The sequence below is a fragment of the Xyrauchen texanus genome, chromosome 29 (genome assembly GCF_025860055.1).
Source record: "Xyrauchen texanus isolate HMW12.3.18 chromosome 29, RBS_HiC_50CHRs, whole genome shotgun sequence".
Taxonomy (NCBI): domain Eukaryota; kingdom Metazoa; phylum Chordata; class Actinopteri; order Cypriniformes; family Catostomidae; genus Xyrauchen; species Xyrauchen texanus.
Window position 1 is genome coordinate 24,356,882 of NC_068304.1, and position 121,896 is coordinate 24,478,777.

At 38.4% G+C, this 121,896-nt stretch overlaps 1 protein-coding gene across 3 annotated transcripts; it reads left to right on the forward strand.

Annotated features, from left to right (window-relative positions):
• The first annotated feature begins 51,260 nt into the window (after positions 1-51,260).
• LOC127623272 (repulsive guidance molecule A-like) lies at positions 51,261-119,215 on the forward strand. 3 transcript variants are annotated; one of them, XM_052097656.1, is made up of 4 exons: positions 51,261-51,324; positions 109,244-109,356; positions 112,160-112,677; positions 116,156-119,215. In XM_052097656.1, exons 2-4 carry the CDS (start codon positions 109,275-109,277, stop codon positions 116,855-116,857), a joined length of 1,302 nt encoding a protein of 433 aa, XP_051953616.1. In that variant the 5' UTR covers positions 51,261-51,324; positions 109,244-109,274; the 3' UTR covers positions 116,858-119,215. The 3 variants fall into 3 exon arrangements, with proteins under 3 accessions (XP_051953616.1, XP_051953618.1, XP_051953615.1); XM_052097658.1 differs by lacking the exon at positions 51,261-51,324 and adding an exon at positions 76,968-77,018; XM_052097655.1 differs by lacking the exon at positions 51,261-51,324 and adding an exon at positions 106,389-106,939.
• The last annotated feature ends 2,681 nt before the right edge of the window (positions 119,216-121,896 follow it).

Below are 121,896 nucleotides of genomic sequence, written 5' to 3' on the forward strand. Positions count from 1 at the left end.
CTTTGCACTTCTGGGCTAGTTTGCACTAAAATGGTGTTGTGCACTAGACTGTTGTAAATTCCTTAACCAAACACAGAGGCCTCTCGTCTCTTTTTATTGTAGCTTTTTAATTGTCGTTTCTACTTTTAACTTCAGCTGAGCTAGATGGTTGACCACATCATAGGATGGAATGGATGGTGAAAGGTTTTTCCCATGTAGTAATTTGTCCATTGGGCTTTGCAGCTTCCTTCCCAGTTGGAGCTCTGCAGGGGACATTCCAATGAGTTAGTTGCAAAACGGAGTTCAGGTAAATACTGATCAATATAGACGAAGCAAATACTTCCTCGTAACTCTCCCAGTGCTGTCTCCATCAGCCTTTGGGATGTTACAGGTGCATTCTTTAACCCAAAGGGTGTGACATTAAAGTGGTAGAGCCTTGGAGGAGTGATGAATGTGGTTTTTGGTTTGCTTTGAGGGTCCACAACCACCTTTCAATAGCCACTGTTGAGGTCAATGGTAGAAAAAAGTGTTACCCAAGAGAGGTAAGCGTTATTCTCTGTGATTAACTTTATGATAGCCAACACAAAATCTAAGGCTGCAATCTTTCTTTGGGACCAGGATGACATGGGAGGCCCAGCCAGAGTATGATGGTTCCACAATTCCTGCAGTCAACATCTCCTCAATTTACTCCTTTACAGCAGCTTGTTTGGCAGGGGACATGTGATGAGGACACTGCTTGATGGGGACTTGATTGTGTGTGTAAATGCAGTGTTGCAGGACATCGGTGCGCTCCGGTTGAAGGGAACACATCTTATTGTTAGTCTTTACGATTTTCATCAGTCTGTGTTTGTCATCAGGAGGTAAGTGTGGTTCACTCACTGCATTGACAATTAAAGTTTTTTCATCTGTACTTACAGAAGATGATGTGAGTGTAGGTTGGGGGAATAGAACTTAATAGTTAAAGACTTCTGGTGAGAATCTTTGCACGTTGTCCTATTTTCTGGTCTTGAGGGCTGATGTCAGGTACATTTGCATTGCCGGGTTGAAATGGATGATCCTCCTGTGGGTTGGACTTGAATGAATATTTTTTGTCAATTACGTTGATTTGTAGGCCACTGAAGAAGATGAAATCCAATCCCAAATCTACAGCATAGGCGAGTGCTTGGGGGGAGAGAACAGCAACCGGTAAGGTAAAGGTTTTGTTGTGGATATGAATTTGTATCAGTAGCCATCCTAAAGGCACTTCCGTTTCGCCATTAGCCAGATATAGTGGACCAAGAGACCAAAGGGTGAAGTTTCTCTGGAGGGGAGAGCCTTTCCCACAAACTCTCATGGATCATGGTACATGACTTACAAAACAATTCTAACTTATTTTTATAGCCCTCTAATCTCACAAAATTTTAAGTTCAAACAAAACACAAGAAAGAAAATAAAACAGGTCTTCAGCGTTGGAAACGCCAATGTCTAAACTATTCTGCCTGCTCTCAAAAACACCAAAAGCACAGGGGTTGGCACTCACTCCTAACCTAAGGTGTCTAATACAAATAACAGTCTACATGGTGCAAGGTGTATGTCACGTGACGTCTTACCTGTCCACATTTCCACTCTGGTTAGATGAGCAGCGAGTTTTATAAATAACACTGATGAAAAGTCAAATAAACAACGAATGGGTAACGTGTGACTTTGTCGGTATACAAAATGAATGTACAGGATCACAAAGAACCAGAGACAATACACAAAACCAGAAGTTAACAAGCAAAGCTGTCATCAAATGAAAAAAGCTCCAAACACATGGATTCAAACAGCTTTTAAAGGGTAGGAAGGACCATCCATTGGTGGAGAGTGGAGATGATGTCATCAGGGTAATTAAGATTGGCAGCCCAGATAACCAATAACAGCAACGTAATCAGAGTGTGTAAAAGAGAGGGAAACAGAGAAGAGAACACAAAACAAGCATGCATACATATACATGCATAGGGATGTAACATAGGGGCTGTTATGAGAGGTGGTTTCTTGGAGGTTGAAAAAATTTAGTTTGTTGTTGTAGCAGTGACAGAATTGTTAGTTGCTTGACTTCCTGGCTTACGAGAATGAAATGTTCGTTGACTGTGCTGTATCACAGTTTGCTTGGTGATGAATTGGCATAATGTGTACAGAAGACTGGTGAATGGGGTCCCTTACATCTACAACAATGAACTTGAGGCTTATAAATGGGTTTGTTTGTAATGGGTTTTTGAGGCACTTCTGGTGAAGATTTTCGGCCCATACATCTTTCATATTGAATTTCCTGCTCATGGTCTCGCTCCAATTGATGCCCCAATTTTACAAGTTCCCCATCTGTGTTCACATGACTGCATTGCTGGCTGGCCAGGTATGGTTTTATATTGTTAAGAATCATTTTGACCATGTCACTTTTTGTTAAAGAGGGCTTCCATTTGCAGAGAGTTCTATACGTAAATGTGAAATCTCTGATGGTTTCCCTCTCTCCCTGGGATCTTGTACAGGCTCTCTCAGCCAGCTCATCTTCGTTGTCTTTGGAGAGAAAGGCTGAAAGAAAAGCAGTCTCGAACTCATTCCATGTCATTATCGAGGCTCTGGCGACTTCCCACCAGTTCTGTGCAGTGCCATGCAGTATGCTGCGGAGAGTTGTCAGGAGGTCAACCTCTCCAAGGGGGTGCAATTCTAATTAGTCCTGACATCGATTTAGGAACAGGAGAGGATCAGTGTCATTGGATGGACTTTCAAATATGGGAAAGTTTAACTTGAAATTGTCATTTTTACCAGCAGGAAAGCATGGGAACATTTTTGGTGGTGAAGGGTGTGTGGTGATGGGTAGTGATTGTACATCTTTCTTTGGTGATCAGCCATTTTATTTTCTTGACCTTTCACTTTTTCATTTCAGTTTGAAGTTCCTTGACATGTGCAATTAGCTTGTCAATTTGGGTAATGCACTGATTACACTCAGTAGATAGTTGCTCATGATCTTTTTGAAGGTTCTTTTGTATAGCTTTTATGTCCACCTGAAGTTCTACCTGGAGCAGTTCCACCATGAAGTGGACTTCAGAAAGCAAGGTAGACTCAACTTTTTGTAGTTCCTCTGTTATCATCACTTTCATGGCCTTAAGTAATTGATCTTAATCTGCCTCTCCCTGGTGTTTAGTTGTAGTTAACATGGTGAGAATTTGATGTTGGTTGTCTTCTATTTTGGCAGTCAAGTCTGAGAGTTGCCTTTCATTGTGGGAAGTTGCAGTTTTTTGCCGCTGGGTAAGTTCACTCACAGCTCTGTCTTGATGTTTCATGAAGTCAAACAGGTTGTCCCAATTACTTTGTATTTGAGCAGTAAAATGGTGAATTTCCTTTCCAGGAGTTGGGAGAATACCAGACAGATAATGCTGTGCAGCTGAAGATGGTGAAGTTTGATGAGAGGTGCATAGTTGCATTGGATCTGCTTCCTGTTTGCAGGTGGGGGCTTGGACAAGAGGGCTGCCATCTGGTGTCAGAGAGGCAAAACACACATGGGTTCCAGGCATGATACTGCTGAACTGACTGGGTGTGGAATGAAAGGTGGGAGCATGTGGTGGAGGTAAAAATCCTGGTTGCTGCTGTAGTCGTTACAGAGATGGCCAGACTGGGGTTGATATGTCTAGAGGTGGATCAATTTCCACACAAGTGGATTTGGTGGGGTGTAGAAGCGGCCATCATTGTAGTGTTTGTATGTCAATGAAGCATGGAAAATGTTGTGCAAATAATCAGTAAATGAAATGAGTGAATTAAAATGTGTCAGTATCTTGAGGACACAATGGTAGAAACAAAACAAAATAATAAAACAGTAAAAATGTAACCTTTCACAATTGAGCAACCAGTGTACCTTTTACTCACACAACAGATACAAAACACAACACCAAATATTAAGCGAACATATCACACCTCAATTATCTATTAACTTCCAATTATCCAATCAAACTTCACACAACAATTTGTAAAAGGTTCACACACAAAAAGTTTCAAACTCTTTTTTACCCTCAAATACAGACAAATTACAAGGATTTTTCCACTTAAATGGTAAGAAGGACAATGAGTTTTCAAGGCTCAACAATTTTCAACACCTAGTCTTAATCATCAATAAATGATAACCACATGGTTTCAATGTTTCAGTTCACAGAATTTCAGGCTTCAGTTATTCAGTTATTCACAAACATATTAGATTTACCAATTCACAAATTTAAATGTTCATGTCCCTGTCCAAGCACCACTTCTGTAATGGTGGCGGCCCAAAAACCAGAATATACTTTGAAATTTAAATCATTACTAAATAATTTGGGTGCCTATTTGGGAACTATTCCAGTGGAGCTTGAGGTTCAAGAGAAGCAGACACAAGTCAAATACCTGAACTGGTTACTTGTCAACGCTCTTCAGAATTAGAAGATGACAGCAATCTGCAGCAGGCATCAGGAAGTGCGGCGCATAACCCCTTCACTTCTGTGTTAACACCGGTCAAACACAGCGTGCGTCGCGCTCTAGCTCAGGAACTGATCTCATACACCCTCAGGTAATCCGTGCACCTCTCTTTTTCGTAGATCCTCTTCACTCTCCCTTTTCTCCATATTTGCCTTCCATTTACCATTTGTGCCTAATTATTTCTATTCCATATATGGGCATGGAAGTGGCGGATTGTTTCCTGCACCGCCAAAAGTATTTGGATGCTTAAGCTGAACTTAAAAATTCATGAATTATTGTGTATTTGAGAACAAAACATACATTTATTGTAAAGAAAGATGACATTTTGACAACACTTTTCAGGCAGAATATTTTTCAAAAAAGAAGCTTGTTACATATTTAATTATAAAACAACAAATATATGGTTTAAAATTGAGACACATAATTATTTGGGCACATGATAATGGCTTCATTAAAGATTACAAGTTAATGTATTTCCGTTTTTAGTTTGCCATCCAATGTCTGGGCCAGACTGATCTCATAGTGAGATTGGAAAGAGTAAGTTGACTTTTCTTTAGCTGAAATCGGTGTATACTTACCGAAGTTTTAAACACTGTTGGGCATATGGGTACATGTGAGCTCCATTTTACAGGTGTAATGTCAGCATAGGGGCACCAAAAGCAAGATCTGAAGCGAGTTGTTTTCAGTTAAGTCTACCACCTAACCCCAGCCTATGCCAAACCCTAACAATGAGTGGAATTAAAATTTAAAGTTAGAGGTGAAAATACAACATCTGAATCACGCTCGTCACTGATTATGAAATTGTGATTACTCCCTGGTCTCGACGCAAAATCTGAAGTCTGGTCTGCACCCTTGCTGATGTAACGTGCTTCTGGATGCGATGCACTTCCAGAAGTGCCACAGGTATAAGCAATCAAACTTGAGCCAATGCAAATATGTCTGATAGGAGATGACAGTGGTCCGTGAGTCAACAAAATGTCACCGATCCTAGTGCACTGAAACCAATTGGAAACAACATGCCAATCTCCCACTTGATCATGTTATCTGGGCATAAAATCAACACGTTTCGATAAAAGCTGTCGTGAAAGTTTCCTTCTGATTTCAGCCACCAAAGTTTTCAGTTCAGAATCTGACATTTTCTTCTCAATTGCATCCCATAGGTTCTCTATACGGTTTAGATCAGGGCTCTGATAGGGCCATACTAGGACCTAGTATTCTTTCAATAAACGGCTAGTAAGATTTAGATTGTTATACTGTTGAAAGAGCCACTTCTGTGTCTTAAATAATTTCTTCATTGATTTCTGCAAGTATCTAGAATTTTTCTGTACACTTCAAAGATCATGATTCCATCAATGAAGACAAGCTCACTGGCACCACTGTAAGAGAAACAGCCCTAGACTCTGAAGTTTCAAGCTCTGTGCTTTACCCTACCCTTAGTGCAGTGTGACTTGAATTCTTTCCCTCAAATATTCTGCACACAAATATTCTGCCATCAGATCCATGCAGGTTCAATTTGGACTGATAATAAGACAGCTCTCCTAAAGCTCCTGTCTTTCTGTGCAGGTTATTTTACCAATTTTATCCTGGCTTTCTTATTCTTTAAGCTAATTAATGGTTTTCACCACATTACTCTTCCTATGTACCCATACTCACTGATCCTGTATTGAATGGTCTGCGAACTAAGTATTATTAGGTAATTCTCATTGATATGTGAGGCATTCCTTTCAGCTGTTTCTTGCCTATTTCTCTTGATATTACTCACAATTATCCTGTCCAATCTGCTGGTTGTCCTTCATCTTTGAAGGTTTTTGCAGTATTCCCAATTGTGGAGGATGGAAGATTTCGTTTTTGGTTATCTTGCAAGAGCACCTACTAAGAAAATGTCTGATCGTCAATGTTCTAGTGTGGATGAACTGAAAGTCTTGGTGGCTGACACCTGGAGGAAACTTTCACCACAGCTTTTACAGAAACTTGTTAATTCTATGTCCAGAATTTGTCAAGAAGTTCTGCGATCGAAAGGATTTCAGACTAAAAACTAAAACACTTGAACTTGCAATCTTTATTGAAGTCATTATCAAGTGTCCAAATTATTATTTGTCTTAATTTTAAACCATATATCTTTTGTTTTATCATTTAAAACATAACAAGCTTCTTTTTGTTAAATGTTCTGCTTGAAAAGTGTGCTTACACGACCTTTCTTCACCATAAATGCAAATTGGTTTGAAGTTTTGTTCTCAAATGCAAAGGAATACATGCATTTTTATGTTCAGCCTAACTCTACGAAAGTTTTTGGGGCCACTGTATATTGTGGAAGAACGATCCCCCCTCTCTCTCATCAGCCTTCAGCCAGGCTCACAACAGGAGTGGGCTGGGGAGAAGTGAAGTGCAACTAAATGAGGCACACCTAATGTGAGTGGAGCCTCATCAAATTCAGAGTGCTTGTATCTTCTCGTGTGCACACATTGTCATCCTCACAGGTCCAGGAGCAGAGCGGTGAAGGTACAAGCCAAATTAGATGTGCGCCAGAACCCGCTCCCTTCAGAACTCTGGTGCAAGTTAGATGTGTCAACGGGTGTGACAGCATGCATTGCAGCCGACGGGCATGGATGCCAGGCTGCCCTTCCCCTCACACACCATGTCCCCTGGGAAGACTTACAAGTGGGCGGCATGGTGGCTCAGTGGGTAGAACTGTCGCCTCACAGCAAGAAGGTCCCAGGATCAAGTCCTGGCTCAACTGGGCCTTTCTGTGTGGAGTTTTCATGTTTCCTGGGTGCTCCAAATGTGTGTGTGTGTGAGAGAGAGAGAGATGGAGCATGTGCAATCACCTGTTGATGATGCTGTAGTCTGTTAGTCAGCTTTCTGGAGATAATGTCATTTTGGTGAAATTCATCCTATTTTCCCAGTGGAAAAAACTGCCATCCAAGCAGGGATATTCCTCCAATATTTCACGGTAGCTGGTGTGCAAGAGTCTTTCACTATACAAAGCACAATCTCTGCCATTTTGTTCTCTCCAATGTGGAAAGTCCGGTAAGAGGTAAGCGCCTTGAGTTTGTGTAATTAATCAGTCTGTTGTTTCTCTCAGCTGTGGTGAGCCTTAATGCTGAAGTTGTTAGTTTCAAGCTGTTTAAAGCTATTTGCTAGCTTTAGTAGTGTAGTATTAACACGAGCGATCATGGAGTGTTGTTGAATATAAACAGTGAGTGATGCTGACTCACTTCACGTCACCAACTGGCTCATATTACACACAAAAATTGTCTTTTACCTCCACCTGCTGGCTAAAATATGTAATGTCAAAATTAAATGTTAAGAGACAAATGGCTCTTAACACATCTGCATTGCTCTTACATTTTTGTTTAGAACGCACAAACACACGCGGAATGATACACAGTGAAGCGTCCGAGTGCTGATCATTGGTACTCATGGAACATCTCTCGTCCAATCAGATTGGAGGACTGCAACCTAACTGTTGTTTATAAGTATATATTCTGACTTGCCTCTATATATTTAGGATTTACATTTATATATTCAGATTTTATATAATTATTACCTGTTTGGACCCCTATAATACAGTATGCATATTTATACATATCAAACAATGTGGTAATGCTTACCAAAATGTAGGGTAAGCAGCTAGTGGCCACAGTAACTACTGGGGTCTTGAATGATTGATTTGGCTTTATTATATATTTCTGTAAAAACATATTGTAAGGTATCCTGTCAAGTTTTTAACATTGGATATTCTTTATTTTTTAATGGACTGATTTTTACATTCAAAGGTTGAAGGAAAACAGTCCCATTCTTATAATAATGTAGTGAAATATTACTTTGTATGTTTCTATCAGTGAAACTTGCTGGTCCTATGGGATTGTGCACGTTATTGTACCTCATTAATATTCTACTCATAGCATGGGTTGTGTTATTGTCTGTGTATAAATTCTACAACCCACATAATGATGCCTCCTGGAATTGTATCTATATGCTGCAGAAATCCCAAATAATGCATTTTCCACCTGCTGCAAAGCTCATTAACTCAAATAAACATCAACATTTTAAATTAAAAGAATGCATCAAACTGGTATAGGTATTGGTGTCAACGTATATGATGTGTAAAAAGGCCAATGTAAGCACACCACTCTTCATCTGCAGGAAATTCACATTTTAGCTTGTTTTCAGCCTCAAGTCTTGCCATGGACCTATGACGAAGTTAAATATTTGACACCTTTACCTTTTAAGTTTTTCTGTACAGCATGAGCTTCAGTTAAAATGTTGAAGAACTGTCTTTAAGCAGGGTATTTTGGATTGTTTTTGCACAGGAACAATTGTGGATGTAGCAGGGATCTCAGATAAGGAGAGTGCGAGTTTGAAACTGAGTCACTTTTAAAATGTTAAAGGCCAGTGAACTAATCTGTTGGGGGGCAATCACAAAGCTACAATTCAGTGCAGCTTTGTGATTGCTTACAGCGGTAGTAGTACACGGACAGAGGTCATGACAAGGAGATGGCTTTTTTTTTCTTTTTCTTTTTTATACAGTATACCCTCTTCTCTCATTTTCCACCACTGTTATTTGCCTTCAAAAAGGCCAATGTGAAATTCATCCAAGACACTCTCATTGGAAAGAGAACCCTATGAAAGGGGTGTGAATTGAGGTGTATAACCCCAACAGAGTCAGGTCAGACTGCAAAACTGCATTTCTGGAAATGTCAAATGTCCAGCATGCCTGACTGGGTGGAAAATATCATAGAATCTGTGAACTACAGGAACACAATCACTTGTCAAACTCTCTCTGAAAATATTAAATAACTCAATTAGTGTTGCAGTGTATTACAATTTTAATAAGTAATGTTATCAGGCATTTGGAAAATTGTTCATCTGACTTTTGATGCTCAGTCATGCTCTTTAGGCAACATTGACCCATTCAAGATAAAAGACAAATTCAAAGCAAAGGAGTGTCAAAGAATTTATCCATACAACTGCAAAACACAATTCTTTTAGTCTCTGTTAAAGCCAGCACAGCTGATATTCTTAGTATTTCGCTAATGTTGTGTTTCGATTTGGTAATGAATAGAGGAACAAGCACATCAGCACATGCATTACAACAATGCTATGAGATTGGTCTACATTTTATAAATATATATTTGTTTATATTCAAACACTCCTATTTAGTTCAGTAACATTGCTGTTAATTAACATACAAGAAATACTTTGTTGAACAGAAAAACTAAAGTTCTGTACACATAATAATTTCTAGAAAGCAAGCCATTTGAGGAGTTATTACATCTGCAGAACTATATTAACCGCATATAATGATACAGTCTATTTCAGATAAACATCATAAGAGATTCACAATTTACAATGAGGAATTGTCATGATAGACAATTTCTTGGCACCAGTGTGGTTATTTTTATTTTAACTTGCCTATGCAAATATGTTTACAAGGCACCAGATGCTGACTCAATGCAAAACAAGGTTACATTTATATGAAGATAGGGACGACTGGTTTCATTTGAAAATAATCAGATAAGAGAGCAACTCAGGGACATTATTCTGTTTGTTGTATAAAATTCAGGGTAAATCTGAATTTGAATGAATAGCTCCAGACTATTATTTTGTGAAAATGTGTCCGTTGAAATATAATGACCTAATATTTCAAACCTGCAGGGACAAGACCATTCTCCACAACTACTTGTAGATTAATTAGGTGTTGGATTATATATGCAGAACAATTGAAACTACATGATTTGAATCTAGGATTTACCCAATCTTATTCCTGGAATTCAATAAATCTCACATCTGGCCAATAAAACTAACAAAGAGACTTGTATAAATTCCATATGACTTCTTTGAAACTTCTCTGCAAAGAGGCCCTAAGTTCAAAGGTCAAAGCAATAAAAGACAGAACACACACTCTTGGAGTTCCCGAGAGACTCGGGACATACAAGACTCTGTCCTCTGATATAAACCAGTTTGCTACACTTCTCATCAGATCGCATGACATCGTGATCATTGTTCAGCAAACAGCATCTTAAAAAGGATATTCCTTAATCCAGAAACATCTCACATGAAGTCACAGTACTTTGCTGAATAAATCCTATAAAATATACAAGACCGCATGGACCTACCCACAATGCCTAGTCTTGCTAGGCATTCTGACAATTGCTTTAAACTGTGGTAACTTGTATAACTGAAAAATTAAGGATTATAGCCTGATGTACCTAGTTACAATGTGTGTAAAGTTTTATCCATGTTGTATAAACAAGAAATTAACCAGTATGATTTGTAACCAGGGATTTTCATGTTTTGTTACCTACACATACAAATATTAATGAAAAAATGTCAAATTTGATATGCAAATGCTTGCTTTGTTACATGGAGGAAGCTGATGATAACGAATATCATGTCTCTTGTACCATTCTCAAGATATAAAATTTCATGTTTAAATATGCACTATTTTTGAGTGGGAGATTTGTAAGAATCTAAAACAAAGGACCATAAATCAACTGTTGGAAAAGACAGCCCAGTTGACCATGTGACATTATTATTAAACTTTTTTCGATGTAATTTCACATCATCGTCTTCAGCGGATATTTGACTCCACTGAAAGACTTTCTTGTGACACTCCACACTCCAGCTCAGTATCGGTAATGCACCCATGAGCTGGATTGCCAACCACCAATAAACATCACAAGAAGAAGAAATACTTTCTTGTCAGTGTCAACAAGTTAGTGGACAACTAAATAGAGCATATATAAAAAGCAATGGTGTTGATGTCAGAGTTGTTGTTGTATTCATTTAATAGGTGTATTGCATTATCAGTGCTCTGTTGTTTGTTTCACAATAATATAATTTTAGATGGATAGCTAGCTAGCAACTATTAAGCCTCATTTCTGGTTTTCATGACAACAGGGTGAAGTAGCTAACCAACCCACTGATATCATGACTGAGATTTGGTTGGCTGGTTGTAACTTTGCCAAACTGCTCGCATTGATAGTGACACACACCTGATCCGATTGTCTAGATGTAGAACATAAGCTAAATATCGAAAATTACTCTAAAATGTATCAATATCAATAAAATGTTATTGCCCAACCGTCTGTCAACATAAATTACACCTAAACATCCTTGATATTTAACAGTTTTTTATCAATACTTTTCAGTATTGAATGAATGATAAATTATAAGTATATTTATAATCAGAATTTCGCTCACTTGATACGCCATGATTTATTTTCCTTTATTGCATTCTGGGATCGCCTACCCAGGGAAGGATACATACGATGCTACTTTAGAATTTGGTCAAAACAAGACATTTTAGCATAATTAAGATACCTACCTTTTGGAACAGCATTTGCATGATGCCTTAAAATGCTTCCCCATCTGTCGTTCACTTCGACGTTGTGTCGAAGAAGCAACACTAGGGGTCTCTCTTGAGAGCCTCGTGCATCTCTGAACTTGAGAAAAGGCCAATGAGGAATTGGCAGACAGAATTTGCATGTCCCGCCCCTGGACATACGGGTATAAAGGCGTCAGAATTTTTCTTCGGAGCCGAACGGTTGTGTGATCAGCGAGCTGCATTCGCGAGACTGTTCACTTCATATCTATCAAGAGCGTATGCTGTTGGATCTATGGAGCATATCAGCGGCTTTCTCCTTCTCTGCACAGCAGTGCAGCTTTGCCACTGGGCACTTCGACAGCACTTTTAAAAGAGAATATTTTCCTAAAAGAGATTATTCCTCTAAAAGAGCAATACACAGTGGCATTGAACATCCTTTTCAGGACACGTCTTTATAAAGATCCCTTCCGCCACTGTGTAGTTCCTGGATGTGGTCAAGTTCTTTCCACTCCTGACGGTCACAGGCGCTGCCTCATATGTATGATCACACCGAGGAAGCATTTGTGGATGGTTCGTGTTCTCACTGCGAGAACCTTACCATGGCAACGTTGTGGTCGTGGCTTTCCTTTCTAAAAAGGAACCACTCCAGCCACACCCCGCGTCACTCCTTTTTCCCACGGGACTGAGGACGACCCGGCTGGCGATGGAGGCGATTTGGGGATGGCAGCAGGCTCGGTTTTGCCAGGTACATCCCCACGAACCACCCACCCCGACACGCTTTTTGACTTCCACCCGGGCTCGGGGGTGACAGTGGCTCACCAGTGCGTGCCCTGCATACTTATGTGGACTGCACGCAGAGCTTTAGACGTTCTGAGCAGCTCTTTGTCTACTTTGTTGGACAGCAGAAAAGGAACGCTGTCTCCAAACAGAGACTTTCCCACTGGGTGGTTGACGCCATAGCATTAGCTTATCACACGCATGCCGTGCCTGCCCCCTTGTGGGTTCGAGCACACTCGACGAGAAGTGTGGCATCCTCGTGGGTACTGGCCAATGGCACCTCCCTAGCAGACATATGCAGAGCAGCGGGTTGGGCAACACCCAATACCTTTACGAGATTTTACAATCTCAGGTTTGAGTCGGTTTCGGTGTTCTCTTAGATCTGAGCCAGTAGAACTCGGTAATGCGGAAACAACTGACCGGGTGTACCGCTTGCATCTAGTGATTTCCCCTCCACTGAGGCGATCATGTTCGCTATCCCAGGAGATCCCCCTAACTCGGCTCCCTGGATGACTCCTCCCTAGCCCTCTGGTCCGCGACTTCAGTGAAGGAATTCCCCGACCAGACCCACTATGAGTACTGAAACTACTCTGTACTGGAACAGACCCTCTAGTCACATACAACAGCACGACAGACAGATAAATTTAGACAAACTCTCTTTCTCCTTTTCTTATAAACAACAGGCACAGCTGCAGTCTTTGTCTCGTACCAGTTTCCTGACTGTTCCACAGGTTTGCTGTACATTACTCTCAGGTGTTCTTTCATTAAGCAGCAAAAGCAAGCCAAGACGCTTTGCTTTGACAGTTATTTGGAGCCTTCATTCTCTGTACTTTTTGCGATTTGCTAATCTACTAGCTGTGGTGGAAATTTGGTGGTACATTGTGGTACACAATAATTCTCTTCAAAAGCATCGGGTAATCCGAAAATTAGTCTCATAATATGTATTTTAAATTGGGCTTAACAATAATTAAAAAAAATAGAGATGCAGCTAATACCTCCCAGGAATATTGCTGAAGTTATTATTGCTCCTAGTATGGAGGAATTGTGCAAAATATCTCCTGACTGCTATGCAAGACTGATCCTGAGTCAACCAGTTATTAAAGGGATAGTTCAGCCTAACATGAAAATATTAACATCATTTACTCACCTAAATGTTATTCCAAACCATATCACTTTCTTCTGTGGAACAGTTTATATTAGGCAGAATTTTAGTCTCTGTCACCATTCACTTTTATTGTATGGCAAAATGATGCAATAAAAGTGAATGTTGATTGATTATATCACTCATAATAACACTCCTTAACATCTCCTTTTGTGTCAAATCAACATGAGTTCTAGTAAATTATGCGTGAAATTGGATATTTAATTGAAATTGGAAATTTAATTAATGGGATAAATGACTCATTTATTCAGAAATCCAAAGGGTTTGCATACTTTTTCCTGCAACTCTATTATGGCTTTATTGTGGGATGATGAATATTATCAATATTATCAAGGATTCAGTCATTTAAAATTTTAGCTGTTTAGCAATGTGTGCAGAGTTACAGCCTTGAGTGACAAATAATGGTGTAGGTGAATAGTAATTATAGTGTTAGTTTGTGAAGTACAATATGACACGTTGACAAAGTCTGATTCTGATTCTAATTACTGTAAATTGCTGTGAAGTAGATGGGATTAAATGTAGCAGCCATATGGCTCCCTGACACCACCATATGTGTGTGTCAAAAGCCTCCATCCATAGCATCAATAGGATGAAATAAACACTAATATAAGTATCTTAGGGGCAGTCTCACTTTTTCTCAAGCATCATGACCCATCATGGCCCTTGTTCTCGATGACACGCTGTTTAACAATGTGTAAGCTATCTATGTTAATAGGATTACAGTGTGTGCAAAAAACCTGCTGTTTTTCACCCCTACAGCCATTCACTCTCCAGATCAAAAGAAATTTAATGGAGAAAGGTGTTTCTCATGAATGCCAAACCTATATGGCATGGGCGTATTAAATTGTGTTAAAATACAATATTATGGTAATATGAAAAAATATATGTTTTTACATAATTGAGTTATGTTTGAAATTACATTGGCAAATTTAACTATGCCTGCTGCTATCTCTGCTAAAAGTGTCTATGTACTTTGTTGTTTGTTTATTAGTAATGCTTGCTCAATATTTCAGTCAAGCCTCAATATTAATATTGATCATATTTATGATTAGAGATTTGAACAACCCCCTTATCTTAAGTATTAAACTTCAACGTGTAAATCACCCCATTTGTACTACGGACTTGAATGATACATCAGATTGTGCAGCTGTATGAAGAGGTGTGATATTCCTTTTCTAAACATATAGACTTATGACTTTCACCTGGCAGATAATTAAATGTGTGAAAAATCTCATAGACAATCATTGAAGGAGGGATCCGGGCCATATCTAGAGGCCAAAATATCATACATGACATGGGGTGGGCTTTTAACTTGGTACGGTTAGCAACTACCAAGAAAACCCTTCCAACTGCCTAACATAGCCCTAGAAACCACTCAGAACCCCCTACCAACTGCATAGCAATGCCCTGGCAACCACCCAGAACACACTTGCATTGTGGCAGAAACTTTTGCAAAGACTAGCACCATTTTCTTCAGAAACTGCAAAAATATAGTTTGTCTTAGTAATGTCCCTCAATGAACTACTTATTCACAACATATTTTAAAAAAAATGTAATGAAGAGGTTATGTAAACAATCTGTAGCCATGTAGAGAAGTTTCATGCAATTGAACTCTAGTCATAAATTGGACGTGGCCCCTTTAAGGACACCTGCTTTCCGGAACTCTCTCGTGTTACACACATGTGTGCTGGTTAGAACGTGAGAACATGTATTGCACAAGAGAGCTCCCGGTTTTGTTCAATGTTTGATAATCATTTGGGTAAATATAAAACTACACAAAAAGCATATAAATTGCATTAAATTTGTGTTCAGAAGAGTCGTATGTTAAAATGGAGTATTTGTTATGGGTTACAGTACTTTTTTAAGGATGCATATTAATGTGCATTTGTGTAGTTTTTGCATACATGTGAGGACTGGGTATGTACATTTAGTATTAATCATATCTTATTTCACGATGTATAGCCCAGTGTGTTTTCCAGTTTAGTGAATAATTGTAAAATGTGTTATATGTGAAAACATGTGTAATGAGAATTCTAGTGATTTAAATGGTTATACATGTCCTTAAAGTCTGATTAAAAATTCATAAAATGCTTTGAGTGATTTAAGCATATGTAGGCTAATGCCCTGTTATTCCTTTGATTTGAAAATTAGCCTCTACCATATTTCATTGTACATATTTCATTTTTGTATTTCATTTCTGTTTTTTTTTTTTTATTCTGTTTTTATATATATATATTGAAAAGAGAAAAAAACAGTGTCGATATATAGAAGGTTCAAATATGATATATATATATATATATATATATATATATATATATATATATATATATATATATATATATATATCATATTTGAACCTTCTATATACATCGACCACTGTTTTTTTTTTCTTCTCTTTTTTCAACAGCCACCAGAATAAAATCCCCAAAGGATATTTTTTTTTATTCTGTGTTGTTACTTTACAACCCATCGGCTACATTTTTGGTACCAGGAGTAGGGTATTTGACTGTTGGGAGTCTATAGGTCTATATGTGTTCATCATGAAATATGGTAGAGCTGAAGATAGGAACCTGTGGGACACAGAGTGGAGGCTGTCTTCCTAGGTGCAGTTGTCCAGTGAACAGACGTTGGCCAGAGGTGACATGGCAAGGTGATTAGACTGCTGAACGAGAGCGAGAGAGAGAGAGAGAGAGAGAGAGAGAGAGAGAGAGAGAGAGAGAACCTGAATTCTGCTGATTCCATGGGGGTACTGTTTGATGAGACACCTATTCAGTGACTTACAAGCAAAAAAATAAGTATATTATACAGACATTCTGCAGCATATCCTTTGGTTTCAACATTATGGACTGATTAAAATACTTTTTGCCCACAAGTGAACTTTCACTGGTTTTTACTGAGTTAAACTGAGATAATTTGAACATTTCAAAATGTCACAATCTGATGATAATAGGCCAGTTTTACAAAACACTGATGATGAACATGGTGCAGGTGGTAGTATGCATGATGTTCAGAGACAAATTCAAGAACTCAACAGAAAGCATGATGAGACCATGGCAGCAATCACCAATTTCAGTAGAGAGCCAACCAGGTTTTATGTTTATGTGCCAAGAGATTGTCACATTCAACTATTTAGTGGTGATTTCAGAAATGATGGGAGACATGTTGATGAGTTAATTGACGAAGTAGACAGGGTACTACATGATAGAAATCAGACCACAGAGGACCAGTTAGACATCATACTCTCCCTCTTAAGGGGAGCATCCTTAGAAAAGGTCAGATTATGGAAGGGGGAATGAACCAATATGACCATGTGAACTCTTTGTGTACCTGAGAGAAGCTTTTAAAAAAATGCAGTGTGTCTCAGTTATTGCAAACATTCTACAGGTGCTGGTCATATAATTAGAATATCATCAAAAAGTTGATTTATTTCAGTAATTCCATTCAAAAAGTGAAACTTGGATAATGCATACATTCATTCCACACAGACAGATATATTTCAAGTGTACACTCCTTTTAATTGATGATTATAACTGACAACTAATGAAAAACCCCAAAATCAGTATCTCAGAAAATTAGAATATTGTGAAAAGGTTCAATATTGAAGACAACGGGTGCCACACTCTAATCAGCTAATTAACTCAAAACACCTTCAAAGGCCTTTAAATGGTCTCTCAGTCTAGTTCTGTAGGCTACACAATCATGGGGAAGACTGCTGACTTGACAGCTGTCCAAAAGACGACCATTGACACCTTGCACAAGGAGGGCTAGACACAAAAAGTCATTGCTAAAGAGGCTGGCTGTTCACAGAGCTCTGTGTCCAAGCACATTAATAGAAAGGCGAAGGGAAGGAAAATATGTGGTAGAAAAAAGTGTACAAGCAATAGGGATAACCGCACCGTGGAGAGGATTGTGAAACAAAACCCATTCAAAAATGTGGGGGAGATTCAAAAAGAGTGGACTGCAGCTGGAGTCAGTGCTTCAAGAACCACCACGCACAGACGTATGCGAGACATGGGTTTCAGCTGTCGCATTCCTTGTCTCAAGCCACTCTTGAACAAGACACAGCATCGGAACACAAAAAGGACAGGACTGCTGCTGAGTGGTCCAAAGTTATGTTCTCTGATGAAAGTAAATTTTGCATTTCCTTTGGAAATCAAGGTCCCAGAGTCTGGAGGAAGAGAGGAGAGGCACAGGATCCACGTTGCTTGAAGTTCAGTGTAACCTGCACACAGTGCCAAAGCTACCAGTACCTGGTTTAAGGACCATGGTATCCCTGTTTTTAATTGGCCAGCAAACTCGCCTGACCTTAACCCTATAGAAAATCTATGGGGTATTGTGAAGAGGAAGATGCGATACGCCAGAAGAGCTGAAGGCCACTGTCAGAGCAACCTGGGCTCTCATAACACCCGAGCAGTGCCACAGACTGATCGACTCCATACCACGCCGCATTGCTGCAGTAATTCAATCAAAAGGAGCCCCAACTAAGTATTGAGAGCTGTACATGCTCATACTTTTCATGTTCATACTTTTCAGTTGGCCAACATTTCTAAAAATCCTTTTTTTGTATTGGTCTTAAGTACTATATACTGAATTTGGGATTTTCATTAGTTGTCAGTTTTAATCATCACAATTAAATGAAATAAACATTTGAAATATATCAGTCTGTGTGTAATGAATTAATATAATATCCAAGTTTCACTTTTTGAATGGAATTACTGAAATCAACTTTTTGATGATATTCTAATTATATGACCAGCACCTGTATAGCCGTAAACAAATGAAGGGCAAACGAGGTTGTATGTACTTACTCTCATGCTTTGTCCCAAATTCTGTGTTCTTTTCCAGAGCAGTCATCAAATGCAATATCAAGTGTGAATTTGGCAATCTGAGATCAATCTATTGAGAGCAATAGGGACATAGGACTTAGAAAGGAGCTTTGTAAGCTTGTGAGAGACAAGCCACAGTCAACACTAATTGAAGTTCGAGATAAAGCCCTCATGTGGTCTCTAGAATATCCTAAATCTTGTGTTACCAAAATACTAAAATGCTATTTCTAGCCATTTTACATGCAAACATTTTTTATCAAGAAAATTCACGTTGTGGGCCTGGGTAGCTCAGCAAGTATTGACGCTGACTACCACCCCTGGAGTTGCGAGCTTGAATCCAGGGTGTGCTGAGTGACTCCAAACAGGTCAATTAAGCAACTAAATTGGTTGCTAGGGAGGGTAGAGTCACATGGTGTAACCTCCTTGTGGTCGCGGTTAGTGGTTCTGGCTCTCAATGGGGCGCGTGGTAAGTTGCAAGTGGATCGCGGAGAGTAGCATGAGCCTCCACATGCGGAGTCTCCATGGTGTCATACACAACGAGCCAGATGATAAGATGCACATATTGACTGTCTCAGAAGCGGAGGCAACAGAAACTTGTCCTCCGCCACTCTGAGTAACCGCGCAACCATGAGGACCTACTAAGTAGTGGGAATTGTGCATCACAAATTGGGAGAAAAGGGGATAAAAAAATTGCTTTTTAGAAAGATTGCTAATAAAAGCTATTTTTTTATTCACAGTGTGTAAATATATTTCATTAAAACTCAAAGCATAAGTAATACAGTCAGCCAACCCAAAGATTAACATAATTGAGAATTTCCAAATTCGGTGATGAGAGGAGCAGGTTATCAGAGCTGATTTCTGATGTTTTTAGCATTCAAGCTGAACTGCATGGATCCAGATTGCAGTGGAGAGGGCGACCCCTGGTCAAGTGACTGTGTCTGATGAATTAATTAGGGTCAGAGTCTGGGACACTGGCAGTTAGACAATAGAAGTCTAGGATGGGTGATATCACCATTTCATCCTCAGTCTTTGTTCATGTGACAATGCCAGATAAAGTATGCTTTTGTCCAGATAACCAAAATAAAGATTTTTCCATTTTCACGCAGTGAAAATTAAGTTTGAGTCTAATTCTTGTTGTTTAATTTGTTTTAGTAAGTCTCTCACTATATCTCTTTTTTTTCTTCTTTTAATTCTGCTACATGAGCATTGCAATTAACTTGAAACAACAAGTGAAAGCAGCAATGTTGACATCCAAAAGCAACCTAGTCTCATAGAATGAACGTTGCAATAACCTTTTCAAATTGACTTTTATGTGCCGAATTCTATGTTTTGTTGCAGTTTCCTGGTGAATTTAACACCAAAGGCACCAAAGGTGTTTTATTCACTTTCACACAAATCATGAGTAAAAAGCCTTGACTTTATAAACACAATTGTTTTGAACTGTTACTCACACTGCTATGTTATGATATTGAAACACTTTTATAACACATAATTTGAAGAACGATAAGTACATTTTTTATGAATTGCTGTGGCAGGGCCGGGTCGTGATTCCGCATACCCTAATCAGGTTAAGACTCAGAGAGGTATAAAGGCCGACTGGAAGCTGCAGTGCGACAGAGAGTGAGATTTACAGACAGCTGTCCGACACCTTTTTTGTGTTTTGCTTTTTTGTTTTGTTCTTCATTAAACTATTATTTTTATCGTCTAGCCGGTTCTCGCCTCCTCCTTTGCATTAATCCCTTTACACTGGTACCAGGTGAAGGGGCTCCTGGCCAACCGCCTGGAGTGGGAGAACTGCTGCCAGGGGTGGGGGAGACCCCTTCTGTTTCCCGAGAATGCGGCGGGGCGTTCCGTCTGCCAGGGGCCAGAAGACTTCCTCCGATCCGTCCAGGGAGGCGCTGATGTCGTCCGTTGGAGGAGTGGGCAAAGACCATATCGGAGAACCGGCAAGTAGGTGTTTTTTTTCTCTCTCTCTCTCTCTCGTTCTCTCTCTCTCTCTCTCTCTCTCTCTCTCTCTTTGTGTGTGCGCATGCGTTGAGCGAGTGTGGAGCGTGGATGCGGAGTGTTTGGTTGCTGAGTAAGGTACGAGTGTTTGGTATCTTTCTTTCTTTCTCTTTTCTATCTGTTTATTGTGGTTAGTAGACGTTGTGTTTTCTTTTCTTTTTGTTGTTGTTTTTTGGTAGTTTCGGTTAGTGTAGAGCGTTTGTTTTAGGGAGGGCTGTTGTTAACTCCCAGTCTGTGTACTGGGAGTATGGCCGCTCCAGGTGTGGAAAGTTTGGAGTTTCTGACAAGACGTCACGGGGTAAAAATCGATACTACCGCAAGTGTTGAGGATTGTGTCTTAACGGTTAGTACAGTTGTCGGGCATGATAATGTTCTGTCAGCATCGCGTATGAACAGCGCTAATGTTCTGTTCGTCAAGACCATTGATTTAGCGAATTTGTTGGTTGAGAGTGGAGTTGAGATAGGTGGTATTTTTACACCTGTACTCCCTCTTTCTACTCCCTCCAAAAGAGTAACTCTGTCTAATGTGCCGCCGTTTATAAAGAATGATGTTCTTGTTGGAATGCTAGCTAGATACGGGAAAATGGTCTCTCCAATAAAGATGATCCCAATTGGAAGCAAGTCACCTTTATTGAAGCATGTGATGTCTTTCAGACGTTTTGTATATATGGTCTTGAAAGAAAATGTTAATGAACTTGATCTGACCCTTAATTTCAGTCATGAGGGATTTAATTATGTGATCTACGCTACAACAAACACAATGAAATGTTTTGGTTGTGGCGAAAATGGACATCTTGTTCGTGCTTGTCCAAGAAGTGCAAATATTCAAAATGAAACTGTTTTAAATGTAACTCCTGAGAATGTAGCTGAAGTGAGGAATGACACTGTTGCAAATGATGATGAGATGCCAGGCCCAAGCAGGGCACCGGTTGGTTTAAATAAATCGAAAGATAGTTCTGAGATTCCAGGAAAAACGGTTGAAATAGAAGGAAAAGTTGCAGCTGAGAAGGAAGAAGTCAGAAGTGTTTTGAGAACTGAAAAAGAGGTGTGTGACTCAGATGAGTCGGAGAACAGCGACAGTGAAGATGAGGCTACGAAAAATGTGATGGTGATACAAGAAATGGAGAGTTCTGAGTTAGAGGACAAGGAATGTTTTCTTAAGACTCCCCAAAAAAGGAAATTGTTGGGTTGTCATGCTGACAAACAAGCTAAAAGATTAGATGGTAATTGTGATAACCAGACTGACAATGAGAGTGAAAATGATATGTCAGAATGTAGTTTTAATGCCAGTTTACCCCAAAGCGGTTTCTCTAGCAGAGAGTACACTGTTGAGGAAATACAATCCTTCTTAAAAGTGACGAAAAATATGAGGAATGTGAAAGTAGATGAATATTTCCCTGACATTATGCAGTTCATTGAAAAAGTAAAGCTTTTCAGAAGTGAAAACCGTTTCGCTGATCAGGAGGTTTACCGTCTAAAGAAAATTGTTACAAAGTTAAATAACTAGTCAAGAGTTTTATTGCAAAATTTTAATAATGGATAACATAGTATATCCTTTTTGGCTTTTTTGCCTCTGTTGCTCTTTTCTTTTCTTTTTAATGGAGGAAATAAACCTTGCTTCTTTAAATGTTAATGGGGCAAGAGATTATAAGAAGAGAGCACAGGTATATGAAACAATGAAGTGTAAGAAATTTGATGTGTTGTTTGTGCAAGAGACCCACAGTGATACATCAAATACTACAGATTGGGCTAGAGAATTTGATGGTTTAGTCATTTTAAGTCATCATACTTCTTTAAGTGGTGGAGTTGGAGTTTTATTTTCTAAGAATTTTATTCCACATTCCTATAATATAGAAGAAGTAATTAAAGGAAGGCTCTTGAAGATAAAAGCTTCATTTGAAAATAGCACTTTTATATTTGTCTGTGTATATGCTCCAACTGTGGCATTAGAGAGAATGATCTTTTTAAATACTTTGGGAAATGTTTTAAATGATTGTAATGCTGATGAGCTTTTATTTGTGGGAGGGGATTTTAATTGTACTGAAAATAGCTTAGACAGGAATCATGTCAAACCACACATGCAATCAAGAAAGAGTTTAATTCAATTGATGAAGTCTCACAGTATTATCGATATATGGAGGAATTTCCATGACACGCAGAGACAATATACTTGGGCTCATGCTTATGATAATCAGTTATCAATGGCAAGGCTTGACAGATTTTATGGGTTTAAGCACCAGCTAAGTATGTTCAGGGAATGCTCAATAATCCCAGTAAGTTTCTCTGACCATAGTATGGTAAAATGTATTGTGGCAAAAAATCATGTTAAATCAAAAAGTGCGTATTGGCATTTTAATAATAATTTATTGAGTGATTTTTTTTTTAGAGATGTTTTTAAAGAATTCTGGAAAAATGCCAAAGCTATGAAATCTTCTTTCTTGACATTGCAGCAGTGGTGGGATTTTACAAAAGTTCAAATCAAACAGTTGTGTCAGCAATACACTCACAATGCTACACGTGACATAAATAAGTCTATGAGGGTCTTGGAAGATGATTTAATGAGAATACAAGGGCTTGCAGACTCCATAAAAGGTGTCAATTTTTCAGAAAGCATTAAAAAGAAAAAGAATCTATTGGCCGATATATTGGGTTTGACGACACAAGGGGCAATAATTAGATCCCGTTTTCAGAGTGCTGATTTAATGGATGCTCCCTCAAAATTCTTTTTTAACCTGGAAAAGAAAAATGGACAGAAAAAGTTTATTCATGGTTTGAAGTCTGAAACTGGAGTCTTATTGTCAAATCCCCTAGACATCAGAAAAAGAGCTGTACAATTTTACAAAGAACTGTATGAAAATGAGATTTTAGAGGCTAAAGATGAAAGGTTTGGTTTTTTTGAAAATTTACCACAAGTAACTAGAGGTGCTAACAGAGAAATCGGTAAAGCCCTGAGTTTAGGAGAACTAGAGGATGCTCTTAAAAGAATGGAGAGTGGAAAAGCACCGGGCATAGATGGAATAACAATAGATTTCTATAAATCTTTTTGGTTAGAGGTGGGTCCAGATTTAGTAGCTGTTTTTAATGAAAGCTTGGTTAATGGACAACTGCCACAGAGCTGCCGTAGAGCAATTATTACTCTTTTGCCTAAAAAAGGAGATTTAAATGATATAAAAAATTGGAGGCCAGTTAGCTTGTTATGTAACGATTATAAAGTTCTCTCTAAAGCCTTAGCAATTAGATTAGGTGAAGTTCTTGCATCTATAGTTCATCCTGATCAGTCATATTGTGTGCCAGGGAGAAGAATTTTTGATAATGTCTCTTTTATTAGGGACATTTTAGACTGTGGTAAACTCTTTGATCTGGATTTTGGATTGATTTCAATTGATCAGGAGAAAGCTTTCGACAGAGTCGAACATATTTATTTATGGAATGTTTTAAAAGCTTTTGGTTTTAATTCTGATTTTATTTCCATGGTTAAAGTTATGTATTGTGGCGTTGAGAGTATTTTAAAGATTAATGGTGATTTATGCTCTCCGTTTAGGGTAAATAGGGGTGTAAGACAAGGCTGTGCACTGTCAGGCATGTTGTACACTTTAGCCATAGAACCCTTATTAAACAAGCTAAGAACTAATGTGCATGGACTGTGTATACCAAACTGCAATAACACTTTTAAAATATCAGCGTATGCTGATGATGTTATTGTTTTAATCAGTGATTCTAATGATGTCAATGTTATGTTAAAGATTTTAGATGATTTTAAAACTCTGTCCTCAGCAAAGGTAAATGGGGAAAAAAGTGAAGCAATATTAGTTGGGAAATGGTTAAAGGTTGAACCAAGCCTTCCTGACGGGTTAAAATGGACCAGAGATGGCTTCAAATACTTGGGTGTTTTTTTAGGTGATGAACATTTTGTGAAAAAGAATTTTGAAGGTACTATTGAGAAAGTAAAAGGGCGACTGGATAAGTGGAGGTTTCTGCTCCCTAAAATGTCTTACAAAGGACGCATTCTGATCATCAACAATCTGGTAGCCTCTGCACTTTGGCACCGTTTGGCCTGCATAGACCCCCCAGCTGAAGTTTTAATGAAAATTCAGTCCATTTTAATTGACTTTTTCTGGGACAGACTGCATTGGGTACCAAAAAGTGTTTTGTACCTGTCTAAAGATGAAGGGGGACTTGGCTTAATACACCTGCAGAGCAGAACGGCTACATTTCGCCTGCAATACATACAAAGACTTTTAAGGTGCTCTGATGAGTCGAGTTGGATGGGTGCTGCCTGTGCAATTCTCCGGAGTATTGAAGGTTTAAGACTGGACAAAGCTTTATTCTGGCTGGATCCTCAAAGACTAAAACTGCATGATTCTCCAGTCTACTATCACAATTTGTTCAAAGTCTGGTCCTTATTTAGAACAAGCAGGGAAAACGATGTGTCTTCCTTGTTTTGGTTACTACAAGAACCATTGGTCCTTGGCTCACGTTTGGACTTATCTCGCGAGATGTCATTTGCCATACCTGAACGGACTTTGCGTGATGCCGAGGTATTATCAATCGGACACTTACATAAAGTAGCAGGGTCTGCGTTTAAAGATGTGAATGCCATTGCTGAGCGTCTCAGTATCAAATCACACCGAATTGTGACTATAGCAATAGAAAAATGGAGGTCAGCCCTCACTGAAGATGAAACAGAACTGTTGGATCGATACTCAAAGGGATCTATTTATCCTGATTACAAAGACCCTTTTCCGTATTTGAGTCTATCTCCCGTTTTAGGTGAGTGCAGTAGCATGTTGTTAGATTGTGAAGATTTAATAATTGTGGGTCCAAACTTTGCACTTGGCAAAGATATGTACAAGAGTTGTGTAAAAGCATTTAACAAAAAATCTTTAAATAACAAGTGTGACACACCATGGCGAAATGTACTTAACCTGAATGTAAATGAAAAGCCTGAATGGAGAGCACTATATAAATCACCATTAGTCAAAAGAACTGGAGATCTACAGTGGAGATTGTTGCATGGTGCCATTGCTGTCAATGCTTTTGTTTCTTTGATAAATGCTGACGTTACTGAAGGTTGTCCTTTCTGTTCACAAAAAGAGACTATTTTCCATGCGTTTATGCATTGCGACAGGTTACAACCTTTATTTGATATCCTGAATATGTTTTTCATTTCTTTTGATGAAATTTTTTCAATGAAAGTATTTATTTGTGGTTTTAAATATGTTAAGAAACATCGTCAGAAGTGTCAATTGTTGAACTTCTTAATAGGTCAAGCAAAAATGGCAATATACACCACAAGGAAAGAGAAAATGGAACAAAATGTTTTTAGTAGTATAGAAGCTGTCTTTGTAAAATTAGTCAAATCCAGAGTTCTGATTGATTATCATTATTACAGATTAATGCACAATCTTTTATCTTTTGAAGCAATTTGGTGCTTAAACGGAATCATTTGTGAAATTGTTGAAGAGGAGTTATTTTTCCCCTTTTAATTAGGATGTTTTTATTGTTTGTTTTTATGGGTTTTGTTTGTTATTTATATTGGTTTGTGACATGTAAATATTTGTAATAAAAAGGGTTTTTGAAAATCAAAAAAAAAAATCAAAATCTCTCTCTCTCTCTCTCTCTCTCTCTCTCTTCCACTGCCACTCTGTGTTGGCCTTTCCCTCTCTTTTTTAAATATTTTGTTAATTTGGCACGATCATTATGGTGTGTTGTTGCCACACATTTTTTTTGTTTCCCTCCACTTATCCCTTCCCTCATCCAGGTAGATGGGGATGACCTGCTGGCAGATGGTGAAGAGGACATGCCCCTCCCCAGGGAAAGAGTGAGGGATGCCTTTTGTTTCAGTTTTATATGAAAATATTATTTATATTATCAAGCCGGTTCTCGCCTCCTCGTTTCCATTAATCCCTTTACAACTGCGTAATGCACACATATAATGACTGTTGTAAAAACATTTGTCAGTTTGAACTACTGTTTGTATCTTATTGTATGTGTATATAGATTTTCTCCAAACATGATACTAATTATCATATACATATAATATAATATATACAATGCAAGAAATACAACACCTCACCCAAAGAACCATCTTCAGTCTGACCCATTATTAGATACTAATACTTGCCAATGACAGCTTTTAACGACGATTAACAATGGCACATAAATAACTATTTTGAGGAAACATTACCATGTTTTTTTTATACAAAAACATTTTGATACAACAACATACAGTGCGCTTCAAGTCGCAGCATTCATTTGACTAATATTTGCAGAATAAAAATGCTTAAGATCCGTACAGTTGTTTATTAAAAAAGGTGATACAAAGGCAAATATTCTGCGATATATGTTATATTAGAGATATAAGATAACTCAAAAAAAAATGCAGCAATATATGAAAACAATCCATGTAAGATCAGAGAGCTTTTTGAAGGGGATGCAAGGCAGTGATGCAGCAATATCATTTACATGTTAAGAGAACCCATAGGAGAAAAACTGTTTCTGATTTTAAGGCATCTGATGCAAATGAAACATGTCCTTACTGCTTCAGAGTTTAATGTTGTGGTCAAAACAGCTCAAAGCAGTAGCTCCTGATACATTATTCACAGCTCAAATTTTATTGGTCAGGCGGCGAAGGAAAAAAATCTACACACTTACTGTAAAACAAAAAAGCTTTGCTTTGTCTGTAAAAAAAAAAAACATTTAATCGCAGCAAGAAATTGCATCGAAGGTTCGCGTTTGGTGTAAAAAGTACTTAAGGATGTCTATTTTGTGTCTGCCTTTCATTTGATTTTAGATCACTATTGGTTAAGATTACGTTGAAGTCTTAGGTAAAGGAGGTACATTTTACTTATTAAAACCATCTAAATTTCAAAAAGTCTGTTGGACATGTCTCTCTATTCATTACCTGATTCCAGACTCCCAGAGGTCTTCCTCCTCTGCATCCATTTGTCTTTTTACAGGCTGCCACTGTCCCCTTTGCACTTATTTAAAGGGAAAATTCAAGTTTAAAAACCTTGTCTGATTACAACATTAATTCACTCACTTTTGGCACCCCCCGCTGGACATTTCACTGGGAAACTGCAGGCAAATGTGTAAGAAGGCATGAAATTTAATTTAGCAAAAATGCTGCCACGGTCATTTAATGTTCATGAGACTAGGCTGTCCAAAAAAATTATATTCTCCTCATATACACTTTTAAAGTATATATATATTTATATGATATATTATAAAGTATATATAAGTACTATGCAAAAGAAATTAATATCCAAAAAAATTGCAATTTCTTCATTTGCACTTTCACTTACATTAGCCTAGTTTCCATCCACCTTTTGCTCTATTTTTTTATCGTCAAAGTGAAAATGCAGAATAAAACAAATTGCGACATTTGCCGCCTTCTGCCCGTTTCCATTCAAATGGCCTTTTATCAATAAAAATATTGTGCATGATGACGTCATGACTAAAAAAAAACACTTTGTCGCATAGGTTTTGGTTTAGTGCAAAAGAAATCTGCCCTGAAGCCGTTTCCATTCCGAAATGTGTGTTTATCACTAATTCACCTCCCAGATGACCCTAATTTTTGCCTCCAGAATTTTGGCACAATGGGGAGATTATTGAGACAATTCATTGAAATTAGTCAGTTTACTGTCATTTTAATTTCACAAATAAAAGCAATCAGAAGTGGAGAAATTGCAATCAAAAGGGAACAGTTGCTCTTCTGATAGGACTGTAATATTAGTTCTGATGTTGAACCTATCGTAGGTTGGCACTGGTCCCAACCCGAATGCGGATCGTCATGGTCCTGTTCAAGCTGGCATACTGCCGGCAAAAGTAGTGGGGGAAACGTTCTGTCTCAGTTTAAGGACCATAAATCAATGTGTATATGCTGTGTGCACAGCTATTAAAGAAAATAAAATTATGCAGTGTTATATCAGGGTTTACATATGATACATTCCTGATATTCAATATTTTGAACAATCATCTAGTCAAAAGCATCGCCAACACAACTGCATTATGTCCCGCATATTTCTCCAGCAAATTTTAATGACCAACTGAACTTGATTGTCATCTAAAATGTATTTTAGCTTCATAATGCATTTTCTGAAGAAGCAGTAAATGTGATCCGAGTTAAAGATGGTTAGATTTAAAGTATTTAAACGTTTTAAAATGTTCAAAAGCTTGTTATCTGAAAGTGAACTCAGCATTGTTCAAATAGTTCTGATAGTTCTGATAGATTGAAAATCGTGCGGAACATTCTGAGAATGTCATTCAGCTGACTGTTTTTGTCTGCAGAACAGGGTAAAGCTAATTTAAGTTTGTGTAAAGAAAAGGCATATATAGGTCTAAAATTATATATTTTTCCATTTGTTAATTAATTTTTTTAATTTAATGTTTTTTCGTTTGGTAATTTATTTATTTTTTAATACTTTTTTCGTTTGGTAATATTTTTTTTATATATATATATAATTCTTTTTTGTTTGGTAATTTATTTGATTGAATACAGAGAATTTCTGGCATTTTTTCAAAAGTAAAACTAAACAATCATTTAACAGAATTGGGCTGTAAGTGTTCAAAAAAAAAGCACTGATTCTTTTCTCCTAGTATTGTGTATTTATTTTTTCATTTAAATCATCTTTGTGAACAGAAATTATACGACAAAAAGTGTTTCCAAACCAGTTTTTTGCGACATTTGATGTATCGACATGCGGTTTATGCGCTTGCGTTAAAAGGAAAAATATTATGTTGACATTTGTGACGTTTTTGCGATAATGTGCATTTCCATCAGCTTTATTTTGATGCGCTAATGCTCTTCGCTTACCACTGCTTCCCAAAAGCCCTAGTCTGAACTCAAATACCCCACACCAAGGGAAAGGTGATAGCTGACAGTGGGAAGTAATCTGTTCTATTGATCAGTCTGTCAGCCAATGACTTCAAGCAAGCCTTTAATTTTATCCACGTTTGGGACCTCTGTAACATAGTTTTTATATACTTAACATGCATGAGATATTAAGATTTAAAAAATATGTTGAATTCATGCAGTATGAGTGTATTTTGTGTTATTCAACTGGCAGATTTGGGTCAATTGGTTTAAGCATAAAACTCACTAAATTCAGGCAAAGTGAAAATTCAAATGAAAAAAAAAATCTGTCAGTGGAAGAAGGAAAATACTTTTACATTTAGCATACTTTCTCAAAAAAGTAAACAGATTTACAGGTTTACCATCAGCAATACTAAAGTGTTATTTAGCGTCTGTTTTTGGGATTGTGTACTGACATCTACGGAATAGTTAACATCTCTGGGTTTGGCTATCAGAGTAAAGATCCCAGGGGGACTCGATAAAAGTCTTTAATTTAGTTTTCACAGAGAATCTGTGCATTCCGTCACTCCACTTGCAACTTACATCTCTTAAGTACAGATAAATTATCCAATTGTTGCCCACAAGTCTCTGCAACATTGAATATTTATCATGTCCCTGATATTGGAAAAAGGTTGTTGAGCAGCAGCAGCCTCAGGGGAAAGGAACTCAACACCCTATTATTGAAGAAAAGAAATATGGCTGTCATCAGATTCCCCCTGGTTGTGTTTAATTAATTATCTGTAAACCCTTCATATCAGCCCCTCTTTAAAAGCTTCCCTTACTCCCAAAACCATGCCTGAACACATCACCTTTAGCTTTAGAGAGTTTGTGGTAAGAGTAACAGTCTTATTATTAGTCTGACTTGAGTTAAATATAAGAGCTTATAATTAGAAATGTATAGATGAAGAATGAAGATAAATAGATCCTATTACAGTATCCTCTCTTAAAATGACCGCTCATACATCTTTCGCTGTATCAATCCCTCAGGCACATATCATAATACCCTTTCTGAGTGTTTCACAGTCTCCTGATAAACAGGAGTTGAGCATTTGTTTTCACATGAGAGAAACACCCCAGTTTATGTATTGAAACCCGCAAAATATTAGATCTTTATGTTATTTCTTTTAATTTTTATTAATCGTATTGATGGTACACTAATCCTCTAGCTGTGTGCATTTAAGTTTGAATTGCTGTGGTATTGCGAGGATCGATTTTTTAGAACAGGAACATTAGCGATTCTTGAGTTGAGGGTATTAAACTCCAATCACTGTGTTCTATTGTTTGGCATGTCATATTGATTATCTCCCAAGTTTCACTAGCACAAGTGAAATATTGGAGCCCTCAACTGCTATGCACACAAAGAATACTCTCACCTCTGTAAATGAATAAGCATGTGCACTTGCCTGGGGACACCAGGTGGGATTAAATGTCAGTTTTGGGATGCTTGCATCCAGAGGCATATATTTATTTGTTTTCATTGATGGGCACCTCTTTTTTTTAACAATTTAGTGGTTCTACAGTATTTGTGACCAGCAGAGTCACATGATATCTCGTAATATCCCCCGTCTCGTTATAAACCCCAATGCTTTATATTTTCTGTCATAGTTAGGTTTATGTGTTGGGTAAGGGGTTAGACTTTATGGTTAGATTTAGGTGAACTGCAACTGAACTTGCCAGCCAGATTTCGCCATCAATTTTGGATGTATGAAGAGCAGCTTCAACATTTTAAGAACTCCTTTTGTGTTCCACTTGGAAAAATGGCATAATATATTTTGTTTAAAGAAAATCATCTGCAGAAGGTGAAACATGATTAGACTAAATTTGGACGTGAATTTAAGCCACAGCATTTTAGACAAGCAATGTTTTACCTACACTGATAATGCAACTTAATTATCATATTATAATTTTTCCACTCAAAATCCACCTGGCTCAAAATTGTATGGACATGACATTTCTGCTTGCATCGAAGAATAGAAAGAAAAAATGTAACAATATGTTGATGCATTTTCTGCCTACACCACTTTTAAAGATAAGAATATTTGCAGGGGAGGGAGAGATAAGGGTCTCTCTGAAAGCACAGCTAAACACCTCAAAAATCAATAAAGATAAAAAGTTGTTTATGTATGTGTTTTTTCTGTCTGGCACAAGGAAGGGCCTGAGGCAGTTTCTTGTCCTTGCTGAGAGTGGATTGTCAGCCTGGTGTGGAGGTCAATAAGTGAGAAATAGCAGTCTCACACATGAGTAGCCCAAGGCTAGCCTGCTCATTCAGTCACTGCAGCAGACAACCTCTGACACCAGCAGCATAACATGTTAATAAAAAACCCTGTAAATATCCACTGCAGCCACAGCTTTGACAGGAACAGCTTGTCAATCACTAATTTGCTCCCCTCATTATTTTATACATGTAACAGATGAGGGAGCCTTAAGGGAGCCTGGTTGCGGACTTCTATAGCCAAATTCGATCTTGTCGCTCGCTTAGGACACACTCTGCATGATAAAGGTAAACTTCCTCGCTGCGGCACTAATCTATATTGTAATGCACAGTCATATTCACTATACCATCTCTCTCTTTCTCTCTTCTAATACAGACAGTAAAAAACTGCCCCTAGAAATACATGGCCAATTTGTTCTTCCAAAACTCTGGAGTCAAATGTTTTAGCATTGTGATCATACATTGTCTGAGATGATTTGTTTTTAAACAAACTTTTATTCATCACCAACCCCAAATAAAAGAGAATTAAATCATTTATTTAGTAATTAATACCCTCTTGACTCATGACTGAGTATCATAATTACATTTCCGTGCCTCATAATTATGTAAATACGACAACAGAGAGCTGGTGTTTTTTCCTCATCTCAGCATTCTACATTAGAATGGCTAAAATAAATAATTGCAAATATAATAATTAGAGCATACTGCATGAGACCATGGATAAAATGTCAGTCTCCAGGAGGGAGGGGATACATTTAAAGGGTATTGCAACATTTTACTAGCAGTAAATGGTACTCTATACTGTATGTCTGGTATTTGTCTATACAGGCTGGCAGTGTCCCCGTTTAATTATTTGCACCTATTCCATTGACCGAGTTGAATCTTAACTCCCAGTAGGTGTTAGTGTCACTAAGATTTAAATATTAATGAAACAGATTGACCCCAAATGACAGCCTCTCCATGGTGGCCACCCCCTCTTCCTACACCTCTCTCCAGGATTCAGAGAGAAGAAATGGCCATGCAATGCCTGTCATAGTTTCAAAAGGACTGCTTTTGTTCCAGCACCACTAGGCTCTACACCCCCCATAGTCCCAGCCCTTAATAGAAATGTCTGCAAATATTGATTTGGTGGGGAGCAACAAAGATTTAACAAAATGATAGCTCCCTTTGTGCTGTGGTGATGAAAGAGCTAGACCTTCCTCAACCACTCCGGAGCACTCCGATGATGCTTAGCCCATATCCATCTTACACTACAAGGAGAAGACAAATTCATAGAAAGGAGTTTAATACAAACCAGAAGATGTTTATTTGGGCTGATATTATATATTCAATCAATTCAAGAAAAATAGAGTAAAAAACATGTTTGTTTGTTGAGACTGTTGTTTAATCATTTCAGGAAACTGTACTAAGTGCAGTCCCACCTGCAAAAATAAAGGTTAACTAATATTCAATGGGCCTTCAGCCCAAGACAGCTGAGTTAGGTTCCAGTGGCCCTACATGGATTGAAGGATGGATATTCAATGGTTGCAAGGTTGATATTCAATAGTTGATAACTGATTTATATTCTGTTTCCACTGGCCCTTCATATTCTTTCACTGTAGACTTCAAAGGGGCATAATTAGTATTATGGGGGTTGGGCAGTTATATTTTTAATTGGGCAAATTAAATATGATATTTTCAAAATCCACCACCATTCCAGAACACCCAATGGATCTGTACATACACAGATATGACACTGTAGTATTAACATATAATTAATATGTGAGTGATGGCTGTGTTTAATTGAAACTTTTCAATTTAATAATTTGTATGGCTTAATTATGTATGGGTGAGTGACCTGCTGTCATACAGCAGTCTGCTCTTTAGGAGTACAGTGTGAAGACATATTGCAACAGGAGAACACAAGCTATTTACATGTAATTTGATCAGAAAGAGAGTAATGAGAAAGTACAAATAAAAGGAATTATTTTTTCAGAGCCTTGTCCTGAAGTAAAAAATAAGTAAATAAATACAAAAGGGTTCCGAGTGGCAGAAGATTTTGAAGACTGATAATCCAATATTTCAATTACCAGACATTAAAAGATGGAATATTTTAGTGGTTGTCTTGAAGCTTGTACTTTTATAGAATGCTTTACAATGTCTTGCATGACCAGCTTTTAATTACGCTTCTGTTTGAAAATGGCAGAAAACTCATTAGAAATCAGCTGAGTGGAAATGGATGCTATCATATTAATGGAACAGTCAGTAGAGCACTTGTCCTACGACCTTTACATCTAAAAATAAAACTCTACAATGCTTTAATTATTCTAGCTTAGTGTGCCCTGTCTCCAAGTGAGTCCCGCAGCATGACACTTCTCTGAAGGTCAACCGAGAGGATATTTATGTACAAACACATCACAAATAACTCTAAAGTGGAAACATCTAATTTATTTCCTATACTTTTGTCTTTATAGAGCTCTGTTAATCAAATACTTGATGCATGTTTTCACAACATCAACTGTTAATAACTTATCACAGTGAGTAAATGATGACAGATTTGATTTTTGTGCAAAGAGGACAGTGGCAGCCTGTAAAAAGACAAATGGATGCAGAGGAGGAAGACCTCTGGGAGTCTGGAATCAGGTAATGAATAGAGACATGTCCAACAGCAGCAATCTGTATTTAACAAGATCCATTGCAGTGGGCCAATACACTGCCTCACATAAAGAGCTCTACGTGCAGACTGAAGCAATGAAGCACTTAAATTGTGGTTTGAAGAAACTACCCAGAGTGCTTTTGTGGGTTTTTGTGAATTTTTCACGTATATCAGGTTCTAAAATAGAGAGGATAAATGGATATATAAAACAAACAGACACGTCTTTACTGACTCTACGGAGTCACAGATCCTACGCCCAATCTCTTTTGCTCTAGCCATTGCACCAGGTGACAGATTTCTTCAACCCCAGGTGTGGTTGTAGACGTTGTTTTAATGTAATCTATATTGAAATTGGGATTTAATATCTAATTAAAAATACCTGAAAATTACTAACTTTTTAGGATTCTGACAAATGAAAAACAAATAAACATTATCAAATGAATAAGAATTATTTGAGAATGAGCATTATTTATATTAGCACATTTGTGATATTGACCAGTATTACATAAAATAAAATACAAAACTTGAAAGAAACAAAAAATTCAACATTTGCCATTTTTACAAGTGGATGCAAAATAAAATGTTGCATTCACTTTTGTTTAGCTTTCTATGCTTTCTTTGTCTAAACTTCACCACTTAAGACTTATGAACAGTTTTGATTTCACTGATTCATTGATTTTGATTGATTTGAATTAATGTGTCATTTCCTCAAATTTATGTATATTTTTCTCTCATATGTAGCTATCTTCAATTCCTGCATTACATTATAAATAAAAACCTTCCAGTGGCAGAAAGGAAAGGAATGTTTGGCTCCATAAGGATCACATGCACAATGAGAAAACATTTTAATGACAGCACAAAATCTCCCCCTGAGAAAAGCAGTAATTAGTATGAGTTAACCTGTTTGGTTAAAAAAAACGAAGTTAAAATACAAAGCTAAAAAAAAGGTAAAGCATATATGAGCTAAGTCAAATAAAAAAAAGAACTGTTTGACAATTAAAAAAAATAAATAGCACAACCGGTATATAAATACATGCTATTTTTCTCTTCAACACATATCTTTGGGAAACATATTTTTAAAGTGTAATTTGACAGGACATTCTAAATGTACGATTTTACTCTTGTCTTTAAAGATGTACATAGGCCTAATCATTTATGTAGTTTGTTTGTGAAGTGGAATCATTTGTACCAATTTCCTCTAGTCTGGTCGTTCTCTGGACAATTTTAAAATAAACAAAGCTTACTGTTATTCAAAATGTCAGGATTCAGCCAAACATTTCAAATCAAACTCAATTTGACAGTAGATCAGTCGATTGTTTTCCCCTTACAAGTAGATTAGTAATCTAATTTTCTGCATTCTGTCGCAAAGTGTCTCCAGGGTATTTACGCATTGCATACCTCTGTATTCATCTCTTCCTAAACATTGATATCCAGAATTTTGTATTAGTATTTAAGGAAATAACTAAACAATGTTTTAGCTATTTAAATAACCATTTCCAATGCATACAGAGATGCTTTTGAAAATCAGGAAGCTCAATTTCAAAGCTCACATGTTCTTTTGGTAAGTAAGTTTGTGAGCAGGGCCAAGACCTCTTCCTCAGTCTCAAACCTGCCCCCTGCTGGGTGAGAGGAGCAAGGTAAGTGCTTTGAGTCTTTTCTCAGCACCCAAGCCTCGGGATGCTCTTCTGCCTCCCAACGCACTATTTCCTGACAACTCCCACTGCCTGCTCTGGTACTCCCTGACAGAAGCCCCTCTCAGGACAGAGGCGTTGGCACACAGCTGGCCTCGGGGGCTGCGCAAGTACGTATTTCCCCCATTGAGCCTTCTTCCACTGGTGCTGTGCAAGGTCAGGGAGGATGAGGAATAGGTCACCTCAGTGGCTCCTTATTGGCCCACCTGGACCTGGATCTCGGATCTTACGCTCCTCGCGACAGCACCTGCCTGGGAAATCCCCCTGAGGAAGGACCTTCTTTTTCAGGGACGGTGCACCATCTGGCACCCGCACCCAGACCTATGGAACCTCCACATCTGGCCCCTGGAAAGGATGCAGAAGATCTGAGTGATCTACCACCTGCAGTCGTAGACATGAACAATCAAGCCAGAGCTCACTCCACCAGGCAACATTGCGCCCTAAAGTGGCGCTTGTTCACGAATTGGTGTTTTTCCCGAGCCGAAGACCCGCAGAGATGCGCAGTTTGGTCAGTGCTTTCATTCCTGCAGGAGAGGCTGGAGGGGAGGTGGTCCCCCAGTGCTTTACATATCTATTTAGACTACACACAGATCTTTAGATGTTCAGAGCAGCTCTTTGTCTGCTTTGGCGGAAGGCGGACAGGGACATTGACCTCCTCAGGCAACTCCCTGTTATGTATTTTCCATGGTAAAGTCCCCCTGTCAGCAGACCTGCATCTCCCTTGAGCAGTCCCACTGCCCCCAGTCGCAGTGCTTGTAGAGCTCCTCCCTCATCAGGCAGGACCTACCACCGCGCCACTCCCACATACGGCTTCACAACCCTCGTGGTGTATTTTCCACATGTTACCTCCCCCTGGTCTGGGTAAGATGCGGCCTCTGCAGGGTCTTTTCTCCCTGAAAAAATAGGAACGGGAAAGACCGCCTTCCCCGATGCATTTCATAGCGCTAAGATGCGAGAGACATAGAGAGAAAAGGCTGCGGCTGCCAGGCTTGCTCCCATGCTAGTCATGTAGCACCTGTTTTCCCCTCAGGGGTGCTGGGAACCTAAGGTCTGTATACAGTGCATCTGGAAAGTATTCACAGTGCTTCACTTTTTCAACATTTTGTTATATTACAGGCTTATTCCAAAATGTATTAATTTCATTATATTCCTCAAAATTCTACAAACAATACCCCATAATGACAATGTGAAAGAAGTTTGTTTGAAATCTTTGAAAAAAATCACATGTACATAAGTATTCACAGCCTTTACCATGACACTCACAATTAAGCTCAGGTGCATCCTGTTTCCACTGATCATCCTTAAGATGTTTACAACTTGATTGGAGTCCACCTGTGGTAAATGCAGTTGATTGGACATGATTTGGAAAGGCACACACTTGTCTATATAAGGTCCCACAGTTAACAGTGCATTTCAGAGCACAAACCAAGCCATGAAGTCCAAGGAATTGTCTGTAGACCTCCGAGACAGGATTGTATCAAGGCACAGATCTGGGGAAGGGTACAGAAAACTTTCTGCAGCATTGAAGTTCCCAATGAGCACAGTGGCCTCCATCATCCGTAAATGGAAGAAGTTTGGAACCACCAGGACTCCTCGAGCTGGCCACCCGGCCAAACTGAGCGATCGGGGGAGGAGGGCCTTAGTCAGGGAGGTGACCAAGAACCCGATGGTCACTCTGATAGAACTCTCTGTGGAGAGAGGAGAAACTTCCAGAAGAACAACCATCTCTGCACCACTCCACCAATCAGGCCTGTACAGAAGCCACTCCTCAGTAAAAGGCACATGACAGCCCGCCTGGAGTTTCCCAAAAGGCACCAGAAGAAACAAACAAAATTCGCAACAAAATTCTCTGGTCTGATGAAACAAAGATTGATCTCTTTGGCCTAAATGGCAAGCGTCATGTCTGGAGGAAACCAGGCACCGCTCATCACCTGGCCAATACCATCAGTATAGTGAAGCATGGTGGTGGCAGCATCATGCTGTGGGGATGTTTTTCAGCAGCAGGAACTGGGAGACTAGTTAAGATTGAGGGGAAGATGAATACAGCAAAGTACAGAGACATCCTTGATGAAAACCTGGTCCAGAGCGCTCTGGACCTCAGACTGGGGCGAAGGTTCATCTTCCAAAACGACAACGACCCTAAGCACACAGCCAAGATAACAAAGGAGTGGCTATGGGACAACTCTGTGAATGTCCTTGAACCCGATTGAACATCGCTGGAGAGATCTGAAAATGGCTGTGCTCTCTATCCAACCTGATGGAGCTTGAGAGGTTCAGCAAAGAAGAATGGAAGAAACATAGGTGTGCCAAGCTTGTAGCATCATACACAAAAAGACTTTAGGCTGTAATTGGTGCCAAAGGTGCTTCAACAAAGTATTGAGCAAAGGCTGTGAATACTTATGTACATGTGATTTTGTTTTTTTTCTATTTTTTTATTTTTAATAAATTTGCAATGATTTCAAACACACTTCTTTCATGTTGTCATTATGTGGTATTGTTTGTAGAATTTTGAGGAAAATAATGAATTTAATCAATTTTGGAATACGGCTGTAACATGAAAAATTGAAAAGCGCTGTGAATACTTTCTGGATGCACTGTATAACATCTCTTTTGGGGTATTGGGGAGGGCTACGTGCAGCCGATACAGTTGCCTCTAGCACGCAGCAGCCTGCTTACACCTGTGTCAGCAGTTCACGAAACACGTGTGGCGCTTTTGAATGGGACCCCTTATGTCACTTAATTCGACACAAGGTCGAGTGAGTGACAGAAGATGAATGTTGCGGTTATCATTGTAACCTCCGTTCCCTGAGGGAGGGAACGAGACGTTGTGTCATGGCACTATACCTACTGACAGACGCACGCACGCTTCCCTTTATACCCTTATGTCCGGAGGCGGGACATGCAAATCTGTCTGCCGATTTCTCATTGGCCTTTTCTCAAGTTCAGAGGTATGCAAGGCTCCCAAGAAAGACCCCTTGTGTCACTTCATTCGACATAACATCTCGTTCCCTCCCTCAGGGATCGGAGGTTACAACAGTGACGTTTCATTGCGTTGCTTTGGTTCTTTGGCTCTTTGTAGCAAGTTCTGGTTGTTCCATCGATGTTCTGGACCTCTGTAAAGATTGTGAACATTGGATAGTTCTTTGTTGCGTCGATGGATGGGTGATGTTATGACCAGGCAGGGCTTTGAAGCAAGGCCTCCAGCAATGGAGACTCGTGACTCCCCATCATGTGTGTGAGTTGTAGCGCAGAGAAGAGAAAATCTTCCTCGGAACTTTGCATTCTGAGCCTTCCTAGACTCTACATTGTGTGGATCCTGGGCAGTAAGGGTGTAAGAGAAAAAAGTAAGAGAGAGTTCTTCCTTGGTGGTTGGCCACACCCCAAAGGTGTCTTGAGCCAATCAGATGTGTCTTCTGTGGGGTCACATGGTCATTTCTGTCCCTCCTTCTAAAGGATGATTGATGCACCTTTGTCTATGAAGATTCCCATTTCCCACTCATCTTTAATAGACTCTTTTCAGGACTCTGTGTCTAAGTTAATAACTTTGAAGAAAAATGTTAATAATCCTGGATTCTAATCATTTTGCGTAGAAATAGTTAATTCTTCTGCCCATAAGATCCTACAATGTTCTATGAACATGATATTTTTTGCTTTCTGCTTAATACATAGCAACCTTTAAACAGTGCAACTTAGCATAAAAACACATTCAAATAAACTTGATGACTTTAAGGAGTTTTGAAGCACAGAAAGACACCTGGCCCTTTGTTTGTCTTTGACACACTTTTTCTATTTGTCTAGTGCCATGAAAACTGAGAGACCTAGAGTTAGAGGAAACTGTCTGAGAGTACCATGGAGCTGAAAGCCTATTCACACTGCAGCTTGCCAGCATTAAGTTACAGTTGTCGAAGTGCCAAGGACTGTTCTAGGAGCCAGGTGGTACTGAGGGCCTCTGTAGAGGTGGATTTCAGTCAAACACAAGCCTAATGAATCCTTAACTGAGCTGCTAAAATCAATGGTGCACTAAATAAATGGTGTTGTAATGCATTATGTTGGCATTCGTTTTAATTTAATGAGATGGAACCATCCTGTACTGATAGTACTGACCTTTGTAATTGCCCTTGAGAAATTGTTACAAGAGAGCCTTTTTTCTTTACACCATAAACTTTCTCTATAGATCTATGAGAACTTTAATATGATTAATGAAGACTCTCATGAAATGACTGGGCTGGATTTAGATCAGGCACCTCTGATAGATGCCCTGTTTCATGGTTTACAAAAGATCACAAGGTCAAGGTCACACAAATTTTCATCAGCAAGGCACAGATGAGTTCAGAGGGAAAACTGCAGCATTCACTTAGGCAAGGATAATCAAGGTCACTTTTGCAACATGCTTGTCTTGCATATAGCTAATTCTCACCTAGCCAAACTGCTCCTGAATGGCACATCTCTGACCTTAATACCTAGCTTCTCATCACAAGGGAATGTAAACTGCTTGAGTTGTCCATGGTGTTTTGCAAGTATAGCTGTATTCATAGTGAGACAAGAGCGAAAATGGCGTCATTACTGTGCCAGTGTCCATCAGCATCTTCATCTTACCACAACTCATATGAAGTCATAACATTCTGTCACTTAAATTTAAAGGTAGCCTGTGTCATCAGCGTATTCCAATCTCGACCAGCATGGAAATTCTTGCTGGTCTTAGCTGGTATTTTCAGCAAGAAGGTGTTACGAAAATCTAACGTGAACACTCATGATGGCCTCCTGCTGGTTCACACAGACAAGTCATGCTTGTAAGAGTAAATTAGATTTAGACTGAGTTTAAAAGGTAGGCTACACATAAATTTCTGTTTACATTTTGCTGGCCAAAGAAAGATGTCTTTTTTTCACATAAGGTACTATTCAATTCTTTAGGTGCAAAACTTTTACACCTTTAACAAAACAACATTGGAAGCACATTTTGCCAGGCAGGACATACCTGTACTCAAACCCTAACCCCTCGATACCAAGTATTTCACAATGGCAATGCAAAAATTTAATGAGAGTGCTTTATGATTTTAATTTGACAACAATCAAATAAGGTGCTTTTCAAACTGTTCTATGACCAGTTTCCTTAAAGAGTTTCATTTATTTAGAAACACTCTCGGTTAAACCATTGAACTGATTAGGCGGCAAGGAAACAAGTCAGCTGTCTATGTTTTCAGATGCAGCCAATACTTTACAATGTTTCCCACCAACTTTTTGATTAACGAAGGTCACACAACTTCAGCAGATCATCAGAAATTATGATTCCAAGCTAGCTACAACACTTCGTGCATGCGCACACATAGGCATCATCAAACAACTTCGTAGAAAATGATCACTTTGCTTATGATCCCATAATCTCTCCCATCTGTACATAGTATAAGTCTTGCCTTCCATGGATCAAGGCTCATTTTAAAAAGCTGTAGTTCTTTTTTGTTCACAAAAAAACAAAAAACAAAAAGATTGTCTACATCACACTCTTCCTTTGCATTTGCCTGATAGTGTGATTAAATCAACCAAATGTGACATTTTTGGGGGATTTTTCAGAAAAACATTGACATTGCATTAAAGTAATTGTTGAATACTGATATTCTGGCAAAAGCCACAAATTCACAATTAATTATTTTCACATGCAAATGAGCTTGCTGTTTGCCCCAAATGTTTGCCAGAAGTTGGACAGAAAGTGACAATGAAGAGTTTGCTGCAAAGCTCATTTGGATGTGAAAATGAATGATTAGTGAATTTGCAATAAGCTTGTGGCAACTCTAGACTTTTTTGTAAGGTTTTTAATTATTTGTTAAATCAAATAGTTATTCACTCACTGATTCAAATTTGGTAACCATTTGTCAGTGAAATCTCTTAACACCCTGGGCTACACTATACTAAATCTTGCAGGCTCACTCTGTTATTGCTGTGTTGAGCACTGAGGATCACCTTTGGGGATTCTGTGTGGTAAAATGATATGGCATTTTGTCAAACTAACCCATGTCAATTACATGCAGCTGCATAGTCCCTTTACAAAGACATGTGAAAAACAAATATTGGCACAGATTACTTTCTGACAGTCTTTAACTTGCTGTGACAGTAATGTTGTCTGACAGCCGATCAGACTGCTTTTACTGTAGCCTATCCAATGTAATTGCAGGGCTTTCTCCCAGAGGAATAAAACAAGTTTAGTGACATTGAGGGCTGTGTGTATTTGTGAAGAGATGTGAAAAGAGCTTATGTGATTTTCTATCCTGCATGCAAGCCATGTCAACAAATCACCCATGTAGCTGCCAGTGCTCTCCATGGATGCATCATGCAACTATATTTTTCACTGACAATATAAAAGTGATATTTTGTCTGTGTTCAATTTGGCTTTGATTCCCAGGGTGATAAATGTACTTAGAGAGCTTGGATAGAAGTGTCTGTCAAAGAAGTAATGTAAATGTTATAATATTCATAAATTCATAAGTATTTCCTCCGACCAGCAATGTTGCTGTTGATAGATATTGCTTATCTTTTTCATATATCACAAAATAAGGCTTTTGAAACATTTGTATAAAATCATAAGCACTCACATGATATGAAGACTCCAGTCATATCAGTAACTATCTAAAAGATGTTTTATCCTAGTCGGAAAGGGATGCCATGTTAGGATCACAAAACCACCCGAATACTACTGGCTCAATCTCAGTAACCTGCCTGTTATAGGACACGTTAAGTTATTAATTAAATTATTCATGGCTGATTTTGTAAATTTGTACAATGGCATCAGTAATTCAAAAAATATTGCGTTTGATAATTACTGAGTGCACATTTAAAGCCCACCTTCTATTGATGTTAGGAGGGCTATTTGTCAGTAATTAGACCATGCAGATCCTGAGAAAACCCTTGATTATTAGTTTTGCATTTTGAAAAAATTAGTATATGAAATATATGTTTTTTTTCCTGTGCATGAAATATTACTAAAATTGATCAGTTAGACATCAAACGTTTGTGTCATGTGGATGAACCTTCAAATCTTACAATTTTCTTCATATCAATGCTTTGCCGGTTTGAAGTAATCATTAAGGTAGATAAATACTCAAAACCTCTTTGTCTAAAAATGTTTATCCATGTCTGATGTTATTCATTCCCATATTCTCCATCCTGCAAATGGTGTGGCATCACACTGTTTTGTACCATGCTTTGGAGTGCCTGTGAGGGTGATAATTACCATTCTCTAAATCTCTTTGACTGAGGGCATTGAAAAACCATGCTGAGAGGCTTCATAATTGCCCTGATTTATTATCAAATGTCAGTTGGTCAGCAGCATGTATTCCACTAACACCCCCCCACCCCCACCCCACACACACACACACACAAATTAATTTCCTACTCTGACATTGTCCCTCTCTTCTTTACATATGGTTTATCTTCTATATACCTAGTTTGTACCAAGTTTCTTTCTTTATATCCGATGGGATCTTATTAAGCTTTATGAGTGCTTAGAAAAATCCCCCATCTCTGACATTCTCTGGGCCAAGTATAGTATGTTGTTCCCTTTTTGTTTGGTTTTGTTTTCCTGTGAAAAGAGGCCTCTTACGATGAAGTAATTAGGTGTATTATGTCCACAGACCTGGGCATTAGCAATCATTCTCAAGTGGAGTTCCCACCATTATTGTTTAAACTTTGTTGAACACACAGCCTTAATTTAAAATTTCATTAGAGGCTCAACATTAACACTATGTTTGCAGGAAAAAACGGTGAATATGGTTTTTAACAGAAACCAACACAGTTTACAAAGTATTAATGTAACCTGTTGCAGGGGCAGACTGGCCATAGGGAGAACTTTTAAAATGGTCTTGTCAGAGAAACAAATTACCCTTATGTTTTGGGGCCAGACTATCAAATATCCTTTCCTATCTGAGGGCGTTCCTGATTTTTTTTAAATGTCTTTCTTTTTCAACAAGGTAAAGTAAAATGTAACAGCACACTGCAGTTTGATTAAGGATAAGAAGATATATATATATATATATATATATATATATATATATATATATATATATATATATATATACAGAGAGAGAGAGAGAGAGAGAGAGAGATATTATCTTATCATATGTTTTCCTTGAGCAAAGTAAATTACTTTAAGTATTTCTGGAAAAGTTATGTGGTAAAACAATCATCTCAGCCACACATCTTTGATCATTTGTGATTTAAACTCTAATGCCTTTGTCTCTAACAGACAGTCTTGTTTAAAAGCCCCACTGGGATACTATCATAACATGGATATTATTGACAATTGTTGGGTTGGGGCGCCGTACCACTATGGCTCCTTAACTTTGGAGATAAAGGACAGTGCAAGTGAAGATTTATTTGCACATCTGTGAAGCGCTCCCTATAACCCCTACCATGTCATGTATCTTAACTGCCCTCACATAGACAGTGGGAAGACAGACACATATAAACAACTTTCTCTGTCTTACCCCCACACACAGCCACAGTGTGGGAATATTTATCGAGCTACATCAGACAATGTTGTGAACCAATTTTTGCCTGTTTAATCTGTTAGCCCCCAGGGCTAAAACACCTCCATTCCCTGCTCTCTTTGCCCCCTCTCCCTCTGTAGTGACCTCTCACACAGTGAACCCTTTGAATAGACTATACTGGCCTTCACAAGGGCCTTCCAGACAGCCATGTCTGCAGCTGGGGCTGCTTGCTACTATGCTTGTCCTGCCTTTAAGGCACACAGACAGATGAAGGGGATCTCCTGGATTCTGAGGGGACACACAGATGTGGGAGCTCACTAAATGTAGCCCTTTGAAGGCCCTCTCACCTTACAAATTTCAAAATAAATCAAATAATAATTTTAATCATTTGACTTGTTTTCTATTAAAAGTATATAACCATCCTTAAAACAAGATAAATGTATGCTACAACAGGGCTAAATGCCCCTGGGGTAAAAGGCACATTTGATTTGATTTTCTTCCAAAAAAAAACTAAATAGCATCATAAATTATTGAGTGGTGGTGGTGTAGCGGTCTAAACCACATAACTGGTAAACTGGTAATCAGAAGATCGCTGGTTCGATCCCAGCCACCACCATTGTGTCCTTGAGCAAGGCACTTAACTCCAGGTTGCTCCGGGGGGATTGTCCCTGTAATAAATGCACTGTAAGTCGCTTTGGATAAAAGCGTCTGCCAAATGCATAAATGTAAAATATATATGTAATGTAAAAATTACCACAGCACTTTCCTAAACACCTGTTTGTCACTATGCAGGGAAAAAATGTCCTGATCCATGAGATCATTGCGTGTAGTGTCTTAAGACAAACTGATGATTTTGAGGCAAGTTGATCTAATATTTAATAGTTTGTTAAATGCTGCAAATGTATGTAGCTAATGAAAATCCTTGAAATTATCACATTTATTTCAAGACAAAATTCGTAGTTGTCATTTTTAGTTTTGTTCAAGGTGATTATATCAGAAGTTTTTTAATAACAGTCAATAATAGAATGGATATTTTTGATGTAAAGGGGCTAAAGGCCCCTATACCGCAATGTTTTTATTATTTAAGTGGGGGTGAATAGGTTTGTTATGAAAAATGTTCAAAGTGGGCTCACATTGACTGATCCAATCACAATGGAGATTAATTCATTTGTAGAATTTTTGAGATGCTATTTAAATGTCAAATGTGATTGAAATTAACAAGAAATAGTGCACCCTTTTCTGAAGTTTTTATTTTGAATAAGCATTATCTTAATTTTAAACAGAAATAAATCATCTTACTGTTTCAAAATGATTAGTATAATTTGAAAAATGTTGCCCTATAATTAATGCTCCTATATCTAAACAATATCATTATAAACCCCCTCAGGGCCGTTTACCCCATGTGGGCTAAATAACACTATACCTTTAGATTAATCATTGAAATAACTAAAATATTTAGATATTCATTGAGGGTAGATGAAATGTTTTGCCATTATCTGCGTTTCCTCTACAATGACTTGATGGATTTCTTGAGCAAACAAGATAATGGATTTCCTAATTGAGTAGTGATACAGTGCTTTATGTTAGTAGAGTAATCATTTGTCATCCTTGTTCTATATTGAGTAAAATAAAAGACATTTGGCTGCAAAATCCACTCCTCACTTTCAGTTGCTCTCTTTGTCGCATTCTGAGTCCAGCTGAGCCACTGTTATGAAATTGCTCCAGTCTTGTGGATTGAGCAAATATAAAACAGGGGTATGCATGTCACATTTCCCAACACGCTACTTCTTCAAGATATGTTTTGCTTTCTCTTCTCTTCCCTCATCCCTTTTTTGAAACAGCACACAGTACGAGACTTGTGATGAAAGGCATGGGTATTATGGGATTATCGAAGGGGCATCCTGAAAGGGCAAGGAAGCAGGCAGAGTGGTAAGTGATTCTTTTCAGTCAGTGGATTAACCTCTACAGGGTTGAAAAACAAAACAAAGTCCCTTCTTCTTGTTTCGCTGCGGAAAAAATCCCCGCTCCATACACAGGAAGTGAGGATCAAAATATGTGGTTGAAATACACAGATATTATTTCTGTATTATTTATTTTGAGTCCCTGTTTGTAATGAGCGTATGCGTGTGCATTTGTGCACTGTACATGCAGTATAAATGTTTGCGTGTTCATGGAATAGAATATCTTTTCCAAACAGTATTTATTTGCATTGTAAAATGAAGGAAAATGCTTTGCTATTTTTCATTTGTTATTGACCAACCAGGGTAAACAGAATGGGTATGACATGCACACAATGTGTGTTCCGGATTGCTGATAGCTAACTGATTGTATCTGCATGTGGGGCCTGTAACTCATGTTAAGACTTCCTTTCACTTGTGCTCTGTTTACCTCCTTCTGGGCTCTGAAAGAATCACACCCAGTTCTTAAGTCGGAATATATTATATTGAATATTCTTATTTTAATTATATTAATATTCTTATATAAGTGTCGTCCCATTTTTAAATAAGATTTTACTTGTTTCGTTTTAATGTTTGTCAGGACATTTAATGTATGTATTGATGAGAAAGTTTGATACTTTTCTTACTGTAGGGAACATTGGACATGGAATACTATTGGAAATGTCCAGTTGACATGTATGACATGATATACTGCATCCAAAAATATTTTAGACAGCATTTTGCTAACTATTGCATTATTTTTATGCATGCAGCTTTAATTGAAGGACTACATGGAATTTGTGTACACATCTTTGGCACACCAGAGGACCTATAATACTAATCCAATGAAGGCATTAGGCCATTAAAATGGTGGAAAGTGACTCATCGTATAACCTTTTCCTTATGCATTCAAATCATTTTAACCTAAAATCTTGATGTTCATTGCAAGAAATATAGCGGAACTGTTTTGCGTTTTTTGAATCCTTTAACATTTGTTACGTTAGTTGTTAATTGAGGGAGTGTTGGTGACAATATTCAGCACTGTGCCTTTAGTGTGTCGTTTCAGAAGAAATAAGCTGATTACAACATGCATTGCATACTGGATGATGTAGCTGGAATAAATGAATACACACCATGTACTAGTATTAAGCAATGAACACATTGCTTATACAAATGCATTGCTGTTTGAAACATACTGTAGATCATACAGTAGATTGAGCAGTGTACTTTTCCCTTTTGTGTGATTCGTAATGCATTTGGGCTGAACTTGAATGGAGCTGATTTCTTTGTCTTTCTTACTGTGTAAGTGTCAAAGTAGCAGATGATTGGCTTTATTTGTGTTGGAATTTTTCAAGGCTAATTTAGTTCCTTTAATGAGACATATTCTGAGTTTATCCCCTAAAATCATCTCAAAAGGTTTCCATAAAAATTTCCAATGGAATTGTTGGTACTTTCTTTGGTGCATGATCCTGTAAAATAAGCAAGTATACCACGATGAAAATCTTCAATTGTTGTTTTGATTAGAAAGATGATTTATTGCCTACACATCAAAACATGAATATTGTAACTGTAATTTGAATATAAAACCCCCACAACTAAGTAGGGCCATGTTTTCTAAAACATTTAAAATGTAATCAATGTTACTTCATTACCATTGTGATCTTCTTGGAAATATTGCCCTAATGAAGAGCCTCCAAATAGAACTCACGTGACATTAGACTGGAGCACACACTTAGCCAAATCCTTTTACGAGCTACAGAACATGACACCTCTAAATGAGTGCTCATTAGCATAATGTGATATGCTGCTGCTTGGTGATTTCTTTTAATCATCCCCAGAGTCAGTGGTAATTAGTTTCCAGCTTCTAATAGATTCTGACTGACATTGTTGAATTGTAAAGTGTAGGCCATCATATTATCTCTCTGTACGAATGCTGATTTGCCTGTAACCTTTTATTCTGAGACCGGTCACTCTTTTGACCTTGACTAATCGAATTTTTCATTCTCATTTGTCCACTGGCCTGCTATACAGCACTCTTTCTAGCACTGGTAATAACACTATCCCTGCTTGTTGCATTCTATTAAAGAGTGATTATGATGACTTGTCAACAGGTCAGTCAGTGTGCTTGGCATATTCTGACTGCAAATTGTGGTTCACAGAAATGGTGTCTCCAAATCTTGTGTAATTATAATCACTTGGTGTTCAAATAGAATTAACTTAATTATTTAAGTTATGGTAACTAGATGCAAGTAGATATATATTTAAATATTGTTGTTTCTACTTAATATTTTTAGTTGAATTGATTTAGATCATACGAAAACACAGCTCAAACAAAGAAGATTATAGGCAATTTTAGGTCAATCATTAAATAAACGTAATTCTCCACTGTAATATACACCGATCAGCCACAACATTAAAACCACCTGCCTAATATTGTGTAGGTCCCCCTCGTGCCACCAAAACAGCTCTGACCCGTCGAGGACTCCACAAGACCTCTGAAGGTGTCCTATGTTATATACGCAGCAAGCTGAGATGCACTGTGTGTTCTGGCACCTTTCTATCATGGCCAGCATTAATGGTGCTCTATTACTGCCTTCGCATGGCTGCCGTTGCATCATCCAGGTGGATTCTGCACACTGGTGGTGGTTGAGGAGAGTTCCCTGTTTACTGTGTAAAGCGCTTTGAGTGTAGTGTCAAAAAAGTGCTATATAAATATAACATTCATTCATTCATTCATCCAAGTTTTTCAGCAATTTGTGCTACAGTAGATCTTCTATGGGATCAGACCAGACGGGCTATCTTTTGCTCCCCACGCTCATCAATGAGCCTTGGGCGCCCATGACCTTCTTGCCTTTTACCAGTTGTCCTTCCTTGGACCACTTTTGGTAGGTACTAACCACGGCATACAGGGAACACCCCACAAGACCTGCTGTTTTGGAGATGCTCTGACCCAGTCATCTAGCCATCACAATTTAGCCCACGTCAAAGTCGCTCAGATCCTTAAGCTTGCCCATTTTTTCTGCTTCCAACACATGAAATTTAAGAACTGTCTGTTCACTTGCTGCCTAATATATCCCACCCCTTGACAGGTGCCATTGTAACGAGATAATAAATGTTATTCACTTCACCTGTCAGTGGTTTTAAATTTGTGGCTGATCAGTGTATATATACCTGAACTTCAGTTGCACATACACAAGGTGAACTGAAATAGAGTTAACAGGGTCCAACTTGACCAAATGGGGACACAGATCACCCACATGGTGTCACCACACAAAACAACTATCTCTCACATTCATTTTCTCTGTACTAGAGATAAAAGGGGGTGTATGTCATGCCGGGGGCTCCCCGGCCTGAGGCAACGGTGGGAGGAGTGTAGAGCGGAGGAGGGCGGGGCCGGGCTGGATCAACCCACGCCCGGTCCTCAATCAGTCTGATGGGGTGCACGAGGGATAAAGGCGGTCAGTGATGACAGGCAGCTGCTCTGTGTGTTTATGTTAGTGTGTTTTTGGTTCAGTTTATTATTAAAGCCAAGCTGGTTCTTGCCTCCTCATTTCCCTTATACCCCTTTACATAAAGTTATGTTTTTGTTTTGCTAAATATTCAGATCTACTGTAAGTAGATACAGTAGATACATACAGTAAGTAGCTTGAGGTTGTAACTGATTAGATTTCATCATCCACAATGCTTCTTGGGAATGGGCAGTCATTTCTAAACTCTTTTGCCTCTATTTCCTCAGAGCTGTAATATGTGGTGCCTGTTTCTCTTGTCTCTGTATATATTTTGTGTAAAGGAGCAATTCCAAAACCTAGTGGTATCACCGAAACTTTTGAAGCATCATATACATGATCAAGACATGAAAGTGGTTCCAAAACGTAAGAATTATTATAATTCTGCATTCTAAGACATATTCTATTGGTCAAAATTATGCTTTAAGGAGAAGACAATCCCAGAATGCATTGTGATGACCGTAGTGATAAAACCTCCATCCACTATGGTTATATGGAAAAGTATAGATAAAAATAGCTCAATATAATAGAATATGACTATTTTCCTGCAATGTGTTTTTATGTTTGTTAGAGTATTCATTGGTGTAAATACAGCAGTGCAGGGTGTCTTTGTCATCTATGGAAATGGCTGCAAATGAAATAAAATCCACTGGTGTCATGCAGACACTTTAACAGTCTTTTGAACGGTATTCTGCCTCCTATCTGTCTGAGCCTGAGGCAGCACTGAAGCCTTGCTGTCTCACACTCATTTGTCTAAGAACTAATTTTCCTGAGCCGTCTGTGTGCTCTGAGCAATCCAGATAATGTTGTCATGCATTGTAGTATTCAGATCTTCTGACAAGACATATAGCAATTGGAGTTCTGAAAGATAATCACATGAAATAAATTACATTTACATTACATTTATGCATTTGGCAGACACTTTTATCCAAAGCGACTTATAGTACAATGCAATTATTACAGAGACAATCCCCCCCGGAGCAACCTGGAGTTAAGTGCCTTGCTCAAGGACACAGTGGTGGTGGCTGTGGGGATCGAACCAGTGACCTTCTGATTAACAGTTATGTGCTTTAGCCCACTACGCCACCACCACTCCACATATAAATCCAGCAGCGTCAAAATAAAGCAAGAGACCACATGGCTGGGGGATAGTAAAAGAAAGAAAAGAAGAAATATTTTTTTTTAAATTCATTGGATGAGAGAAGGCGTCGAATGATGAATGCATTTCACAGCTCTTGCTGTCCCAAGGACAGCCAAACATGAGGGTACGTGTCTGGCACAGTGCCTGAAGTTTACACTGACATCAGGGAGGAATGTGTCAGTGGAAGAGCATCAAATCTGGGCAGACACATTTTCTTGCTGCTGTCACAGGACTATTACCTTTGTTTGTAATGTTGGGACCATTGACCATCTGTGCCTTGAATAAAAGTTTGCTGCTTGCTTTGCTCTTAGGGTGCTTTCACACTTGCACTTTTGGTGAGTACCTGGGTTTGTTTGTCTATACGCAATTTTGTTTGACAGGCTGTATTAGCCTAGAATATAAGAATATAATTAAAATAAGAATATTCAATATAATGTATTCCCACTTGAAAACTGTGTGTGTGTGTGTGTGTGTGTGTGTGTGTGTGCGTGCTTGTGCGTGTGCGTGTGTGTGTGTGTGTGTGTGTGTGTGTTTGTGGGCATGTTTATGTGGTTTACGAGGACAATTTTTTGGGTTACAAACTGTTAATTACAAGAGTATTATGCTATAAATGTGGTTTATGAAGACATTTCTTGTGTCCCCATAATTTAAATAGCTTAAAAAACATATGAAATTATGTTTTATTGAAAATGTAAAAATGCAGAAAGTTTTTGTGAGGGTTAGGTTTAGGGGTTGTGTTAGATTTAGGGGATAGAATCTATAGTTTGTACAGTATAAAAATCATCAAGTCTATGGAAAGTAATTTGCCAATTTGCCAAAGTCCTCATAATGATAGGTAGACCAACGTGTGTGTGTGTGTGTGTGTGTGTGTGTGTGTGTGTGTGTGTGTGTGTGTGTGTGTGTGTGTGTGTGTGTGTGTGTGTGTGTGTGTGTGTGATGTCGTATCGTGACCCAATTATAGGTTTACTGTTGCCATGTCCTTGCCTATTCTCACTTTTAATGTGAGCACAGCTCTGACCTTTGCTGTTGGCACAATTGTCTGGAAGGTCATGATTGTTTATCAATGAGAGAGTGTGTTTAATGCCAACCCATCACAAATTGTGATGGATGAGTGTTTAATGTGTGTCTATAGGAAAAACAAGAACACTTGGCATTTGCTTTTTCAATACAAGTTTGCAAATCACTTGCAGTATAATTATGTGGTAATTGATAAAGTAGCAGGAAAAGGTAAAAAATTGACACCAGTGACAAGTTATTTAACTGCCTTTTTCTCCGTTTTTCTCCCAGTACCCATGCTCACATGCACACTTACCTGCCCACCCACCCACATATACTTACACACAGACAGTTACATGCTTGCATAAACACAACCCCCCCAACATAAATGTGTCGTGTCTCAGCAGTGCCCCTCTGTGCAGCTGTGCACCTGGAGGAGTTTCCGTTCCTACATTCCAATGAACCCAGACACCTGTTCACACCTCCACACAGTCCTCACACCTCAACAACCATCTTATTCTACAGCCCCCAAGACACATAAAATCCCCTTATTTTACAAGACACAGCAACAGACAAGCAACAATGCAACAGGTTTTGAAAGCTTCTCTGACATTGGCATCTGGAAAGGACTAGAAGGTTCACTTAAAGTTTAAAGGAACATGACTGTTTGTGGTTTTAATCTTAGATTACACACAGTGGCCAATGGCCATATGGTGAGTGTAAGAACATTCCATATTCCACAGCAAAAATAAACAAATAAATAATTAATACAATTAATAAATACAATTAATTATCAGTACTGTTATCTTGTTTTCCATTAAAAAATATTTAAACTCACTAACTAGATAAAGCAAAAATGTTATATTATTATTGCTTATTTTTTGTAAATGTATTATTTAGTATATTTTGTCTTGTTTCATGTCATTGATTTTGATTTTTTTTTTTTTTTTCACCTTTTTCAAGCATAACCCCATTTAAATTTAGCTTTGAACAAGCAATGGAACAAGACAAAATGCACTTATATAAAAAAATTACATTAAATAAAAAATGTCAATATGTTGATTGTTTTCTAAAAACAATACTGAACATGACCCTGTCTGTCATTGGTCGGACAAAACGTTTAAAAAAGATGTCATTGGTTGAGCCACTGTTGCTATGTCGAGCTGTCTGGGATGCTCAAAGAGGGCAATGCATTTATTGTGCCACAGTGTTTAAATATTTTTGTTGAAATCAACCTACAAATGGCTTACTTATCTCTGCATATTAAGCTGATGTAGGAGAAAGAAGTTTAACAAAATAACTCACTTCAGATTTGTTTTTGCTGTGTACACTAAAAAAGTGACTAGAAAGTTGAACCTAATTTCTTTTTAGCAAGTTTTTGCACACAGTTTTTCTAAGTGAATTTTAATGTTATAAAATCAAGTAAAATCTACTTAACTATGTGACACAATATCGACTAAAGTGAGAGCAAATTAAATTGTAATACAATTAATAATACAGTAAAAAAGTAATACTGTAACTTTAACTTACAAATCTGATGTACACCGTCTTTAAAGGTGCACTCAGTAAATTTTTCCCCATTAAAACATTTTTACTCGTAAAGAAAATAATTGTCATTTTGAAACATATGTATGAAATCATGAGCACTCACGTGAGATGAGAACTCTAGTCATATCAGTAATCTTATAAAAGCTGTTTTATTTTAAATGGGGGAGAGGTGCCCACATGGTGGCTGTCAATTTAGAATTACATGACCAGCTGAATACTACTTGCTAATCTCAGTAACCATCTTGTTATTGGACACTTCAATTCACGGATTAAATTAATCATGTCTTATTGTAAATGGTGTAATTCTACAATAGCATCTGTAACTGAAAACGTCTTATTTTGAAGGATGATATTAGGTGTCACTGTAATTCCAAGATGACATAAGCTACTGAGTGCACTTTAAAAAACAAGTATTAAAATTAGGGATGCACCGATTGTGAAATTCTGGGCTGATACCGATGTTTAAAATAACAATTTGTCCAATGCCGATATGGATTTATTTTTTATTTTTGTTTGTTTATTTTGTTTTTGCTGTTATTTAATCCCCCTTTTGTGCCAGTGAAACAAAGAAATCTTCATTATAAAAAATAAATGATCTTGTTAAGTCTTTCCGCCCTGCATCACACTATCATTGAATGAGCACAAATTAAATCATGCAAATTTATGAAACGTTTAATACAACCTTCTTTCAAATAACAAAGATTTTTTTTGTGAAAAATAACTTTTTCAAGAGCCTTTTTAGCCTGCTATACAGTTAATTTTTCACAAAAAATGTTAGTGTCACAGACCAGACACTAAAAAAACTCCCACACCACCGACATTTTAACACTCAACAGATTTGTTTTAAATGTTTTAAAACAGGTAATTTTGAGTAGAAAATGAACTTTAGACTTCAAAAAACTAAATGTAAAAACAAAATCAACAATAAAAAGGTGTAAATACTTGCAAACCTTGAAACCATGCAAGCTCATTAATCATTCAAGCCTGGTGCATACTGGGAACACCCACTTAGAAAAGTTATGTAAAATTTACTTATTTTATTTAACTGTGAAATTTACTCAAATTAGATAATAAAATGACAATGTTTTCTACTTTAGGAATAGTACCTGATGACCTGATAAGATAGCAAGCAATAATAAATAATATTTACTTTAATATTTAATCATATTAAGCTGAACTGATCACAGTACGGACATTGCAATTTATTGCCCTGGCCACATCTTCAGTCCTCATGCCTCCATGCAGCATACCTAAGGCTGAACTGATTACAAATGTGGAATTTACTAAATTTACTGCAATTTCACACTTTAACTTATTCAATGTAAAAATAACTTTTTTCTGTTATATTTACGTAACTAGAAAATATATTTTTTTCAGTGTAGTAAGTTAGTAACCATTTTTGATTGTGTGAGATTGTGAGATTTAAAACTTACTATAAATCCAATTCTAAGCCTTAGTCTCCTAACTTTCCTGCACTATATAAGAGATTACAGAAAAGTGATTCAACAGACAGACAGACATTGATGGCCCTTGCTCATTTGATCCCATTGTTTTTTAAAGCATTTGCCACACAGTAAGCCTCATCACCTGCTATAGACTCTGACATGCAATGCGTCTTATGTGACAACAGTTTCCCCACATACAACATGCTGTTAATTTTAGTCAGACAAGTGTCTGTTTTGTTCTACAAGTGGCAACAGCATTAAGAGAAGTTTTGTTTTTGCATAGCTGACATTACTTTGAGCTTCATAAAATTGCCACAATGGATTTAGATTGATTTAGGTTAACATATGGTTGGTTTTGTAGAACAAGCATACATAGCTTGTAGCAACTGAGGTCTAAATGTAGATAATGTCTTAAATTTCAAACACAGCAATACAGAAAATATATTACATGAATGGTAGGTTAAAATAAATAACATGCTTTTTTAAGGGCAGAGAATACTTTCTTCCAACCAAAACTTGTGACCACATAAAAGACTTCAAAACATCATTGAAAGTTTGTTGTGACCTGAAGAAAAAAAACACCTCCCTAATTTATCACCCCCCAGAAAAGAAACAGGAGGTCCACTCTGCTCATAACCCTCTGCTGGCCCAACACAGATTTGCGAGAAGCCGCTGACATGCAACTATCTCACTATGCCATCTGTTACTGTTTTCTCTAGACTTGACCACAAGACTTATGACTTTAGACTAAATGGATCCAGCATGGCACAAGGACACATCTATGAAGGATCAGGGTGCAAGGTGCCATATTTTTTTATTCACCTAGGTGAGGCGTTCAGATCTGTTGGTCCTTCCATACATAGACATATATCAGGTGATAAGGAGCTCAAAAAACACAGGAGAGCATTGGTCAGTTTCACAATAATAGTTTTTTTTTTTTTTTTTTTAAACCTTAACGTATGCCTTCAGAACAAGGCATGGTTTGCATGATATAATTTCTACGACATCTGAATTGTTCTTGTGAGTTCTTTTGAAACTCGAAGAGGTGGTCACCATGCATTGCCATTGTATGACATAAGTGAGAAGAATTATTTTTCAAAATTTCCCCCTTTGTGAATTTAAAAAGAAAGTCTTATGGATTTAGAACAAAGGAAGAATGAGTGTATATAATAATGACAACTTTTTTATTTTTCCGAATAAGGAGAGTTGACGTGTAACATGTCCATGGACAAGATTTTTGGTTTAAATTTATATGCAAGGGAAAGTTTTGATTTTATGTGCTGTGACTGGTCATGATTTATTTTTCATAATTTTTCATCACCTTTTTGTCTTCACTAGTTCATTTTAAATGGCTCTGTGGTGTGACAAATCCATTTTTAAAATGAAAAATAGTAGTCTCTCAAATAAAATGAGTGAGCTGTAATTGTAAAAGAATTAGCAAAATGCTGTTAAAAATAGTTTTCATGCAGCATGTCACATTGCAGAGGTCAACTTCCTAAAATATTTCTACCCATAAATGAAATCACAGGAAATAATGAGAAACTATGAATGAATTCTTCATGGCCATTTGTTGATAATCAAAGAAGGAATGTCCACAGAGAAGACAAAGAGCCCTCCAACTTTAAGACACTTACAGTAATATAGTTTCTCACACTCGATTGGTCATGTGTACACAATGCCATACATAATGCCTAGCTCTCCACTATTGAGATTCCAATTAGAGGCTTTTTGTCACAAACCAGGCCTCAAGGCCAGCTTCCGTTCTTGTGTTTTGGACTTGCTAGTTGCCTAGCGCTGCTGTATTCAGCAAGCTCATTAGGAGCTTTCTGGCATCCCAGTTCCCTCTCTTCTCCTTGCAAATTTAATTCCTTTTACTTGTCTCTAAATTGATGGGAAGGTTGGCCTGGGAATAATAAGGCAAAGTCTATGATTTGTGCTGGATTCAATCTGCAGTCCCTCAGTTAATCTCTAGACACAGGTGCTGTGGTGTGGAGGGCTCTTAGGCACGGATGGCACATCAAAACTAAATCAGCCTTTACTTAATTGGCAGGCTGATTTTGTTTGGCTTGAGCAGCCCCTTCTGCCCTCCTGTCAGCGAATCGGCTGTTTGCCTCCCCATGGTCCCACTGAGCGTGTGACTGCACATCCACCCTCACACATTAGCGGACTAGACACAAAACTCTATGCACACCTCTGCCTGCCACATTGTAAATACGAAGCACATCTGCTCATTAACATTGTCCAAAACCAACATTATTCAATGAGTTACAGAGTGTTTCATAGTAAAAGTTGCTATGTCATTTTTCTAGAGAAATATCAACAATATCTTCACAACCGTAAGCTAGAATGAAAATTCAATTTACTCAGAGTCAAGTGAAAGAAAATTTAAATCTCCAGTTTAATTTGTGAATATGTTATTTGTATTTTTGGGGGGGTTGGGGGGCTTTTGAACTCCTCCTAGACCATTGGTTCAATTTGCAAAACAATGTGATAATTTGTATGCATTATCTAGGGACCATCATGACAAAAAGTTGTAAATTTGTTGTGATGATCCAAATGTACTTATTGACCTATATCTTCTAAACACAAAGTCCAAACTTAAACAAACTTGGAAAGCTTAAACTTAAAGACATTTTATGGTTACATGCCAAATCTTGTCCAATTCTGCCCATAGGGGGCACTACATCTAAAAACCAGTTATAACTCTGCATCACTTTGAACAAGGAAGTTGGAATTTGGCATGCCTCTTCTTTGGGTCAAGTCCTAACATATCCTTAAAAATTATTGGAAAATTCAACCAAAATGGCAGTCAGCAGCCAATAAAATTTCAGCAGCTAATTATTAGCATTGTGAACAGCCAATCATTATGATATTTGGCATCCAATTACAGGTTGCCAAAATTAGACCGTTTACCTCACTTTCAACTGCTTTTATTTTCAGCAAACTTAACATGTTAAATATGTGTATGACCATAAAAAGATTCAACAACTAAGACATAAACTGAACCAGTTTCACAGACATGTGACCAACAGAAATGGAATAATGTGTCCCTGAACAAAGGGAGAGTCAAAAGTAACAGTCAGTATTTGGTGTGGCCACCAGCTGCATTAAGTACAGCAGTGCATCTCCTCCTCATGGACTGCACCAGATTTACCAGTTCGTGCTGTGAGATGTTACCCCATTCTTCCACCAAGGCACTTGCAAGTTCCCAGACATTTCTGGGGTGAATGGACCTAGCCCTCACACTCCGATCCAACAGGTCCCAGACATGTTCAATGGGATTGAGATCTGGGCTCTTCGCTGGCCATGACAGAACACTGACATTTCTGTCTTGCAGGAAATCATGCACAGAATGAGCACTATGGCTAGTGGCATTGTCATGCTGGAGGTTCATGTCAGGATGAGCCTGCAGGAAGGGTAGCACATGAGGGAGGAGGAAGGCCTCCCCGTAACACACAGCATTGAGATTGCCAGCTATGACAACAAGCTCAGTCCAATGATGCTGTGACACACCGCCCCAGACCATGACAGACCCTCCTCCTCCTTGGTGTAACGCTCATTCCTTCAGCAATAAACACAAGTCCGAACATCACCCCTGGTGAGACAAAACCACGACTTGTCAGTGAATAGCACTTTTAGCCAGTCCTGTCTGGTCCAGCAAAGGTGGGTTTGTGCCCATATGCAATGTTGTTGCCGGTGATGTCTAGTAAGGGCCTGCCGTACAACAGACCTACAAGCCCTCAGTCCAGTCTCTCTCAGGTACCGATCCTGTGCAGGTGTTGTTACACGTGGTCTGCCACTGCGAGGATGATCAGCTGTCCTTCCTGTCTTAAGCATCTCACAGTACGGACATTGCAATTTATTGCCCTGGCCACATCTTCAGTCCTTATGCCTCCATGCAGCATACCTAAGGCACGTTCACGTAGAAGAGCAGGGACACTGGGAACCTATCTTTTGCTATTTTTCAGAGTCAGTAGAAAGGTCTCTTTAGTGTTCTAAGTTTTTATAACTGTGACCTTAATTACCTACCATCTGTAAGCTGTTCCTACCACAGGTGCATGTTCATGTTCATCAAAATATATGTAATTCTATTATTGTTTTTTCAATGAAAATGTTTAATTGATTCATAGACATATCACAGAGGAAAAATACATTGTTTATACATTTAATCACATTTAACTCCCACTATTACCCCCCCTAGAAGTTAAAGCTCCTACCCCAGACTCTGAATTAGCAGAGAGTAATACACTGATGCCTCATTAACTTTTCCAAAAGCAGAAATCACCTCTCCCAAAGTATCTGCCACTTTAGCGGTGTGTGTGCTACTCCCAAAAACAATACAGAGTGGGTGGCACAGCTGTAAATGCCTATAGAACTAAGATCTGGGAATACCAACATTTTCAAAAGATCTCAACTCTCATATAGGTCACCGAGTGTAGTAACCCCCCTCACAATCCACTCTGACCAGCAGAAAGGGGACTTATTAATACATAATTCAAGGTTCAGCCATATGCTTGAGACAGCATGTAAATACATTTCTGAATTAAACACTCTGGACATTTTTGTCCATACTGATTGCAAATGCGAGATAACAGGGTGTAACTTACCTTCTCCGATTAGTTTGATAGAAAGGCTTTGCAATGGCAAAATAGGGGCAAGGCTCTCTCAGGTGGAAGCGACAAAGGAGTAAAATATCTGAGACCGAATGCATAGTAATTAAACAAAATCTTGGGTAGGCCTAGTCCACCTTTGTCAATCGGCCTATGTAAATTATTCAAATGTAATCTAGGACGCTTACCATTCCAAATGAAGGACTTCACTATGCTATCAAATTGCTTGAAATAAGAGAGGGGGATATATACAGGGAGATATTGTTAAAAGTAGTTACATTTTGGAATGCAATTCATTTTAATAACATTAACCTTCCCAATTATAGATAAATGTAATGAAGCCCACCTGCCCACATCACTCTGCCCTTTTTATTAAGGGGTCAAAATAACTAACTAAATCTGACAAATTTGCTGTCAATAAAATGCCAAATACTTAATGCCCTGTTTAAGCCACTGGAAGCCTGTAGACAAGGCCTTAATTACCTCGTCAAGCTCCTCCAAGTTTATCTCAGAATCAAGAGAATGTTGTTGCTCATTTGTCAATTTAGGGAGTTCTAATAGTTCCACAAAGTTTCTAATATCTTCATCATTAGACAAAGACATGGAACTATAGAGATCAAGATTAATAATGATAAAAGCATTATTAATATCAATGGCTGAGATAAAAATTTTACCGCAAGCAGATTTCACTGACGGAATGGTGGGAAAAGACTCTCTGCTATATATCTATCCAAAAGCTTACCTGCTTTGTCCCCCAAATCAAAATATGACCAGAATAGCCAAAACTCCACCATCTGTGACAAAATGGTATTAAATCTAAATTTCATTCAGGTCAATTCTCTGAAGCCATCAGATATTTGACACTTTAGCTCTGCCTCTGCACTTTTAATATTCCCTTCCAACTCCACTTTGGATTTGGATGAATGAGGCATACTCTATGATCCGACCCCTAAGAACTGCCTTAAGTGCAGTTGGCCTACTTATAGACACTGATTTCCGCCATTAGCATTTGTTGGAAATCAGGATTTTGCAAAAGGGATACATTAAAGTGCCAACTACATGATTTCATTTTCTCCGTATGTGGCAACACCTCTAAACTCACCAGGGCGTGTTCTGAGACTAAAAATTTCCAATTGAACAATCAACAACAGATGAAATGAGGGATTCGTATAAAAATAAATCTATTCTAGAATAAACCATATGAACTGATTAAAAAAATGTATAGTCCCTACCAGATGGGTTCAAAAGTATCCAAATATCTGATTTTTCACAAAGTCTGGGTACAAGAAAATACTGTGGTTCTTCCAAGAAAGACTTCCTTTACTCCTCACCTCGTGTTACACAAGCTCTTTATCAGATGATCTCAGAATTTTGACCAAAACTGATCGGGGCCTGTCTCCATCCGCGAATCTCCGAGCGGAACCCTGTGAGCTTGCTCGATTTCCAGCTTATGGCCTGTTATGTCAAGCAGACTCAGGAAGAGCCTGTCTAGGAATTTCACCATATCTTGGCCTTCTTGGTCCTCAGGAATACCAACAATTTGGACGTTGTTTTGCCGGTTACGATTCTCCAAGTCTTCTAATTGAATCTCACCGGTTTATGACACAAAAATTATTCAAACTAGCAAAGTGCGTAGAGCTCGCCGTTCACACGTCTGATCCTCGCATGGCGCCACGTGACTCCATAGACATCTAGATTTAATCGTTAAGAAGATATGCGCCTATACATTCTTCAGATGTAGTCTATAATGGCTAATTGGACTGTACATACTCTGTCTCTCTATTTCTCACACACTCTCTTAATTCATTTTCACTGTCGTTCCATGAATGCTGTGAAAATTTTTATTTTTTTTTTGTGAGATTGCTGCATATGTTCTCAGTAAATAGAAATGGTCATCTCTGAAAAGAGAAGCTGGAAGAAAAAGAAAATGATAACCTTTATAAAGCAGCCTTCTAATGGTGAATACTGTGGAAAAAAGGAGTGTGGGGGTGGCCACAACATGAAAGGCGATGGAAGAAAGATAATCTATAATGTGAGGCTATATGTACAGCCTGGAATCACCCTATTGTAACCAAAGAAACCTAAATGTTTCCACTGGCTGTCAGTAAATGCCTTATATCATGTCTCTCCCATGACTATGTTTCTGGAGAATGCTATTGGCCAGCCTGAGATCTCTATCTTTAATATGGTACAAAGAGTCTCTACATTGATTTACTAAAACAAAACATTATTTTCTTCAAATGTTAAATATTCATGATATGTCAGACATGATATTTTAGTTGAGGCACTTCATTTTTTAAGATGCTATTATGGTTAAGTCCACAGAAACAGACACATTCAATCAACAACTAGTACAATCAAATCCTCTGATGTATTCAAATGGGGTTTGTGTTTTGTTAAGCACAATGTGAGCAGAACCTCAGGTTAGATTACAGATGCTCCTATAAACAGAGATGCACTAAGGTAAACGCATGCAAACACATTCACACAAACACTTACATATGCCCACATGTCCATGTGTTCATCCTCTCGTATTGTGGAAAACCAATTGTTTTTCTTGGTCTCTCTCCACTGGGAATTATTTTCCACATTTTCAACATCTGTTTAAGAGTCATGTCAGCTGGAAAATTTATTTTTCGGTAAATACAACAAAGTTTGCAAGTGTCCATGCATAATTCGTACTTCTAGCAAATTAAGAATGAGGATGAAACTGCCCATATGTGTTGGAAGACTGGGAATAACAAGACAAAAGTGAGAGTGGTGGAAAGAGAGAACACAAAGAAAACTAGAGGATGATGAGACCATGTTCACAAAGCAGCTTAATGCATTTGCCATTCCTGTTTTAGAGTGCTAAATACAGTAATGATCACATACAGTTTGGTCATAAATAAGAGTGTCAACTACATTCTGTGACCATTTCAGGTGTCACAACTGCTTTTTGAGAGTGAGTTTGTTTAGCGCTGAGTGAACGGACCGAAACTGGACAACTAGTTTTCTGTCATGTCATAAATCCACAATAGTTTAATGGTTAAAACCCTACTCTTCAATCAGTTAAAACTAATAAAAAAATTTTTTAAGGCAATGGCAGTATATTATGATTTGGCATGTGAACTTGCACCTCGATTAAACAGCATTTAATTTAATAATGTTGTGTCAGTTGCAATCACCAAAGTCACACTGGTTACAGGCATTATTAATGGCTAATGCGAAAATCAAAAAAGGTGCTTGACTTAAGTTATTTGTTTATACAGACAGTATTCAACCCGCTCTTGTAAGCTGTTGAACAGGATAATTGTGTCACACCTAAAAGTAAATATCAGTTGTCAAATGGTTTATGCACAGTTCAGCCACAGTCTTCATCTGTCTTTCCAAGTATACATGACACTACGTAATAGAATATTTGAAGGAATGTCGAAAAATATGTTGGGTAAAAACATATAAAACATCCTCTGTCTTTCGGAGTGTGCACAATGCCGAGGACAATTGTGGTCCAAATAACATGCTGAGCGAAGCCAGGCTACAATCGCATTATCTAGGTCTGTTTGTCTGGCTTAGAAAGAATCATACTGGTGCAATTTCCATTGAAATAAATCATTTACATGACAAATGATTGTTTTAGTCTGGCTGAAATCCATGTTTAAAAACAGTACAGTTACAGTTTATACTGCATATATCTATAGTTGAGAACTAGAGCATTTAAAAAGTCCCAAAAAACATTGAGAGGAGAAAAATGCTGTAGTTTGTGAATGCTGTAAAATGCTGTTTGTTGTTTGGGTATGCAGAGAAAAGTTTCTGTTTGCGATCGTTATTGTGGATGACAGCTCTTCATCTTTATGCTTCAAAATGCCTACAGCTCGATCTACCACACAACAACAGGGGAAAGGGAAGTGAGCTGCAGGAATATGCAGGGCTGAAGTCCTGTGTACTTTTTTCAATAGTCTTCCTGAGTGAATGTGATTACAATCTGGCAAATTCACATCTTACCATAATCAAGCAGGACTTTTACATGTATATATCCGCCTGGCTGCAAAAGAATAGCAGGGCTTCTGATAAGCACTTGGATAGAGTTGCGCCTCCCACCCTTTCTCACTCTCAGTTCTCTCTGTATGCAGGTGAGAATAAGCCACCTTGAACTTTGAATGCTTTAGCAGAGGATTGTATTTTTTGCAGGCAGGGTTCAAGGGGCATCCTATTCCCAGTGGGAAGTTCTTTTTCAACTCCAAAATACATCATGCGTTATAGCTCCTACAAGAGAGCTTGGAACATTCTCTCTCTCTCTCTCTCATCTCAATCTTTTGTCTCTCTCTCTCTTTTTCTCCAACATTGCATTCATTCCTTGGCCTCTGTTCCCCCACAGCCTGGGCTGAATGAGAAATCAGCATCTCTATAAAACGCCTTTTTACAAGTGACCCATTCCCTCCCCCCAGCCCCAATGCCCCACTCCCACTAACCCATCCTTTGCCTCTTCTCTAAAGTAAGGAATCCATAGGAGGTTTATTTGAGATGTAGCACTAAGCGTGAGAACTACTGGGATGGGAAAATCCATCCGGCCATGCTGAATGGACCGCATAGAATGGTTGTGCCGTTATTCCAAAATCAGACAACTTCGAGGTCTTTTCTAACACTCTTCCAGCACAACTCGACTTGTTTTCAGTCAACTATAACAAAACCAGCTGTCGCCCATACAAAACCGTCATTGCTGCAATGCTGCTCACCCTGAGTGAGCCTTTTTGTGGTGTCACTAGAGCTCTTTTGTCAACATTAGTTGTCTGTGCTTATTTCTTGATTTGAATAACATATTTGTGATAGTTTTGTGTGTGTAATTGAGTGGAGCAACTAGCTGGCCGTGGAAATGAAACAGGACAGATCAGATGTTTTCTGTGGAGTTTGGCGAATGCTTAGTTACGGCACACTTGGAATGAAAAAGGGAGATGCTCATACAATGAGTCCCAGCAGTTTTATTTAGTTCTCCCCTCATTTGTATTTCCTATCAAAGATTGCATTTTGAATACCATTAGAAAAAATGAGCATAAAACAATAAAGTCTAATTTAGCTGTCACCAATATGAATAATGGAACATGGATTTTATTTATCAAGTCAGTTTCAGCAATATTTTATTTATTCATTAACATTAGCATTTCAAAAAAGATCATGGCACCATTGAGTAGCTACATAAATAAGTTTAAGAGTCAAAAGTGCTTTGGTGTAATCTTTGACCCATTCTCTCATTTGACAATTTAATTAGACTTGTAAACCAATTTGACTAGAGCAAAAGTGCATGTACTGTATTAGCCTCTCCAACATGTATTGTAATCCATAAACCATGTTATGAACTAAATACTACTAAATGCAAGCAGTCCATTTTAAAGCACATGACTTACAAATAATTATTTATTAATTTACTGTTTGTTTGGTACACACTTTATTCATTAGGATTTATGCTATTTAAAAACACCATTTAACCCAAACTTTCTTGCCGTTAATCTGAAATTGCTGTATTCATTACTTATAAATGAAGTTACAAGGTAATAAAATACTATGTGTGTGCAGAAATTGTCATGTCAGTCATTACAGAAAGCTACTGACGTGTCCATTCATGAATGGCTTTGAGACACAAGCTCTTAAACTAACATGGAGGGTAGACTGAGCTCAACATGTAGAACATCACAGTACACACTTATAATTTAAAAAGATCTTATAAATATAATACATTTGCAATTAAATACGTTTTTTAGTATTAGTATTTGCATTATAACATGCATATTATATTTTTTGTGAGACTTAAAGTATTAGTAAAGCAGACTTTTATTCTGGTAGCTCTTTGTTGTATATTATTTCGTTATATTATTTCATGTTTTTTATCTTTATTTCCTCTAATTATCAGTTGTCTTGTATTGCTTGTAATTGATTTTTTTTTCCTTTCATGAAATCTTAGAATATTTATATTTCTTCATACTTTGGGCAATGCCTTTTACTGTGGGTTTGCATTGACTAAATAAACTGAATTAAATGTCATTGTCTTCTATTCAACTAAATGAAGCAACAAATAATAACGTTTAAAAATCAGCTGTGCTTAGCCAGATTGAAAAGCACATTGCATCTCATCACTTCACTCCCCTAAGCCGGCTCTAGACGTTTACCAGAACATTTTCAGAGAGATTTATAGTATTCCAGAGAGATTTATAGTATTCCTTCCCCTTACAGACACAACTCTTCCTTGAGCAATGGCCCAGTCTTTACTATGCAGCTTTAATTGTCCATTTCAGCTATGATGGCCACCTCCTTTTTTTTTCATGAGGACAGTTTTGTAAAAGAAGCAGCCAATGAGGGCAGCCTGCATTTAACATCTTTGAGAAATATATTCAAATGGATATGACAGTAATCCTCTCAACAATGTACTGTCTATATCCACGTCCCCACCAATTTGTTTCTGCGGAATGTGCTCAGACATGCCAGTCAGATGGCAGACTTGCGGAAAATGTGGAAAAGTGACTCCCATACGAACTGTCCCACTTCTCCCTGCACAACTCTTGATCCTTCATTAAACATTTCATGGCTGACATATACTTAAGCTCTAGCATTTTCACTGCCACATTGTCAGAGCAAAAACTACACTGAAGTGCTTTTTATCTGTACACATTTAGAGTAGTAATGCATAATGGTAATGCATGATACTAATTATATATATTATCTATCTATCTATAAAATGTTACAAATTAAGCCTTTTTCTAGTTGTCAACAAGGAACAGGAACATATCTGTTACAAATGTGATGAACAGCGCCTGTGGTTACTCTGCAAGGGTGCCAGTGTGAACTTGAGTGTAACTGACTTCACCCAAAGACTAAATCACATTGAGATCAGTTGCAAAAAAGTTATTACAAAAATGGATCTGGATAGCATAATTTGTTTGCAGATATCACTTTGTTTAATGTTTTGTTGTTTAATAAAATTAATTAAATGTTATTTAAGTGTGAATTAAATGTCCAAAAATGTCAACTGTAATTATATTTGGTGACAACATGATGGCCCACTGTCAGGGGGGGTCAACGGGTACAGATGACCCCGGGCCCAAGGCCCAGGGGGGCCCATGCAAAGGTCTATAGTTGACCCTTAATGGACTGACTAGAGTCAAAATGCCTCACCAAAGGTTAAAATCAGGGGCACAACAAAGAAATGCGAGTAAACAGAGAGCAAAAGTGAATGAAAGAAGCAGAGAGGCGATGGCCAGATTTCTTGCCAAGCATGAAGCACTAGGTATGACGCGAAGCTGAACGTGGCAAAAGTGAGGAGCTAGTGTAGACTAGCGAATAAAACTGCAGCTAGCTATCTTAACCTTTAAATAACGTTACCACGTTCACTTAACTAGATAAGATATCAATATAATAGATAGCTATAAATGCCCTTATAATTAGGTATGGGTACCAAAACCCGGTATTAAATGGGACCCGGTGCTAAATGATTAAAGACTGTAGTGTTGATAAGCTCCGACATTACGTTTTTTATTACGTTTTGGTGTAATTTATAATCTCGGAGTTGCCCTCCACACACACACACACACACACACACACAGATCAGTGACCAGATCCCAACAAATGTGGGACAAAGAGTACCTAAGTTAATGGTACCAATTAACACGTTACCAATGCTAAGAAGTCAAAATTTTTTATATGACGTCTATCTAAAAATAAAAAATAAACATGCAATTTTCCCTGGCGCTATGTAGGCAGCACAGGTCCACCTGCACTTGACCCACATGTGCACAGATTGATTGACGTCAAACACAGCCCCTTGATGACAGCCTTCCCTGCTTTCTTAGCAGCCATTGGATACAATTATTTTATTTACATTTTAGATTTGTTTCCAGTGAGATATTGAGTTTATATAATGACTTTGATGTTGTAAATATTACTGTTGCTACTCTAGAAACAACATTCATTAAAAAAATTCTATATTTTTATCAATTATTTAATAATTGACAAAAAACAAACCAATAAGGAGTATCGATCAGAGAAATAGTATTGATAAACTCCTAACAATACCCATCCCTAATTATAAGACAATTATATTGCAACCTGCTGGAATTACTAAAGCTTGCAATTAGCAAATATTTAGGCCTGAAGTCAGCGAGAAAATAATCAGACTCTTATAATGATATCACCCTCTATCAGAACCTGAGGGAGGGACGAGCATCCCCACCATGTAGAGCAGGTCCATTGAGGGAGAGACTAGCATCCCTAAACAGTGAGTGAGTGAGTAACACAAGGATGGGTAGGTGGTGGTGGACAGTGCTGCAGTGCGATGGATGAGGGCTGTGCCGCAGTAAGTAAGGGTTGCTGTTTTTTTGTTGTTTTTTTTATAAATAAAACAAAACTCATTAAGAGTAAGAAAACACTCTTTATTAAAATATTAGTTTTTCATATTCAGGTTGGCAATGAGCATGTACAAGCAGCGTAAAAGTACTCTGCACAGTCAAAGTCTGTCACTATTTCGCAATTTGGAAAATGTTGTCCCCCTGTCCATAAATCCTAATGGCGGCCCTGACAACATGTATACATGTGGCTGTACTGTATTTTGGAAGGGAGAGATGTTAGTTACCAGATCCCACATATGGAGATGCTATAGTAGCATTTGTGCCAAAACAGTGGCATTTGTGCAAAATAGCCACAATTTACTTTTCTTCTTTCTTTTATGAACAAGAAAATGGACAACTGTAGCTATCATACTTTTGCTATAAAAGGTAAAATTAACATTATGATGCCGGCATGGAAATTTGGTGGACTGAGCACTAAATTCTGATGCTTCTCAAGCAACTGAATTTTTTTGATCACTTTATAGCCAGGACCCACAATGCATATCAAACATTTTAATGTGTCAAAGTAGATTCTTTGTTTGCGGTTCATCTGCCATGCCTAAAAAAATTATAATGCCATGAATAGCACTCATAAATCATGCTAAAATAGACATTTCCCACCCACAAAATTCCACATACATCCAAATTAGGATACTATATGTTTCATTGAAATCATGCAGAATGAGGCAAGGCATGTTTTGAATAAATTCAGAAGGTCTGTTTTGATTAAAACTGAGTGTCACTTTGATGGCCATTAATTGCAAAGAGACTATAGTCATTGAGGTTTGGCTAACTGTGAGACAGACATGTCCATGTCACATGAAAAGCACTGACAGGTGACTGGACTGGTCTGAGAACAGCTGCCAAAACATGCCGGTGAAGAAGGACATGTTCCAGGCTGCTAATGACTAGCACAGCACAGACAATGAGCATGTTTAAATACACAGCAATATACTGATAACTATGAAAAATCAGCTTATAATAATAAAAAATAATAATAAAAAAAAAACAATGTGATTTGAAATAGTTGAGTATCAGCACTCTTGGAACACCGCTTATAAATTTGATTAGGACTAACTGATTTTTTTTTTATAGATAATATTTTTTATTTAATAAAATAAGTTACTTATAATACATGAAGATGATATTACCGCATGAAGCTTATTTCAGATTAACTGACTAAACATGTTTGACAGTCTAGGAGCCTTTTTCATGATTTTCTTTTTAAAAGATAATATTTTTAATTTAATAAAATAATTTACTTATAATACATGAAGATGATATTACCACATGAAGCTTATTTCAGACTAACTGACTAAACATTTTTGACAGTCTAGGAGCCTTTTTCATGAGTCAGAGGATGTCAAAGGGAAGTTTTGCCTTTTGACATATCATAACTTCTAGAAACTTTAAGATGAATGATCATTGGTCTCTTGATTATGTATCAAACCTCACTTGACTGTTCCACCATATCACTGTAATGTAGACAGATTACAAAACTTAACTTCACTCTTTCTCCCTCTCTCTTTTCATGTGGCTATTAGGGGGGTTATGTGTGTGTACACATCTAAGTCAGTGTTTGCATGTGAATGTGTGTGTGCTTCAAGATGTCTAAGACCATGTCTCTTCTCATTAGCTGGATCCATAACCTGCTCTAGTGGAACAAATAGGGTTGTAGTTTCAACTTGCCCCTCTCTGACAAATGACTTATTCTCCACATCCACTGCCTGCCTAAGGTGCTGAAGTGACAATGATACCGGTATTCTATGTCTCAACCAGCACAGCTTTGATGTTTTCAGAGGGTTTGCAAGTATGGACACCCCCAGGTGCATTTATGTCTACACATACACACACACACACACACACACACACACACACATAAAGAAACACAAAATAAACACACAAAATCGTGTCTAAAGAGTGATACTGTATTTTAACAGCTGTACCTGCTTTTCCCCTTCTATAATACCTTGCTCAAGTACACAGCAAGGTGTTATAAGGTGTACATATAAAAATGTAAACACAATCAATCAAATATTCACTCTTTCAATGGGTTCGATTTTGAAAGAAATCTCAAAATGTGAGAAAAATAAAATTTTCTGTCAGAAATTTCCCTCAAACCCAAAGAGTCTTGTGTTTGTTCTGCAGCCACTGCCCTTAATCCTCCTCCCATCAACCGAGATTTGCTGCTTTTGACACTTCACTTTGCAGTGGCACAAATTCAGCAGACAAGCTGACAAACCAGGTCAAGGTGTAAAATGAGCTTGCACCTGTGGTTCTTTTGTTCTTTCAAAATGCTTCATCTGCATAAGGACCGGTGACAATTTTAGCTACCATTGTCGTTTTGAAAGCACCACTGAATAATTGAAAATATTAGATTATGGCCATTGCATACTTCTTATTACAATAGTTAGTTCTGAACCTCAAATTTTATTGGACAAGTGGTGTTTCAAGAGTGCTGATATTTAGCATAACAGCACTGGGATGTTTCACTGTTCATATCATGGAGTGGTGGTGGTGTAGTGGTCTAAACCACATAACTGGTAATCTGGTAATCAGAAGGACACTGGTTTGATCCCCACAGCCACCACCATTGTGTCCTTGAGCAAGGCACTTAACTCCAGGTTGCTCCAGGGGGATTGTCCCTGTAAGAAGGGCTCTGTAAGTCGCTTTGGATAAAAGCGTCTGCCAAATGCATAAATGTGATGTAACTGTAAATATCAACCTGCTTTGGATTTTGTACTATTTTAATATATTTTACTATTCATTAGTCATACAAAAAAATACTAAACTGGCCATATTATGATTAAAAGTGGAGCTTGAAAATGTGTAAGTCCATGCAGTATAAAATGAAATATCAGGCTAGCAGCTACAAGTCTGTATACTCATTGTGCCTGCCGACTCTTTTCGTTTCTCATTGCTTTGTGAGTCATAGAGGCTGCAACACCTCCCACAGTCCTTCTTATAAGGGTAGAGCTACCTACCCCAGAATAAGAGCTAAAAAGACAGCCTTAAATCTCTCTAAATGGCTAAGAGTCATAGAGTATATGTCCTCATATACGAAAATGAAAAAAGTACTGTTTTGGGGTAAAAGTACCTAAAATGGGCTTTAGGTCCTGTAGTAGGAAAGAGCTTTATGTGAACGCTGTCACGTTCCTCTGTTGTCTGCCCTGTGTCATCATCACTGCCATTTTGTTAAAGAACTACACTTCCCAGTATCCACCTGTCATCATCACTGCCATTTTGTTCATTGTTCTCACCTGTGTCCTATTTAGTCATCACTCCCTGTGTATTTAAGCCCTGCTTCTTGTTTTCTCCTTGTCTGTTGTTGAATGTTGTTGATGTTCGCTCCCATGCCTGTGTTCCCAGCTCCAGTGTTTTCGTGTTTTGTTCTCATTTTGCCCATCGTGATAGTTTTGTTTGTTCATGTCTGTTTGTTTCCTTTCGTGTCAATAAAGAGAACTGCTTTTGGATCCGCACCCCCTCGTCTGCCTTCGTTGCCTCATTCGTAACAAACGCGATTACTTCCTGGTTCCCGCATGACCAAAATCTGTGTATTGGAGTTGGCTCCCGTAACACATTATCAGTAACATACAGATGTAATGTACAGATTTTGTTGTTTCGGAAGGAAATTGGTACTTTAATTAACCAAAGTGGCATTCAACTGATCACAAGGTATAATCAGGACATTACTGATGTAAAAAAAAAACAGCATCATCACTATTTGAAAGTCATTTTTGATCAAATCTAGACAGGCCCCATTTCCAGCAGACATCACTCCAACACCTTATCCTTGAGTAATCATGCTAAATTGCTAATTTACTACTTGAAAATCACTTTCATTATATCAAACATATAATACACATATAACAGTTGAAAGCTATTTGGTTTGTTAAATGAAGCTTAACATTGATTTTGTGTTTGTTTTTGAGTTGCCACAGTATGCAATAGACTGGCATGTCTTAAGGTCAACATTAGGTAAAAAATGGCAACAACAAAAAAAAAAAAAAAAACTACAACAATAAAAGAAACAGCTTTCTCTAGAAACTAGTCAGTCAATCATTGTTTTGAGGATTGAAGGCTGTACAATGCTTGAAATTGCCAAAAAACTGAAGATTTTATACAAAGGTGTACACTTCAGTCTTCAAAGACAATGGACAACTGGCTCTAACTAGAACAGAAAGAGATGCGGAAGGCCAGATGTACAACTAATCAAGAGGATAAGTACATCAGAGACTCTAGTTTGAGAAATAGATGAATCACATGTCCTCATCTGACATTTCATTGAATTCTACCTGCTCAACACCAGTTTCATATACAACAGTAAAGAGAAGACTCATGGGTGCTGGCCTTATGGGAAGAATTGCAAAGAAAAATATACTTTTGAAAATGAAAAACAAAAACAAAATGTTAGAGTGGGCATAGAAACACAGACATTGGACAACAGATAACTGGAAAAGTTTTATGGATCTTCATTGAGTTTTGTGGGATAAGCTAGACTGTAAGGTGCATGAGAAGTGCCCAACAAGTGCTACAGGAAGCGTGGAGTGAAATGTCACCTGAGTATCTGGACAAACTAAATGCTAGAATGCCAAGGATCTGCAAAGCTGTTATTGCTGCACGTGGAGGATTTTTTTAATGAGAAAACGTAATTTTTCACGTTATTAATGTCCTGATTATACATTGTGATCAGTTGAATGCCACTTTGGTAAATAAAAGTACCAATTTCCTTCCATAAGAGCAAAATCTTTACATATTTAAAAAATTATGGCCACCAGTGTAGTTGTATAGAGGCACACTGTTGCTATGTTCCACACCAACATTTTGGTCCACACCCCACCCTCTACCCACTACCCTCAGCACCTCCATGTTGTCAGAAGATATCTCCACTGTAACCTAAGATTCCGTACCTGCCACAGTGTTACCACTGAACAAAGAAAAAAGAAGAAAGAAAAAGAAGAAAGAAAATACATGCCAAGGCTTGTTCTGCAAGCCTACTATTCTGACACACACAAAGACGGCACTCATCCAGGCTTTGTGTTAAGGATTACTGGAGCAGATATACTAAATCCAACCAAACTGAGATTATGGCTTCTGTCTTTCCCAGACAGACTCATCGCCCCATTTACAGGTATTGCCCCAATACTTATTGTCTAATCATATAGAGAGACTGGAGTCATTTCTCACCATGGACAATCAGAGAGGGTTGTGAAAAAGAAATCGACCCTAAATCATTTTACTGAAAAAGCAGAGGGCTATAACTGATGACATACATGGATTTGTGGGCAGGGTTGAGAACATGCATGATGTACAACTACTAACTTGTTGTATAAGTTTCTTATAAATGGTGTGTCTCACTTTGTTTTTAAAGTAACATGCCTCTCCCTGAATGTCTTTTAGAAATATGAGTTTATGTTGTTGAAAAAAAAAGGAAGAAAGAATGTATATTAAAAGCCTGTTTTTATTAATGTAATTTTTTTTAATGTTTCTTATGTAAAAATCTCTTAAGTAGTTTTCAGTTGTACAGCCTAGTTATCAATGTAACATCTGCTTACTAATACTTCTGATTTAAATGTAAGCCTGTAAGACTTGATTCAGTTAGAAATGCAATTGACTTGGGAAATGAGTGCTGACAGGTCAAAGATGCCTAAGGTAGGATTTCAAAGCTTTTGTTTAACAATTTTCTGAATAAATGAGCAAAAAGTTATCCAATTATCTATGCTCTTACTTAATTACTGATAATATGAGCAACTGAACTGCCAAAATAAATGCAGTAGGATTAGACATTAATGAATCAGATGTTAATCAGTCACCTGCACTTCTTATAGAAGCTGCCCACAAATTCTGGCTTGCCACCGTGTTGTCCCCTCCATATTGTAACTTCCTCTTTGGTCACACCACATGGACTATCATTTCAAATTAGACTTGCTGCTCTATCCAGTAAGGATAACAGAGTAGATTATCAACTACAGGACTACAAAAAGACTAAGAAAACCACAGATTTTCCCTTGAAATCAGCACAGAAAATTCAAAAATAGTCTGCGGATTCTCTGGTCCTGTCTGTACATCTTCCAGTTACTGGTTCTGTTGACTTTCATTGACAAGGGAGGGTCAGTACTCCTGAGTCATATCCCAGGTGTCTAACAAAGCACTTTCCACTGTTTGCAAGAGGTGGGGTATGGGCTCAGGGTATAAACAGAGGTTTCTCCACTAAAATCAGTCCAAAATAAAAGAGATGGTGCTCACTTATAATTACAGATTTGGTTCTACAAATTTAGATGCTGATATCAGAAAAATGATTTAGATCTGCCATAGTGCTTGATACACACCTTGACCTTTCAAGTTTAAATCATTGAGTTGACTCAATAGACCCTTTTCACATTTCCGGATTTGGAATGCAGAATTAAACTACTGTGGGATAAACTGCTATAGCGGTGAATGGGAGAACACAGCAAATATTATTTTTGCATTCCCATTTGCTTCAACAGTAAAATAATAATAAAATCAAATATCCATAATTGTGTTTCCACAACTTTCCAAAAGATAAAATAAAAAAAGGAGAGCATTGGATTACGGCAGTCAGAAAAGAGAAAGATCCCAAATATACACATATACTGTATATGGCTGATCTTGCAATTAAGCAACATTGTTCAATATGAAATCATTTGTTAGGCTGACTGGAACAACATTTGGTTATGAAGAGGAGCGTTGGCTTAACTAAACACATATCTGTCATTATAATCAATGTCGTTGCGGCTCAAATGGACATTCAGAAGACAAAATTTCTTTGTTTGGCAAAGGTTGGTGAAAGGGTAAGTCACAGAGAGGGATGAGCTGCTTTCAGTGGCAATGCTTGCCTATGTTCATCTCTTCTCTTTCTAAAACACACACACATACAGTCTTATCTCACACAAACTGTCTCTCTCCTCCTCTTTTTTGTGCTTTTTTCTCTTATGGTTCCATTGGATGCCTTTAAAGAATTCAATTTTCTTCTACTTTTTGTTTGGGAGCCTCATTGGTTGCCAATTGCCTAACGGAGAAGGATTCACCTCTTTGTCATTCAGTTGCATTGTGTCAAAGGATTTTCAGGTGCAAAAGGACATATTTAAATGAAGTAACAGGGATGAGGAAAGAAAGTCATACAAGTTCAGAATGACTTTGACAGAATTTACATTTTTGTGTGAACTATCCCTTTAAGGTCAATTCAAAACTCACAAGCAAGTTGCAGCAGATTTTGCTGCATATACTTTATTTACAGTTAATAGGGAGAAATATCTGCAAAACTTGAATGAGTTCAAAGCTTCACATAAAGTGTACAATAGGACAAAGTTAAATCTGTTAAATTTGAAAACCTGACCCATGCTGCTGACTGAATATGTTGAGGGCTGTCTTACCATCTTACTGTACAGCAATAAGCAGAGAGGCTTCATTCTTCAGCCATTTACTCAGTATTTCTCATACTTAAAACTACAAGGAGCAGCCAACACCTTCCCTAAATATTGATATAGATGCAACAAAAAGGCAAGTATGGACAGCATCTATAGCCTGGGCAGTTTTTTGGCTGGCTGATCCGGCAGGAACTGAGCTGTGTGACTTTCTTATCTAAAACTGCTGTGTGATTTCAAATTTCCTCTGTGTGGGCTGAGACAGCTGAAAGCCTAGGATTTATTTTCAGAGCTATACACTGACAGATATTGGCAGGAATGCCAATGTGTCACAAGAGCAGCTGTTTACACACACACTCACACACAGACACATGCATGCTCACACACAAACATGCATAGATCTCTAGGTCCAAATCAATAGTGTATTTAGCAATAATGGTTTCCAGTTGTTAGGATTACCCTGAGACACATTTTGTATTATAGCGTTCCTTCTTTTGTGGTTGGTGTGTGTACTATATGCATACAGGCCTTTGCCAAATGGAATAAAGGTGGTTTTTAACTGCGAGTGGTTTAGTTTAGATCAAGGCACTGCACTACTGAAACAATAAAATGTCAAACAGACAGATATATCTGGGACTCATGGTGCAGATCACCTTACCATAGAAAAAAAGGGAGAGGGTGACAGCAGCAGGAAAGAACGTGTTCACCATCTGGATAAATTGTAGAAAGCGCTGTGCATCCTGCCATATGCTCAAACAAAGGAATCATTTAACTGTTTGCAAAGATTTGCCAGTCTAATTTTGCATTCTGGACTGCTTGCTCCTTTCGAATCTGCTGTTGTCTGTTTTGGTTGACACGAACAAACTGGAACGGACTGTGGTTACATAACAATATCCATCCTGCTTTCACTCAGCTCAATGAGACCTAAGCACTAAAAGTGCTGAGAATATTACTGCTCCTCCACTGTGTTTGAATTGGCATTCTGCTCCAGCTTCACTCAGAAAACTGATGGCTGGTCTTGGCACAGCAATACCCAAACACTTGTTTTAAGACCTAAATAACAATACTGTCATAGTACAGGAGAATTTGAATTGGCCAAAATTCGAGGCGCCCACATTTGACTTGGTTTGGACAACAGAGCCATTTTCAGTGGACTTTCCAGATATTGTTTCAGGGAGACATATTTTTTATTTGTGTAATGGAGGAATCATGGATTGGATTTAGCCGTTCCTTTTCCCACATTGCACTTATTAAACAGCACCCAACCCACACTGGGAGGGAAACCAAAGCATGCAGACATCTGCTGAAGTCACTCCGGCCCTATTTTACTGGAGATGTCCAATATAAAGATTCCTGCAAATAGATAAAAGAAGGACGAATGTTTTTTTTTTAATTATTATTATTATTATTATTTGGTAGATTATACTGCAACACATTTTTGTCAGGTACTGTAACTAAAAATATTTTAACAGCTAACTTCAAAGTTGACAGGTTTATTCAAATCAAAAACATTATTTAAAGATAAAATGTTTAACTTTAAATACCATGTGTATATATATATATATATATATATATATATATATATATATATATATATATATACCACAGTTAGTTCTGATCCTCGAATCTGATTGGACGAGAGACGTTCCATGAGCACTGATGGTGTGACAGCATCAGCATTCAGACACTTCACTGTGAGTATCACTCCACTTGTGTTTGTGCTGTTCTAAATTAAAGTGTAAGAGCAGTGCATATGTCTTAAGAGTTACTGTCTTTATTTTTGAAATTACATATTTTAACCAGCAGGTGGTGGAAAAAGATCATTTTTGTGTGTAATATGAGCCAGTTGGTTACGTAAAGTGAATCCGTTAGTCATTGTTTACATAGAACTGTGCTCTGTGAGTTTACACATTGGATACATTCTGTTTAAAATGGCGGAGGACATCGCTGTTTCTATAGTGAATGACATTTGTGCACTGGCTACCCAGAAATAGAGAGGAATACCCCGCTTGGACATCTATATTCCACTGAGAAAGCTGACCTTCAGAAAGCTGTAAGCATCTCTGATTGGGTGTGCCAACAGATGATCGCACAAGCTCCATCTCTCTCTCTCTCTCTCTCTCTCTCTCACACAAACACACACACACACACACACAGACAAACATACACACATCCATCCGTCTATCCTTGTTTATCCAACGACTAGTTAGAAACAGCACATGCTGTGATACTATTTCTGAAGTGAACATTTTGAATTACTAATGGAGGCTAGGACGCATCATTTGTTTTGAACCAGCAACAGCAGATTCTGATCGGTCGCATTATAAAGTAGTTCCATGCACAAATGAGTTTTTATGACCGTACTCAGTTTTTCCTAATTTCTTAAAATGTACTTGTTCATTGAACTGTTGTATATAAGCAATATCACACTCAAAATCATGCTATATGGCTACTATATATATATATATATATATATATATATATATATATATATATATATATATATATATATATATATATATACTTTCTACTGTCAAATCTAATATGCAGAGAAAACTAAAGCTCTAACTAACTTGCCCCTAAAGCACTATAAAATATATCGTTCTTTTTGTTTGAGCCTCCCTACCCAATACAGCAACAACTATTGTTTCCATCAAAGTCATGAAATTTTTTTTTTTTGAATAAAGCAGTATTTCCAACCCATGTGTTTAACAGAACAAAACTGGCACTTTCTAATTATATCTCATTTATCGCAAAATATTGCATTAAAAATATTTTTTATTTGGAAACATGTGTTTGTTCGATAAACTGCAGATCCTGGAAGTATTCTGGAAAGCTGTTTGTTTATTTTTGCAAATCCATTTGGTGATGCTTTAGTGGCAAAGAAAATACACACTTCACCTTCAATATGTTTGTGTTAATTCATGTGACTATAGTAGTTTTTTAAGGTTAGGTCAGAAATTACTCCTTTATGTAACAATTGCATGCATTCACTTTTTACAGTGTGCTTACAGCATAAAATATAATTTTGAAGAATATCACAACTTTCAGTTTCTTGAGTTTCAGTGTTTATAGAAAACGAGGTGGTGTAGATTGTGTAGTCTCTATATATAGTGTGTTTAATTAAAGTTCATGGCAGGTAGACCAGACTGCATGTTGAAGCAGGAGAAGAATGGCAGCATGGCTTGAAGGCAACTATGAGTCACTGGTATTATTTTGGCATTGGCAGTTGTTTTGGGCCTCTGCCTTTTTTCTGTTTCAGCTAAATTTGACCAGAGCCAGTTTCTGTTTCTCAGGGCTTTCTGTGCCCTGCCCTGATAAATGTACAGATGGCACAGGACAAGAAACATACTAAGGGTGCAACTTTATATTGAAAACCTCACATGAAGATTATTTGAGGTTTGGTCATAAACATTACCACAATTTGTCAACCTAATTGTACTGGTTTCTGACACATCTTATTATAACAAGGACATTAGCAACAAAAAGCTACTATTTAAAGGCACACTATGACTTACAGCATCAGATTCATCTGGTTCAACTTCATACCGCTGCCAGCGAATACTGAAATAAATGTGATAATAAGGCCAAGTGTTAACAGGATTTATCTGGTAGACTCCTTATTCTTTCAATAGTACTTCCTCCAAAAATGTAAACATTATTTTTTTTTTCCTTACACTTTTAAATCATGGAACAAGAGCTTGACAATAATGACATCTACTTTCATTTATTTTATTTTTAGTTTGATTAAAGAAAGTTAATGTTAATGTTATGCCATGCAAAACGGTTGGTACCGTAAGCTTTAACACTTAGAAAAAAAAAAGACGTTAATTGTTATTTAAAGTAGGCATTTTTATGGTGGGGTGCAGTATTACATGTTTAAAAAAACAAGTCTCCAAGCTTTTTTCTCCAATGAGAGCTACATTTAGATACAACTCAGTAGGGAGCAAAGTGTCCCACAAATTACTTCCACATGTTTGTCATTTAGTGCCAGAATACCTTTCATGTTGTTTGTACGATTTGCTCCATCTTAAACAAATACATTGCAGACAAGATGGAGCAATCACCGTCTAATTTTACTGCGAGCGATCAATAATAGTGTAATTTAGCTCATCAGAACACTGGCTTCAAGTCTCACAGGCTGACGGGATATCTGCAAGTAATTTTCCAGTAATCAACTGTCTGTGGTTTTTAATTAATCTGGTACTCCATGGTGATATGTAACCAGCTCATTAATGAGTGAAAGTGCATTAAATAAAAATCTGTTTAACCTCTAACCATACTCTTCCCAGCACATATGACAATGACATTTTAACCCCAGTATGTAGCATGGTTCTGTTGTTACTGTTACAATAACAAGTGGTTAACTGCTTGATGAATTTATGTTTATAAAGACTGAGGGTTTCTGAAGGTTTGAAAATTATGAAATATCTAAAGTTTGTATGTTTTGTAATAAATGTAAATATTAGCCAACAATGGGGCCTGTGTTTAAATCCCAACCTATATATATATATATATATATATATATATATACACAGTGGGTACGGAAAGTATTCAGACCCCCTTAAATTTTTCACTCTTTGTTATATTGCAGCCATTTGCTAAAATCATTTAAGTTAATTTTTGTTCCTCATTATTGTACACACAGCACCCCATATTGACAGAAAAACACAGAATTGTTGACATTTTTGCACATTTATTAAAAAAGAAAAACTGAAATATCACATGGTCCTAAGTATTCAGACCCTTTTTTCAGTATTTAGTAGAAGCACCCTTTTGATCTAATACAGCCATGAGTCTTCTTGGGAAAGATGCAACAAGTTTTTCACATCAGGATTTGGGTATCCTCTGCCATTCCTCCTTGCAGATCCTCTCCAGTTCTGTCAGGTTGGATGGTAAACGTTGATGGACAGCCATTTTCAGGTCTCTCCAGAGATGCTCAATTGGGTTTAAGTCAGGGCTCTGGCTGGGCCATTCAAGAACAGTCACGGAGTTGTTGTGAAGCCACTCCTTCGTTATTTTAGCGGTGTGCTTAGGGTCATTGTCTTGTTGGAAGGTGAACCTTCGGCCCAGTCTGAGGTCCAGAGTACTCTGGAGAAGGTTTTCGTCCAGGATATCCAGGTACTTGGCCGCATTCATCTTTCCCTCGATTGCAACCAGTCGTCCTGTCCCTGCAGCTGAAAAACACCCCCACAGCATGATGCTGCCACCACCATGCTTCACTGTTGAGACTGTATTGGAGAGGTGATGAGCAGTGCCTGGTTTTCTCCACACATACCGCTTAGAATTAAGGCCAAAAAGTTCTATCTTGGTCTCATCAGACCAGAGAATCTTATTTATCACCATCTTGGAGTCCTTCAGGTGTTTTTTAGCAAACTCCATGCAGGCTTTCATGTGTCTTGCACTGAGTAGAGGCTTCCGTCGGGCCACTCTGCAATAAAGCCCCGACTGGTGGATGGCTGCAGTGATGGTTGACTTACTACAACTTTCTCCCATCTCCCGACTGCATCTCTGGAGCTCAGCCACAGTGATCTTTGGGTTCTTCTTTACCTCTCTCACCAAGGCTCTTCTCTCCCGATAGCTCAGTTTGGCCGGACGGCCAGCTCTAGGAAGGGTTCTGGTCGTCCCAAACAACTTCCATTTAAGGATTATGGAGGCCACTGTGCTCTTATGAACCTTAAGGGCAGCAGAAGTTTTTTTGTAACCTTGGCCAGATCTGTGCCTTGCCACAATTCTGTCTCTGAGCTCTTCAGGCAGTTCCTTTGACCTCATGATTCTCATTTGCTCTGACATGCACTGTGAGCTGTAAGGTCTTATATAGACTGTGTGTGGCTTTCCTAATCAAGTCCAATCAGTATAATCAAACACAGCTGGACTCAATTGAAGGTGTAGAACCATCTCAAGGATGATCAGAAGAAATGGACAGCACCTGAGTTAAATATATGAGTGTCACAGCAAAGGGTCTGAATACTTAGGACCATGTGATATTTCAGTTTTTCTTTTTTAATAAATGTGCAAAAATGTCAACAATTCTGTGTTTTTCTGTCAATATGGGGTGCTGTGTGTACAATAATGAGGAACAAAAATGAACTTAAATGATTTTAGCAAATGGCTGCAATATAACAAAGAGTGAAAAATTTAAGGGGGTCTGAATACTTTCCGTACCCACTGTATATATATATATTCACTATTCTTCAAGTGTCAAATGGGTGTGTCTCATCAGTTCAGGGTCGGTAGTACTCGTACAGTGAAACTGAACCTGCAAATGTCCTGATTATATTTGGTTCTACACAGCTGTGAGTCAGCCCTCTCAATTACGAATACGTTTTTTTTTCTTTTGCCAATGATTATCTGCACAGATTTCTGGTTCCTGCACAGGCTATTGTGTGCAAATTCACAATATTTGCAGGACACATTTTCTTCACTGAATATTAGAATCAGAACAGAATGATACTTTATAGAGAAAATGGAAGAATAGACATTTTATCTCTTTTCTTTTCCCCAAAAAGAAAATAACATTTAAATGCATTCTTATGTAAACTTGATATTTCTATATAACCATTGTTTTCATATGTGGGTTGATACTGAGAGAGGGCTTTTGCAGATCTAAATTATTCTCCTCGGTTTTCATAATTTGTAATTTTTTGTTCCCTTTTCAAAAGCTACACTTCTGATGCTGCACTGGAAAAGCGTCAGCGCCCACACTTCATTCGTGGGGTTCTCGCATGGATCTGGCTGAGGAGCGAGAGACGGGTTCGTCCCTTTCGCGCGCTCTCTCCCAAGACCCATATGGTCCTTCCCGCGACCTTGAAGCGCGCTCCGGCGCCTCTTCGGTTCACGAGGGGGACCTTGAATTTCTACCCACCTCAGAGCATTCCGTCCATGCTAACAAATCAGCGGAGGAATTACTCGACGTGGTTACTTGTGCGGTGGCCAGGCTTCAGTTAGACTGGCCATGCCAACAAGAGATCCCCAAACGCTCCAAGTTGGAGGATAGATTTCTTTCTGGTGACCGGGGGAAGGGAACACCTTATCAGTCCCTTCCCTTCTTTGATAACCTCCATGTTGAGCTCTCTCGCTCATGGGGTAAGCCTTATACTTCCCGTGTCCACGTACCCTCGACATAGATATATTCGACTATCGTGGGTGCTGAGACACGGGGGTATTCGATGATGCTGCCGGTTGAAGAGACACTTGCGGGTTATCTCTTGCCGGGTCCGGCATCGTCACTTAAAAAAACCCTCTCTCCCCACAAAGCCTTGCCGAACTACCTCCATCTTAGCGGGGAAGGCTTATCAAGCAGCTGGTCAGGCTGGTGCTGCTGTGCACATGATGGCAGTGTTACAGGTGTACCAGGCTGACCTGCTGAAGGAGCTGAGTGCGGGTAACACACTCGACGAAGAAGCTTTTTCTGAGCTTCGTCGAGCCACAGATCTATCTCTCCGCGTGACCAAGCAGACAGCCCATGCCATTGGCCGGTCAATGTCTGCCTTGGTCAGCATGGAAAGGGACCTTTGGCTCAACCTATTGGGCATCAAGGACAAGGATAAAGTTTTCCTCCTCGATGCCCCGGTTTCGCCTTCTGGCCTATTCGGGGACGCTATGAACAGTCATCTCCAGGTTCCAGGAGGCAAAAAGCCACAAGGAAGCCTTCAGGCAGTTTTTTCCTTGCCGCACTCAGGGGGTGGGCCCGTCGGCCACCCAGACCCACCTCGGTCCTGCTAGGAGGGAGGCTCAGAAGCAAAGCGTGTACTGTATACATACAGTACTGTGTGTATGTATATATATATATATATATATATATATATATATATATATATATATATATATATATTGAGATTAGGCAAGTATTAAAGATTTTTAATACACATTATTAAACGCTAGGCCCAAAATGCGTTATACGGGTAAGCATAATCTCACGGAAATGTTATTGACATAAATTATTGCCTTAGAACCCACCAGTCAATGGAAAAAATTGATACAGTGGCGAACGTCAAGACCAATTTAAAATTCAGGACAGTAATATTGTTCATATACTGTAACACAAATTAAAGATTGAGCCAAGCATGTTTATGTCCATTAAATCATACAATGAACCATAGTGCCAGAAGAGCTTTTTTGACATAAAACAAAAATAAAAATAAAAGATTGCCAGTTAATACAGTAGTTTCAACATCATAGGCCTCACACATCAATCTTCCCACATTTTAGAACCACTGGAATGGACAGCGGCTATTAACTAATCTGACCACAAAAGACAACAATCTTAATCTTTTTTTTAAACAGACACACTAATCTTAGAACTATAAAACAGACATAACACAAGAAGGACATGATTGCCAGATCACCACTTCATAGCCTTAGACTAACCAGAAACAATGAACTAGTATCTATAACCTAGTATCAAAATCACTGATTTTTAATAAATACATTAACTTACCTTTACTTGAACACAAAATCCATGCTTCTCTCCTTGCGAATGAACATCTCTGTCACTTTGCTGTAAAAGTTACCTGTTTGTTGAAGTTTTGATAGCCTCTCTTACTCGATTTTTAATTGGAATAACTTTGCCAAATCCACATAGGTCATCGATGCCTTCACTGCAGATATCCATTGAAGCTCTTAATAATGCATAAGTTACGTGAACTTGAACGTGTTGACAGAAAACTAAAATCTTACCTATCAGATGGAGTGACTGAAAGAAGGAGCTTCTCATTTTGGTAAGCATGCTTACCTTGGTCATTTGTAGTGGCGGGCATGATTCAATTTGAATTAATGATAGTGTTGAATGAAAGGGCAGTAAACAATGGAATCAGAGAATGCATAACATAAAGTGCTTATACCTGAGGTGGGGCCAAAGCGAATAACTGTATAACTGTCTGTGCTGCTCAAGTGAGGGGTAGATGACGATTTTTAACAAAAATAGTAGTTTAACAATTATATTTAAATATTTCATATTGTCATTTTTATTTTCTTATATGTGCGTGCGTGCGTGTGCGTGTGTGTGTGTGTGTTGAGGAGAGGCCATGGTCGAGTGTTCGTCTGGGGAGACAGGAAGTGGTAAGGATTTTCACCTGAGAAGAATTGCTGGGAATTGTTGTTTCTTTGTTCGCAGTGAGCGACGGGGCCAGGGCTGCTGCCAGTCACACCATATATTTAAATTTGCTCGTTTGGCAGACGCGTTTATAACAAAGTGACTTACAAAAGATGAAAACAAAAGTGAATCGTCTTAAGGGGACAGTGGTACGAAAAGTGTCATATTGCAATGTTTCACTAGCATCAGAATAGTATTCAAAACAGATTAGTACAAGTGCAACAATAATTTAAAAAATATAGATATTATTATTTAATGACTGGTTAAGTGCTCATGGAAAATATTTGTTTTTAGCCATTTTTTGAAGACAGAAAATGAGTCAGCTCCACGGATGGAGTTGGGAAGGTTATTCCACCAATGTGGTATGATGAAGCTGAAAGTAAGGGAAAGAGTTTTGGTGCCTCTTTGTGTTGGAACAACAAGGCGAAGTTCCTTAGCCAACCACTGGCTTCTAGTGTAGTTCTGCAGAAATGATTTTAGGTATGCTGGAGCAGACCCAGTGACTGTTCTGTATACCAGCATCAGAGCCTTGAACTTGATATATGCATCAACCGGCAGCCAGTGAAGAGAGACAAGGAGTGGTGTAACATGCTCTCTCTTTGGTTGATTAAAGACCAGATGTGCTGCTGCATTCTGGATCATTTGCAGGGGGTTTTCATTTGCATAATTGCACATGCAGAGAGGCCTCCAATGAGAGTGTTACCGTAGTACAGTATAGTTATGACAAGTGATTGAAAAAGAAGTTGTGTGGCATGTTCAGAGAGGAAGGGTCTTATCTTCCTGATATTGTAGTGCAAATCTATATGATCTTGCAGTCTTTGAGATGTGGTCTGTGAAATGTAGTTTGTTATCAATGGTTCCCCTAGATTTCTGACCATTTACTGTTACGCAGTGAAGCAAACGTGTGAAGAATAAATGTACCTTTGAGTTGCATTCTCTGTCTCCTGCATCCTCGTTCATTGAACTTTGACACAATATATATTGCACACACCCCCTCCCCCCCAGGACCAATGGCAAAAACCAAGGGGAAAATACATAATTTTTGTTCATCACAGCAGCTCTCACAGCAGCTGCCATCCTCCATCTGCCAGACAGACAAGCTGTGAAGAATTGTGAAGGGTCAATATTTGGGTTGCAGCTGTAGTAATTTTTGCTCTGTATCTCTGGCCTTGGTGAATGGACATTACAAAAGGAAGAGAGGACTTACCCCTACAGCTGTGCATACAAGCCCACTCTGCACAACCCTCCTCCAATCTACACATGCTCTAGAAACAGAGGGAAAATGGCATGTGCAATGAGCCTAACATGAATCACTGACTAGTTGCTTGTTGATTCTTATCTCTGCTACCCACTGGTTTGAAGATAAAAACATTTATGGTGTAATGATATCTACTAAGGCTGTTGATTTAACATGTAAATTTAGTGTGATTACTTATTTAAAAAATAAAGTGCTAAACAATTAACACAATTAATCATGCCCCCTGATTCTGCATAATTTCATCAGCAATTTTCCTACCTTCAAAGCAATGCAAGCTTTATAAACCACTCGTGAGTGGGGGCAGTCAGCGAAACTCCAGCTGTACAGGTAACAAACCACACTTACCAAAAGCAGTTACTCACAAAATGAGTGTGAGTTGCCTCATACAGCAGGAAGCTTTCTTGCTTTTAAATACAGCTTGATGGAGTACAAACAAAAGCAGGACTTGAGATAGGTTAAGCAAATAAAACTTCCAAAAAACGCAGCATTTATGGCACGAGACGATGAAAATCTTAATAATGTGGCGAGGTGCTCCAAAAGTGTTCAAATCAACAAAAATAGCACAAAAGCAGCAAGAAAATGTCCTGTGAAAGCAAAGTCAACCTTGGACAGATTAACAAACCAGCAATTAAACAGTAATTACTGCTGATAGATGTGGATTGTAGACCAATTATAAGCTTATGTTCAATTAAATGGAATTAAAACAAACAATATATTGTATATTTAATTAAACAACATACACCGATCAGCCACATGATTAAAACCACCTGCCTAATATTGTGTAGTTCCCCCTCATGCCACCAAAACAGCGCCAACCTGAATCTCAGAATAGCATTCGAGGAGATCGGCAGTTACAGAAATACTCAAACTAGCCCGTCTGGCACCAACAATCATCCATGCAATTATCTAATCAGCCAATCATGTGGCAGCAGTGCAGTGCATAAAATCAATTATGGGTTAGGAGCTTAAGTTAATGTGAATGGGGAAAATAATGTGATCTCAGTTATTTGGACCTTGGCATGATTGTTGGTGCCAGATGGGATGGTTTGAATATTTCTGTAACTTATGATCTCCTGGGATTTTCACACACAACAGTCTCTAGAATTTACTCAGAATGGTGCCAAAAAACAAAGAAAAAACATCCAGTGAGTGGCAGTTCTGTGGACAGAAAAGACGATGATGATGAGAGAGGTCAACAGAGAATGGCCAGACTGGTTCGAACAAAGTCTACGGTAACTCAGATAACCGCTCTGTACAATTGTGGGGAGAAGAATAGCATCTCAGAATGCTATTCTGAGATGCTGGTTGGCGGAATTTTGGTATGGTCCAATCAATACTTCACTTGTCTGCCACAATAATGTAATGCATGCTATTTGAATTGTCTAAATAATATATATTTTCAAAATAATAATTCAGATCATTAAATTGCATTACATTCACTGATATATAGATCTGAATTGCTCATAACGTCATAATAGTCACTGCGCCGCCATATTGCTATGCTCAAACATTCCAATGTTCGTATTGACTTAATAGGAAATCATCTTATTTCAGCGAGTAAACATTAGTCATTCAATCCCTGATTAATCTGAAATATGCTTGTACATCCTTACAATACAAACGTCCTACACATGTAATTATTTATTTATTTACAGTCAGGAATTTTTCCTGTTTCTTGAAAGCTAGAGCGAGTTATGTTCATCTACAGCAAGAAACAGGAAAAATTCCAGACCCAGTAGGCGGACTCCAGTCCGGAGCCGGACCAAAGGAGAATCCAGTCTGGACTGAGATCTAAATCTTTCTGCTAGTTATCTGACGCCTGGCTAAGTGATTGTGTAAGCATACGTACGTGTATATGCATGCCGAGCGGAAATAAAGCGTGTTCAGCATTAAGTGCTTATTCCCACGGGTTGGATATTCAATGGATATTTGCGCTGTCAAACCTCAATAGCTCTCAAGTCAGTTGAGCCACAAACTCCAAATAAGTGTCACAATGTTGTAAAAATTGCGCCCAACATTGCACAGGTCTTATTCTCACAATTCGGACATTAATTTGCTTTCCAAATAGAATAAACATGAAAATGTGAGCAGCATTCCACATTCCTAGTTTAATTAGTTAAGGAGCGTAAACAAGGTACAAATCTTTTTACATTCGTATTTCAATAGCTCCTTCATAAAATTCATGTAAAATCATGTGAGATGAAAATGGAAAAACGAAAGGGTTTGCAGTATAAAAGTGTAGTCATTGAACATTCTGACCCTTGTTTGAGGTCAGTAGGTCACATGACAAAGGAACTATTGAAATTCTAAATAAAAAAAATTCTATTAAAATCATGTGAGATGAAAATTGACAAACTAAAGGGTGTGCAATATAGAAGGGTAGTCAGTGGATATTCTGAATCTTGTTTGAGGTCAGTAGGGCACATGGCCAGAGAGCTATAGAAATTTACAACAATGAAAAACATATAAACACTCATGTAAAATAACATGGGCAGCATCTTACCGGGGGCGGCATATTTTATTTTCTCAGTGGACATGGGGGCATGGTCTGTTTGCAGGAGAGAGGGAGTGGTGTCAAGTCAAGCCATGTTTATTTGTATAGCGCCTTTCACAACACACATAGTTCCAAAGCGGCTTTACAGAAAATCATGCATTAACAGAAAATGAAACTGTAATAGCTATCATTGAGTAGTTTGATAAAATACGATTGTGAATTGTGTTTAAAAATAAGCAATTAAATAATAATTGTATTTAGAGTCCCAGTGAGGAAGCCGAAGGTGACTGTGGCAAGGAACACAAAACTCCATAAGATGTTGGTTAATGGAGAAAAATAACCTTGGGAGAAACCAGACTCACTGTGGGGGCCAGTTCCTCTCTGGCTAACATCATGAATATAATGCCAATATTACTTAATTATATATAGTGCAAGTTATGGTTTAAAATGATTAGTGTTAAGGGTCAGTATTTAAACAAAGATTTTGTAAGAACTGTAAGATTAATGACTAATGTCTTTGAAGTTCATCCTGGATTAACTGCAGAAGTTCACATAGATACATTTGTCCTTTGTTAGTTGGCTGATGAAGGGTTTTGTTGGCAAATTCATGTATTCCATTATAAGAGTGTAGTCCATCATTAGACCAAGGTGATGCAGGCAGAGATCAGTGAGGTGCATCGTAGTTCAACCGGCCGGTAATTTCGGTGAGGTCTATCCAAAATCCAAGGTTCAGGCAGTGGCATATGAGGTATCCCATATCTTGGGATATATATCCCATATATCCCATATGGAGTTGGCATCAGTTCATCCTCTGAAGTCCATCGTAATAGACTGAAGTGATGTTTGGCTGGCACCGGCTGCTATTAGTCATCATCACTCAGAGACATGTAGCAGCGGAGTCCAACATGAAGCAGGAATGGAGCTGGATCCAGCCGGTTCTGGTGACCTCAGGATAGGAGTCCCGAGGTTGAGAAAGGGATACAAATACAATAATATTAGCATAGATGCCATTCCATTTATTGCAGAGTTATAGATCATGATCAATGTTTCTGGTTTCTGGTTCTGGCAGACCTAACTATAGCAGCCTAATTGTGAGTTGAAGGATAAATTAGGTGTATGCCTGGCTAAATAGATGAGTCTTGACTTAAAGTCAGTGAGTGTTTCTTTGTCTAGACTTAAACTCAGTTGTGTGGCTTGTCAAACTGGTTGGTAGCGTTGGCATATTTTCCACGAGTGTTGAGATGTTTGTTATTAAGAAGATTAAATTTATTGAGAGTTTTGTTCCTGACCTGAGTGAGCTAAGAAAAGCACAGAGAAGAGCGCAATAAGTGTGCTACAGGCAGAAAAATAAATCCTTACCTGAACTGTGTCACTGCTCCCCATCTCCTCCTTTCTGTACCCGAACCTTGATCTGTGTTACAGCCTCCTAAATATTATGAATGTAAAAATATTTAAACACAAAAACTGTCTGGTGTCATTTAGATTCAATATGAACTGTTGATCTAATCTTTTAATATTTATATCCAAGTGCCCTTGACTGAAGAAGATCCCTCAGAACCCACAACTTTGGCCCCAAATGTCCTCATCCCTGCCCAGTTTGAAGAGACTATTTTGACTGTTTAAATTTTTTTTATTTTTAACAAAGTACTATTGCTGCCAACTATTCCAAAATATATATAATATTTCATAGCCATATGACACCATGTAGAGACCAGACCTCTTGGAACTTTTATTAAGTACCAATGATCTACAGTATATCAAACAGTATCCACCACTAACAAACTTCATCATCGAACAGATAAGCTGAATGTTAACAAGTTCACTGAAACTGAGGTAAGATTTAGAAATCCTGGTCTGACTAGTCCCTTTCCCTTTCAGGTGTAATGTTTGTCACTCTAAACAAGCAAATATTACAGCTTTTCCTACTTGCAACTTGTGGACAGTTTTCCCACTACCTTTGGTGTTTGTTGTGCTGCACTGATAGACTGAACAGGACAGACGGGCAGGTGAATGCTCTGACATCGCAATCAGGGTATGTCTTCTCCCTCGTAATGAATATTATCCACAACGAGCAAATTAAACATGAATGCCACTAGAGTGCAAATACAACTGCCGTATCCGCTGGTCAGAGATGGTGAAACAGGTTTAATTGTGCATCCTTGTTTCTTCGCTCCTCCGTCCTCAGGCCTGACCCGGAAACCGATTTAAGTCCGCCATCATTAAGGAAATACCAATTCTCTAAATGCACAAGGAGGATTGAGGACAGATGAAGCTTATCAAAGACACTTGAGCATGGAAACACTGGAGCATTCTATGCGGAAGACTTTTTGGTCGAAGTACCTGACTCACGTGTAAATTCTCTTCCCTCTTCACATCTCACACAACAATTTAAATTCATTGTGGCAGTGGGGGCGTGGTCAAGCGCCCGTCCGGGAGAGAAAAGCGGTAAGGGCGCTTACACCTGAGCTAAATTATGTCTAACACCTGTCTCTAATTTCAGTGAGCACGGGGAGAGCGGCATAAAAAGGCAGCGAGAGGGCCTCCAGGGGGAGAGAGAGATGACAAGCGAACTCAGTGTTTGGCATTGTATTGTGTGTGATAGTGAGATTGTACGAAACAAAAGGGAATTAAAAAGCTTACCTTGTAGTGAAGACCTGCTTCCTGTCCTCCTTCGTGTGAGAAGTATTACACTGGTGCCAAAACCCGGGAGATTAAAGGAAGCATGGAAAGTGGTCACCCCATAGAGTCCTCCCAGCTGGCAGAAGTCCTCCAGTCCCTCGCGACGCTGCATCAAGGCCACCAGCAATCCCTGCTTGAGCTCCAGCTAGACCAAGATCGCCGGTTTTTCGAAATCTTGCGGGCTCAGGCAGAGGACCGGCTCGCCATCCGGAGCCTCCTCAGCCAGGAGGACGTGTCAGCCACCACCGCGACCCCGGACACCCGCGCTACGCTGCCCCCCCATGCTACAGAAGATGGGGGCAGCAGATGATCCTGAGGCCTACCTTGATTTGTTCGAGCGCTCAGCAGAAATCTGGGGCTGGCCCCGCGAACAGTGGGCAGCCTACCTGATTCCCCTCCTGTCCGGGGAAGCTCAACTTGCGGCACAACAGCTGCCGGCGACGAACCTCCTGGCCTACACCGATCTGAAGAGGTCTATTCTGCAGCGGGTCGGTCGGAGCCCGGAAGAGAATCGCCAGCTCTTCCGGGGCATGAAACTAGGAATCTCTGATCGCCCGTTCGCGTTCGCTCAACGGCTCCGGGACGCCTGTCAGAGGTGGCTGCTCGCGGGGGACCGCGACGTCGAGGGAGTAATCGACCAGGTGGTACTGGAACAGTTCGTTCTACGGCTGCCTCGGAAAACGGCGGGGTGGGTCCAGTGCCATCACCCGGCATCGCTGGAGGAAGCTGTTCGGCTGGCGGAGGACCACTTGGCGGCGATCCCAAGGGTGGACGAGCCCTCTTCTCTCTCTCTTTCCCCTTCCCTTGTGTCTGCCCCTGCCCTCACCCCCTCCCCTATGTTCTCTCCTTCTGTTCTCTCCCCAGGGCCCGTTACTGCCCCGCGCAGGCGTGGAGGGTTCCAGAGACCAGCTTCCCGGCCTTGGGAGAATGTCCCGTCATTCATTGGGAGAATGTCCCCCCATTTCCCGTCATTCAGCCGCTCTCCTCCTCAGGTGGGGGCGCCCGCCATCCACCAACGCTTGGTTCAACCCGGGACTTTGGGTTTAGCTAAACTGGTGAGGGTGAGTTGTGTGCATGGGGATGTTCACAAGTATCCCATGGTGACTTTGGCGATTAAATTCAGGGGAAGAAACCATAGTGTGGAGGCAGCGGTTAGTTCCCGCCTCACTCATCCGCTAATCTTGGGTACTGATTGGCCGAGTTTTAAAGATATTTTAGAGGGTATTTGCGTGGATGGTTCCTGCATAAAGAGGTGTGCGGTGTGCGATGCTCTGGCAGGGGAGGTGGAGCCGGGGCCGTCCTCGGCTGCTCTGAATGACGAGGGAAGTGGCGAGGTGGCCACCCCTCCTCTCAGGGAATTCCCTGAGGGGGACTTCCCTCTAGAGCAGTCGTGAGACGAAACCCTTAAACATGCTCTTGACCAAGTGAGAGTAATTGATGGTCAACAGCTTCGGCCGGGCATCGCCATTTCATACCCATATTTTGCCATGATTAAAGATCGGCTATATAGAGTGACGCAGGACGCTCAAACAAAAGAGGAAGTGACCCAATTGTTGATTCCACGGAGCCGCCGGGAAATGATTTTCCAGGCGGCTCACTATAATCCTATGGCCGGTCACCTAGGGGAATGAAAAACACTTCTCCGTCTAATAGCTCGTTTCTATTGGCCGGGCATTGGCGGTGACGTCCGCAGGTGATGTGCGGCGTGCCGTGAATGTCAGCTGGTAAACCCACTGGCCACCCCAAAAGCGCCATTGCGCCCACTACCATTGATCGAGGTCCCCTTCGAAAGAATTGGGATGGACCTCGTCGGGCCATTAGAACGGACAGCACGCGGGCATCGCTTCGTGTTAGTCCTAGTGGATTACGCGACGCGATACCCGGAAGCAGTGCCTCTGAGCAACATCTCCGCACGTAGTGTTGCAGGGGCACTCTTTAGATAATCTCCCGGGTGGGGATTCCGAAAGAAATCCTCACCGATCAAGGCACGACTTTTATGTCACGAACACTCCGCGAACTTTACGAGCTCTTGGGCATTAAGTCGATTCGCACTAGCGTTTACCATCCGCAGACTGATGGCCAAGTGGAACGATTTAATAAAATGCTCAAGAACATGATTCGTAAATTCGTACACGATGACGCTAGAAATTGGGATAAGTGGCTAGACCCCCTGTTGTTTGCAGTACAAGAGGTCCCACAAGCCTCCACAGGGTTCTCCCCGTTTGAGCTGCTGTACGGGCGACGCCCACGCGGGGTCCTCGACGTCATCCGCGAAGCTTGGGAGGAGGGACCTTCTAATAGCAAAAATGTATATATATATATATATATATATATATATATATATATATATATATATATATTTAGATATACACTGGGCTGTGGATTCATCTAAAATGTAGTCCTCTGCATAAATTGTTTTTTCCCATTAGTGGTTACCATGACAACAAAAATGACAGTAGCCACAGACTCATTTTATTCCTTTGTCAATGAACACAGTCTCTAAAAAAATACACTGAGCTGTCATTCCACCAGTGAAAATAATAATAACAATAAAAGATAGAATATCTTCTGCTCTGCACGGCCACTTAGATATCACCCCAAATTAAAAGCAGATACAGTAGGTTCCAAATACATGTTTGGTTTAATAGCTCTTCAGGTAAAAAATAAGAAATCTTTTTCTTTATGGTCCTGACTGATTTTGCCCCATGAAAATATCTATATCTAAAAAGCCATTTCATTCTCTTAATTGCTCGCATTGTATGCTCAATAGTGGACTATTTTGGAAGAGAAAAGGAAGAGAGAGAAGACAATTGAAAATGCAGTCACCCAACTTTTTGAACCTTTTGAAACTCTCTGTGCATTCATTATGAGCCTAGTCGAGGAGCTAACACTTGTAAGCACCTCACAACCAACTTGCCTTCGTGGTAATGATTTTAATTTTCATCAACTCTGTTTTGCCTCCTGGATAATTACAATTGCAGACCTTACTCACCTCTATGTGCAAAGAGGGAATTTAAAGCATGTACAGCTCTGGGTGGACTGATTAAAAAAAAAACATCTAAGCATCCCAGCTTTTAAGCAAGAACATGTTTACATAATGAGGCTTTGAGCATTCTGCCCCACCTAAATTCTATTCCTCCACCTAAAAAAGTGTCCACTTATATAGTCCTCTACTAGGAAACGTATCAGTGCTACCTGAGTCTGATAAAGTGAACATAGCATACCACATGAGTCGTGCTATTCCGAGAGGGTTAGACAAACCCTTAATCGCACATTTAGATCACCGCTTTAATCTTGCACAATCCTTTATGTTGTGAGTATAGCTCCATACAAGTAGTACTTGTCTGCCTTTATATCAATTCTCATCTATTTTTGTTTTTTTATTTGCTCTCAGGGCCACACATTTAATTTTGTGTTTCATCAAGGGGGAAATTGCATGCATGAAAATAATCTGGGGTGATGTAAGTGCACTGAGACACAGCGCACTGCTGATTCCTTTCCTCTTTAATTCAGCAAATGTTCCTGATGCATAATGCATGTCTAGGCAGTCAACAGTGTGGTCTCGTCACATCAGGTCTGTGTATTGTCTGTGAAAGTGTGTGCATAATATACTGGTATAAGGTTATGGAAAAAGCAAATAGCAATCTTTGGTCATCTGGTCTGTGAATCATAAAGGTATGTTTACAAGCAAGTAGTTCTGAATGTATGATGTAGATTTGTGATTGTGAAGCTTGGATCTCAGGATCATTCAAGCCTAATTTATACAATAGAAGAAACCAAACAAACTGTGCAGCATCATTTTGAAATTACTTTCTGTATTTTGTGTTGAGCATCACATAAAAAAGTGTGCCATTAAACAATTTCAGAGAGACATTCTTTAAAGTGATCTATTTTTCAACATGTTCTCATAGAATTATGTTAATGTAATTACATTTTTGCTCACTTTTTGCTCTGTTCCTTACACAATGCTGTCTTATGATATCAAAACACGTTAACTATAGCGCATGAGTTGAAAGGGGATACTTTTTAACATTTGCATTACATAACCAACATTTACAAGCTTATTCAGGTGTGATCAAGTTTCACAGTAGACCAATTAATAGAGTACTGTACTTGCAACACGAAAGAAAAGGATACAAGTCCAGAAGAGAATGTGAGTTAACATTTGAGCCACAAGTGTAGAAACAGCACAAAATGACATGGATGTTTCAGAAATTGTGTTTAATGGGATAGTTCATCCAAAATAATAAAAATTAAAAATCTCATTATTTACTCACCCTCTTGATATCCCAGGTGTGTATGACTTTCTTTCTTCACAAGAATGCATTTAAGAAAATTAGATAAATTTCTCACTAGATCTATAAAATGCAAGTGTATGGTGATCCGTTTTTTGAAGCTCTAAAAATGATAATCAGCCTAAACGTCATCCATACGACTCCAGCAGTTAAATTAATGTCTTCTAAAGCAACAAGACCACTTTTGGTGTGAAAAATATAAATATTTATGTCCTTTTTTAATCATGCTTCTTGTTGAAGCAGTAAGATAATTTGACTTAATCACATTGGCATTTGAAACCTGCAAAAACTGACGCATGTGCATCACAGCCAAAAGAGCAGTATTATGCATTAAGTATTATGTGCATTTGTGGCAACGGTAATACATCACACAAGAGACCGTGTGATCTCCACCCTTGTGAAGCTTACCGGAAGCAATGATGTAGAGTTCAAACTTACTTAAATATTGATATTTTTCACACCAAAAGTGATCATATCGCTTTAGAAGGCATTCATTTAACCGCTGGGGTCGTATTGATGACGTTTAACTTTCTGTGATTTTTGGAGCTTCAAAAATCGTATCACCATCCACTTGCATTTTAAGGACCAAAGATATTTTTCAAATTTTCTTAAAATGTGCTCTGGTGAAGAAGAGTCGTACACACCTGGGATATCATGAAGGTGAATAAATCGGGAATGAATTATCCTTTGAAGGTTATGTATGACAAGATTGAGACATCTGACCATTGCACTTAGGAAGCTGAGTTGCAGAGAACCATTTCAAAGGATGGTGAAGACTTTTCTTACTCAGTTTTCTAAATTGATTATGCTGCAACTCACATAAACTCAGCAAAAAGAAACGTCCCTTTTTCAGGACACTGTATTTTAAAGATAATTTTGTAAAACTCCAAATAACTTTACAGATCTTTATTGTAAAGGGTTTAAACAATATTTTCCATGCTTGTTCAATGAACCATAAACAATTAATGAACATGCACCTGTGGAACGGTCATTAAGAAACTTACAGCTTACAGACGGTAGGCAATTAAGGTCACATTTATAAAAACTTAGGACACTAAAGAGACCTTTCTATTGACTCTGAAAAACACCAAAAGAAAGATGCCCAGGGTCCCTGCTCATCTGCATGAACGTGCCATAGGTATGCTGCATGGAGGCATGAGGACTGCAGATGTGGCCAGGGCAATAAATTGCAATGTCCATACTGTGAGATGCCTAAGACAGCGCTACAGGGAGACAGGAAGACAGCTGATCTTCCTCTCAGTGGCAGACCACGTGTAACAACACCTGCACAGGATTGGTACATCCGAATATCACACCTGTGGGACAGGTACAGGATGGCAACAACAAATGTCAGAGTTACACCAGGAATGCACAATCCCTCCATCAGTGCTCAAACTGTCCGCAATAGGCTGAGAGAGGCTGGACTCTGGAGCAGGATCGATTTGGAGGTGGAGGGTCCGTCATGGTCTGGGGCGGTGTGTCACAGCATCATCGGACTGAGCAGACGATCTCAATGCTGTGCGTTACAGGGAAGACATCCTCCTCCCTCATGTGGTACCCTTCCTGCATCCTGAAATAACCTTCCAGCATGACAATGCAGACATGGGGACTTGTGACTTGGTGACTTGGACTCGAGTCGACTCGAGTCGCTATTTTTATGACTTGTGACTTGACTTGACAAAAAATAAAATACTTGAGACTTGACTCGGACTTGGAAGTTAAAGACTCGGGACTTGACTTGAGACACGAAGACTTGAATGACTTGAGTGTTAATCACATCATGTTTTCAGTTTGAATATAAAATATATAAATTATTTAAAAAAATAAAGTTGATCCAGCTGGAGCGCAGGCTGAGAATAGTTTTGTCATGACTGGATCACGACACTATAGGCTATCATCAGCCATGCCCTCTCGTACCTTACGCACACCACGCCCACTTAGATCAGATAACACATCAACATGTCAGCCGGAGGGGTAACGTTACCGAGGGTCATCGCTTCGGCTTCAAAAATTATTATCAAGATGGCAAAAGACGAACAGCGCTTTGCAAGACATGCAACGTTAAGATCGCGGACAGCCAGACGACAACCTCCAATTTCGATCCGCCATTTGAAGAGCCATTCTGCCCAGTAAGTGCTTGTCAATTTGTTAATTTTATCTGGTTAGTTGGTAGTTAGCTAATGTAATAATAGCAGGGTTCCCACGGGTCCTTGAAATCCTTGAAAGTTTGTGAATCTGAAAAATAAAATTCAAGGCCCTGGAAAGTTCTTGAAAATAAACATACATAGATACAGGTCCTTGAAAGTGCTTGAATTTATTTTGTGCAAGAAGTTTTCTGGAAAAAAAAAAATCTGTCCATTAATTTTTTATTTCGCCAACACTTCGTGGCTTATGCTGCATACTAGCCTGCTTGATTTACGTTAGTTACGCGCATTTACGTTAAGTGTTTCCCGCGCGAGGTACTTTGTTTTGTACGTTGCCATGACGTTCACGCGCGCTGGTACCTCAAGGTGCAATATCTTGTAAAAGAGGTATTGACTAATGGATATACTCTGAGTGTGTGTGTGTGTGTGTGTGTGTGTGTGTGTGTGTGTGAGTGAGTGAGTGAGTGAGTGTGGGTGTGGGAGTGTGAGAGCGCGAGAGACGAGAGTGAGTGTGTGTGTGTGAGAGAGAGTGTGTGTGTGTGTGAGCGCGAGAGTGAGTGAGTGTGGGTGTGGGAGTGTGGGAGAGAGAGTGAGTGTGGGAGAGAGAGTGAGTGTGGGTGTGAGAGTGTGTGTGTGAGAGAGAGTGTGTATGTGTGTGTGTGTGTGAGAGAGTGTGTGTGAGAGAGAGAGTGTGTGTGTGAGAGAGAGAGTGTGTGTGTGTGAGAGAGAGAGTGTGTGTGTGAGAGAGAGAGTGTGTGTGTGAGAGAGAGGAGAAATGTAACAAAGTTTAATGTTTGTAACTGTGTTTGAGAGAGAGAGAGAGAGAGAGAGAGAGAGAGAGGGAGGTGTTCAGAGAGGAGTCTGTTGGATGTTAAGCTGTTATTTGTTTTATGGACTCAATGTTGAAAATTTAAAACATTTCAAACACTGTTGGCAGAAGTGAAAAATAAATAATTTTATGAAGTTACAATTTTGTTTGATTCCATGATGTATTTTACTGAACATGAGTATTGTAATTTACTGACAGTTACTTATATCTTGTCTTTTCACTTTATTATGATCAGATTCTGCAGGTAAAATTACAATAATAAGGTGACTTGACTTGGACTTGACATAGCCTGTGACTTGACTTGGACTTGACTTGACATAGCCTGTGACTTGACTTGACTTGACTTGCCCAAGAAAAAAATACTTGGGACTTACTTGAGACTTGAAGGTTAAGACTTGAGACTTACTTGAGACTTGCACATGTGTGACTTGGTCCCATCTCTGTGACAATGCCACCAGCCATACAGCTCGTTCTGTGCATGATTTCCTGCAAGACAGAAATGTCAGTGTTCTGCTATGGCCAGCGAAGAGCCCAGATCTCAATCGCATTGAACATGCCTGTTGGGTCGGAGGGTGAGGGCTACAGCCATTACCCCCAGAAATGTCTGGGAACTTGCAAGTCCCTTGGTGGAAGAGTGGGGTAACATATCCCAGCAAGAACTGGCAAATCTGAAATTTGAAAGTGAGAGGAAATTTCTTTTTTTGCGTTTAGATACAGTAAACTTTTCCATCCCTCATGTAGGGCCTAACACAAATATCGGAAAGTGCATAATTAACAGATATTTACTTCAGCTGAACGTGTTAAAAATGATAATTTGAGCTAATAAGATAATTGGAACCCTGTATTTTTAGACACTGTCATTCTCAAGTAATTATAATCACCTGCGCCCCATTCTTGAGCATTAGGTTGCTGCATTTTGCATGATGTCTTAATTGTCCTGTACAACACATGACTAATAGGAATGTCCCTCAAGCAAAAACAAGGCTAACTGAGAATGTAATCAAACCTGAATTCATTGGTTCTGTCATTGTCTGAATTTATGAGAAGCAATAAGATTACACGGATGAAATACAACCATGTTTATGAAGGTATTGTGTGAATAGTCCTATTTACAAATAGTGTGAGATTCATGTTGGAAAACGGTTCAAGCAAAAAAAAGAAACAAAAACATATATAGAGAGAGAGAGAGAGAGAGAGAGAGAGAGAGAGAGAGAGAGAGAGAGAGAGAGCTAGCTAGCTACTGGATTTGTTCATCGGTTGATAATTCTTTGGATAAATATACATTTCTAGACAAAATGCTTATAAATTGCATAAAAAATCCATTCAAAAGAGTTCAATATTAAAACAGAGTGTTTGTTACACAGCAAAATCGGCAGAGTTAAAATCCTGGTGTTACAGTGTTTTAGAGTACAGCTGATGTTATGGAGTTGAATTCCAAGAAATTAACACTATTGGTGTAAACAACGCCCTCTGGCAGGGGAAAATGTGCAGAGTTGTATCTCATTATCACTGGCACCGGGAACATCCGGGACATTTATGTGGGTTATGTGCTGAAACTTTCCTTAGATGCCATTTTCTGAGTGCTGAGCGGAGCAGGAGAGGCAAGAGCTTTTATTAACAGAAGAAACACTGAAAGTAAGTGTGTTTTGTAATTCAAAATATGTATTTTATGAAATCAGGTGGTTTTAGCACAATTTTAACCAGAATATCCATCACAGTTTATCCAAAACCATTAATCTTTTAAGGATACCGACTTGAATGTGTGGGCTAGTTATTTGAAATAACCAATATAGCTACAGTAGATGTTGCAATTTAATTGCTATCTTATCAGTAAATTGGGTTGATTTTTTAATTATTCGTTGAATTTAAGATTAAAAATTAAGCTTGGAATGCTAAAAGAATATTCACATTTTGGATGCACGACAAGCACTTACAATGACTTGCAACTGCGTCTGTTTTAGCCCAATAATGCATCACCTGTTCTTAAGGCAAGACTTAACCCTAATTACCTTGCTTTATAGAGAGCTTGCGACCTACTTGTTAAGTTCTACCTAAGTGTAATAGTGCAATGCTCACGTATTTAGTAGTGTGTAAATTGTGACTTAGTGCCCATTTACATCACAACTAGGCCACGTTGTAACCTCCGTATAGCTGGTGCAACTGGCCCCAGTTCCAGAGGAGTGCGTCTGTTTAAGCTGGTCTGGGCATAGTTCAATTAGACTCTTCCAAAACATGAACCAGCAACTTTTAGGTGAGCACATTTTATCTCGTCTTATTCAATCAAATGTATTTATGCAAATTGTTTAGTTGTTGGGTGCAGTCAAAACTACAGACTTAAAAAAAAATGCCAGTACAGAATAAATGCCAATAAAATGTTGTTACAGGAACATTTGCGTTTTTGTCTCAATTATTTTCTGTATTGTAATGAGAAGATTGAAGTGTTACTGAACTTGCCTATGTATAAATCTTGACAGTGTTTAGTTCTACATACAGATGTGTGTCAGTGTTCACAGTCCTGAACATCAAATCAAAGTTCAACGTTTCTTATGATTTTATTATCTGCACAAGTCTTTGGCTCCTGTGTGCAAATTAACGTGTGCAGAACACGAAAAGGCTAATTGTCCCCTCAATGAATGGGAAGATAATAATAATAATAATGTGATGTGAGCAAAATATTTCAGGAGCACTTCTATGATGCAGAAAGTGGGAGTGGATATCTTGCTTGACTTCTGAAAACCATGCAAAGAAACACATTTTGTTGTGCTGAAAAAAGAATGATCCTAACTCTCCTCAAGAGAGTCACTAGCTTGGAGCAACAGCAAGATATAGATTCTGCCAGAGAGGCCATCTCACTTCTTGACCATACAGCAATTGAAGCAACTGTGTTTGAAGTGGTGAGAGACTTTTCCCATCATCAGGAACTAGTTCACAATGCAGATACAACAACAGATATTCTAAAATATCTGTTTTTAGATACCAAAGCATTGGTGAATGCTGTAAACGTACAGTTGACCATTGCTTCCCATGCATAGGACATGTGAAATTCTGATAAATGTAGTTCAAGGTCAATTAAGAATGAATTCTTCTCTTTGATGTTGAAATATCCTCCAAGCTCTTGGACAGGTGTTCATCACCTCCTGATGTTAGCTGAGTAAACCCCAGAGAATGCCATTGATTCTAGTAAGTTGAAATGGTCAAAGTTAATATAAGTCAGATCAGACTCATTATTGTTGAAGTCTTCTCATTCCTGTCTAGAGCACAATTCTCTCTTCTGTCAAATTTGTAAAAAAAAAAAATATTTTGTTTTACTACAGCCTTGAACAATGATTTGTCCACACTGCTGTTGCTGATTAATCACCTTCTACAAACCGCTGGACGAAAGATGGCTAAAAAATCAGGTGCAGTTAATAGACTTGTGCTGTTTCATAAGGCAATATGATTGTGCAACAAAGATGATTTTTATTTGGCACCCTCAATGTCCAAGCATAAAATCTGGATTTTCCTCCTTGCAATCAACAGTTTAAGCCTTGAAATGTAATTAATAATTCAGTCAAATTTAGAGAAGGAATCTTTTATCTCATGGAGAGAGTACACATTTAACAATGTCTTGTAGTTTCACATTGAAAATGGTGAGAAATCCAGGCCCAATAGTTTCTTTATATCTTCTCATGTATTTTTTTTATAGTGACCTCTTTATTTTAAGAGATGGAAAACAGGAAAGGTTAAAACTGATTTTTTTTTCCCCCTTTGTAGTCATGCTACAGCACTGATGAGCATCTAGATACAAACAGTCTTCTTCTGGCCATTGGGAGAAGTAGAAATTAGAAGTAGAAGCTTATCCCTTGTCAAGCGGTTGATTCTCTGGGTGCTTTTGATTAACTTTCCAATGTTTACTGTTTTTAACATATCCTATGATGATGCTGTGGTCAACTTTACTTTTTTCTCCATACAACTGTCTTCAAGATAGATGTTGACAAAACAAAGAGTCATTGAATTTGTGTATAAAAAGAAATCATTCATTTGATTGTGAAAGATGACCAGTTTTTTTCATTTAACAAGCTGTGTTGATATCGTAGGAATGGTTGAGCATGTGAATGCTTTTTATAATAGAAAACTGTTCCTTATTCAGTGTTTGTACTAGAGGACTTTCATTATTACAGACCATTTGATAAGCAGTATTCATACAATTCTGAGAACAGAAATGCTTATATTGTGCCTTGTCACTTGTATTAAAAGTGAACCAAGAGGTGTTAAGCATGTTCTTTAATAAATAAGTTTACTTGAACAATTTTTGCTTTAAAAATATTCTCTTTTAGAACAATGAGCCAGTTGTTAAATTAATCTTAGAGTGTACAGGATACTACTTTGATAACAAACTGGAGTTAAATTGAATCCACTAGGTTGTTTTGATGTTATCGGTGTAACTCTGCAAAGTGTCACATTATATACTGGCAGTGACCATTAAATCTCTTCAGTGAATCTTTCAACACTGGTTAGAGTATTGTAATGTCAACTCAGTACACTGGTGTTTAAAATATCAGGAGATAAAATAGATCTTGAAAGTGTTAAATTGACACTTTTTAAATTTAGTATTAATCCTATCTGATTTCAAGATTTATAGCCCAGTGTTTTCCAAATAAGTGTAAAACCTTTTAAATGTGAAAATATGATAATTCTATTGTTTTAAACTGTTGTACATGTCCTTAAAGTCTGGTTAAAAATGCATAAAATGCTTTGAGTGATTTAAGCATGTTAAATGTATAAAATGCTGTGAATGTTATATGAATGTATGAAGTATATGGTTAGGCTAAAGCCCTGTTTGTATTTTCTTTTGACATTGGCATCTACCTTATATCATTAGTGCATTTCTCTCCACTGAAGGGGGAAGAAGTCAGTCTAGCCATTCTTTAAACTTATCTACTTCATTACATCCATGTGACAGAGCGGAGTGCAGGGCTGGGTCGTGATGCTACACACCCGGCCCCTAATCGGGCTAATCAAGCCTCAGAGAGGAATAAAGGCAGACTGGAGACTGCAGTGGGACAGAGAGAGAGATTTACGGGCAGCTGTCCGACACCTTTGTGTGTTTGTCTTTTTGTTTCAGTTCTTCATTAAAATATTATTTATATTGTCAAGCCAGTTCTCACTTCCTCCTTTCCATTAATGCCTTTACACTGGTGCCAAAACCCGGGAAGGAGGTGGCGAGAACCGGTGTGTAACATGACGACCCGGCCCCACACTCCGCCCTGTCATATTCCTCCCTCATTCTCTCAGGCCGGGGAGCCCCCGGGGAGGGGCGTGCCTAACGCCCCATCTGCCGGCAGGTCATCCCCATCTACCTGGAAAAGGGAGGGGACAAGGGGAGGGAAACAAAAAAATATGTGGTACCAACATGCCGTAACGGCGATCATGCCAAATTAACAAAAACATTTTAAAAAAGAGAGGGAAAGGCCAACACGGAGCGGCATTGGGAGAGAGAGAGAGAAAAAAACACTTTCTCGCCAGCTCTCCAATACGCCGTAGCTTGGTCCTCGGCAATCCTCCACTCTCTAATGGACGAAAGCCGCACCTCCCCAGATGGATCCGACGGAAATCCCCAACGCGTTTTTGGTGGACGTGCCCCTGGCAGCGGTAACCGGGAGCCCCTCCTTCCCTCGCGGTCGGCGGCCGTTCCTCTGCTTCCAGGCAGCCGGGCTCTTCCATCCTCCAGTGGATGGCGGCGGCTGCTCTGTTGGGGTGGATGGTAGTGGCGAGGACTCTACTACGGCGCATACCTCCTCCTTCCTGGATTTAGGCATCAGTGTAAAGGGATTCATGGAAAGGAGGAGGCGAGAACCGGCTTGACAATATAAATAATATTTTAATTATGAATTTAACAAAAAGACAAACACATAAAGGTGTCGAACAGCTGCTCGTAAATCTTTCTCTCTGTCCCACTGCAGTCTCCAGTCAGCCTTTATCCCTCTCTGAGGCTTGATTAGCCTGATTAGGGGCCAGGTGTGTAGCATCAGGACACAGCCCCACCCTCCGCCCTGTCACAATCCATTACAATGGCAATTAGATAAGTCTTCCTTTTGATCATGTTTTGGTATTAATATTTAAAGTGCTCCTTTAAATCTGTGAAAATGTGCTTCAGAACTTAGTGTCTTTAAAGCAGCCTTTTTCACAAATATTCTTAAAATAAACATCTGCCAGATTCAAGCACTTTGCCAGACTGTGCCCAATCCTCCGCCTTTTCACAAGACAAATTGGAAAATGAATGGTTTTCACCCACATCAGGATCCCAATTACTGGCTGTAACAGCTCACTCTCTGTCAAGTCCCATCTTCACCTCAGGTTCTGTTATAGTGGACATGCCTACAAATGACAGAGAGCCTATAATGGATTACATGAAACATAATGAGATTGGCCCTGTCAGTATTCAGTCATGAAGCAAATGAAAGGAAATCAAGGGGTAGCAAAAAGGGAGGGGCCTTATTGATTTTTCTTAATTTCTTGTGGTAATAACTATGACTGATTGCATCTGTTTTCAGGTCTGAATGAGTGACTACTGAAACATATTGAGGTCAAAGTCTATGTGTTGAGCCAAAATGTAATAAATTACTTACTTTTCATTCAGTGCTTGTGTGGCATCCCGTAGCTGTGTGGCCTTGATATATTTAATATGTTGTTTATTCTCCTCTGTCAGACTCTTATTGCATTCTTTATCCTTTCCAATTTTCACATAATGTGTTTTTCTCCTCACAGTTTAATCTCATGAGGTATGATTTTTTTTTTTTTTTTTTTTTAGGCACATTCACTTTTTCCTCATATCATGGAAACAAAGCTGTATAGTTCATACAATCCTTTTTGAAGATTTTTGTTAATGTCTATTCTGGATTTTAAGCTAAAAATTTTTTTTAAAACAAATGCAGGGTTTATCACCCAGATATCAGCCAAATATGTGTCATCTGAGCACATATCTTTAGCAAGCCGCCTGTTTGCCCTCTCTTTCTTGTCCTCCACCAGCTGTGTTTGAGGTGTATGTCCAACATCCATCTGTTCTTAAGTCATTCTCTGGGTGGAAGCCTATCCCTTGGAATCTAGAAGATCAACGTAAACGTGATACCCTTCAAGCATCTGTCATTTTCATACGGACATTGTCATAGCATTGAAAATAGAATGTGTATGTAACTATAATAGGTCTAGGTTCATTTTAGGTTGTCATACATTTATGATTGCCAACAGCCAGGCTGATCAAGGGTCTTAAATGCTAATTCTCATGTGCTCTTCTGGTACAAGTACATGACTCAGAGCAGCCAGTTTTGGTTCTAGCAGTTACTAGGTTGAGTTACTTTCTGGATCTATGCCAATTACATTTAAATTTTCTAATTATATTATCAGTGTTTTGACTGCTTTTACACCCAACAATAAACAAAGTCTAGCTGATACAATTCATTTGCAAGACATGTTTTGTTACCATGTACATTGCCCATGTTACACATTTTAAATACAATAGGAATAGCCCATACACTACCAGTCAAAAGTTTGAAACACACTTATTCTTTATGATCATTTATTTTTTTTATTTTTTTTTCACATTTGAGAATAATAGTAAAGTCATCAAAACTATGGAATAACATAAAAGGAACTATGGAATTATGTTGTGACTAAACAAAATACAAAATAAATCATAGCTGTATTATATTTTAGCATCTTCAAAGTACATATTCACCCTTTGCCTAGAATTTGCAGAAATGTACTCTTGACATTTTCTCAACCAACTTCTTGAGGTATCACACTGGGATGCTTTTTAAACAGTATTGAAGGAGTTCCCATCTATATTGGGCACTTATTTGCTACTTTTCTTTCATTATTTCGTCCAAGTCATCAATTTAATATATATATATATATATATATATATATATATATATATATATATATATATATATATATATATATATATATATATATATATTCTACAATTTTGTTTTATAATAAAATACATATAGTGGCACAATACAAATTTTCCATAACAAAACAAATTTCAAACATTTAAGCATATGCCTTTAGATCAAAAGATTTTTAAGATCATGAGAATCATTTCAGTCAAGTGTAACATTTCAGTTTTTCTTTTTTTTTTTACCGGTAGTGACTATATAAATAAAGCCTATTTTAGAACTCAGATTCCTCGTTAAGGTGACATCAATCGTGTTTATCTTTTTAATTTATATTTCAGGCTTGATTTTAAAGACATACCCCAGGATTCATTACATGGCAGTGAGAGGAGTTCTGAGACTGCAGCGGCTGAGCTGATCATTGTGTCTCTTACTTTCAAACTAGTCATTTAACAACACCAAGGCGTGGAAACGAGCCAGTGCCATCAACAATGCTAATGCAATGTCTTGAGAGCTAGAGATGAATTTGAGAATAGAGCGGAAAAATGACAATCAATTCAAAAATATCTGCGAGGTTTTCTTTATTATCGTCTGTGTGTCGCTAAACTGGCTGACGGATGCTACCTTCATTTGGAAACGGTCGTTTCATCAAGAGACCGATGAAAAAACATCAGACACGCAAGTAAATTAGCAGTCCTTAGTTAAAGACCTATCTCGCCATTACAATGACTGGATAGTGTCATATACGGCACAGGGGACATCATGCAGGGACGACAGCAGTGTTTCACCTCAACTTTAACAACGATGTTTCACTTCAATAGCATTTCGGATTGCTAATACAAAACACGCTTGCACGCGCTTCAATCCGGATTCTACCCACGAGATTCATCCCGGTTCAATTCAATTCAACCACAAAGTGTTGAAAAGCTCCATGCATTCGAAAAGGTGGGTAATCAGTTGTATCTTAACAAATAACCTCTTTAAATGTATACAGTCTGTAGCGGTTATTTTATTTGAATAGCTGACTTGTCATCGTCAACCACTCTTATCAAATGATATAGCCAACGATAATGTTCACTGCATCATCGGGTTGCAATTTTAAGATTTATTGACGGTTTGTTTTCAAGTCTGCCTAATATTTCAAGTACCCAAACGTTTACAAGACAAACATAAATAAGGCTTACCATTATTTATTTATAACATAAATAAGGCTTGTAATTATTATTTTTAAGGGTGTTTTGTTAATTAGTTAGACGAGAGACAATTTATACGTATGAATATTACCATCACAAAATTATTTGCCATGCATTATGTAACCTACCTTTGCATTTTAATATTTTAGTCCCTGTCTCTGCCAAGCTAGAAATCATACTTTAAGTTAAATCCACATATGGTTTGATTATATCTGTGTTGAGTTGACATCTGTTAAAACCAAACGGTCTACCTCATTAAATGTGGGATATCTTATTCTCAGTTTTTGCTTTGTGCATTCAATTCATCCCAGTTATTTTATCAAACCTTAACAGAAAATTAAGACATTACAGTTATAAATGACTATAAAGAACAATTAATGAGAGTGGAGCTTTCAAAACCTAATGCATGAGGACGCATCTCTGGAGATATTCATTCTCCTCCACTGTGCAAGCGCCATCTATTGGATGGCTACAGCTGATTCTGAATTGTAAGATTACATTTTGTCATTATTATAAATAAAATAAACTCCATATGTTTTATTCTTGGTGGATAGTATGTTAACATTGTAGCTTTATACTTAAGATGGGAAGCATCCATCATCTCACGTGCATATAAAATGTTAGTCCTATCAATTTGTTTTGACTAAATGTCTTAGTAATATGTGTTTTAGATATACATTTCAAAAGCTTTAATAATGCAATTTATTAAGAAATTAAAAGTGATTTGTCAGGCAGACTGAGTGTCAGTGAAGGTGTGGCACACAGCTGAATATATCTCTTGACTAGTGTTACAGCATGTTTTATATTTTAAAAGACTTGTAATGCACATTACTTATAGTACGTTTCTTGTAGAGATTACAATGGACTATTGCCAACTAATTCTGCAATACTGCAATGTTTTTGTTGGAAGAATAAAGTCCTTTAAATAGGGTTGGCTTTGGAGGTTTGCACTGATGACAATGATGCTTTGGGTGGGTGCATTTATGTTGACAGAAATAGACCTATGCATGTAACAGGTATGCATGAATAATGGTGTAAGCAGTTTAATTATGGGTGGAGTGGCCTTCTCTATCACTTCTGATTTAAAGTATTTGTCAAGATTATAGATAGAAGCATTTCGCTTATACCATGCACTCCCTAAAATCAATCTGTTGTTGGTCTACTGCAGTTGTACTCAACCAGCAAGCAAGGGAACACTATAAGGGCCTTGGCACACTCCCAAGGGGGCAATTTAACTTAATTAAAATGCCAAAACAGCCAAAAATCAAGATGTAGGCCTACAACAAATTTCCAGTTCTTGATATTTCTGAAATATTAATATTAATTGTGATTAATTATTTGAATCTATCAACACTCCTAGTTTCAGGGGGACCTTCGAATATTGTCTTGTACAATGACCTTGGAGTCCAAAAGGATTAGATCACTTGTCAGTTTTCCAGTGAATCCTAAATTGTGATGTCTGTTAATAATCATTTAACATGTTACTTAACTACATTTAGCTCTTTTATATTGATGAAATCAACTTTGAGAGGCAAATCAATGTTTGTAATTGCACTGATGATTTAAGCAGTGATGAAGGCTCTTTACATTTATCTTGATTTAAGTTTATGGGCTACTATTATGAGTTTGTCAGAATTGAAAGTGCATGCTCCTTGCAAAGTATGCTATTATTCACTTATACATTAGTTATTATTTTGCTATGTTTAAAATTAATATGTTAAATTGCATGGGCTATTTGTTTACATGGCGAACGTGCGAACTACTTTTCAAAGCTCTGGCGTAATTTGAAACTAGAGAAGGGTTGGTGGTGAAACAGCGACTTCTTATTGGTGCGTTTCGCCGTATAGGCTGCACCCTCTTTACACTAGCGAACTGGAAGATCGATGGCACGTTTGTAGTGAGGTTTGGGGAATGTGTGAACAAGGAGAACACCTATGAAAAAAGCAATGAGATTTGTGCGAAGGAAAGACGGCACGATTTTTCAACAACTCATATTCGAGCGGAAAGTCGCAACATTGCTCTGATTCGCCTACCTTCACCTTGCTGGTTTCACTAGGGAGAGGAGAGCGCTGTGCCGTGCTGGATGGATGGTTATGGGGAAAGGAGCAGGACCATCGGCGCTAGAAGTCAGCGAGTTCCTTGTGGTGATTCTCTGCCTGTTTCCAGCAGGTAAGAAAAGACATTTGCAATGAAGAATATAATGAATTAATACTATAATGAAGAGTTTGTGGAGTGGAAAACGAGGAAATGTTGCATTTAGTTTTAAAAGTGCGGTAGCGTAGTGGCTAGTGTAATAAAAACCGCGAACATCCACAGTAGTTAAACATGTATTATAAGGCCGACAAGCACACTTTATTAGTTGCAAATTAAATACAGTTGGGTGTGTTTTAGTCATCATGACCCTGTTATGTCTTGTAAAAGTTATTTCACACCTAAAACGCATCAATGTTGAGGAGGCTATAGTGCTTTATAAATATCGTTGTTATTCTAAATAATATCATTTGATAGCTTTAGAGCCGTTTCCTACAAATAATGATAGATAGAAATAGTGACCGATTTAGCGCCATTTCAATCTAAACAGTTTAACATATAAAACAGAGATGCAAAACAAAGAATTGCTGATTTTTGCCGTTTCGTGTGCAACGCTAGACTATTTGTTTAACTTTTTAATTCAGTTGTTTAATAGAGCAATTGTTCAAGCCGCGTCATAAAAACGCGTTCTAATGATTCGAAAGTTAGATTCGGTACTTTTGCACTACTGCAGTGTTTCCTACAGCTCTGGCGGAGACGTGTTATGTTTGGGGGAGGGGAGGCGAACCTGGGTTACTGGCGCTTTCTCATCATAACATGCCTTCACCATACTTGTGAAGGCCAAATTTGCGAGAGAGAAAAAAACACAGCAAAGCCTCTTCAGACGGACTTTTGGAATGGCTCATAAATTATCCAAATAATATCACCTAATCTTACAATCTAAACATGTCTCTATGCAATCAAGTTCGGGTGTTGTAAGGTTATTAGCATATTTAAGTAGAAGTCTATGGTGTGTAGTTCTTATAAGCTTATCTCTCAAAAACCTTCCTGCCTTGTTAGGCGCTCAAACGATTATGGGTCGCAAGTGTTTTTGAGAATGTGATAATTAATTCATGTGTAGCTCCATATAATGGAATTTACAAGTGTTGTTTTTTTCTGTCACGGTTCTGGTCAATTGTAGGCAGGCTTCAGTTTGATTTCACACCCCTTGTCTTACCCTCTTTCAAGTTATTTAATGCTAAACAAAAGGCAATCATGCAAGCGCTAGATGTTGACAGTTTAAATTAGCTTATTGTCCCTTATCAGATGGAAGATAAATGCACTTTGTTGCTGGTAGGTGGAAGGTGTGTTACAGAGAGAACAAAGATATATGAACAATAATTTGGAAACAGCAAAAATCAGCTTTCTAATACAATCTAACTGTGATGTACTGTGTAGAGTTTTTGGAGTAAAGTACCAAAGAGTGTTTCACACAGAAATTTTTAAATTGTAAGTTTTGGCATGTCTTAGTCGAATCTATTCAAATAATAATTTTATCAAACAAAAGAGATCTTCGTTAAATGATAAAAGGATTCAGAAGCGTCTGCCTTAATTTCAACCCTTGAAATCCGAGGAAGGGGGAATGTGCTTGAAATTGCTTTTGCCTTTGATTACGGCCTTTTGCTCTGGACAGGTGGCTATATCCAGTTTGACCTGTAGAATGGTGAGACCTACTCTATGTTCCGCCCATTGGTCCTGGAGCTAGTTTCTCTCCAGATATCCTGTTTCTTTAAGGCAGTCCTCAGCCCCCTTCTCTCCTGCCCTACATGGCTGATGAAACTCTACCTAAGCCCTTTATACAGGGCTAATTTATGACTCTGCTGGTTTCTTCTCAATGGCAAATTGCATTGTCCTTTTAGAGTCCTAGGAGTACACTCCTCGCACACACGCACACACACACTTACACAAACAGCTACCCCCTTCTGTGAAAACCGTAAGTGACTTTTTTTTCTTTCAGATGTGCATTTGCCCTAACTCTTAAGAGGAGGTTGCTGACACCCACTGGGCTTTTCTCAAAACCACAATCTGTTTAGCAATGCAAAGAGTGCACAAGGTGTGAATGTGTGTGAATTTGAGATGAGTTGCACTTTTAAATGATTGACTTTTGTCATTATGAATGTCAGTTTACAGACTTTCTTTCCCATTTGCTGTTTATTTGGGTTGCACATCAGACAGTGTAAAATTACTATTTATCCAAACAAGTTTTTGGAATCAATCAAGTGTGTTTTTGTTTTCTTTTTTCCTCCAAAAAAGCGCATAGTCCATTTGTTAATACAAATTGATGGAATTCATGGTGTGGTAATGAAGTTATATAATCCTGACGAGGGTTCAGTACTTTGTAATTTAGATGGTAATTTAGATTTATATGTTTATTGCTTTAGGTTTTTGTATTACAATAGTTGTTGTCATTTTATTTATCCCCTGTTTTATTTATCCCCTGATAAATATTCCATTATAATTTTTGAATGTTTCACATAAAATAAACAAATGTTAATTGGCCTACTTTCATTTTTTTGTTTAATTTAGTTTTGAAAAGACAACAAAATAACAACAGCCTTGCTTTATAGGAGATTATGACCATTTAGACTTGATGGAAGTTGGCAAAACACAGAACCTTGCAGCTTAGTTTGGAATGAAAACTGACCTTTATTTAAAGTGAAGTACTGAAATATGAAGTACTGTATTTGGAAAGTGTTAAAATGTGCATAAAATGTGTTTATTATCTCTGCAAAGAGAGTAAAAGAAAAACTATAGAAAATTAAAATGAACTGTTCTTGATTGAGTGTAAAAGAAACCTGAAATGTTTTTTTTTCTCTTCCCAGTGTGGAATGCCCGATTCCCAATGTGCTCGAAGTCCTCGTGGTGGCAGTATGTTTATGCTATCTCTCTTTTCTCTTCACAGCAACTCTGCAGTGTAAGATCCTCAAGTGTAACTCTGAGTTCTGGGCCTCCACCTCCAGTTCTGGCCCAGAAGAGGAGTTCTGTACTGCTCTGCGAACATACAACAACTGTGTCCGACGCACTGCCCGTACATGTCGGGGCGACCTGGCCTACCATTCAGCCCAACATGGTATAGAGGATTTAATGAGCCAACACAACTGCTCAAAAGAAGGGCCCACTACCCAACCTCGTGCATGGACACCCCCTCCCCCAGCCCAACCAGCACCCCAACCAGACATCCACATTCCCTCAGATGGGCCAGAGGTGTGCCACTATGAGCGGAGTTTACCACGTCATTCCGCAACTCCCAATTACACTCATTGCGGCTTTTTTGGAGACCCACATCTTCGCACATTCAGCGATGACTTTCAGACCTGTAAAGTTGAGGGAGCCTGGCCACTGATTCACAATAAGTACCTGTCTGTGCAGGTTACGAACACTCCCGTTGTGCCTGGGTCTTCTGCTACGGCGACTAGCAAGGTAACACATTTTTTTGCTAACATAAGCTATTTCAGCATTGACAGTAATGAAAAGCTCCTTCTCAACCATAAATCAACCAAAGATAGTTGTTGTAAGTTTTCAGCAAGGAACTAGTTAATGGTGAAAGTGTGGTTTTATCAGTGGGAAGAAAAGGCAGGCGTTTGAGTGCAGATGCAAGTCTGCACGTTGGATCTATATTTGGATCTATTTCACAATAGATAAAGATGTGATAAGCGACACAGTTGATGAAAGTCTGATAAACTTTTTTGAGGGAATGCCAGCAGTAAAAGAGAGGTAATAACCAGGCTCCAGTTCTTTTCAGACTGCCAAGACTAATGTTACAATATCTGTGGCAGTCCTTGCCATTGTTTGCATGCGATTTAAGAGCCTTGTTGTTTTAACTATGTGCTAAGTCTGTACAGGAAACTGACGATATTTTCTCTGCATTAGCTGGCCCTAATACCTCATAAATTATTATTGTTTTGCTTTACAGTACATTGGGCAAACTAGGGAGCTGCCTTAGAACTGGCCCTCTGTGGATTCCAAGGTGAAAGGACTACAAGTTTATGTGTCTGATTGTAGAATCGTAAAATATTTATTTTGCTCATCTAATATCGATTTTGGCTGCTCTAATTGTGTGACTGGTGTTGACTGGATTTTTCCTTGTGGCCACTGTTAAGCAGCAGTGAGGATAGGAGGAAAACACAATAAGTAACTCGCATTTAGAAACATGCCAATTTTCCATCATCAAGAACCTCTAATGATTCATCATTAAGTACAGTTGAAGTCAGAAGTTTACATACACTTAGGTTGAAGTCATTAAAATATATTTTTTAACTACTCCACAGATTTCATATTAGCAAACTATAGTTTTGGCAAGTCGGTTAGGTCATCTATTTTGTGCAAGTCTTTTCCAACAATTGTTTACAGATAGATTGTTTCACTTTTAATTAACTATATCACAAATCAAGTGGGTCAGAAGTTTACATACTCTAAGTGAACTGTGCCTTTAAGCAGCTTGTAAAATTACAGAAATGTATGTCAAGCCTTTAGGCAATTAGCTTCTGATAGGCTAATCGGAGTCAATTGGAAGTGTACCTGTGGATGTATTTTATGGCCTACCTTCAAACTTGGTGCCCCTTTGCTTGACATCATGAGAAAATCAAAAGAAATCAGCCAAGACCTCAGACAAAAAATAGTGGACCTCCACAAGTCTGGTTCATCCTTGGGAACAATTTCCAAATGCCTGAAGGTACCACGTTCATCTCTACAAACAATAGTACACAAGTATAAACACCATGGGACCACACAGCAATCATACTGCACAGGAAGGAGATGCATTCTGTCTCCTAGAGACTAATGTAGTTTAGTGCAAAAAATGCAAATCAATCCCATAACAACAGCAAAGGACATTGTGAAGATGCTGGAGGAAACATGTAGACTATATCCACAGTAAAACAAGTCCTATATCAACATACCCTGAAAGGCTGCTCAGCAAGAAGGAAGCCAATGCTCCAAAACTGCCACAAAAAAACAATTATATTTTTGTTAAGTTGACTGCGTAAATAAATGAGTGGCTCAGAGGTTATTTAGCCAGAACTAAGGCAAAAACACTATTGCAGGCAGATGACACCTGTGCAAACCAGATGCCCCTTGTTTATTGATAGGCCCTTTGCTTTAAACAAGCTCTTGCTGTACTGCGAAGAACTAGCCTTGGGTAGGGATAATAAGGGGCAGATCACTGACCATTAGCAATTATAGATGGTTTGGTTCAACTGACTGTCCTCTAAACTCAGACACACATGCACACAGCATTCCCCTTTCTTCACTAAGAGCAGAGCAGCCTGGACATCCCGAGGTCACATATGTATCAGCAGCCGGTTGGCCTCCTAATGGCAGCTTGCTGGAGGAGTTAGTAGTAGGAGCAGCCTTCTCTAATTAGCCCCTGTGCAGGCTGTGCTTTCTCTTGCTGGCGCAAGTCCACTCCCTGGAGCTGAATCTGGGGTTCACAGGCTCAAAGCAGCATGAATGGATTGTCTTTGTGTCTGCATACTAAGGCCTACTGTTACATAGACTGGACCTGTGTTTCTCCAGAGTGCGTTTACATTGGCCCCCTGTATCTCGAGCTGCTGATGAAATGTGACATTACGAAAGCTGCTGGGCTTGGAGGGTCTGCACAACACAATCCTCTGGTTTTATAAAAGACAAGGCTCAGTTATGCAGTACTTAGCCACCATCTTTTGGCATATGCAGTGGTGCATAAAAAATGTACTGTCCCTGGCTGTTCATTGTTTATTGAACAAATCTGGCATTTTAAACAAGTCAAAACCTTGTGCACTTTATTTTTGTATTTTATTTTTCTAGATTCCCATTTCAAAATGCTGGTGTTAAATATGACCTATTTCTACAATTGAATGTGTTTTTAGTTATTTTTCAGTTCCTGAATTATTGCGGTGTTATTATTGCTGTGTGTTTTGTTGTATTGTTATTATATTTTCAATAGTTTATGGACAAAATAATGATTGCTCTTACTAGAGATAACTTGGAACCCTTTAAAGGTGCATTCAGTAACTTTTTGTTTTGGTCCTCTTGGAATTACTGTGATACTTGGTGGTGTGAATGCAGAATCATTTCAAATCAATAGTTTTCAGTTACAGATGCCATTGTAGAACTTTAGTAGTCACAGTCAGCCATGATTACTTTAATCAGTGAGTGAAAATGTCAAATAACAGGATGGTTACTTAGATTAAAAGAGTAGTATTCGGCTGGTCATATGATGTTCTCTCTCTATGGTCCCTCTCTATGTAGAGTAAAACAGCTTTTATAAGGTTACTGATATGACTGCAGTCTTAATTTTATTGTGAGTGGCTATGATTTCCTACATATATTTGAAAATTCTAATTCAGGTCTTTAGGAGTTAAAACATTTTTTAATGATGAAAAAAAATACTGAGTGGATCTTTAAATACAGACCTACCATGAGCTCTGAGGTTGTTAATCAATGGTAGCCCATGTACAGTATATGCTCCTGCTGAAGGCATCAGTCCATGGTATTTTAACTTTATTTTATAAAACCCATGTTTAATAGTGGATCTCCTGGTGAAGAACTACACTACCCATAATCCTGATGGGAAATGATCCACTAATCAGAAAATCATTGCAAACAAACTGAGGCAAAAGCATCCAGTGGTGACCACCCACTCCCATGATTATGTAATCTGGTTTTAATGCAAATAATGCAATCTAGTTGCTCTCATTACACTCTCGAACTACTTGCAGCTGAATATTTTGTAATATAATTTCAATGTATTTGTTAAATAGTTATAATGAACAAATATGAAAACAATTAATGGGAAAAACACTTCCATAACCAAGATAGCTAAAAAAGTGGTAGGGCACTTTTGTGCTCTATACTGCCCAATTTAAATAATCTTACAAATGGTTTATTTTAACTTCCTCTATATTTCTCTTTACCACAGCTAACAATCATCTTCAAGAACTTTCAGGAGTGTGTAGACCAGAAGATGTACCATGCAGAAAGTGATGAGCTTCCAGCTGCTTTTGCTGATGGTTCAAAGAATGGCGGTGACCGCCATGGGTCCAACACACTACGCGTTGTAGAAAAGGTCCCTGGACAACAGGTGGAGATCCAGGCACGCTATATTGGCACCACTATTGTAGTTCGGCAAGTTGGCCGCTACCTCACCTTTGCAGTGCGGATGCCTGAGGAAGTGGTGAATTCAGTGGAGGACCAGGACAACCAAGACCTTTACCTCTGCTTGCATGGTTGCCCTGCCAACCAGCGAATTGACTTCAGGACTTTCAGAGTACGGGCTGCAGAGAGCCATGGCTTAGGCAGGGGGCGGCCAGGCGGCCCTGCCCATGGCTTCACCTACCAGTCAGCCATGGCCAAGTGCAAAGAACATCTACCAGTCGAGGATTTGTATTTCCAGTCCTGTGTATTTGACCTGCTGTCTTCTGGGGACATCAACTTCACCCTGGCTGCCTACTATGCCTTTGAGGATGTTAAAATGCTCCATTCCAACAAGCACAAGTACCATCTCTTTGAAAGGGATACAATATTCAACTCTGTCTCCAAAAACATTGGTTTTAGCTTCTTTGTCCTTTTCAGCCTTGTTACCGCAAAGTTGTTGACTGACTTGTGTTCCATTTATCTGTAGTCCCCATTGGACATCCTCATTGTATTAGATGATTGTAAGAAGCTGTGTGCACGTTAAATGCTGCTCTCATCGTGTTGCGTTCCATCTACTGGAGGCTGGGTTTCTCAGCTAGAACCCAAGTTTCTGCAGAGAGCTTTCGCTCTTGTGTGTCTTATCACGCTTATCTTAGCCATGGTATCATCATGTACGTTTTTTCATCTGGCCAGAGAAGGAGCATTTCTGCAGCTCCACCCATCACTGTGGTGATCATAACTGCACAGTAATGGAGAAGGCAGTGCTAAGTGGTCCTGAGACAAGGCTCAGATTAAACCCTCAACACTGACAGGAGAGAGAGGAGGATGGTCAGATGAGGCAGAAGAGTTTGGAAATGTTCTTCAGTTTACTTTATGCCAAGTGAGTGATGAAATATGCTCTCAGAGCAAGGCTGGAGGACATGATAGGAGCTTTTATTAATGTCTCCTAAAGATGGAGGTCTGGCAGGAGTTAACTCTTTAAAGAAGCTCCATCATTGGAAAAACATTAGCTTTCTAGAGAAGCCCCCTGGCGAAGGCTATGTCAGACTAGTAAGTCATGTTGTCTACAGTGGAGATTAATTGGCCATAACACCAGGCCTTTTGTATAGTTGTGTGTGTATGAGTGTAAGAAAATTGTGTATTGCATGGGTGATTATATGAATGTTTGTGTGTGTGTCTGGTTCAAGTGTTTTTTAATAGTTGTATATTGCAACCTAATGTAGCTCTGGTTTGGTGTTCCATGGGTCAGTAAGAAGTTTTACTGTCTACGTAGAGCTCTTTGCTACATTTTATATTTTCAGTATGTCCATCAAACTGTCAGTCAGACTTGCACACACACTGCTTAGGTGTTATAATCTTCAAAATATTTATTGTATTCTCTCTATTGTCATATTAGTTGTTTGAATTCAGCCCAAATGGATTTTCAGGCACACAGAAAATGACCCTTTTTTCTTTGAGTTTACAAAGTAAATGACATTGTTCTGTTGAAAAATGAGTTCAAGCCATACAATGTTGTGGTCCACGACAGAGTTGTCCTGAGAATAGCACACTTGCTTCCAAAAAACAATTACAAAATTAAAAAATGAATCATGCCTGTTTGCAGTATGTAACCTATAATTCAACATATCCAAGAGAGAACAAAGTTCCTAATACAACTCCTCACAAGCTTTGTAGGCAGATCCATCATTCATCCTTACTGCTTCTTAAAGAGTAAGAATCATTCCCAATTTCTAAAGGGTGTCGACATGGCTGTGCTGTAGGCCCTGTTTAACTCACAACTCTGTAGATCTGTGAATTTATGGTGGAGGCTTTTTGCCAAAGAACAAGCCCTAGCGACAGCAATTTCCCAAACAGCTGAATTTTTCCTTTCTCACTTTCAAATGGAACCTTTGTGGTTCTCTTAAGTATTTGGGCTCAAACCAGATGTCCTGATTGTGTATAATAATGGAAGGTGCTGCTAACTACAGTGTGGTGGATGGACTTTAGTGCAGGGAGCTATTGGGGACATCTGCCATGCATTTCTTATGACAGTTTGAAATGGTGGTATTATCTTCAGCCATTAGCTGGCTCATGCGCATTGGCACTCAGTATTGTCAATAGCAGTAGCCGTATTGGCACTCCAAACACATGCTTAAACAGCACCACTATTTTGAGGGATGGGGGATATTGAATATGGACTTTTTGTCACATCATGAGTAATTTCTCACATCAATTAACATAAGCAGACTTTGCGGTTCAAAAAATGTTGAAATTTGCAGATATAACATATTCTAAAGGCTAAGCACAGAAATGTTTGCTTTAGTGTAATTCACATATTTTAAACAGAGCTGTATCGACAGTAATGTTCAAACAAGGCTGATTTGGAAAAAACACACTAACTTCACCCTTGGTATTGTCAAAGTTTTAAAGAGCAAGGAAAGGACTTTGAAAATGAAGCCCAGATCACATCTGCATGTGGCCTTCATGTCCCGATTTCTCTAAGAACATCTGTCACACTCATCTCTTAAAAGTGTTAAAGTTTTTCTTAGTAAGTAGTTTGAATTATGAAATTATGGTTTAGATATGAATAATACTTAAAATAATTATTTGAGAGACAGAATTGCTTCATGGTAATTTATTCTTACACTGTAAAGTTTTGCGAGCCTTACTTCTACTAAGAAAGCTTGTGTTTGGTCCAGTTCATGGCTTTAAAGAGAAATTTGAAAGCATACAATATTATTGTAATGACATGTTTAAGTGTGGTTGTGTCGTCAGTGCTTTTTGGATTTAAATGTGTAATTTGACATGTATATAAGTTTGTGTGAGTTTTTGATTTGGCAAATAATATTTTGTGCCGTTATTTTTTTTGGGGGGTGTACAGCAGAGGGTATGGTGAATTTTACCTTTAAATTTACAATCGATATTGTGTACAAAAGCAGCACAACAACATAGAATAAGGGAATCATTATGACCTTATTTGGTACTAGAGTAAAAAGGAGATATGTCCTTCCAGGTATCCAAATAATACGTAGGAAACGTGTGACTTGTGGTGTTCATGTGTTGTTTCTTAAAAAAAGCACTTTATGTTTCTATTCTCTTTTAACTTAGCTCTTACTTGATTTTAACTTGATGGTAAAAAAGGTTATCAGACTTGTAATGCTAAAGAATGAAAATTAATAATAAAATGTATTAACATTGAATGGGAGATGCCAGACAGTCTGTTTTTGTATGTAGGACTAAAGAGGTGCCACACACCAACTGTATATACTGTAAATTATTTATTGCAGGAAAAAATAAAGTGTCATGTTGATTTGATTTTTGTGTTCTTTTGTGGGGTTTATTTTTCTTCATACAAGAGTTCAAGGCTACACAAAAAGGCTTAAGTGCACGTTTAGCGAAGAGTGCCATCTGATGGTACAATCAGCAAAAACACATTCAATTGCTGATTTTAGGCAACAACTATAGAGGTATCTAACACAATTCCTGTTTCTATATTTGAATATTACTTAACATTGATTACACTGACTGCAGATATAAAAAAAATTATGTTGTTTTCCAGCAGGAAAATGTTTTTATTTTATTTTTACAATAAGCTTAAAGATATTCCAAGTTCAATAAAAGTTAAAAGAATATTCCGGGTTCGATACAAGTTAAGATCAATCGATAGCATTTGTGGGGTAATGTTGATTACCACAAAAAAAAAAGACTTATCCCTCCTTTTCTTTAAAAAAAAAAAGAAAATATTGAGGTTACAGTGAGGCATATACAATGGAAGTGAATGTGGCCACTTTTTGGAGGGTTTAAAGGCAGAAACCAAAGCTTATAATTTTTTATAAAAGTTTACCAAGTAAAGACTCTGACTACCACCCCAGGAGTCGCAAGTTTGAATCCAGGGCTTGCTGAGTGACTCCAGCCAGGTCTCCTAACCATCCAAATTGGCCCGGTTGCTAGGGAGGGTAGAGTCACATGGGGTAAGCTCCTTGTGGTCGCTATAATGTGGTTCTCGCTCTCGGTGATCTGCATGGTGAGTTGTGCGTGGATGCCATGGAGAATAGCGTGAAGCCTCCACACGCGCTATGTCTCTGCGGTAACGCACTCAACAAGCCACGTGATAAGATGTGTGGGTTGAGCAACTGAGATTCATCCTCCACCACCCAGATTGAGGTGAGTCACTACGCCACCACGAGGACTTAGAGCACATTGGTAATTGGGCATGCCAAATTAGGGAGAAAATGGAGAGGGAAAAAAGCTTACATCAATTCGTTAAAACTTGTAATATTTGAGCAATAAAATAGTTTTTTTTTTACAGTTGTTTGGGGTTTGTTGACATTACATCAACAAACATCGTCATGGCAACAAAGTTGTAAAATTGGCTCTAATTTAACACAGAAAAGGATAACAAGCGTCACTGGAACCCAGATTTTTGCTTTTTTATATAAATGTCCAAGTCGAAAATTAATTTGTGTGGTAATCAATATAAGCCTATGCCACAAATGCTGTCCATTGAGCTTAACTTGTATATAACCCAGAATATTCCTTTAAACTTAATCAACAACATTTGTGTCATGTCGATTACGAAAACTAATTTGACGTGCCCATCCTTTTCTTTACATAAAAAAGGAGCCACAATTTGTGTTACAGTGATGCACATACAATGGAAGTGAATGGTACCAATCCATAAATATATATTTTTGTTTTTTTGTCCATGTCCAATAAACTATTAAAAACAATCGAAAGTCTCATTAAAAGTTGAAATTCTTTAAACAATTGTGTTGTGCTAAATAATCTTTTATTATTATTTCTTGTTTTTAAAATACAGTGACAATTTTATTTTAAAATATATTTAATATTTAAAAAACTGTCCACCAAATCAAAGTCAAGTGATGTAACCAACATGCAGGTTGTAATTTTGTTGTCATGTGACAAAAACTATAAAACAGAGAAGATTTCAATAGAACCATAAGACTGTGTGAAGATTTAAAAACATAATAATTTTGTAATATCATTACATATTAATATGTTGACATTTTAATGAAAAGGATAATTTTGTTCAGGTCATTTGGTACAACCATGAGAAAGCTTATTGATATTCTTGAATTAAAAGTGTATGATATTTGTAAAAACTATTTTTCCCCTTGAAACATGTTTGAAAACTGTATTGAAATTAAGACATTTTTACATGATGGTTGCACCACATGACATTTTTTAAGTCATTAAATCAAACTTTTGTGCAAAATTCTATAAATGTTTTTCAACAAATAATTAAAAACAACATGGACTCAAAGATTACATGTCTACAAACTTGACATATATGTTTTAAACCAGAATAAATATTTCTCATTTTTGTCACCTCGGGCAACCTTATTTGTTAATGATCCAAATGTTAAAACACTCATTGTTTCAAACGAATAGCCACAAGTCATAAACAATGTGCGTTATCACGATTTTAGTGTGATAAAATTGCTGATAAATATTCCTAAAAGAGAGCAGAATTTGAAAAAAATTTTTTTTACTAATTTGCCATTCTGAATCCAATAAGTTGGCAAC

Bases quoted from the DNA above. Each gene is read 5' to 3' on its own strand.
- LOC127623272 (XM_052097655.1), top strand. The intron at 109,357-112,159 runs GTAAGAAAAGAC...TTCTCTTCACAG, and splicing joins TCTCTGCCTGTTTCCAGCAG to CAACTCTGCAGTGTAAGATC. The intron at 112,678-116,155 runs GTAACACATTTT...TCTTTACCACAG, and splicing joins CTGCTACGGCGACTAGCAAG to CTAACAATCATCTTCAAGAA.